Source organism: Tinamus guttatus, unplaced genomic scaffold (assembly GCF_059628265.1).
Source record: "Tinamus guttatus ecotype Peru unplaced genomic scaffold, ASM5962826v1 Tinamus_guttatus_pri_ptg000389l, whole genome shotgun sequence".
NCBI lineage: Eukaryota > Metazoa > Chordata > Aves > Tinamiformes > Tinamidae > Tinamus > Tinamus guttatus.
Genome location: NW_028288923.1, coordinates 5063160 through 5179801, shown reverse-complemented (window position 1 = coordinate 5179801; position 116642 = coordinate 5063160). Strand labels below are relative to the sequence as shown.

General features: G+C 42.2%; 3 protein-coding genes across 4 annotated transcripts; all 3 read right to left on the bottom strand.

Moving 5' to 3' along the window:
• Positions 1-19407: 19407 nt before the first annotated feature.
• On the bottom strand, positions 19408-55820 carry TENT4B (terminal nucleotidyltransferase 4B). Its single transcript, XM_088530875.1, has 12 exons — positions 55159-55820; positions 36805-36928; positions 32276-32322; positions 28897-29017; positions 27812-27919; positions 26186-26314; positions 25217-25430; positions 24354-24480; positions 24164-24267; positions 22654-22841; positions 21938-22102; positions 19408-20831 (listed from the first exon to the last, which is right to left on the bottom strand). Exons 1-12 carry the CDS (start codon positions 55710-55712, stop codon positions 20652-20654), a joined length of 2061 nt encoding a protein of 686 aa, XP_088387001.1. The 5' UTR covers positions 55713-55820; the 3' UTR covers positions 19408-20651.
• A 5823-nt stretch (positions 55821-61643) lies between these two features.
• HEATR3 (HEAT repeat containing 3) lies at positions 61644-78602 on the bottom strand. Its single transcript, XM_088530889.1, has 15 exons — positions 78441-78602; positions 77254-77426; positions 76507-76594; positions 75309-75421; positions 73395-73504; positions 72585-72725; positions 71542-71825; positions 70781-70871; positions 67946-68103; positions 66905-66987; positions 66465-66601; positions 64191-64279; positions 63331-63474; positions 63052-63228; positions 61644-62154 (listed from the first exon to the last, which is right to left on the bottom strand). Exons 1-15 carry the CDS (start codon positions 78600-78602, stop codon positions 62035-62037), a joined length of 2070 nt encoding a protein of 689 aa, XP_088387015.1. The 3' UTR covers positions 61644-62034.
• A 170-nt stretch (positions 78603-78772) lies between these two features.
• CNEP1R1 (CTD nuclear envelope phosphatase 1 regulatory subunit 1) lies at positions 78773-83659 on the bottom strand. 2 transcript variants are annotated; one of them, XM_088530854.1, is made up of 6 exons: positions 83578-83659; positions 82280-82351; positions 81473-81546; positions 80611-80720; positions 80420-80474; positions 78773-80100 (listed from the first exon to the last, which is right to left on the bottom strand). In XM_088530854.1, exons 1-6 carry the CDS (start codon positions 83600-83602, stop codon positions 80059-80061), a joined length of 378 nt encoding a protein of 125 aa, XP_088386980.1. In that variant the 5' UTR covers positions 83603-83659; the 3' UTR covers positions 78773-80058. The 2 variants fall into 2 exon arrangements, with proteins under 2 accessions (XP_088386980.1, XP_088386981.1); XM_088530855.1 differs by lacking the exon at positions 80420-80474 and having other exon boundaries at positions 79962-80100; positions 80587-80720.
• Positions 83660-116642: the final 32983 nt, after the last annotated feature.

Sequence of the window (116642 nt, the reverse complement as noted above, 5' to 3'; positions counted from 1 at the left end):
AAACATATAATTCAATAAAATGCCTGTTAAGGACAGCAGAACGTCAGTTGTTCACCTCCCACCAACAGCCAGGGCGGTTGCAAAAAGCAGACTGGGAATCAGCGCTGTCAGCTCCGGTACGGGAGGGGTGGGGGAAAAATAAATTTTCCTTTAGGTTTCCGACACCCTGAAAAGTAAAGCTTGCCTTTCCAGTAGCAATACCCTCAGTATATCTTAGCAATGAACAGATGGTGAAATAGAGCGGTAGACAAAACTCTCCTGCACTTCTGCGACGTGATCACTGCTGCTCGAGAGATGCTTCAGGGCGGCACCTGAGGCATTTGCATCACTTCCCCTATTCCTAAAATACAACTTGTTGCTCAAGCAAACAAGTCCTGGCAGAAAGGGAAAATGACACGCTAGTGAAGGGAGAGTTGCCACCACTAGGGATGGATTCAAACAAAAACGTCTACCTGGTGAGCATTTGTTCATATACCGAAAAACAAGCTCTGCAGTTTGAATTCGCTCAGCGAGCAGCCCAGCAGGCAGGAAGCTTGTGCGGCCCCGGCTGCAGCTCTGCTCCAGGGCTGCTCTGGGAATTGCTGTTCTGAGGGTTTCTTTCTCTTCTCCACACTCTGCAATGGCTTCTCTGGCACGACTACGCTGCACTGTCTGCACGTGCCTGCTCCGGGCCCACGTGAAGCCACAGCACTTTAAAAATAACCGCCCTGTGCTTCTTGGTTTTCGTTTTAATTCCTAAGGCAGACGCGGGTTCAGGGACCTTGTCCGCAGGCAGGTCAGGAGTCAGCCAGGAATCCCGCTGGAGCGGGGAGCCCCACGGCTACAGGCAGCGTGCAGAAGAAGCCTCAACACAACTACTTGCTAGGCAAGTAGGCTGCAAAATCCCCACCCTAACACCTGGCAAAAGCCTTCAACAGCCGAGCTACACCCGCCCTGTAACCTCAGGGAGACGTTCAAGACTTTAGGCAAGGGACACGCGCCCGCGAGACGGGCAGGCTCGCGCGGGCGGATGGCTTGGCCCACCGTGCCAGGAAGCGGCGCTTCCAGGGAGCAGGTGCTCCAGGACGCCCTCCCAGGCCAGCGCGGCAACCCTAGCTGCATCGTTTCTCCAGCTGAGCAGCGTCAGCGAGTTTGGCAGGAGCTGCCTTCCCTGAGCCAGTGCAGAGCCAATCGATGCCCTGCCCGGCTCCCCAGGCTCCGGGCTATTAGAAGTGATGACTTTCACACAGGCTCTACAGCAAGAACCAGGCTGACTTATGTTTATTAAAAAAAGAACTGCTGCTTTATTTTTCAGAAAGAGCAAGACCATATTGCTACTACTTTGGACAAATTCCAGCAGCCAAATTACTGCTAATGTCCAGAACACTTTCCACTTCTGTCTAGGAGCTTCCAAGATGAGTAAGTACAGCCTCAGATCCTCTTTTTCCTTTCAACACTCTGTAAAAAAAAGAAAAAAGAAAAAAAAAAAGAAAATCTGACTTGCTAGTCACACTGTGAACTATCCACATCCTTCAGCTGCCGGATTTGAGCTTCCCCCACTACTCACACTTCCTCAAGTCTGCGGCCTAACAAAACAGTCACTTCATGTGGGGGAGAAAAGAAAATCTTTCCTTCCAACCATTCCTTACTTCTACAACTGTGGCCAGGCAAGACGCTTGCCAAAAGCAACCGTATTCTAGCGCAGGTAAAGACGGGAAGTGGGGGTTGCTTCTTTAACGGAAGAAATTTCAAGGCAAAGGAAGCATTTAAAAGGTATAGCTCATGTTTTCAATCGAAATGGAGCTTTGCATACACGCAGACTGAAAATTATCGACCATTTTGCCACCAATAGGAAGTTTATAGCACTTATTTTATATACCTTATACTCCTCCCCTAGGCAAATCTCACATTCAAATATTGTTGCATTTGATTTCCAGTCTGGAAGGGCACACGAGCACCCAGTGAGGAAAAAAAAAAATTGCAAACCTTTATTACATTCCTGAAGTAACACACTCTTCAAGGAGTTTCAAATCCAAAAGCGACTTCGACACAAACTTCCCTGAAACATTTCTGTCTGTTTTAAACCAAGTCATTTAACTATCTTCAGCAAAGCTACATTAAAAACACAGCAACGCTCAGAAAGAAACAGGTCTCCAAGGCCAAGCTCCAGGCCAAGGCAGCAGTAGCGCTGGCCGCGGTGACGCGGGCTACGGCACTCGCCGCACTCCGCGTGTCACCAGCCCCTCTCGCCACGCGCAACCCTGCAGCGACCCAGACCACGCGCGCAAGCCGCACGGCTGCATTTTTAGCTATCTACGTGTTACGGGCAGACATAAAAATGCTGAACCATTTATTTAAGCTGTAGTCTGCTCCCAGATTTCAGCTACTTCATCACAGTTTGAAGCCTATGCATGCAGAGAATACAAGAAGTCAGAAATGAGGAAGGGAAAGAACCAAATGCAAATGGCAGTGTCTGGTATGTATTTTTGTTAAAATTCTAGTCAACTCCATAAAAGGACTAACTAGTTACCAGTCAATGTACTGAGGCAGATAAATATATACTTGACTACACCAAGGATTTCCTCACTGGCTCTATGAGGCTCGCTGATATGCTCATCCGTATCAGCGTATTCAATCACGAGAAACAGACAATAAACGATGAAACTGAACACAAGGAAACTGTCAAAACCCTTAAAATTTCAAAACCCTGTAGTTGCTCCAGTGTTTTTTGCAGGAAAAACACAACTGCTTCAATAAGTTTAGCGACGAGCATAGAACGTGGCTGTCTCATCCAAAATTGTCAGCTTTAGATGGAGGATAAGAAAAACAAAGACAGATCTAGAGGCAAAGTGCTAACAGTTTTTAAAAAAAGAGAAGGATAAAATAAAAAACCTCCCACTGAGAAACAAAATGTACAGCATCAGCAAAGCAGGAACTAAGCAAATTGTTAATTCAAGTTTTTATTTTTAGACAATAGTGAGGAACACTGAACACACGAACTGACAGTCATTGAGCTCTCCACCCAAAATGCTGCTTTACGAAATCCTGAACTCTCAGATAGGCTGGCACACAACGTACGCAAAAAATCAAAAGCAAAGCTGCAATCAGCCACCCCAAGCATAAAAGAGATTTCAGATGTACTGGGAATACTGGATATTTGTATTATCAACATCACGGTTAGCAACAGATCTTTACTCTGAACATAAAACAAGGATTTAAGTGTCCCAGAGTAAATAAAGATTAACGATTACAGATGCTACAGATTCACAGTAGCAAATACAATAACTAATGAAACAACTCTTCTAAATGCTGTTTGCTTATGATTTTCCCTATAAGTTTCCTCTCTTGGCTGAGCTGAAGCCTGGAAGCATTAGCACAAAATACCACATGAGCAAACTTAGCATTTAAATAGAAAGTAAATCGGCACTTTGCTCTCAACCAAGTACCGCTACGTGCGCCCGTAACTGATGTTTCTTGGTGCCGTAAAGGCAGCTTGGGGCACCTGGGGAAGCCCTGTGGCCGCAGGGCTCTGCTCCACGCAGCATCCGCGCCCAGGCGGAGCAGAGCTCCGACCCCGCCGCTGTCCCCTCACAGATCCACGCTTTGCTCCGTGTCCTGCAACCACCTCAAGGGCTTTCCCAATTTGCCCTTTTTTTCACGACTCTGCAGAAGGTGGCAGCAGGAGGCCAGGCAAAGGAGCAGGGAAGATCCAGCAGGAGACGCAGCCTGGAGCACAGACCACGTGGGAAGCCCAGCACATCAGAAAGGAAGATCCAGAAGTCAAGCACATAGCACATACACACCCCAAAAATAAGCGGAAAGCTCACCAAAGAAATGGATGACCGTTTCAGGAGCACGTCTCTTCACAGGCCCTGCAGCCAGTTCCTGTTCAGAAATGAGACACTCGCACGGTTTTACCACAAGCGACGCTGAAGTACAAAAACAGAGCAAGAGCCTCAGCACAAAAACACCGCGAACCCTGCAGAAGCGGAGCACAGCCCCAGCCGAGACCTTCATAAACATTCACATCTTCATATTCTTCATTTATTATATTGAAGACTAAAATGTATATAAATCAAGGTCTTAAGAAAAGTACTTAAAAGTTTGCTGACTGGTCTGCTAAGACTGGAAAGAAGTTATAAAAATAATTTAGCCTTGAAAGCAACTCGTGTTTTATCAGAATTAAGACAACTGATGTTTTTATTAAGATATCAAATTACAAAACAGTTTTAATCAAAGTTTCTGGCACTTAACTCTGCAGAAAACTCAACCAGGGCCAAAAATGGTGCAAAATTCAGGAAGCAAATGAAAGATGAGTCTTACAGTTTGGAGATACCTTAAAAAACACCCCAAACCTATGTTCAGCAATACTACAAGAAAGGTGTCATCCCCTGTCTCCCCGGGCTCCTGCCTTGTTAAAAGTGTTTTTTGTTGTTGTTTTTGTTTTTTTATTTTTTTATTTTTTAAATAAAAGGAAGTGGCAAAATCACTGTTAACTAATCTTCTGTGCCAAGCAGAGCAGGTTATATTTCAAAACAGAAAAGTTTTAGCAGTAATTAACAGCCCATGTTAGCCATGCAAGGACAGAGGAACATCCCCAGCGACTTGCAATTACAGACGAGTACCTCTTGGCACCAGTCTGTCACCCAGGTGCTACTCCAGGTCAAGCGGTGCACAGCACACTCTGTACCTTCGGCAAAAGGTCCCTTAGAGCTGCACAGATTTGAAACCTTTTGCTTTTTGTTTTGGTAAGGCAAGTTCATAGTTTCATGAATAACTTATTGGTAGATAAACCAAAACACGAAGATTAAGAGTGCATAAATTGATAAATTGCCCCCAGAAACTGCCAACATACAGACTTATGCAGCTCTGTAAATGGCAGTAAAATAAATGATCTCATGTTTATGGCATGTAGGATAGCAACACACACGCCTACCTAAGGCACTATATAGCTTGGTGCCTGGCGACCTCCCCATGCAGTCCCAAACCCACCCGCATTGTCTGTAGTTGCGGCACCGACCTACGAAGACGCGCGGAGGGTTAGCAGGAACCCGCACCGTGTGACTGCCCTCGCTCCTGCAGCAGGTGAGACAGCAGTGACACAAGGCAGCTGTGCAACTTCCCCGGCATCGCTCGGGGACGCTACAAACAGAGTCTCAGTTTGAGCTCAGGACACGACACGCTCACTTGGTCCTTGGGCCGCGCTGCCCGCGCTCCGCGCAGCGGAGGCCGGTGGCGAAGGGCTCCGCGGTGCTTGCCGAGCAGGAGAGCTCCCGAGACCCCCTGCCCAGGGCCGGTGCACAGTGCTGCTTTCCACCCCCATAAAACCAGTTTTTCAAGTCTGTACTCAAACTGTGCAGTAACCACGCAACAGACCACCACGGTCTGCCACCGGCCAGAGGGTCACAGCGCAGGAGGAGAGCGAACTGCAGAAGAATCAAAGTCTGCCTGGGTCCTCCTTGCACAGGCGCCTTCCTGAAGCACATCAGGCCGTCACTTATCAGCAATAATTCCACACGAGTATTCGTTATCACCAACTACGTCCTTCAGCCAAGGGTCTTGCAATAAACTGCACAGGGCACACATCTTCTGCATAGAGTAAGCAGGATACTAAAAATGTATACAAAGTATCATAACTAATCCATGGGCTGTATCTGCGACGTGAACATTTAAAGAGTTTTCAGTCTAAAAGCAAGTTCCTAATTGCATTATATTAGTTGTATGACATATGTTTCTAACAATTTTTGAACTTTAGTTATTTAATCTCACAAATACATAAATGTTTGTTCCTAAGAACTAATTTCCCCCCATTTGACTCCACCTTGGAATTAGAGCCATCCTCATGGCAGCAGCCAAGAACCCTCAGAAAAGGACTAAGAGAAGATCAGGCAGAAACAGCCTCAGGAAGTTCCAAAGTCTTGACAGTCATACCCACACTTCCTTTCAAATGAGGAAATTGAAACTGGAACTCCATTTGCTTTTAGAACATGATTTTTCTATTTAGTTTAATATACATTCAGCAGCAGTAACGGAGGAAAAGGTATAAATGTGCACAAAAGCCCCAGCACAAAGCTGATTCTTTCTTAACTTGCCCCAAACTGTCCCCCCCCACCCAGTGCAACGTGCTTAAATTCAAGCTTATTTCAGCAAGCAAGTCCTGCTTGGAATATCGTAACAGATGGACTATGGTTGACAGGAGCCTAAGAATATGTGGCATTTAAAGTGATCTGAATTTTATTGCCCGTTTCCATACGTTTCAGCTGACTTTGACTAAACCTCAGCAACCTTAATTTGCTCTGACTGTAACATTAACAGCTGCCTCCTGGTCACACTCATTACCCTTGTGTGTAGTTTCATCACTCTATACAGACATGCCTGTTTCCTCAGCCTTTTGGTTATGTGGATAGAAACTTGTGTGTCTGAGTAAAAATTCGTTATTGTTCAATAGTTTGAGCAATTGGTCCTTTATAATAACCCCCCAAAATAAATATAAATAGAGCACAAAACTAACTGCCCGTTAGGTTTACATTGCAAATTAGGATCATCTTATTGAAACGTTCCACTCAACTCATCAAAATATTGTTACTTGACACAACAAAACTTTATACAGAGAAAAGTAATAAATTAAGAACAAATCTACAGAAACAGTGACATGCAGACTACTCCCACATTTACCTACCTGTAAAACATTTATGATGGGGACTCTTTCCCTGAAAGGAAACACACACTCCTAACTCCTAAGACCTTACAAGTCAAAACACCTTCTATATTGTTTCTGTTACTACAGCAAGCCCTTGGCTTTATGACCAGCCACCTACATGCAGGGCTCTACAAGGAATTTACTACTCTGCTCATTGAGAAGCTTTTTCTTTTGCCTGTTATTGTGGATTCAATGGCCATTCACACATCAAATACTGCTTCTTTATACATCGCACACAACGTGGGATGACACAAAGCTCTGCACTACCCTTAAGCAAACTGCAATACAGGACATATATGACTGACTAAGACCATTTTCAGATTCACCTTGCTCCAGCAGGTTGCAGAGCCTAGTTGCAGTGCAGCAGATACAGACACACGTAAAGCACTCAGACACTTGGGTAACAAATCACCAGAAACACATTCAAAGAAACTAACACACTTTTACTTAATTTCACCATTAACTACAGCTTTGCTCGTTTTTGTTATTTCTGTATTTAAATAGAAGGTGTTGCTCATCCATTTAACTTTACATTAAGAAAACAGAAGCTAAACACACCCTACTTCTTCCTTCTCTCTAATTAAAGACTAGAAGCTACTTTTAATACTGAGATGAGGGTTGCAGAATAGCTGCTAATACATAGTGGAAAGGGAGGAACATTTCAGCCATTAGCGAGAAAAGAAGCTCCAGGAAGAGCACGAAGTGCTACCTTGTGTCCCATGAGAGGCAGCTTGGACTTGGCTTCGTCTTGCCGTCACCGACGGACCCAGAGCCACCAAGCTGGGGGGCCTGGGCTACAAGAGCAGGGCGGCAGCCTCACTGCCACAAGGGCAAACGTTTTTGGATTTTATAGAAGTGTTAATGAAATCCGGCTGTAGCAAACATCACTCTGTTTGAAGGATACATTTAACAAACTCATGTGCCATAACTCCAAGATACGGAGACAGTAAAGCCATGCTCAGGAAAGAACCTGTAGGCCCAGGTTCTACTTCAATTTTGTCATTCATCTTTGCAAAACTCGGAGGAGAAATCATTTCACTTATTAAATCTTAACTTTTTAAAAGACACTGAAGAGATGGAACTCTTGTTTCAGCAAACATAAGATAAATTATTCATTAAGTGTATCAAAAAGATCCAAGGAAGAAGCTGCACTTCCTTATTTTAAATACAAAATTACCTAACTACACAGGGGTTACAAACAATTTCAGCGCAATATCTTGCTAGCTTACCAAGTAAATTTGAAACTTTGCAGATATTAACTTAATAGATTATCTCTTTGTCTATGCAGCACTTACCATCACCACCTAGTCTTTGAAGTAGCTGTTTAAGGGCACTTTCCAGGGACTGTACTTAGGAGTTTGAATACTGACTCAGCTCCAGCTACAGAAGAATCATCCTTTGAGTCATCCAGGACGCAGTTCTCATGTGAAGAACCTTCCTGTTTTAAAGAAAGGCTGCAACTCCATTTTCACAGTATGCCTACACCAATGGAACTATTTGCAAAAACAGATGCTTCCCATACGAGATCATGGACTCTTCTCCAGAATAACAGCAGAAGCAGACAAGGAACACACTCAGCAGACAGATTTACTGAATTTGACTTGATGGCAGAAATTTCAACTTTCCGAAACAACATTTATATTTAAACCCTTTTCCTTAGATAGATGTTGCAGGGTGAAGAGTAAAACCTACAGCTAGTAACATTTGTTCCACGTCAACGCTATGAGGAGCTCCAGGCACTGCGGTCCAGGTAACAGCGAGTGCGACGGGGCCCAGGACGTACCGAGGATCGCCCAGCGTCGCAGCGACTCGGCGGTCAGCGCGGGCGCCGTGACGAGCGGACACCAGCCCTTCCACCTGGCGTCTGCCCGCGCACACCTCCCTTCCCGGGCTGCCCTCTCGTGATCAATAAAACAATCCTTGATTTACTCGGAGAATTACTTCTATATAGAAGACTCAAAAGACACTTTCGACAATAAAAGCTCTCCAGATGCTCCGTGCAGTTCGAGCACTGAATTTATCAGTCACAAACACCAAACAAACAAATCTTTCCTAATCACCGGATAAACTGGAAAGATAAAATGCAGCTGAGATGGAAACTGTGAGACTGATGGAGGAATTGGTGTGTGAAATATGTCAGCCCACTTTGAAGCATTCATAAGAAATTAAAATGAGAAGGAATCATTTTGAAAATTCTCTAATAATAAACCCAAATCAAAGACAGGCAAGAAATACATGTGTAACTATTCAATTTAACTGATTCCTTTTTGTAATTCCACAAGGAATACTGTCTTTTTCTTATTCCTTCTTTTTAAACTAAGAGCAATTACACTAATCAAGTCTCTAGACTAACACCTAAACTAATGAGCTCTCCCCCAGCACCTGCTCCTCCACTTGGCACAAACCACGAGAATGTAAATATCCACATGCATCAGGGAATGGAGCATCTTCTTTGCTTACTCCTAATGGTGCTGACATCAGCTTCATCAAGAAAAAAAAAAAAAGTAAGAAGTTTAATGGCTGCTTTACAAGAATCCCCAGTGATCCTAATTGCGGGTGAAAATAGCTTCTGGAAGTATCAATAACCTGCCACTTAACGACCAGGAGGAATCAGCTGTTCCCAGCATGGTTTTCCACACACCTCTTGTTTTTCATTTCAAATTTGTAGATAGCAGAAAATTGTCACTACGAGGGGACTTAAACCAATGCTTTAAAAAAAAAAAAAAAAAAAGTACTGGCTTCACTATACGCACAAACATACCATAAGCTGCCTTTATCTGGGGCCTCAGCATGCAGCTGCAGCACTCTTTTCTTCCACCTCCATGGAACGCAAGGATCACTTTAAAATTCCCAGATCAGGACTTCCCCGCTTTAATGCCTGGCATATCTTAAATAAAAACCATCATCACTGCCTATTTATTTCTGATGCAATCGTAACCAATGTTCCCCAAAACGTCCCTTCCCGGAACGCCGCTCGCTACTACGCGGCCACAAGAGCGGCTCGCGCTGGCCGCGCTCCGCCTGGCCCGCAGCGCTGACAGGAGCCGCGCGCGGCCCCTCCGCGCCGCGCGGCCCCGGGCGCAGGTGCGCGGGGTTCCCGAGCGCCCCGCAGCGAGCTCCTCACCCTGCCGAGCCCGGCAGCCAGCAGCCTGCACAACTTCCAACGCTTTATTTTGATTTCCTTTTTAAATATCTCCAGTTATAGAACACAGGTCGCAGGAGCCCCCGAGGCGGCGCCGCCCGCGCGCACAGGGCAAGCCGGGCGAGCTCAGCGCGGCCGCAGGGCTGCGCAGCCCGGCACCCCCCAGCCCGGCACGGTCCCCCCTCCGCGGGCCGGCTCTCACCTGCGGCGGAAGCGGAGCGGGGCAGCGGGCTGGGCTCGGTGTCTGCGGAGCCGCCGCGCCGGCACGGAGGGAGGGCGGGAGAGCGGGCGGGACGGGGACGGCGGCGCCGCCGCCTCGCCTCGCCCCGGCGGGCCCGGCCCGGCCCGGCCCGGCCCGGCCGCCCGCGCCCCGGCCGCCCCCTAGCGGCGTCTGCGGCGGGGGCGGGAGCGGCCGGGCCGGCGGGGGCGGCAGGTGCGCGGCCGCCCCGCCTCGTGGCGCCGCCCGCGCGCGCGCCCAGGGGCCAACGGCGGCGGCCGGAGCGGCGCGCGCGGCCGCTGCGCTGAGGTAACGGCGGCGCTTCCCCGCGCCGGCCACGCGCGGGGGCGTCCCGGGATGAGGATGGAGCGGCGGGGCCTCTCTGGCCCCCATGCAGCTCCTCATGCAGATCTGCACCCCGGGCCTTTTGAAAGCATGTTGTAGCCAGAATATTCTGGAAAACATGAGGCAGCCCGTGGCCATGACTTCTGTGTAGGTATTGAGGGCTGCAGAGGCATTTCCTAGCTTTTGGTAGCCACACTGCACTTCAGGTAACTAGAACAGCCCTCACAAGGCTTGACCAAGCCAGGTAGGGCCACCGGTGTTTGGCCACTTGGGCTTCACCAACGCTGCTAGTGACAGATTTTACCCATTCCCCTGCTTCAGGTAGCTCCAAGGAACAGCCCTATATGTAGTACGTTGAAGCTGTGTCATGCTGGGTTGACAAAAGACACGTAAGCGACAGGGTCTGAGTGAAGGAAACAAGAGCCCTGCTGCATAAAAGACAGCCAACTGCTTGTAGGTAACTTAGACACCTAGAGAGGCGACTTAAATTGACCAACCATGAACATTCTTTACAAGAAAGGTGATAACCATTTCCTACGCTCTCCCTTCACTTGCTACTTTACTGCCTTCTCAGTGTGTTTTGGACTGAATTTCACAGGGCTGGCAATGATTCTTTAGTGTGTCAAGGTTAATTAAACTAGTCTTGAACATCTGGCTGCTAATTCAGACCAAGTCTGCTGTGCATACCTAAATGTAATTCAAAGCTCATTGGAGGCAACAGAAGACTTTGATTTTCATGGATTTTTGGACTCAATTATCTTAAAACAGATTAGTCACAGGTGGTTGTGCTCAGTCGGTGGGAGGTAGACATTTTCCAGCTTGCCTACAGCTGCAGAAAATCCATTGCCTGTCCTGAAAGTAAAGGAAGCTGCAGGAGACAGCAAAGCTTGTTAAAACTATGTCTTAGGGAGCCATGGCCATACTGCCAGTCTGATAGTGCTCTTCTGTTTATGCACCCAATTTGCAAAGTTTGTGTTACTAAATAGTGCAGTTTTGCTAGCGTACTGCGAGGGTATTTTGCCATACCGTAGGTCTCAACTCTGTGCTTCAATTCATCCTCTCAAAGGGGTAATCAGTTTAGCGCGTACACCACAAGTATGACAACCTCCTCTGAGCCTCCAGGCTCCTGGCAAATGTTGGTGGGCATATAGAAGAAAGTTTCCTGTTTTCTGAAACTGCCCAGGAACTGGGATGTTTTGGGCTATTAGGACTAGCAACCTTTGAAAGGAATTTAAATCCAGTTAGCAATAGGGGACAAGTATGTACAGCTGGAGATAAGAAATGATTACAGATCTAAGATACAGAACTGGGCAGTAAGTGAGGTGGACTCTGCTCCTCTGCTCCTCACCCTCTAACATTTTATGAGTGCTCTTGGGTGAGTTACTTCATCTTGCCTGGGTCTTTCTGTTCCTGTGTTGGACATCTTGCCTATGAAAAGCACTGGGAAATTGTTGGAGCCTTCAGGTGCAAGCAGTGCATAGAATATTCAGGCTATTTCTTAGGGGAAAGGAGAAAGATCACCCAGTAAGATGACTGTTAAAAAGAATTCCTTTTCTTCACCGAAACTTGGATTAGATAACAAGATTCAGAAATGCAGGAAATGGAAAATACATTGTTCAGCTGAGATCATAAATGGCCTCATTTCAAAACAGGTGGTCTCCATTTACTACTTCACAAAATTTGTGGACCTTCTGAGTATCCAGACATTGCTTAACATCGTCTCTGTATATCCACAAATATTTGTGCTATCCTAGAGGAAGGTCTGAAATTCCCCATATGATTTTATGCTGTTGACATTGTAATTTTTTTTAATGGCAGCAGTTCTAAACACAGTGCAATCTGCACATTTCTAGCAAAATGCTTGTAAAAGGACAATTGTAAAATATGGGAATTAATGTACAGTTAAATGGCTCCTGCATATGCTACATATAGGCTTCCCTCTTTTTTTTCTGTTGCTAACTTCTCTCCTAAGTTCACTATAATAAAAGTTGCGCACATTGAACATGTAAAATTATTAAATACACAAATGTCATTTTTCCAAAGATTGAATTAACTATAACATATAAATATAAAACTATAAATATAAAACTATAACATATAAAATATAAAACATAAATTTTACATTTAAATAGAACAAAATGCAATATTTTCTCATAATCTCATAAAAATCAGTGGAACAGAAATTTCAAAATTTCTATTTAAATTATTTCTAGATGTGTTGTTTATAGCAAATGTATTCACACTGCTGTAAATCTGCAATTTACAAATTGAGTTACAATTTAGAATATTACAAGAGTTTTCTACAATTCAGATATTTAAATGTAAACAGTACCCAGTGCCATGAAGGATTATGAAAGACAGAAAATTCACTATTTTTAAAATAAGCCAAAATAGCAAAATATAGTGATCCTCAAGTATAAGTTCTGATTGACTTGTTTGATGATTTGATTTTCCTTTTAACAAGTCCTAGGGGGTTGCATCTGCCATCAGGGTGCTTGTGGTAGCGCAAGCTTTTAAAATTAGTAGGTAGAATTTTCAATATATTCACTCTTTTTTAATAGTCCTTTGAAGTCCTGCAATAGCACAACAAGGAACATATTAGGAAAATGTGCTTTATCATGTTGCATAGCTGCAGTTCACCAAATAAACAGAACAAGTGCCCAAGATGACCTTAACTTCTGCTTTTCTTTACAAGTGTCATTTTCTGATTCAGAAAGCAGGGAGGAAAACACTCTCTTTAAGGAGTGCTAGAGTCAGAAGGAGTATATACTCACCAGAACAAAAGCTTTCTTGTTTTTAATGAGATTTAGTATGTGTTTTCTACAGAGCTTGTGCACACAGACCTCTTGTTGGCCTCCGATCAATTCAGAGAACAAGACAAATACATATCTAGAGGATATTTGCTATTTCCTGTGAATTTCTGAGTTCAAAGATACCTAATAATAGAACAATCTCCAAGTACCAGGCACTCTGCGCTTAGGAAGGAAGCGATGAGAAGTCCTTTTAAACTGTCACTCCTTACAGGACTGTATCCCAGTGAATCGCTGAGGACCATTAACTTGGTTATTAAACCAAATATTATTGCATCAGCCAGGATAGATGGACAGTGTTTCTCTACCATTACTGGCAGTCTGCATCTCTGGACTTTTGGATCAATTGAACAAACTTTTGGGGAATGTTTGATGCTTTCCTCTAAACAAAGCAGCAAATGCCATAAGAATTTATGCATGCTTAGGGAAATGAATTGTTATTCAGTAATTGCTCTTTGTTCTGAAGTTTTCTAAGCGTCTCGCTGGGAACCAATATCATATTTTCTAGCAATGCAGGCTCCATGCAGGTCAGCACAACTTCCTGTAATTATTTTTTTTTTACAAAAGTTCTGTCTATAAAGAAAATCCTAAACTCCATGTAGAAAAAAAACGTTCTCAGCTGGAGGAGTCAAGCATCCCATGCAAAGCTTCAGAGCTGAGGAACGTCACTCAGCGCAACTTCACTTCTCAGGTGCTTCCCTTTGCGCAATGGCCTCTTAGCTCCGCACTCACCTAAGTGCTTCTGCCCAATATTACTATTATATTTCTCCTAGACTCCTCCAGCTGAGAATCAGAAAATCCCTCTGCCTTCTCTCCTGCTTGTGCTTAACGTTCTTCCTCAGAACAGGAACAGGGTCTGTGCCTTAAAACCCAGTGCCTGGTCATTGCCTGAGCCTTTACACCTACCTATGGCCTCGACGGGGATTTGGTCCAAAGGCCTTCTGCTCATTCCATTCTTTATAGCGTTGTTAGATCAAACCTGCTTGATCACTGCAGTAACATATGCTAACGTTAACTTGCTTATGTTGCGTTTTCTTCTAGAAATAAAATCATTCACAACAACGTTAAGTGCCAGAGAAAATGTGGTCTGTTCTTTAAGAAGTGTTTTCAAGGTTTCTCTTTTAAGTTTTAAAAGGTAAGCTAAATTAAGCTGAGGTTTGTCTGCAGGTGGAGTTTGTAATAAAATAGGAAGCGTTACTGATTTAAGGAACTCCCAGAAGAACAGACTGTTTTATTTAATAGTGCACAATGAAATTCTTTAGCTGACTGTGTTCCATTTGCACTTCCAGGGTCTTCGCATGAGTAGTCAGAAGGGCATTTTGGAAACCAAGCAGCACGCATTAGAAGAATCAGTAAGAAACAAGCATACAGTGTATATTATTAGGAAAAAAATAGGCCTTTACATCAAGCAGAATGCCATAATAAGAAAGTTTCTAAAGAATGTCCTAGGAAACATGAACGTATTTTTTTTCTTCTGTTATAAATCATTAAAAAAAGTCCACACACAAAACACTGTGGACAGACCACACCTGATTAAATCAGCAGAGGCCCATTAAACTCAAGCCAAAGGAGCAAAAATGGTTTTCCTCCTTTGCAATTAAAACCTAAGGATTTAATTTATATTGATATGATAATGTTGGAATTGTGTTCATACTACATCTTCATTAATCCCATACAGTGCATTATAAACTGAAATCAGTGATTAATTTTGGGATAAGCAGTGTCATTTAGAGCTTTAACACATTCAAAGGATGGATATGGTGGTTACGATGAGACTTTTCCTTACAAATAAACTATCAAGCAGAAGAGAAACTTAGCAAGCCTGCAACAAGATAGAGGTGGAAGGCAGAGAAAGTGGATAAAAATCAGGATACGAGGACATGAAACACAAAATGACAGTTATCTTCCTAAGAAGATCAGAAAAATAAACACGTTCTAATTTATGTCCTTTTAGTATTTAGTACTGTCCATCTAGACTGGTAATTCTAGATTTTCCTCAACAAGCTGCACTAGAACATTCAGACTCTCCTGAAGACACACATATAATAATTAGTAGGCACAAACCGAATGTCGTATTTTTCAATACGTTCTTTACATTCTTTAGTATTCAAGGTATGCTTAGACCCTGTGCTGGAGTGATTCACAGGGCAGCAGACACTGCACTCAGGATACTTGAGGTCCTCAGGAAGTCCTCAGCGCGTAAGAAAAATGTACACGCTTTGTTATAAAGTAATAAAATCTTTTCTATACATTTTTACTTAGAAAACTGTGTCTCATTAAGCCTATGTGATTGATTCATCTATTGAGTAACAAAACCCAACTAATTTTTTCTTATGCACTATTAAAGATCCTGAAAAAAAGACAAGTGTGCACTGAAGGAAGAAAATATGTAAGAATTCTGCCTGCCTTTGGAATAGCCATTGATTTTTCTGGCTTAGAAAGCTCTTTTCAAAGCTACGGATTACCAGGCAACCGCAACTGAGCTTGATTCAAGATCCACTGCGGTGAGAAGTGGGCACGAGGAGGGAACAACACTAAAATTTAGTGCCGTTCCCCACCACCACCTTCACTGCAGCTGATCTCGAATGAAGCTCATTTGCGGTTGCCTGGTAATATAAACTGAGAGAGACCAGTCTTGTTTGGAAATAGGCAATTAAGGCATATTGCAAAGGCTTATGTTATAGCTAGGAGGGAAATGCTAAAAGCAACTTACCTCACACCTCACCTGAATCACCTGATGCATTTTCTTGTAAGGAAAGTACTCCTTAATTTTGGTGCAGCAATTTGCTTTATACAGACCAGCAACATGGACTTACTTTGTTTTCTAAGTAGAAGAAAAGCAGAAGAATCCCAGGAGGAAGCTTTAAGTCCAGAGATGACATTCTGGTACTAAATTGCTAGGCTGCAAAAGAGTTTAACCAGAATATTCACTATCACCAAACCTGCTACAGTAAATGAACTTTAGACCTGGAAGAATGCAACCGAGCACTGATTACTTTCTGTAATAGCTGATCAGAAGTATTTGATTGCTTAATAGTCTTTCAGCTCAAGTCAAACACTGTTTCATACATAAGCGAAGGAAGTTTTATGTGTGCGCGTGTTTGATTTAAATGGACACTCACCAAATCTGCACCAGGGCTTCCACCACCACCACACCTGTGTGTGTTCTTCACCAGCTGGTTCTTGCACACAGCCAAGCAGGCTGTTCTACTGCTTTGCCGTCCTGGAAATCAAGGCTTCAACATACACAAGCTTTTAAAGTCAGCCTAACGTATGAAGAGATGCGTGAATGGTTCACACAGAAACTAGCCTTGAAGCTGGGTGCATAGGTGCTAGGGAGACGCATTCATACCTCACTTGCATTCAGTGGTGTTTTTTTCTTGTTTTTAAAGCAGTTGCAGCAACAGGAAGATTTCTAAAGCACTGTCAATATCCACTCCTTCCTGCTTTACTATGGCCTCTTGGACAAATTTCGATAAATGCCATATTTACTACTAAGCCAGCAGGCTACTAAAATGGAGATAGATCTCAGAGTTTGGAAAAGGATTGTGAGACTCAACTCAGTACAGGATTAAGATGACATCTTCTGAAGGACCCCAAGCAGGAGGGAGTGCCATCCAGACAGACCAATCTCAGGCTAATTGCCTTCACGGATATTTAAGTCTCCTGCAGAATACAGAAACCTTCAACCAGTGACTGGAGCCAGAATTCGAGTTGTTCAGTACCTGACATGAAATAAAGTCCTAACAAACTGAGGTGCACTAACAAACTGACTCCAGAGAAGACTTGCTGCAGCTCATTGAACACGTGCCTTGGAAAGCAAAAAGATGTCAATACTCCAAGCGGCTTTTATGACAAAGATCTCCAAGATTTCTTGTTTGTCTTCTCTTATTTGTGTACTTAATGGTCAGGTGCAACAACACCACATTTCAGATTTTACGGGGCCCAAAAATACCAACAAAACAGTGGTGATAGGAAACCACTACATTTACCAAGAGTTAAAAAAAAAAAAAAAAAATCAAAATCGCTCAAAACAAAGTGACCTAAAAAGTAATCTAAATTTCATTTAATTAGATCTAGCACCACAGTGCTAAATATATAGGTAAAAGCCACTGCTTGGCTCTTCTTTCGTGCTTGACACAAAACTTAAGAGCTTTTCTAGACCCAGTAAGGTCAGTATGTATGCGTCTCCCTACCAATTTATGTAGGGAAGAAAGATAACCAAAGTTAAGAATATAGCCTGGTAAAATGAACTACGTGTCAGGAACTACAGCAAAGGTTCCAGCTGAAGGCAGTCAACATTAACAGTCGCAGAAGAGATTCAGAGAGCCTGTTTCTACAATGCCCTGCTTGGAGCCCCAGTGTCAAACCACACTGCACTGACTGAACCGCTAAGCAAAACGCTGCTTCAGGGTAGAGAACAGAATAAGCACAATCTTGCAGAAGTTTCGTATGTACCTTGCACAAGAAACTGAAAAGTAATACATAGTAAGTCTTTACATTGTTCTATTTACTCTTAGAAACACATATTCTGTTTTTTTTTTTTTTTTTAAAAAAAAAGCAGCCCACACATCAGACCTGGCCTCCTTGAACAAAATAAGCTCCAAAACTCTACGTGCCTGGGGCTGGCGATCAGCTACCACAAGAGCATTACGAAGGAGGTCGGGGTCTGATCTTTCCACAGTACTGCCAAGAGAAAAATAGGGTTAAGTGTCAAGAATGGTGATAAACTGCAGGAGTTAGATTAAACATTTATTTTTCATATATTCACAAAATCTTCACAAAAGTATTGAAACTCAAAAAGGAATTAGACTTTAGTCAAATACAGAGATGAAATGTACAAGACAAATGAGCAGGCAAACTAAAAGGTCTTGAAAGTATTTTACTTCAGATTGAAAAATGAACAGTTCAACTGTTCTGTTAAATAAAGATTTGCAAGATATACAGTATTTTATGAATACAATGCTGGTCTTTTGAGGCAATGTAAAATGCCTCAATTCTTCCTTCATGCCTTTTTTTTTTTTCTTTTTTTTTTTTCTTCTTCTTCTTTTAGAAAGATACTGTTTACCAAAAAGAAACTTGAGCAGTCCAGGAAAAGCTATTTTCCATTAAATTTATGAAAACCATAAATTGAGGCAAACCTAAGATTCCCAATGGAATCAAGATTATCTTCCCGCTACCACCACCTTAAAATTATCACATGCTTATTGGAACACTAATATCTGCACCCTAAGAGTACATTTGCTTTCAACGATGAGGGTGATTCTTTTAAAAACACTTCAGTGTGGTAAATGCGATACAGATCTTTGCAAGTATTAAGTTTTGGAACAGTTTTGCTAATAGCAGCTAACAATACTGGATTAATATAATTTATAAATAATTGTTCCCTAAGCGGTGAACATAAGTCTACACATTCACAATAATCTAAAACAAAATAAATACTGTGATTATGCATAATGTGGTACAACTTTTACTAGTTTCTATGAACAAAAGCTCAACATCTTGTTGATAAAATTAGCTCATCAAAATAAAACATGAATCTAATTTTTTTTTGAAAAAAAATTGTCAAATTAACATCACTTTTAAGCTTAGTGTTTTAGTAAATGTTACTACTTTCCATATTTTTGGAATATATGTATTTTCCTTTTTGAAGTAAAACACTTTAACACGTTGAAAATGTTTATTAATTTAAGTGATGACATCAGTTCCGGTCTTAGCATTATTTAACTTTAAAAAAATCATTGCACTCATTAGTGCCCACTAAAGGTCAGGTTGGTCTGTAGTACTCTGTAAATGCATATAAAAGAAGTTGCTAAAAGTTAACAGTACTTTTTATAAAAGCATCATCTCCAGCAGAGCTGCACTGAACGCAGCTCTGTGCTGAACACAGACTCCTTCCTCTCTACAGGAACGTGAAAAGTAAAAGCCACCTAACGCCGGGCACTGCAGTGTCCCAGCGCCTTGTCCAGCGGTACCTGCGGGCGTCACCACGTCTCCCCTGCAGCCACGGCATCAACCTTCCTGCAGCCTAGACTCCTCACGCGACGGAACTAGACAAATGCCAAGTTTAAATTAATGGTAACTAGTTCAATGAAGAAATACTAGGAGATATGAAAGGTTTGGGTCTTTAAGGCAATACAAAATATAGTTCATTATTTGAAGTTTTTTTTTTCTTTTTTAATAATTAAGTGTAAATATAAAAATGCCTAAGAGGGGAGTGAGAAAAAATATTTTAATAGTAAAATTTACTTAAAGCTTTAACAGTTATCATCTCCTACAGGAGTTAGCAAAAATATAAAAGACAAAAAAAACCCAGACCTGGAAAGGGGAGGGAAGGCACAAACAAAGAGGCATGAGATTAAAGCAGCCCAGGAATGCAAACGTTTGTAACAAACCAAGTCTTTCTGTCTGTCTGTTTTTAACTGAAAAACAAAACAAAACAAGAAAAACCACCACCACCCAAAGAACCCCAAGTGGCTTATATTAAATTAAAAAAGGGGGGGCAGGAGATGACACTACCAAGAGGAGGAAGAGAGGGGTGCAACTGCAAAACCCCATCGCCTGAAATGATGGCACTCTAGAAAACAAGGTGAAAGTTACTCTCAGAGATGACAAGCTCAGTGTCTACACAAAGTACATGTACACTTTATACAAATGAAAAGCTTCATTTGCCACCATCAACTTTTCTTTCAGAGGAACAACTTTTGCAGATCAAATGTTCTATTAAATCTTTTAAATGCCAAAAAAGAAATTCTGAGCAATATAACTAGTAATGTCTCTTTATATGGATGTTAAGATGACAATTCAGATTATTTTCCAAACTAATCCTGAGAAAAAATTATGTTTACAATTTAAACAGTAATGTTATGTAAAAAGTATTAACAAATCCACTATTACAAATGTCAGTTTTCCTATATGGTCATCTATATATACAGAATAAAATGGTAAGTATATGCAAAAATAATAAAAAAAATCATGCACAAATTACTTTCACCTTTAAAGGCTGGGTTTCCCTCAAAATACAATTTTTTGTTTTTGTTTTTTTTTTTCCTATATTTTTATTTGTTTGTTACCACCCCCTAGACACACTGAGTACTACCCCTACAGGTCAGCATGAGCTGATGGGAGATACATTTATTTTACATTCAAGCTTTTATATCCTAAATGACCCTGTTGTAGCATATGACTTATCAAATGAGCAGCCTTTGTCCTCTTTTTGTCTTTTTTCTTTTTTTTCCTTTTTTTCTTTTTTTTTCTTTTTTTCTTTTTTTTTTTTTCTTTTTTTTTGCAGTGATCAATCTTCATGATCCGTTCCGTGGCGAGCTGGGAAAAAAAAAATGCAGTTGCTAATCAATGTCTGAACAGTCTGAAGCTCCGGAAGAGATCCAAGGAGTCACTATCAAACTATCCTGTAGCATGAGATCATTGCACACAGAAGAACAGTCATAAAATAGTCAACTATCTACAAAGGTCTGACAGGGCCGCATCCCTCTTGTGTTTCCTCTTTTTGCCGTGGAAATACTGATGGTGTGACTTGCTGCCTTGATGTTGCTTGTTTGAGACTGAGGTACCATGGCTTGTGTTTGTTGGACCTTGGAAGCCTTTGTTAGAAGAGCGAAATAACCGTGTGGATCCATGCTGCAAGGAGAAGGGAACATGGTGAGTCAGGGGTGCCTAGGAGGAAGCAGGCAACTAGTTCTGGGTTATGCAAGCAAAAACGTGCAATGACTGCACAATGCGTTACAGAAACAGAAATCCATAATCCAAAAGGAGAGATGTTGAAGACTGCTCAAATTACATAGCACATTTGTGCAAAATTTAGTCAACACTCCTCTAAGACCAGGTCTAACTTTACACTACAGCTTTTCAAAGACTCACGAATGTCTCCAAATGCACATATTCGCATTCCAGTACCTCTTAACACAGAACTACCCCTGCTTAGTACACATGAACACAGAGTAACTGTAAGGCCTGGTCTGCAAACTGTCTCAATACCAGCTACAGAGTGTCAGGAAGTAGGAGGCAGCAAGTTTTCCAGGAACTATTTTGCAGAAATAATTATCAGAAGATACCAGGCTCTCTTTCATATATTAAAGCTGTCCTGAGGCTGAAAAAAGTACAAATCTAAACTGCTTATATCCAAAGGTGCTTTGAAATAACAGTTCTTCAGATTGAGTTGTCAAAGTATTCTTCAACATGAGAAATGCCTTAAAGGCACACAGTTCTCATCACTGGTATCTGCCTCAGGGGAAAACGAGAGGGATTTTTATGTACCTCCATCTCCCTTAATCAACTGCACTTCAAAAAGTATCAGAAGTTAACACAGCAGCCAGTCTAGTTCCAGTATACATTTTTGCTGAATATTTTTCACTAACCATATGCAAGTCTCGCTAGCTCTGGTATATTTGGCAGTAAAGACCAGATGGACATGACTCTTTGCATAGAGGAATTTTACACAACACAACAGTATGCTGTTGACAAACCTAGGTTTCCCAGATCAAATAAACGTCGGTGCAACTTTACCTCTCTTAAGTTTGTGAAAACCATTGTTACAAACTTCTCTGTAAACCTAACAGAGAATCAGGTGATTTTAGATATAATTTGTGCTCCAGGCTTTCTAATGGACTAAAGGTGAGAAGAAAAATACAGTGTTTTCCTCCCAGAAAAGCTACGCTTCCATGGAGGGCATTACACAGTTGGGTTTTATTTTTTGATTGTTTGCTTGCTTTTTACAGTTCACAAACCTGCGATTTGTTCGTGTTGCTGGATGTATTGGCTGTTTGGCTATTTTGTGTTTTCCCACTTGACTGGGAGGATTCCAGTGACACTTCTTGTGACCCCACTCTGTTTGTGGTAGACTGACGACAACTCAATTGTTTAGAGGTTTTGCAAGGTGTTCCATCAGAATCCTTCAGGAAAATTTAAAGTATTAGTGATTCTTTTCTCTTCAAAATAAATGAGTTTTTCTTAAAATTAAATCCAACAACGGAATAAACTTAAGTTAAAATGTGTTTATATCAAAACTTTTTCAATCCAGAATTCTTTCCAAATAAACAAACTTTAAAAAAAGTATTGATTCACGTTCGCGTTTGGGGATTTGTCCTTTATTATATTGGTTCATTTTTTAATAGAATTTCCATTCAAACAAATATTTACAAGGAATTTTGTGCTGTAAGTTTTTGTTGTTGTTGTTTTTAATATATAGGGCTTAGCGTTACAAGTCCTTTTTGAAATATGGCTTTCCCAGGGAGGGCTAAGCACGTTGGTATCTACCATACTCACTTTCTATAGGCGTTGTGTCAGAAAACACACTGCAATTTACATATAAAATTGCATAAGAGATATGCACTTATGCAAATCAGGATTCTGGATAAAAAACACACTAGAACTCTGCGCTTTCCAAATGTATTCCCTGCCAATATGTGTAAGGTAAAAACATAATGAAAAGTCCAATACTTACTACATCACTAGAGCTGGACAACGTAGAAGATGATGATGATAAGGGACCTGATGAAGAATTTGAAGAATGTTTACTAAGTGTTTCTGAAGTTTTATTTCTAGGTTTTCCCAGTGCTTCATTCTCTTCAGAGAGATTATTGTTGCACTTATCTAGCTGCTGCGTATCTACTATCAAGGTCACTCCATTACCTATCAAAACCAAATCAGAAACATCAGTACATATGAACCGCCAAAATGCTGCACTCGTGTACACACACACACTCAGATATTACACCCCTATTACAGACAGCACCACACAGACATTTGTACACGTATCTACTTGCCACGTGTGCACACACCTGTGTCTGCACCACACGCAGCAAGCACAGTGCAGAGGAGGCAACAGATTCATGACAGGGTCCCTTGTACACTGATAATTAGCTACAGCTCAAGAGGAAGGCAGCGACAGAGCTCTGAGGTGCTGCATAAAACCATTTCATGCCACATGCCAACAGCACTCAACAATATAGGTTTAAATACTGCTCCTGTGTGCTCAGTATTCAGCAGCTCTCTGTCTTCTCCTGGAGCTACTGGGATCACAAGAACTCCAGCTTAAGTCTGGCTACTTTGTATGATGCCCTAAATTGAATGACTGCTACTTAGGAAAATGAAAGTAATAGGAATGATCAGGATTTAAACCTAAATCAGATCTGGAAGATGACTGCTGTAGCTACCACCATTGTGTTCCCAATAGGGTTACTTTTATCATGCTGTTCCATCTCACAGGATATGTGAACGCTAGGAGATAACTCTCCTTTTTAACCCCAGAAACTGGTATCCACGTAAAAGATGGTACTTTTTTTTTTTTTTTTGGGACACTTCAGAAAGCAAACATCAAGCAAGATCAGCAACTGGGGACATGACTAACTGGTCTTGATCCAGCTTTCAAACAAATTTATGTAACATATATTAGCTACATTCATACCTGGACTTTAACATATACATTGTATCAGACAGTGAAGTATTATTGTGGAGCTTGCTGGACTGCGCTGTGGCTGCCCACCATTTCCAAGCAGCCACAGCAAAGTCTGCAGGCTAATAAAACAAAAATAGTCCAGGAGCACATCCCATTTACAGGGAGTGTGGGAAGCAACTCTGACACATGCTTTGAAAACAGACAGACAAAAACTCAGCCTAGCATAAAGAGTGGGCAGCTGTGTCATCTTATCTGACTAAGCTTTGACATGAGTATAAAACTAATTGTAAGCCAGCACTCTTTACAGATCTCTATGCTGACTAAATCTATCACAGTAAAATAAAGATGCTGCGGTTCAGTCCTTTCATTCTGCCACAACTCTAACTTGTTCTGGATGAAAACACACCAACTACATGACTTCAGCACTTACCATAAAAGTAAAGTTAAAATGCATGCATTCATTTGTGGGTCAAAAACAGCAGCAAAAAAAAAAATCTACATATCCCAAACATGCAGAAAGCTTCCTGCTGTGCAGCCGCGCTCAGGCAAATCTTACCGTTGCACGAAGACTCAGTCCTACTTTGCATTCCCCACTGCTTTGATATCCAGTCTCTGTACGTCGCAACTTCTTGTGTCACTCTAATTATTCTACCTAATATACTGTAAACCAAAACAAACAAAAATTAGCTTTAAGGACACAAGAATATACACAATGAGTATCTGAAATTTAGACTTATAAGATTTACCTTTCAGTTTCGTTGTTAGGATAATATTTAGCTATTGGGGAAACTGCATGGCTCAAAACAACATAGGCATAATCAAAAGCCTGTTTCACTTGCATGGCACCGTATGAACTCCTCCCAACATCGTTACCTTAAAATAAGAATACAATTAGACATAATAAAACTGAAACTACGGTTACTTTCAGACAGGGCACAGTCATATTTTTTTTTTTTAAATTACTCTTAAATCCCAATCAATTGCAGTCACGTCTTGTAGGATACAAAAAGACTACTGAAGCACAGCTATATGAAACAGCTCAGAAGAGCTACAGATATTTACAATACCAAAGTCCAGGTAAAGGGGCAATACATGAAAAAGCAGGTAGTGTGTACATTGCCAATAAAATTACTACTCTGGATGACATTTTCACATATGTTATCAATTAATTTTTTGCCATAAGCAACACTTCATACACTATTTTTAAAGCAATCCATTTGTATCAAAGTTCAACCCTAACAGAACACAAACGCACCAGTGAGATCACATCTACATGACCTTATAAAAACCCATCCTGCAGAGAGCTCGGTGTGTTTTGCAAGGGGCAGCAGTGATACAAGCAGGTGAAACCTTGCAAGGGCCAAGTGTATATGTATGTACATCTAGTCCCCACTACTGCAACTTTATTGCCGTTCTCAGAGCAGACATTAAAGCAATTTGTATACCCTGACTGCAGCAGAGGCACACTCTTGGATGGCACTGTATCTGCTGCTAGAAATACCCCAAATTAATTCATTTAAAATTATTCCTGGATTTAACTCCTTTGGATTAAGTCTTTCTATAACTTTTTACTTATTCAGTATGTTAAAAGCTTGGAGGATGGGGATACCTGGCTGTAACGGATCCTCGATATACAGCATTGATGGTCTATAGCCATCCAGCATGCTTTTTTGTACTTCATCCTTGGCAACGTAAGAACCACCATCCTTTATACGGATTCCAGTCTTCAAATAATTGAAGTGACGTCCATATAGTTCAAAAAACTCTATTAAAAGAACACCATAGTTGGCATTGGGCATGCACGCATCTTCTCTGGGATGTAGCTATTAAGAAGAGAAAGAAAAAAGAAAAAACCCACATTTGCTTAAAACTCTAGGTTTCAAGAGCCTTTAAATCCTTTTGATTTTTTTAAAAAATCTTTATTATTTCACAGCAAGCATATCTAAAAGAGTGATTTTCCTTAGTAAGGCAGTTCTGCATTGTTAAAAATCCAGGATCGGCAAAACTTTTACAAATTAATTATCGCCTACCAATATGGAAGGCAATGATCAATGTTTTCATTTCTGGTACTAATCAGAGTGTTTGCTTAAAAAAGCAAAAATGAGAATTCCAGAGTCAATTTGAACTTTACAAGCCTGGTTTGAATAAAAACACGATTTTAACTTCCACAGCTATCTAAATGATGCCCTTTACTATTAAATATGCAGCTAGAGAGATCATGAGAGATCTCTCATGAACCACTCTGTACTTGTTAACAAACCTGCCTGGATATCAGACCAGTTCTTGCTGAAGATGCCATCAGCCACAGTAAGATAAAAGAAAAAAAGAGTTACAAAAACACACGCGTGCTGTGTGTTTGTTTTGTTCTCATCAGACAATGGAAATAACGCTCAGTATGCACTGAGCTCCAATGCAGAGTTTAAACTTTAAAACACTAAATACTAGAAAAGTATGTACAGAGTTATGCAATGAAATTTAGTACAAGCAGATGATGTTGCTAAAGCCACAGCTATTTTGCAGTTTTTATTCCCTCACCACAGCACAGATTTATCTCATGCATTTTATTCATTTAGTTTACCTGAAGGAAACTGACAGCCATTAAAAAGAGACTGTAAGAACCAATTCCACCTGTGAACACCTCATTAAGATCCCTCTGCAACAGGAATTGTTTCAAGACTAAAACTAGATATGGTAATACGGGATATTTCTGAAAAAGAAAAGAGAAAAAGAGAGGTGTTAGCACAGCAATACTAAATGGCATCCTGAAGCTGGCCATCCGTCTCAAAATTAAGTATAGCTCCATATCACTGATTTTAACAACAGAGGAAAAGCAAAGTGCTCTGCCTAGGATCAAGATCTCTTCAACTGTGACAGATTAACAATGGAAAAAGTTACTAATTCAGTTCCTAAAGGAAAGCAATTTTATTTGAATTCATAAATACATTTGCTTTTCACACACTAAAAACGACAGAAAAACTATGGAGATGCCGAAATCTTTTACAAAACCTTCCCGCTACAATAAGCAAGTGAGAATTTCCCAAAGCAACTGAGATTTTTTCATGCAAATAATCATACCTAAGGTGCTCTCCCTCCTAATGACTACACCCAGAAGATGGTTCAAGACAGCCCCTACTTACCATATAGGCTTGTCCCCCCCGTTCCCCGGGAAGCAGGCACACGGTACACAGGCAGAGGACGGAAGGGTTTGCACAGCAGTGGGTGCTGCGGCTACACCTGCCTGTCCCCGCCCTGTCAACACGGAGCTAAAGGAGTTTGGTGGCACCGGATAGGAGGTGGGGGTCATAGTACCCACGGTTACAAAAGATCAAAGGGGAAAGAAGAATTTCTTCAAGAACTGGGCTATCCAAGCCTTATCCTAGGCAGCAGAAGGGGCTGGCAGGAGCCCTACCTGACCCAAGATCACAGGTTTGCCTTTCTAAACTATTACAGCCTTATATTCACAGCTTGGCATACTGGATATAAAAATATACCAAAATCCGGAGACCGGATTCTCCTCAGGTGTCTGCACACCCTTAATTAAGGCTTCAGCTACCTCAGAGTTCCTGAATGAATCAGATGAAGAGAAATAAACCTTTCTTAAAGTAACACAGAACAAAACGGTAAAATCCAGACTGAGTTCTCAAGTGAGACAAAGTAAGACCTAAGAGAACTGCCCAAGGCCGGGCGGATGCGGTGCAGCCGGGCAGCCTTGGCCTGGGCTGCCAGCAAAACAGACAGACAGAAGAGACCCTATGTGAGGAGCCTGCAATAGTACCTAGGCTACACCTGTAGATGACTCTCTGAACAATAAATTACTAAATCTATTTTAGTTAACTGGCATTTGCATGCTGAAACAGTACTTAAAATAGAGCAACATAATTCCTGATACAACATTGTACCAACGCACAGTATTACTGATTTAGGTTCAAGGAACCTGTTCTAAGGATACAACATTCAAGACCGGTGCTAGTGCATTTTTTGCTTTGTCACTGTATCATTAATCTTCTCTGTACGTTCTTTCTGCATACCTTTTATTATCTTCATGCCCTTTAGAGCAATATATCTTAAGTCCGAGAACTTCACAAAATTGTATGGCAAAAAATAACAGTGAGTGAATGTGTACCTGTAGCGAGGATGCAGTCAGAATAAAAGAGTAAATCTAATCGAGGCATTCATCACTAATTCTATTAGAGTGTTGTCTAACCTTGATAAAATCTTTGATGAGCTGGGCTGCTTTAACCCCATTCTGCACATTAAAGCTGATATCAACTTTTACTTCAGTGAAAGAATCTGTCAGCTTAATAATAGGTACCTGCCAAAAGAAAGAGAGATTAAGTCAACACACATTTCCAAGGCATGCTTGCTTTCATCAATAATGACATGTACCAGCAAAATGCAAATGTTTTATGAGTTTATAAAGAGAGAGTGGATAAACAGAGCTCTTGTCTATTTAAGAACTCTCTCTCCTTGCCAGTCTGTTTATATAAACTCTGTTTTTTCAGCTAATAAAAGCTATTTTAAATTTACTATACTGTTCAACAAAATGCAACACTTTAAAGCTAAAGTGACTTATTTTACATTGTTTTTTAGCACCAGTTTCTGGTGTAGAAGTATAGAAGTATAGTTGCAGTAGAAAAACAAACACCAGAGGGAGACAAATACTTAAGAAATAAAGATATCTTAATACAAACTATAGATATTGTTATGAGAACAAACCATACACTGATTTCTTATCAAAACTGCATTAATTTCCATATTAAATCTTTCTCCTAAAAACAGCTATCGGTTAGACTTGTCTAAATCCCAGCAGTCCTAAATGCTGTAACAATTAGCTTTTTCACAAAGGCAAAAAGGTATTGTGGAATTCAGTCTATCCTGCAAGAAATACCTCTATTTTATACATGATTGTACTCTGATTACAAATAAATAAATAAATAAATAAAGCATAATGTCTGCTTACCTGCAGTTAAAAAAACTTTGTGCACAAACTCAGCTCAGGAATTCAAAAGTCAGATGTAATTCACATCAATGAATGATGTAATCACACTTAAAATCAAGTGTATGCTGTGCACCCAAGACTTTCCTAATGGAAGACACGCTTCCATTGAAGTTGTATCAATTATTTTGACAGCAATAAAACCATCACTAAACAAATTTAAAAAACAGTCTAGCCTGAATGTATGTGCAAAGTAGTTTCTGGTTATGAAAATTCTTCTGTTTAACTGATATATTTCCTCAATTACAAATTTAATTTAGAACAGTAAAAGTACCCTCTTTCCCCAAACTTACAGTTGCTTTATCTAAAACCTTTACTGAATTTTCATCTGCAACATTGTGCTTTCTAAGAGCTTCTTCCAGGGTCCAAAGAGGTAATGTCTCCCATTTTCCGAACACAACTAAGTCAATATCACTGAAATGGAAAGAAAAATAGGAATATTCAAATTAAAAGACTAACACACTTAAAGACAACAGAATTACACATATAATGAGAAGAAAGCTGAAGAAATACAGCTTAACCAAATAATTTATTCTTGTTTCTTGGGCCAGGGTAGTGGTGGGGAAACTCTTACACTCTGGTATATATGAGATGTTCCAGATTACCAAGGGGAAGAGACAGACACACCTCCTAATCAACTGGGTTGCCAGAGCCAGAGGTTAGTCTCCTCTGGCCACGCTGCCAGCAGAGAGGCATCAGCTTCTCCCAGGAGCGATTCAGAGCACGAGGTGAACTTGTGAGTCACCTCCTTGGAGCTGTATTAATTTAACAACTTGCCACGAAAAGGGAAAGTCTTCATCACCTTTCCCACTGCCAGATCCTGTCTTCTCTGTCCTCCAGGTCTGGTATTTGTCTAACTTGCAGTAAATCAAATACTAGCCTGGTAAAACCCTCTCCTCACTATAACATTGTAAAATAAAGCCAAAAAAGCCAACTTCTGGGGCTAACTCCCTGCCATGTAACTGCTTGGAGCTGGTTTCTGGGCACATGGCAGGCGGCAGGGGGGTAGTGCTCAGGGAGCCGGGAAGAATAAACAAGCGTGGCCACGATGACTTCAGGAAGCAACAGGCTGTTAATGACACCGAACCATCTAAGCAACCTCACTCTAATCCAGCTCAAGGAAGGAGCTCTCCCTCCCTCTGCCTTTCCCTTATCAGGTTCCCATGCCTCACTGCACTATAGAGGGACCTCAGAACTTATCTCAAGGCCTAAACTCAAATTCAAAGCACGACTGCCACCCGAACCGAACCAGTCTTCTTCACTGTCACAGTCCTGAGCTCCTCCTTCTCGCTCCTCTGACTTCTTTCCCCAGTTCCTCCTGCTTGATCAGGGCGCACACAAAGCGAGACACTAACTTCAGCAGTATGGAAAACTGCATGATATAAAAATACCAGAAAAAGAATCCACTTTTCAGACAGATTTTACAGGTTTGCCGATTCACAAACAGCACTGCTTTCACAATGTCAAAGTGCTCAGAAAAGCTCCAGCCGCACCAGTGCAGCATCTCTCGCCGACAGCAGAGCTGAGCAGCAGCTGAGGCGCTTGCTGTGGCATTGATGGGGCTGCTGAGGCGCTCGCTGTGGCGCTGATGGGGCCACAGCACCGACCCGCGGCCCAAGCTGCCTGGTGAGCACGAGCAGCGCCCCGCGCTCCTTGTGTACCTACGCCAAGCGAGCATGGACCCCTAGGCCGAGGCTGGCTCCCAGCAAGAGGGGAGATTTCCCTCACACCAAGAACAGAAAAAGCAGTTCTGTTATCACCTTGAATACAAGATAACACTGAGATCCAGCAGCTGAACAATAATCCAAATCTTCAACATCAGCTTAAGTAAAAGGATATTAGACGAATTCTATCATAGTAACAGAATTAGAAACACAGGGTAGGTTTTCCTGAATTCAAGATCCTGACACCTAGCTTAGCTGTACAGTTTTACTGAAGAGGGAGAGAAAAACAGGACAAAGGGAAGCTCTGTGAGAAGGTAACAGCCAATTAGTAACAACCATGTGAATTTGGGTTCAATTTAAAGTCTGAAAAGTACTGCCACAGGAAAGGTTTTTTTTTCCATGGGTTTGTGCATGTTTCTTCTCTTTTTTTCTTTTCTTTCCGAAGTTACTCTCCACCAAAAAAAACTCAGGAACGGAAACCAGGAAAGAAAGTAGAGGAAGCCAAATGGTCAACAGTAGATGTTAATATATATATGTATATACATGTGTATATATATGTGTATATGTATATACATGTGTATATATATGTGTATATGTATATACATGTGTATATATATGTGTATATGTATATACATGTGTATATATATGTGTATATGTATATACATGTGTATATATATGTGTATATGTATATACATGTGTATATATATGTGTATATGTATATACATGTGTATATATATGTGTATATGTATATACATGTGTATATATATGTGTATATGTATATACATGTGTATATATATGTGTATATGTATATACATGTGTATATATATGTGTATATGTATATACATGTGTATATATATGTGTATATGTATATACATGTGTATATATATGTGTATATGTATATACATGTATATATATGTGTATATGTATATATATATGTATATGTGTATATGTATATATATATGTATATGTATATATATATGTATATGTATATATATATACACACACACACACACTTATGTATTAAAGAACTGCAGTTATCAGTCACATGGATGAGAATATATCTCTTGCATTACCAGTATCCAGGTTAATGAAACATATTAAAAATAATGAAAAAGCCCAAGAAGGACACGTAAAAAGCTAACATGTATTCGTATATCAGATCTCACTTGAGACTTTCCAGAAAAACACTGAGCTATTCAGCTTTCCTTGCAAGTCCTTACATAAGAAACTATCCTTACAGAATCTTTGATCATCTTACAGATGTTTTCTTTTCAAAAGGAGATGAAACAACAACATAAGTATCTTTTACTTGCAGTCAGTAATAGGTATTAATTCCTCATGTTCCCAAAAAATACCTTGGAATACCTACAAAACTGAATTCAAGTACTAACCTCAGTCTTCTATTATTTCATTTATCCTCAGCAGTCACTTAAGCCTTTTTATTCTGTTTCATTGTCAAAGGTACTTAAAATCTCTAAATTTCCAGTGACCTTTCTTTATGAAAACTAATAATGGATTTTGAATGTAGAGGTTGGCTATTGTATAGGTTTCACAAAAGAAAACAGAGGGAACAAAACAGAAGCTTATATTTAATCTATGTATACTATCTTTAACTTCATTACTAACATTAGCTTTAATAAGATAACATTAACTCTTTTGATTTAATCTTGTGTGGAAATGATGAAATTTAGCTTTTCCTTTAAGGCCAGCCTCTTGTTTTGGTTCAGTTTTGGTTCAGTCATTTAATGAAGCTAAAGAAAATAAGCCTTTTGCGATAATGCAATAATTCAAATCGTTAACATACACAAACCTACACAGAAATCTGTATTATAGTTAATAGTATTAATTATATGTCCATATATTTGGCAGAATATTAATAGCTTAACACTTTCTTAATTTAACAAGTATACACACAGTAACACAAATATTAGGAGACAAATCACTACAAGGGTATCTTCCACAGGGTAATTTTTTTCTCATATAGAATTTGCATTGCAAAAATACTAACCTTGTAGGCAAATATAAACCAGTTTTAAAACTTCCAAATATCTGCACCTGAAAAAACAAGAATAGGATATCAGAAAACATTTTTAAATACTTCATAAGTCACCAAAAACACTCTTATCAAATAGATAAAGGTTGACCATTGCTTCCCTCCATTGGTAGACTTTGGTATTGCTAACATGAATATCATGCACTCTTTTCTGTTAAATATTTAGATTTTTGTTTCTTTATGTCATATTAATCTTCTTGGTTATTTCCTGTGAAAGTAACCTTAATAACTACACTGATTTTTCTATTGCAATCTTTCCAATATAAGGATTTTCACAAGGATCAGGTCTGGCATAAAACTATAGAAGATAAGGTTTTACCACACTGAAGAATGACAGAACATAAAAAAAAAAAAAACAGTAATAGCAATATTTATTTATTTATTTTGCTTTCATGCCTCAAGCTGTAAACCTCACTTTTTAAAAATGTTTTTCTATATTTAAGGCATATATTTTTAGGAACGTTTGTATACTTTTACATCTATAAAATGTAAAATTACATTGTTTTACATTTGTAGTAATTTTTGCCAGAGAGTCTTCTGTTTCTGATGTGTTTCCCAGAGTGACTGTAGAGATAGATATTCTGCATTAATCAGCCTCATACACTACCTCGATTTCCACTGGTTTAAGTAGGAAGTGACCCACTTCTTATGCTTTTTTTCTTTGGAGACAGGAAATGGAGGAGGTAGAAAATGAAGCTGTTCTGCAAATAAGTGTCTAGATACTTTAATACAGCAGCAGCAGCAGCAGCATGAGGGCTCCCTCTTGGTTACTTTCTGTCATTTTACATGCTCCAACAGAAAACACACACTTGGAGTAAATTTAATTTCAAAAGTTCATCGCTTCTCACACTAAAAAAAGGACCACAAAAAATGGCATCAATATTTTACTAGATTTTGACAAAAGTATAAAGGCACCGCAAATAACATAATAATAATAATGTCCATTTTAATCCATAATGATAACAAGGACATCCTCAGTCAAACTCTATTTTGGTTCAGGTAAACCATGATTTATTTCCCCACCAAAAACACCTTAAAAGTGCTTTTGCACAATAAAACAAACACTGCTCAGGGATTCAGAGAAATCCAAATATGCTTTCACATTATCAAAAATAAGTGTTCAACAGAACAGCAAAAAGGGCCTTTATTGAATAAACAGTCCTGAAAGTTTTCATAAACTTACTGATACAATGCATATGACCTCTTCCGAAAGGAATGAGACAACATCTGCTATTGTAAAATAAATTGCGGAGTGTGATAAATACTGGATTATTATAAAAGAAACCCACACCCACTCTTCAATCCCTCTCTCAACAAATCTGGAGAGATGGAAAGGGAAGAGTGGGGAAAACAGAATGGAAATTGCTAACGGTTTTGATTTATTATCTGAGCAGAATTTAGGCCATTGGAGCTCTGTAACCATTTACATCTTTAAAACATGAAATATAGGTTAGTATTATATCACAAGAAATGTGCAAATTAGTTTTTGTGATGTGTTAAACATTGCTGTTTATATTTTTAGCTTCATAGGTAGAGATGTACGTTTGCATTCATAGGAAAATTTAATACTTCACAGTACTGTAATGGACTATTGCTCTTGCTGTATGTTAGAATTAGTACTTATCCTATATGCTGGCTAATGTGTTCATGGTGTAGTCTAAAGTTTCTGAAGGAGCTTTAATTATGGTGTGTGTCCAAACATGTCCTCACTAAGCACATCAGGTCTTGAAAACCCCACTCAAGCTTCCTAAGTCCTTGCTACCAAAATCCCCTCAATCGAAACAAAACCCTACCCATAGCAAATTTAAATTCCTCCTGCCTTTACATGATTAAGTTAAAGCAATAAATTTTCTGTGGTTTGTCAACACAGAATTATTCTTTCCACTCCTTTTACTATTTCATAGTATTTTTGTAACCAAAGTACAATATGCAATATTCAGACACAAAACATTTCAAATGTAACATACAGATAATTGCACATATTAATGCTTATTATGCTTAATACAAATTTTAACATTCAATTGCTCAAATATCTTTGACTTAAAATGTTTTAATTTAGCATCTTGAGTTGCTCAGTTTAAGTGTAATTAAAGCCTTTTTTATGGTCAGAGTCTAGCTGGTGCCAAGAACAGTTCTCACATACTAGGAATGTTTCCTTCTAAGCACATTCCCCTTGAGTAAGAGGGCAAATGACACAACTACACAATTGCTAACTTCTATAAATAAAGTAGCAGTTTAGGCTACCTAGTTTTAACCCCATTCATCTGCTTTTTTCAGTCTTTTCGTAAGTGTAACAAGAAAAAAAAGTATGTATACACACACACACACACACACTCCATGCAATTCAGTTTGCCTTACCAAGCCTTATTTACTTTTCCCAGTATCCTATCTTATAGCAATTTGAGTGCTTAAAATTTGAGTGCTTTTATGAGAAAGTGAAATAAATGTGTAAGTTTAAATTCCAAGTTTATTTGCTGCATCTAAGAATCAAAATGAGCAGCTTAAACATTAACTTATCACTGCGCACTACAGCTAAAGCTAAGGACATTGGACTGAATACCACTCCACCTTCTCAGAGCACATTCTTAAATCTTAAAAGTAGCTAAACCAGCACTAATTTCAGAAAGGTTAGTGATTAACTCAAAAGACTAAAAGATTACAACAGAAAAATGTCCAAGTTGAACACAGTGGATCAGATCCCCAAACAGATCTGTAAGGTAAGTATTAGAAAAACAACATTGCAGGTTATAATCCAGTAGAAGGATGCACAAGTGGAGAATTCTTCTCCTACACTTTCTAACACCACACGAAATACAGTTAAGACTTAGAAGAGCAGTTACTGCCTTGAGAAAAAGAAGCTGGAATGTTCTCACTCTCTGATGGCTGTTTTAACTGGAGCAATTGCAAAGTGAAAGCTCACTTTTCAACTCTTGATACATCTAAGTGATGTTGTAGCTAAGCCCAGCAGTTAACTGCTGAGACAGCCTTCTTGCCAGTGCCCACTGAATCACGTTTGACCTCCTTGCCAGGACCTCCAAACCCTTTCCTGGAAAACTGCTCCTCAAACATTCAGTCCTCAGCCTGCCCTGCTGCTTGGGACTATGTAGTCCCAAGTGCAAGATTTCTCCTGTACATTTGCTGGACTTCACAACATTTCTATCAGTTCACTTCTCCAGTTTGCTGAGTCCGAGTTGTGGCCAAACACTCCATGTCAGCAGTCTCCCCAGCCTGGTGTCATTCATTAACTTTCCAAGGTTCTGCCTCAGCATCCAGCTTGCTAAGGAAGATGTGAAACGTCGTCAGCCCCGGCTCTGGGAATTGCTGCTGAAAGTTTGTCTGGCAGCTGGATACAGCTGCTGAACACTTGCCTTGGACCCAGCAGATGAGTCGGGTTTTATCCCCCTCTGTAGTCCACCTACCCAGGCTCTATCTCCACAGTGTGGTTTTGCTGATGCTATGGGATGCTGTCCTGGCAGGCTGATGACTGGATTTTGTAATGAGTTTTTGTAGACACTTGAGCAAGGAAATAAAACACATATTTGAATAAGAAGAATTTAAAGATCAGGGTTTGTAACTTGCTTCCTCTTAAAAAGATTACGGTTACAGAAAAACTTTTTTTTCGAGTTCTCGGAAGCCCAAAAAACATAAGTCCATGTGTCCCATTCAGGGTGTTAGTGGTAAAGAAAGATCTCATGGTTCTAAGTCCATTCACCCCATTACACAACTAAGACCGGAGCACACGGACCCATCCAGGAAACACTGGCACCCTATTTAGGCTGAAGCAATCAGTTATTTTGGTGAATCCCCTACCACAAGCCTTTGGCAGGGTACACCACATTAAGGACTTTTTGCACTTGTACTGCTCCCCATACTACATCCTGTCACACTGGCACCTTGCTATCCCTGCTCTTGAGCGGGGCCTACACCCCTTGCCCTAGGTTAGGAGGGCTCCATAAAACATCCCAGATGGCAGAAAAGGTTCTTCCCTCCCCTTAAAGGGCAAATGATCGGGTTAAGTGTTAACCGTATCTATGCTTTATAACTGCACAAAGCAGGCCCTGAAAGGAGTGTGCCTCTTCCTTTTTATGTATGATTAATACTTTATTCCCAACAAGTTAATACATATAACCTCTACACAACTCAACACACATAGCTTCTGTAGCATTCCAGTAGCCATATTGTGCCAATTCCTTAAAGTATGTTCAAAAAAGCAGACCAAAACCACCTGAAACGAACAGTGGGTTAAAGTCAGCCATGTCAAAATACTATCTTTTACCATGACAGGGTCAAAGACCACTTCTGATACTGTTGAGCTGTGTTATTCTAGAAATGAGGATAACCTCACTCATTTCACCAAAGCAGCCCCCGTGTTTTTTTTTTTTTTTTTTGGAATGTGGAAGTATTTTCATCATTCAGCATTCACAAGCAAAACAGCACAGAAAATTGGTTTTATGTTTTAACAGCTAGAACAGTATTCTACTCACATCTGCATTAGGCCAGAGCTCTTTAATAACATTTTCTATCCTATTCACCACTTCCATCCGCATTCTCTCTTCTTCAGGTCTGGGAGACATATACTTATAAAAGTCAATAATTTCTTCATGGAGTCTAAGAGGAAAAAGAAAGATGAGTCAAAAAGAGAAAAAAAGAAAAACAAGACAACAAAATAGCAACTACTGTAGTATCCTTTTTAGGTTCCAAGTCAATTAATTAGTTAAGGGACAGTTTGAGTAGCATGTAAGTTTTAAAAAATAAAGATTCTCACTTATTAACATTTAATTTCAGATGAGCTTCCCATTGCTAAATAGTGTCAGAGTTCAATATTATAATATATTTGCTCGAGGAAAAAAAGGAAGCAAAACCAAATCCAAGCGTCTTCAATCCATAATATAAGACACACTACGTATTTTTAATACTAGCATTGTGCAGCATGTTTCAATCTTCGACTAAGAATGCAGCTGTAAGCTCAAAGTGCACACAGGCCCAAGTTTAAACAGAATCTCAGCCAACACTTTCTAGTCAGCCCTTTGGCACCAGTTAGGTAGTTTCAGGCATCAGACTCTATTCAGTTATCAGGCTTTTAAGAAGGTGTTAGCGATTGTGCTAATACTAGAGCTGGAAGAACCACTTCCTTCACTGTTTTACAGACAACACAGATGCTTAAATATACATAACAAGGAAATACGTAATATGTACGCAGCAGTGGCTTAAAACAATGTGACTGACAGACTGTTGACCAATCCATTTGAGATGCAAGTTTACCAAATTATGCAGGCTTCTTAGAGCAGTAAGCTGTTTGCATTGCCCATGATTACTATAGTTAAAGTAAAAACGTCTTCACACTGTGCCACAAATCTCTAGGTTTCTGTAACATCATAAACACACCATCATCTTGACCAATAGAGGAAAAAAAAAAAAAAAAACACACAGATGCAATCCTTGCAATCCTTTAATTCCTGCAAAATTAAGTGGAACTCTGGCACAGAGGAGCTAAATTAATTTAATCTATTTCTTACAGTGACCGTTACAGTAATAGGTGGTTATTTATTTTCAGCAAAAATGTATTTTTTCAGTTAACAACCCCAAATGTATCTTGCCTGAAATCTTTGAGAAATCTCTGAGGAATGATCAAAAGAGCGATTTATTAAGAGTAAATCCTTAGGTAAGATACGCAATCCCATTGCATGTACTTAAATAAATTTACTGTTAATAACTGGAAGATGTACACAGTATCAAAATATATTAAAATATCCAAAGTTATCTTTAAGAGAGCCAAGAGCACAGACAGAACTCAAGCCAGCTGCTTTATGTTCTTTAATACTGCAGTGTGACAAACACCACAAACTTCCTTCCCTAAAGGACTGAAGAATAAAATATTTACATTACTTCTTAGTGAGCATTTATTGGAATTCCACCACCCCTCCTCCCTTAGGGGAGCAGCCATGGAGGGCATCCAGCCGAAGGCGACAGTCCCCACGGGCTCTGGGCAGCTGCTGCAGAGAGAGCAGCTCCTCCAAGGGTCTGCCCCAGCTGCCCGTTTAGCTGGGCTAAACCAGCCTTTAAAGAAGCTTTTCTTCCTCTCATGTCTAGATCCCAAATGCCAAAATCCTCCCTGCATGCACCCAAAAGAGCCAAGTGACACCTTTCCCCCTGCCCTTCCCACCTCACTGCACACTGGTGTGAGCTGTATTCACACACAGTGTTCTCAGGTACTGCAAGGATGTCTTCGATGTTGCAGCTGTGAAATTCCTACTGATAAATGCTGTTTGCAGCACTTATTTTGATGTTGCTAGGAAATTTCTTACCTCCTCCTACTGCTGCTTTCTTGCTGCTCTTCAAAGTTTACAGCTTGGGGCTAACATACACATTCCAAAATACTACTGCCATCCCTTATACAGCTATCCACTCCTTATCTTTTGGATTTTCAGTGATCTCCTATTCTTCAAGCAGTACTTTTCCTCAGCAATACCACTGAACTTCAGTGTGTTGGTACTTAAACGGAGACAACTTTCTTTACTGCTTCCTCCTTTGCAGCAATTTAACTCAGAGAAGTGTGTGATAAAGGCCAAGTTGAGCTCTCCAACAACCAAGTGCCTTCCCCTGTTGCCGCTGCCAGCCGCACATGCTGAATGGCTAATTTAGTTCCTGCACTGCTTGACTATTAAGGTAACATTCAAAAGCAGCAGCAGCAAGAGGAGGAAAATAGGCAGAAAAAAATTACACCCTAGAAAACACCTTTAAAATAGTAATTTAGTCAACCAGCCTACAGACTGGGAGACAGTCTTCCCATGTCTTGGAAATTCTGTACTTGCACTGTGGACTGCTTTGAGGGGGGCTTAACTAAATAACAGCATAAATTCTGTTCTATACCCCAAACACGCTGGTTACACTCACAGCACAGATGTGATCCAGCTCTCCTTCTAGCCTAAGGGCTCCTGCGCATCCGCCCCAAGGGAGGCGGGAGGTTTCCTTTTCCCAGGAGTGAGCTTGGAGAAACCCAGACAGCAGCGTGCGCTCCCCGAAGCGGAGCACGGCCCGCGCAGCAGAGAAGCGCAGTCCCCTGCACGCTTCCTCCTCTATTAACTCCGACAGGCACCGCTGCGATACCTATTGCATCCGTTGGTGCTTCGTTGGAACCACCTTCCAAAATGATGTGCTGTCTGAACCCGACATCATTATTTTTCTAAGCTTCAGTATCCATTATGTATAGCTGCATCTTTTCCAATAGAATCATTCTTACTCTTAGATAGCAGCGTAAAGCCTTAAGGCAAATACAGAAAGTTATGCAAACTTCCATTACAGATGCACTGAACTTCACTAAACTATGTGGATATAAACAAAAATAAACTTTCTCCGTTACAGAAGAGTCCCTTTAAGACTACTACAGAAAATGCAGATGGAAATGCACAAACATAGCTCTATTTTATCTGCTCCAGCAATCTACAGTGTTGTACATAAGCACCATACTTACAGGCAGCCAAAAGTTGTAAACACTGAAGATTGCCCAGGCTGTCCCTGTAACTGCCTTTCCCTACTCAGTACAATTCTTGCAATTCTGCCAAGAAGCAGCAGAACAATTAATTGGAAAGCCAAGGCAAATACCTGTAGCTACATGCAGATTTCACAGCTACACAACACAGCTTAGCAGCATGACTAATTAATGCAGAGTTGACTTGAGTTGTATTGAAAATTAAAACTCAAGGTTATTCACTGTCTTAGTCAACATTAAGTTTTAGTTGCTTTTTCTCAAAACAATTTGTTTGGATTAATGGAGTCTGTTTACAAGAGTCTCTGGTGATATTCTGTATTTTTAGACAAAATGAAGATCAAAGAGAACCAGAAGTTATTTTTGGCATCTTAACACTATTTTATTATTTAATGCCACTACATTCATTAGTTATTTTAGATAAAAGACTTTTAAGAGAAGACTTGTTTTCGAAATGAAATTACACTGTAATAAACCTGACCACTATCTAGAGGTATTTTCTCTTTACAATCATTGATTCCATTCACATGTATTTCTAGGAATCATAACACATGAAAATCTCTTACACTTGCTCTGAATATATTTTAAAACAGTGGTAGCTGCAAAATCTCCTATCATGAAAGCATATTTTCAAGCCCTGCAAGCTAAGTTCTGTGTTCATTAGAAAATACAACCAAAGTTTTACACATAAACAGGAATAAATGTATAGAAAACAGAAACCACTACATTTAGAGGACCATAATGTTCATTTTATTTACCTAACAATGAAGTATCTTTAAGAAATAAAGACAGTCCCAAAAGTTATAATCGCAGCGAGAGGGACACCCAACTCTGTTCAAGTCATTCTGGTCAAAAACCTCAACTTTTTTGCCAGGACAAGAACTGCACAACTCGTTACACTTCCCACTTACTTTGATCACACCTTGCTTTACTCTGGGCTGTGCAACTTGGGCTTCCCAAATTAGTCTACCCATATTCAAGCCACTCCTCATCAGGAGGACGAATCTTGCTGCGCCTTGGCAATCAACTCAAAATTAACCATGCACAAACAAGACTTCGTTCTTTACTTGCACACACACAGACCGACAGACACATGGACAGTCACATACACTTGACACTACACGTGTGTTACCTGAAATAAAAAACAGCAGAACTTATTATTTCTGTAAACCCAGATCTGGAACTAAAAAAAGTGTGGTTTACACCTTTGCCAAGCACAACAGGCACTGAGATAAAGATGCTGCTGACTCCTTGTCACCGCAGGTGTGCACAGAAGAGCAGAAACATTTGCCCCTGCATGCTAACACACAGCTTCTCCTGATGAGAGAAATAACTTCTCATTGAGAAGCTTCCTGCTTCTGCATTCTGGAATTGTGTTGTTCTTCCACTGTCCTCTGGCTCTTCTATTTCACAGGAGGAGTTACGCAGACAGGCACGCTCTGATTTCTTTCCTAAGAGAGTTATCCACAGCTTCGGCTCCTACTATTAACAACAAGTGCATTTTAAAGTTTGCCAGCCCATCCCAACAAGTCCCCTCTGCCTTAAGTGTGTATATGCCTTATTTTTATAACAAAATTACTGAAGATAATTTACAACAACGGGTATTAGCCATAAACACACACACAGTTAGCTCACCACTTGCCTAGTACTGATTTGCTACAATTTACTCTTTATCAAGATTTTCTGAAGAAAGCTATCTTTTCAGAAGGATGAAAATACAAATTATTTGAAACCTTCCAGGACTGTGAGTGGAAGCAAGCAATGACACACTGGTGACTTACTTACACAAACTATATGCTCTAAGATAAATGACTTCTTAAGAACTTCATTTATTTTACACCCATACTTGGATGGGATATCCAGAATGTACCCCCTCTAGGGCTGAATAAGACTTCTGTACCTGAATTTTCTTTGGACTAATAATTCCTATACATCATGCTTAGCTGCCTTCTTCCCCTCATAGTGCAATTTCCTTCTGAAGAAAAAAAGAATCAAATGCAAAATAAAAATAACAAAAAAAAAATCAAAAAAACACCCTAGCATATCAGTTCTATGTATATCTTTTTTTTTGGGGGGGGGGGGGGAAGGAACCTTAGGTATTTTAATTTCTTAAAAGCATCACTACTTAACAGCACCTATCACTCCCCTTCACACAGGAAGGCCAGTATTGTACAGGACAAGAGAAAACAACTTTGATCTGAGGCTTCCAAAGCTGCTCTGCTAAAGAAGAGTTGTGGCTGCAACTATAAAAACAGAAATAGAGGGTCAGAAATTTCCAATCCCTAAGAAATTATGAACTGAACGAAATTTGCCCCTCTCGTATTAGAGCTATTTGGTCCTGAAGGGGATTCTGAAAAACTAAGAAAAGGAAAGATGCTGAAGCCTGATTTCCTCTACCCCACCCTGTCTCTTTTTGAGATTTTAGAAGGCACGCTGTGACTCTACAAGATTGGGGAATCCAGCAGCTTCCCAAACTTACCTTCCACTTTAGTAAAATTTATATAAATCTCCTGAGAGCTTAATAAAATCATTTCTAAATCACTGTTCTTACCATCTGTATGCGCATGTGAGTAACCAAACAGGCACAGTATAGAGATCACAAGTTCTTTTGCCCACCTGCAGTCTTGAGCAGAAGCAATCACTGGAGCAGGGAAGGGACATGCAAATTCAAAGCATCTGCTGAGGTCCCTCCTTCCCACCTGGGCCTCCAGCAGACTAGTTCCTTTAACATGCACGAAGTTTAAGCTACTGGAAAGCATCTAACTGCATCTGCAGGTGATTTAATAGGCAATTAAGCTTCAAGACAACTGGTCTGTCAGTCCTCAGAAGAAACTGAAACCAGGCATAATAAAGCAAATAGTTTTCAAAAAGCCTCAAAGACTTTCGCCATCCCTTTTTATATATCTAGGCACTGGACTTCATCAACATGTCACACAGTAACTGTATTTTAGGCCCACACATGGGAACTTTAAAATGAAACATCCAGCAAGATTTCCATGTTATTAAGCCAGCAGAAACAGAAAGCTTAAGCAGGTGGGATTTTTTTTTTTAAATCACTCAGATTTGTCTTCAGTTGTGTTCACCTATTTGAAACACAGCTTCACAAAGTTATCTTTTCACACTTTACCCCCCAAAGCAGGTATTCTGCTGCCTTCATGATACTACAAATCACTAAAAATCAAGATAGCCAGAGTATGAAGCAGTTTCCTAAGGTGCAAGGAGAGTTTCATGTTGCAAAAAGCTACGCAAAGTAGGTGCAATTTCTGGCCTTTCCCATTATACCGTGGGTGTTTATCACCTCTCCCTAGCTTCCCTTCAACGAGGTCTGTTATAAGAGGATTAAACGAGGTTCCCTAATCCATCTGAGGCAAAGTTAGCCAAGTTAAATCAGTTCAGTTAAGCAAGGCACCTTTTCCTGAAGCTCACTGAAGTTCCCACAGTGGGAACTGCAGGAGCCAAAGGGGCAAAGAGCAGCCAGGGAAGAGGCACCTTGAACAGGCAGAGCTAAATTGAGAAGACCACCTCTGGCAAACAGAGGTTTTCTATGGTGCATAAAGAGTTGCAAATACACAATATAATCACCTCTTTCTACCACCCAAACCCCACAATTGCCCAAAACTCCTCAAATTATTGCAGCATTCTATTCAGTTGTTTAGTCAGACTGTTTTATTTTAAACCCAGGCCATGCGCATGCTGGGCTTTGCTTGCCATTTTTGCAGAATTTCCAGAAAAGAAAAGAAGTTTATGTGGGAAGACCATTTTAAGTACCTTCAATTCCAACTTTTTTTTTTTCTTCCAAGTTCTATTGTGCATAGAAATCTAGCTGCATCTCCACAAAAGTGGGAATATATTTCTATTTCGTCCCTGGAAAGCAGCTCTATGTGGCCCTCCTTCCTACCCCTGGCAGTGAGGGCTATGAAAGGGCTTCTGTTTCTGTTCTCCCAGGCAACAGGTGAGCAAAAGTAAGGAAAGAGTTTTGTTAAAGGAGCAAAGGGAAAAGAGAGAACTAGAAGAAATTGTTACTTCAACCTAGCTGAACAAGACAGCAAAATGAAACAGGAGTGCAAGCTTTTCTGCAGGAAAAACAAAGTGGGAAATAGTAGATAGAGATGTGGAAATCATTATTTTATAATGACAAAAAGGCTTCAGCTTCTAAAAATATCTTATCCTGAAACATAGCTGTGACTCCCCCATATCCTCTGCTAAGGATATATAAAGAATTACTACCACAAAGTTTTTCTTCAGATTGCTTGTAAAAAAGTATTACAATATTGGAATACAGCTACATATACAGGCTACCTAATTTAAAAGACAGTTTTATATTAACAGAACCCTGAAAGTGCAATTATCTACTTTGTACGTTCCCTAGTTACAGACTGAAATAGAATTCTAAATAGGTAAAACCACAGAGAAGTTAAAAGTATCTATTTCTTATGGTGAGGGATTAGTAGTTTCTCAGCCTGCCACTTTTTCTTGGTTAAAAACCTTTCATTAAAATAAACAGACAAATCAGTTTATAAATGTTTAAAATAAGAGGTTAATCAAAAATAAAGGCAACTACGTAGAGTAGTAATACTCTAGCTTGTATCAGCTGAATCTTCCCAACAACACAGTAGCACCTGGTTTTACGTCTGACACCTACTATGCCAAGAATAACAGGTAGGAGAGGGAGTTTTAACAATATGTCTATATACTAAATCAGTTTTGTAAATATCATCAGTGGTGTTTACAATTAAACCAGAACAGAGGCATGTGGCAAATCTGAGCTTATTCTCATTTCTGTTTGTTTTTATAAATCTGCCTTTGTCCCAGACCTCTGCAGTATATTGCCTCTGTGGTGTCAGGGCTGTAAATACGACTACATAAACAATCTGTGATCTGCCCAAAACCACCCCGCGTGCTCCCAGGGCAGACGAGATACACGCTCCCTGGAGGCTGAGGCTCGTTTCCCAGGAATAGTGTGGGTTCAAAAAACCCCCACGTGAACACGTGGATCTGGGCTAGAAACTGGCACCCCAGCGCCTGCTGCTTCCCTGGAAGAACGGCCTCCAACTCAACCGCCGCAAAGCCAAGGCACCCAGCACACAACCTGCGCACTGGAAACAGAAGAAACTGAGAAGAGCCTTCTGCTTTCACGTACACAGGGGGTTCTGCCTGGCAAACATCAACTCATAAACAAGAAAAACTGATTACACTTGAGAGATCGGTTAAATGAAGGCACAGAGTGCAATGTGATTATTCACTTCGGCCCACTTCCACCAGAGCTCATGGAGGCTTCCGCACATTCGCTCTGAACCAGCCCGTGGCAGTCTCTGGGGACAGAGACACAACTGCAACCTAGGGCTCAGGCTGCTCTCATCAAAGCGGAGTCCGAAAGCTGTTTACAGCTCGAGTTCCTGCTTGCAGCTGGTACTGCCCACACGTTCTTCACTACAGATTAGTAACTCGCACCTCAGAGGGCTCTGTGATAATGCTAGAAAACCACTTCATGGCCATTTGTGCAAACCAACCTGCTCCTTTAGCTACCAAGTAGGCAAAAGAGCAGATTTAAAATTCAAAAAGTCTCAATTTCTTTAACACGTGTCAAGGAGAGTTTGAATCCTGAACTAAAAAATTAGGTACAATTTCAACAACTTGAAATCAAACTCACGCTGCCTTCACAATAAACCTGTCAAAGTTGATCCTCTCAGTGTCAAAGTTAGGAGGAAAAAAAAAAAAAAAAAACTTACAAATCAGTTTGATGATAAAATACAGCTGCAGTTTGTGATGCTTCATTTGCTCTCATAAACAACCATTTTCAAATAAAGTCTGAACTGCAGTTACAGCACCTAAAAAGTCAAAGCAAATACTAAAGCTTTCTAACATTTCCAGGTGGGGGAAGAGGAGGAGGAACTCCTGCCATACCCAGGCAAAACTCCGTTTTCAAAAGTAATTTCCCTCAATTTCCGAGTGCTCAGAAGTCACCCCAGAGGGTGAGTGCTGGAGGAGGAACCTCACTTACTACGATGAGGTGCACTTGAGGTAAGGTTTTACCTTGATGCCTTGTTATCTTTACAATAAGGGTGTGCACAGTGACCTCTGCACAGGTTACACAAGCCAGTATTCATTTTGGGACTCACGCCATAACATACACCCTTAAGGGTATATGAACTAATTTAATCTGCTCGTTTTCTGGTTAGTTCTCTAACCAGGCTTGCATACCAGATTTGCAAATGGAAAGCAAGGCTATTCTGAGCTCTGAGAACATGCATCCTGGATTCATCCAACTATTCTACCCAAAACGTTACCTCAAAATAACCAGTAATCTGAAGCAGCAGCACGGTTGTCTCGTGTACCAGAGCAGTGAGTAGCCGCTGCAGCAGTAACGACTAGCTGGCCGCGATCACAGAAACACAAGGGGGCCACGGAATGCGCTACAAGTTGCTGAATCAGGAGCAACAATAAGCAGGGGGTTTCAGCACGCCTGAGGCAGGCAGGCTGCAGAGGAGCCAACGCTCAAACGAACTATCCAAACATATAACATTTAGGGACTTGACGCCTACAGGCGAGTACTGCCTTATACAAGAAATGAGGGGGAAGTTAATTATCACATCATTATCCTCTTCATTTGCTCAAAGATACTGTTACGCAGGAACTGATACTACTACTCTAACACTGAAATAATTTTTCTGTTTTTACTGTCTATATAAGCTATGCCATGAAAAAAAAGAATGTAGCAAAAAGAGCTTCTAAAGTCTGATAGTTAATTCAAATTTAGATAAATTTTGCCAAATCTATTTGCAGCTGACATACAGCATAATGACAAGACAGTAACAGAAGTAAGACAACACTCTCCTTCCTGCCCAATCTCCTGAGCTACCGCGTAAGAGGAAATCCAGCAGCCCGGCAAGGCAGCCTTCTCTTCCATCCAAGCCTGGAAACATGGACACATGTAAAGAAGTTGTTTACATCAGATAATTGGCTAGCTCCTCCAGGCAGCATCAACATGAAAATGTTCTTCCCCTATGAACATCTGCCAAGTATGACTACTACAAAGAAAATCCCCATGGATGGGTCAAAATAGGACACTAGTATCCAAAACACCACTGGAAAGTTAAGGAAATAGAGGAGCCTCACAACACGAGCTGAAGAGTCTCACTGAAGAAGGGTGTGACATAACGTAGCTGAAGTTAAAGACTAAGAGGATTTGATTCTTTTCAGTCTGACTCAACATTGACTAAGGCTGTGTAAAAGTTTGCAATCATGATCATTATTCAGATCAAAATAGTTCCTATACTGCACTACATTTAGCTCCATACTTCAACTGACAGCTGTTAGAAGTACATTTGAACACAAAAGAGACATTGCAGAAAGGCACAAGTCCATAGCAAAACTTCACTCAATTCTGAAGGAATACACATATTCATTTTTAATTAAAACCAAAATCTCTGTGAGGGAGATGGGAAAGGAATGCAGATGCATAGAAAGTGTATTCTTTTTGTAACCAGAAGAAATGAAAAAGCCCTCTTTTGTAATATATAAACTGCCGGTGAAATAATGGAGACAGTGAACAGCTTTGTAACAACATAGTGGGAAAAAAAAATAAAAAAAAACTTAAAGAAGTTGTGTTAAAAAAAAAAAAAAGTTCCTCAGCCTAGCTCAACCAAGAGGACAGGCAAAGTCAATGCACTCTGATTAAAGACATGTTCTCTTCAGACTACATGTTGACACTTAACAGTGAGACTGACACCTTGATCATCAGAAAGTGTATTTTTATGGAAAGATACTCCTGCATGCCACATTCTAGCAACACTCTACTTAGAGTGACATGCTATACATAAAGGGCTCATCTATACTTAATGTTTGTGACAGGCTAATGCATGTTCTTTCATAGCTTCTTGTGTCCATAAGCAAAGTATTTGTAACAGAGAAAGTGATTAACACACATACTTAAATCTGACTGGATGTAAATCTATACTGAATGAAGATGACGGAGCAAAGGTTCCCATTCCTCTGCAACTGTACCTCTTTTTATATCGCCCTTATTTTCCCAGTTTGGAAGTTTCTAAAGGAAGTTATAATGTTTGCAGCAGCTTACTGGTGTAACCCACTATTTGTAGGCTCACGGCATTCAATGCTGCCCACCGACACTTTTGAAAGGGTGTTGGCTCTCAATAAATAAATAAACGAAACCATGTTGACACGATTAAAAAGTGAGGATTCATGAATGTTTGCTTTAAATCCTGTACTGCCATTATTTTTCATTACATCCTGTAAAATGCAGGGCAAAGAACCCCGCAAGAAGCATGTGGTGTGCAGTACAGTGATGGAGCACTCGCATGCTGGAAAGCCTTCCCCAAGCCACTCTCCAGCTGCACGGAGCTTTTCAATAATTCAAACGTAGCTCCCATGCCACGGAGCATCAGGAGACAGTCAGGCTCTTCTGGAATGAGGGTTGCCAAATAATCTTAGCTACAACCATGGGAGGAAGTAAGCAAAGAGACACTGCTGGGGTATCCGTGTAGGATACCCTGAGCTCCAGTGACACATGTAGTTCATCCTCACACCGCCGTAGTGCCAAAACTGCCACAGAGCTGCTGCCTCTTACTGATCTCGGAGCCCCAACTTGCCCTGATCCATGGCTTTTGGGGCTCAGACACAAACAATTTTTTGTGACACAAATTTAGGGGTCAGAAATGCAGCTAAGTACTGCAGCAATGCTAATACATTCGCTGCATGGGCATAACAATTTAACATCACCAATACAAACATATTTTTAAAAAAATCTGTAATATTTAAATAGACTCTCTAGAGATCCTGCATCAAGTTGAAAGCTACCAGAAGGGGTTTTGCATGATCTTATATTCTCCTGACTTGATTCAGGTTTACCTATATTGCTTTGACATCGTAAGTTCATAGTATTCCTGGAAAAAAAAAAAAAAAGCCTGCTGCGTTATCTGTTGCAGGTTAAAGTTCCAAAATGATTAAAGGTCAAGATACTTCTGCCTAGGGAAATATTCCAAGTCAGCACGCAAATTGTTAGTTTTTGCTCTTTTTCTTGCATTAGGGAGTATTTTATCTAGTCCTCACTTGTGGGGAAAACATCAGAAACTCTTCAAATACGGCCCAACATCTTGAGGCTTCTTTGATAGTTCATCCAAAGTCATGAACGTCACATTTTAAGAATCACAGCTTATTTAAAGAACACTTGCTAAGAAAGAGAATAGCAGTAATATTTATTTGCTATATGCATTAGGCAAGGCTTTCCCTTTGTTTTCCTCAGGAACACTTTCCTATAGGAAGCTATAAGAGAGCTTCCCCGGTTGTGCAGCAGTGCCCAGGATAGCAGCTCCCAGCACAAACGCTCCATGCAGGATCTAACCAGACCTGGCTCCAGGTTGCCTTCTCTACTGCTGCCAGTCCTGGCGCCCAGCAAAAACAGGAACCACCATTTCAGATCACGTGCAGCACGGACAAAAACAACACAAAGCATGAGCCAGCCACTATAATTTTGGCATACACGTTATTTTGGAGCACATACTCCATATTCAAAGATTTATTCCAAATCAAATTATCAGGGCATGATGTCAACACAAAGAAACAAAGTATTATTTAAATGCCTTCTTTTTTAGTGAGGTTATGTATTCAACTTCTCAAAACTGTATTTGAAAGCTTTGGAAATTTCTGAAGTAAAAAACAGATGTCAAACTCCAACTTTTAATAAGTGAATATTAAAGAGATAAAGGAGAATGCAGTAATATGCTTCTATGATATGGATTTCCACCCACCTGTATTCCCTAGAATCAACAGTATACCTAAAATTGACCTTACAACTAAGTAGATGTCGATTAAAAAAACAAAGCAAACACATAGCTATAATCCCAACACAGGTTTAATATGAAACTAATTAAAGGTTTCCAATGTAAAGATTCTCTTTTCAAACGCATACTGCTGCCAGAAAAGCCACGTCAGCTCTCAGGAAGCAGCAGGCTATGTATTCTGCACAGACATCCCTGCACCAGAAAGTTCACCAAGCTCCTGTTCTGTATGTAGGCATGCCAAGGTAAATGGGTGCCCAAGCCACACACACAATATAAGAAAAGAAGAAAACAAAACAGCTCACAGAATACACTGAAACACTTTTTTCCTTGAATGCATAGAAACCAGAAGACCTCTGAAGTCTTCTTTAAACTGTTTAAACTAAGTATGTTGAAATTTTGGCACGCTTCCAAGATTTTACAAGATCAAACAATACTGTTATATAATACTTACAGTGTACTTCCAAAAGGTTTCTCAGATTGCCTTTAGTCTAATATTTGCATCCCTTAGGAAATCTGTTTATCTTGTGCCACTCTACAAAGCAAGAATTTCTTACTACTGGAACCTGGGGGGCAATATCCAATTTTACTTCCATAAAATCCAGATGACCACCTTGGAGATCTGCATCGGCCGTCACATGGTACTGCCAGGGTTCTGTTATGGCATGACTCAGGATAAGGCTAAAAGCAACGGTGGATCTTATCAGACATATACAGGAAAACAGCTTGCATTCAAACCAAGTCTTGCACTTCTACCTTAAAATTTACATACACATTTATAGAGTGAACAGATATTCTAAGAGGCTTAGGTATATTTTGAAGTGGCTTTTTTCAAGCAAGCAGGTTCACAGCTAAGAATTTTCCTGAATAATTCATTTCTATGCATGATGTATATAGTGAATTCAACTGCAACCATATGTTCTGAAGTGTATTTCTTCATTAGATCTGAAATCTACTCTAATTGAAGATGCATTTAAAAACAGAAAAAAAACACACCACAACCATTTCAGCAGAAGCCAGAAGTCTGTGTATGAAAGAACTTGTCGTATGCGTGGCATTAGTACGTATCACGCTAGTGCAAAAGCAAACTGATGCTTTTAACTTAAACAAAATCGTTAATTCTATCGGATTTCCCTGAGCGACATAGTAGGGCTAGACATTTCTCTACAGGCAGACTGCTTGTCCCGCTCACGCTTGCTGTGAGGCCAGGCTCTTTTTGCCCGTGCTCCAAACCCCGCGGAAATCAGGCTGCTGTGGTCAGGAACGTGCCCGGCGTGGCCTGGGCAGGCAGGACCCACAGGGGCATGGGTAAGTTACCCTGCCTGGACACTGCACCCGTGCAGCTACGGCTCCTCTGGGCAGCTCAAGGCTTGCAAAGAATGCACCTGCCCTGCCTTGAGAGATCACCTTAACGTATCCAGCATCTTTTAGAAAGAAATTTCATGGCCTGACAATAAATTACTTATACATAAAAACAAACCCTTACAATTTCTGTAGCAAACATGCAGTTTTATGTTACCTTCTTCAGAAGTACTTTGGATTGTTTTCAGGGTACCCTCTGTAATCCTGGACGACTTGCTGGGAGCTCATACATCAAATAAACTGGCACCTGCTGAATTCTGCACCAGCCGATTCAGCAGCCTTTGCATGCACTGGCATTCACTGCCCTGGGGAGGGGCCGCAGGGTCCTCACCCTTTGGTGAGCAATCTCCTCTTACTACCTCAGAACACTGTACTTTTGGTATTTCAAAATATGTTGTTTTCTCTTTGACACAGGCTCTTCTTCAGGAGCACACACTGCAGATCTGCCTCCTTAAATCCCTAAATAAATGGGGCTTTTCCTTCCAATTTCGAGTTTCTGCAAAAACTCATCTGCTCCCTGCAGAGTTCAAAAACACTTGGCACCCGATTGTGAACCGGATGCTTTCCTTTGGTCCAAGGATCATGGAGGCATATGAAAAAGCAGACCAAACTCTAGTTGGAGGGGCTTGGGGGACTCATAATAATACCCTTCTTAAGCAGTTATTCTCAAATGACCTTTTAGCCACGTTCAGTCTAAATTCAATGAAAGCCACAAAACATCCATTTTAGTATCCCTAATGCTATCTGCTGTCCTCCCCTGTCTTTTTGAGAAGAGCTCACGACACAGTACTAGCATTATTTACTGTTGTCTTCAGGGGGGACTGAGGATGACACCAGGACTCAGGAAATCCCACAGCCACACATCCCTCTGAATCTTGGAGTTCCACTGCTAAGAGTATAAAGTCAAGGCAAACTCAGTTAAAGTCATTAAAGCACATGTTGTGTCAGCAGCAACATCATAACACGTCCTACAGAGCTTTTCATTCATTTTCTGTGCTGTTTGTTCTTTTTAGCACTGCAGCGTGTTGACAAAGTCCACAGAATGCCCAAGATATGCGAGCTGAGCCTGTCTGATGCAAAGCTACTCACAGGCACCACTAGGCAGCTAATTTACAATGACATTTCCCAAGTCTCAAAGTTAAGAATGACCGAATTGAATATATGTAATGTGACAATATTATTAATAGAACATCTGTATTATTAATATATGTCTGCATTATTGATAAAATTCAAAATCAAAACATTCACTGTTACGAAAAGAAAATATTCCCAGATATGATACATTCAATAGCACTACAAACTCTATGGAAATAAACACTGGCCACATATTGAGTGTTAGCATTTCAGTGTTGATAAACATTAACTAACTAATTCTGCATGTTTTATCAAAAGTCTACCTTGAAATTAAAACAATTGCTGTTTTTTTTTTTAATTATTTGCTCATCATTAAATAAATGAATATCATTAACAAAACAAAAAAAATGTTTCTTAAGGAAAATAAAAAGCCTGGAATAAAAAAGTTCAAAAAATTAACTGAAGAGACTCTTAGCTTTTAGCCAATTTCTCTAACATTTCTACATACACACTTAACTCACCTAAATCTTTAGACAGTTAGTATCAAAATACGCACGTACTGCTACATGTTTGCACATACCGCTCAACTAGTTAAGAATTCCTGACTTGTTTTTTCCGGAGAGCAGATTGATATGGTTGTGTGTTCAAAATTCTTCCTGCACAGCTGTGCATACAAGTAACACACTTGCACCAGAAATCCCAATGCCATGAGCCGGCTCTCAAGCGTGGCAGTTTGCTAATAAGCCAGGCCTAACCTTTCTGCAAATGTGACCTTCGAATACCACTATGTTGCGGAACAGACCCTGAATTTAAAGCGATTGACCAAAAAACAAATAGGATAATATACAGAGAAAAGCGTCAAGCCTTTACAATTTACACTGGAAGAATTAGGGCGGGAGGAGAAAAAAATAGGTACCTGCTAACACACTGTAGCTCTACTAAGAGCATACTTTTAATAGCTTCTTTTTTTCCCTGCTGGCAGTTAGAATTAGTCAACACAAATTCAGTCAATAAAAATACTGTTGGCAGTAATAATTTCAAAATATTTATTTTAGCAAAAACCTCATTTGATAGGTGACAAAATTTGTTATCTATCCTTACCATCCAAAATTTCAAGACCTGGGATAGATGCCTAAAAACAGACAGTTATTAAAAACAAACCTCAATGAGCAATGGGTGCTCGTTAGCTCATTAAGTAGCTACACAAAAGGCTTCGTGGGGCCTTCCAATAGCCAGCTAGTTGGTTAAACTATAATCTTAGGAATATCTATGTGTTTTCTACATTTTCTTAAGAGGCTTCAGCTCCTTTCAGAAATAGGTTTTCACTATTTTTCTGACAAGGTTTGTTAGCCAACTACCTCTAAAAGTCTTTGGAATAAACAGCTTTTAAGAAGCAAACACAACTTCCATAATTTTGACACAGCAATTCAGGAGCGCATCTTAAATGGTACTAAAACCAGAGACCTGACCTCGTTCAGAACAAAGAAAATGCCTCAAACACAACCTTGGCAGCATGTAAACACATGCTGCAAACCTGGCGGCCAGGCCAAGCGCAGGCCAAAAATATTTGAGAGTTTGATAGAGCTGCTATAGAGCTTTTACGCCTGGTATACTAAGATCCTGAAAAATCACCGACACCTGGAAAATTAACCTGGTTTTAGTTTAAAGCCTATCTCTGCTAAGCCACATTAAAAAAAAAAAAAAGTCTACAATATATTTCTGTTTGGGGTTTGAAACCAGTTCTTCAACTAACGTTTCTCAACTGTGACAGACAGTAGCTTGAGTACTTCAATATAATCATATTTTGTCACTTGCTGAAGCTCACCCTTTTTCCCCTCCCTGTATCTTCAATATAGTCTAGAGATTTACATATTTACAAAAAAAAAAAAAAAAAAAGGTATTTTTCAGAAGTGTTCCCAACTACCAAGTAAATAAATGACAAGCTAAAAGATAAACAGAGTCCAAAAACTAACTTACAAAAATTCAATATTTTGTATGTTTGGACTTTTAAGTCTTGCAAAGAACGTTATCAAAGCTTCCAACGTACAAGGACCACAAAACTTAAAATAGTAGCCTTCTGCAGTGTCATTTCATAAATTATTATAACCCCAGCAGTAAAGGCAACACGGGAGCTGGCAAGAAAAGTGGGAGCTGGAGACTATAAAAACCCCTTCTCCGCAAGGAGCAGCAAGTTGGGACCTCCATCCGGGCTGGCGTCCCGAGCGACAGCCACGGCAGGCGGGATGGCAGCGCGTTTTTGTGGCGGGTGGAAGGACCTCCACGTTCCAGCTGGACACACAAAAACTGACGCACCCAAATCAGTACCGATTTCTAAAAGGAGCCCTTCTTGGCCTTCGCCTGTCACCATACACCTCGGCCACCCGAGGCCTGGAGCCTCGCCAGGCTGTTCTATAAGGGAGAAGGATTGGAAAGGGTACTACACCTGCACCGAGCACACCAGAACCCCGTATTTAACGGGTCAAACGGACGTCAACAAGCTCTTGCCTCAGAGCAAGGGGCAGAAGGCAACGCTTCAAAGACAGAGGGTACAGTCTGAATAGCATAAACTTGAAAAAAACACAGAAAGCAGAGAAGCTGCAGCAGGAGGGGATCGGAATAGCGCTGGGGAGACACGACAGGGGACACGCGCTCGCTGACGAGTCCCGCAGAGAGCGGAGCGCCCGCACGAGCAGTCGGGGCCTTGCGAGGAGCGTTGAGGGACGCCCGGCGCAGCCCCGCGCTGCGAACGGACACGCACCTTCCCCAGCTCGGCCCGGCGCCCGCCTCGCTACCAGCGAGGGGGGTTCCGCCCGCAGCCCCCGCCGCGCTCTGCTGCGGGCCCGGGGGCCGCCTCCCCCCGCCGGCAGGGCGCGAGCGGGAGCCGGGCCGAGGGCGCCGCCGCCGCGGGGTCACCGCCGAGCCCTTGGAGGCGCCGCCACGTGCGCCCGCGCTGACAGCCCGGGCCGCGCTGCCCCCCGGCGCCGCGGCGGCGCTGCGAGGCCGCGGCCGGGGCGGCGCGGCGGGGCCGGGGCCGGCCCTGCGCCACCGGCGGGGCCTGGGCCGCGCCCGGAGCCCGCCCGGCCCGGCCCTCCCCCCCGCTCCGCGGCCCCGGCGCTCACCCCACGACGCCCTGGCTGTAGTTGCGCTTCTTCCAGGGGGTGCCGGTGTAGGGCGGCTCGGCCAGGCCGGGCTGGGCCCGCGCGGGCGGCCCGTCGCCCGGGGCGGGTGCCCGGCCGTGCGCGGGCGGCCCCAGCAGGAGGCTGTAGTTGAGGCCGAAGGTGCTGGCCTTGTTGTCGCGCTTCCTCTTGTTGCTGGCGGCCGAGGCGGCCGAGGCGGCGGCGGCGGGCGGCGCCCCCCGCGCGGGCCGGGCCCAGGCGGCGGTGGCGGCCGGGGGCGGCGAGGCCTGGCGGCGGCTGCGGTTGTGCTGGTTGTTGGCGCTCTCGAGCGGCAGGAAGTCGGGCTGGGGGTCGGCGCGGGGGGCGCGGTACATGCCGGGCGGGGAGGCCGGGCCGGCCCCGGCGGGGGCGCTCTGCTGCTGCTGCTGCTGCTCCTGCTGCTGCTGCTGCTGGAAGTAGAGGTTGCGGACCCCCTGCGTGGTCTCCCAGATCTGCATCCACAGGCGGTTCGAAGGGCCGAGCTGCTCTGGCTGGAACCAGGCGATCCGGGGATCCATCAAACGGGGACCCACCCCGGCCGCCTCCGCTCCCCGCCGCCGCCGCTGCCGCCGCGCCGGCCGCCGCCGCCGAGACCCTGTCAGCGGGTCCCAGCGCTAATGGCGGCTCCTATGGAAGGGCAGCTCCGCGCCTGCCTGCGCCGCCGTCGCTCCAGAGCCCCCGCCCCTCCTGGCGAGCGCGGCGAGGCGGGGCCCGGCCGGGCCGCCGCCGCACGGGCGCGTAATAAAGGGGGGCGGCGGCGGCCCCGCAGCGGCACCCGCGCCCGCCGCTCCCGCACGTGCGGCGCCCGCGGCGGCGCCCAGCAGCGGCGAGGGAGGCGCGGGCGGCGGCGGCTCCTCATCGCGGGCCGTTGGCCCCGAACTGCGGCCCCCGCGCCGCCCGCCCGCCCGCCCGAGGGCGCCCGCGCGCGGCCCTGCCGGCGGGAGCGGAGCGGAGCGGGGCGGCCCGGGGGGCGCACGCGGCGCGGCCGCTGCGGCGGCGCGCGGAGAAGGTGCTGGAAGGGGGCGGCGAGGCGCGGCTAGCCCCAACCCCTGCCGCAGCCACCGACAGGGCCCCAAAACGTCCCGCCGCGCGACACCTCGGGGCCCACCCTGGGGTCAGGTGCCGCAGTTGCGCAGCCCGGGTGGGCACAGACAGCAGTCCCGTTACCCAAAGTTACCCGCTGTTGTGCTTAGGGACACCGGTCCCCTTCTAATATCGCCTTGGTGCAGCCTCCAACTGCCCCTTGGCAGCGGGACGGCGGCTGTGAGGCCTGGGCCGGCTTCCCCCAGCGCAGGAGAAGGGGGGCACAGACGTGAGGGCCCCATTCCCGAGGGCAGCCCCCACTCCGGAGCCAGGGCCTCCTGGCTCCAGTCACCCCCACGAGGGCCCAGCTGGGCACCTCCCTGCCCTGAGAGGAGGCTCTGGGCCTCGCGCTACCCTCAATGCTGAAGGGAAACATGGGGCCTACCAGGGAAAAACCACCCCAAAGGAAGGGGGATTGGCCCCCGCACCCCTTCTTCAATTACCCTGAGAACAAAGGCAGTATCAGAAAAAGGGGAAGAATGATATTCCTGTTTGGAAAAAAAAAGTTTCATTTTGCAATATTAAAAAACACAGAAAAAGGAAGAAGCCTACTTCTAAACCAAAAAAAGAATAGACTTAGAAATAAGCCCTAGAGAGATAAGAATACCATTAAAAAAAAAACTTTAAAAAACTTTAAAAATTAAATTAGCTCTGCAAATTCTACAGTCTGACTTGTTCACAGGTTTCACTGTAGGAGTGAGCCTCACAGCATTGCTCAGTAGCAGCCCTCAGTCCCAGGTAAAGCCAGGATGACCCTGCACAGTGCAGTATCATGAAGGCATTAGATTAGGGCCTACAGCCTATACAACAAATAAGTGATAAAAGTAATTTTGGGGTCATAATTATGAACTCAGGCTATTGAAAAACAAGCATTTATTCTAGCCGAGTCAGCCATTCTTACACTTAAATTCTGAAAGTGCCTGTGTGGAAAAAAAAAATAATTTCCCTGACCGCTTGTGATTTTCGTTTTTTATTTGTTTTTTGCCAGTTATCTTCACAATGATACATATCTTAAAAGTAAGACCAGTGTAAACTGTTGTTGGAGCATGAGCTTATTTCACATGTGCCAGAAAGGAACCCTTAAATGACTTTGTTTACCACTAACACTACTTGGATTTTAATTTGCAACAGAAATTGTAAGGCTAGGTGTCTCTAACCAATCCTCTGAGAATGTTTTCACTGAAAATTAAGAAAAAAGAAGTCAAGTTTATGTGCTTTTTTGGTTCATTGTTGTATGTTAACATTTCACAAGATAACACGTTTCATTTATAATACTTAAGCTACAAACTGTTTCTAAATTAATTTGTTCTCAGATTGCAGTTTGCATTTTGTGATTCTGCTGTGCTCTTTCTTACTAACATTTTTTTCCCTCAAAATACAAAAGTAAAAACAAGGCAATTTGTAGTTTAAGAGACTCTTGTTTGTCTAAAGAGAGCAGAATTTTTAAAAGGCCACATTAGAAACTGAACAACCACAAGTCTCAAACAGTTAAAGTATTAACTATGTATTTTGAATGCCAAAGGATGACATTCACTTGTTTCTTTTCATAGGAAGCAAGGACAAAACACATAGCAGTGATGGCTCCTTATCTAAGGTCTATGATTCGATACTTTGCAGGTGGCAAAGAGGACAAAACCAGCAAAATGCTCCCTGTCCTACCTACCACTTCTGAAAGCAGAAACCCCAGGGAAGGAGAGACCCAGCTCTCTAAGCTCCTTACCTAATGTCATGAATCCACTCAAACTCATATTATGGCATAAAATCTTGATCCAGAGAAAGATTCTGTTGTGCTTAATGCCAGACAGAGATACTGATAAAAAAAAAAAAAAAAAAAAAAAAAAAAAAAAATAAACCTTTTAAAACCTGGATTACTGCTTTATTTCCCCCCTGCCCCAGACAGATGATGTTTTAGGAGCCAAGAGAAGCAAAAAAAATAGTTTGATACCTGTCCTGATATCAGCCTAATCAGTGTGATGAAATGAACTGATGATGCATACTTGCACATGTATTTATTTATACCACAGACTGATCGCTGTCTAGATCAGTCCAACTTCTCCCACCCTCAGAGGATCTCCAAGATCTGGCTTTCTCTTTGTAGGCTGTCAAAAATCTTGTCTTCACATTATTCATCTCCCACTCACCCTAAATCTACTTAAATAAGTCAGTACCAAAAGAATCTTTTGAACATTTCATTTTTGCCACACACCATCTTTTTTTTTTTTTTTTTTTTTTTTCCTGCTGGCATCGTTTTCCCAGCTGTGTTACAATTTCTATAGTCCATATCCTTACAATTTAATTTTCCCATACATATATATTTATGTCACAGTCTGACTCTTGTCTCAGTTACATAGCTTGCCTCATCTTGCATACTTCTGTCTTGCATCTCATCTTGTACGAGTAGAATGTACTCTAAATTAACCCCCAGAATTACTATCTCCTCTTCAATCACAAGCATCCTATTAGATGCCAAGAGAAAGCTAATGCAAACCTGGTACAAGGCAGGTAGCATATTAAGGTTTTCTTCATTCTCCAGAAAAGAAAAGAAAAAAAAAAGGCAAAAATACAGATTCTGAAATATGCAGTTGTCTAAATAACTGCAATAGCTCAGAACTCTCGAAGTTCAGGACCCTAATTTTACCATGCAACACTGGCGAGAAAAACTGCTAAAAATCTTACATGTGATAAGATAAAAAGAAATCACATGTAAATTTCATTAATATTAGTCATTAAGTAACATAAAGCAGGAAAAAGAAAAGAAAGATAAACAAACAACCAAACACCCCAAACCAAACCCAAAGGAAGAGCAGAGCAGCACCCCCTTAGTGCGCAGCGAGCTGGAGCCGCCAGCTTGCCCGTCGTCACCCGCACCCAGTGGAACAGCCCAGCACAGTGCTCCAGGCGACAAGTTACGTGAAGGGTGATTAAAGTTTTATTACAACTCCACAAAAAATGAAAATGCTGTCATACATCCTCATCACTCTCTTAGCTACTAGTTAAAAATGGCATTTGTACCAGAAACAAGTCTTTACACATGAAATCATTTACTTCTGCAAGAGACATGGTTCATAATACTATACATCCATCTTTCTATGACAAAAAGTTTTTTTTTTTTTTTTAAAAAAAAGATATTCAATTGATTACTGTATACCAAAATAAAGGAAAATTCCTTCTGTTGGAGTGGTTTAGGTTCTAAATGGAACAGGGAAGTCTGGAGAAATAAAGGAGGGGCATATAAAGAAAAAAAAAAAAAAAAAAAAGCAGGGTGAGTAGATGCCCCATGTTACATAGACTTATCTGCAACCTTAAGATTTTATTTGAAGATGAAACATTTTCCATTATAGACCTAAATAAAAGCTAAACAACAAAATAACACACACTTAATCATTCTAACAGTCCCCAGAAAGCAGATTCCCACTGCTGTACCTGCTGCAAAACGCCCGTCTTGCACTTGAGTCACAATAACCCAGCCGAACAGGACAGGCTGCTGCGTGACAGCAACAAGCAGCTTCACAGAGAAGGCCCTTAGCGTCCTGGCGGGCTGGGGGGCAGAAGCCGGCAGTGCCTCGAGAGCAGGGATTAGTGCCCTCTCCTTAGCACCCGTGCACTGGAGCTGCAGCCCCAGGACAGGCACACAGGACACACCAGGGCACCTTGACTGCACGACCACCAGGACCGTCAGAGGGCTGGAGAACATACAAAGATCTGCAGGAGCTGGGCTTGCTCAGACATGAGGAAAAGGGAATGCAGTAGCTCTTTTCAGCTACCTGCTGGCAGTTATAAAGGAGATGTGGCCAGGTTCTGCTGCCTGGTGGGCACTCAAAGGACAAGAGGTAGGTCTGACAAGATAAATTCCAGTGAGGTTAAAGATACTCAATAGCAAGACCAGTCAAGTCCTGGAAAAGGTTGTCTAGAGAGGCTGTCGAATTTCCACCCTTGGAGATGCTCGAATTTGGACTGGACAAGACCCACACAATCCCACTGGACTCTGAAGAAAGCCCTGCTCGCTCCCTTTCATCAGGCTAATACTATAGTATCCGCAGTATATGGCCAGTATTTCTAACACTGGAATTAAAATGCACACACAGTATGGTCTTACACCATAACCATCAAGCTATTCTTTCCTCAGCAGCTACACACTCACCTTCTACGTTTATCCCTCTGCATCCCAGGATAACCTTCAAATCACTACATTTGCCTCAGGACTTCTTCTGTACGTTCTGTGCCCAGACTCAACAGCCTGGGAGGCCCACGGTCCCTGGCACTCACTCCCTTACTCATTTGGTTGGCAGGCAGTACATCACCCATTTAATCTAACTTCTCACAAGCCACAGCAAGAATAGGGCTTCCCCCCTCCCCTCAGGCAGTGCAGTTAAAAAAAGAAAAAAATAAATTGTTTTATTTGTTCAAAAAGGTCAAAATTTCATAAAATTAGTCATTTGCAAGTCAGCCAGTCTAAAGCCCGCTTTCTAGTCTAAAACAGACTAAAGTCTAACAAACCAAAGTTTGGTTGTTGTAGTTCCATACCTAACACCGTGAGCAAAACTTACCCCAACCTAGGATGCCTTTGTGCCTCCAACAGATTAATGGTGCAGGGAAAATAAAAAGTTCCATTTCGGGAGTCACAAGAAAACAGTTCTGGATGTGCACCCCACTGCACGGATTTTAAAGGGAAAGGACACAGTGGAAATCGTAAACAAGTTATTCTTCCCTCAGCACTGAAATTCAACTTACATTTTTTAATTCTGCTTCAACTTCTTCCACTTTTTTTTTTCTGTCTTTAAAAAGGGTACTTGATACAATATTTTGTTCATAAAAAAAGTAAAACTTGTGATCTATGAAAGTCTATACATAATCCTCATGAATCAGTGATATTTCTTTGAAAAATAGCTAGTTTTACATTTTAGAAGTCTCTATTAGAAGTCTCTATCACAAATATTGCAAAAATACTTTAAGTAATTATAAAACTATTTCAGATACTAACTCAGTATAAAAATATCTTTATTAGGTTCACTACTTCCGTGAATCCATACTTAATCCTAATGTAGAACAAGGAAGAAGGTAAATTCACATACTTGATTTTCTGAATTACCAATCAAAACACAATAAAACCAATTATGTTTGAGTAGGATCCTCCGAAACTCATTTCCACAGTAAAAGCTTAACCTACTATATTTATTATAAATGAATCTGAGACAGTTTTCTTTTTGATAAATGTCAAGAAGCAATAGATCCAAGTGCTGATAATAACCTACACACTTGTCATATACTTTTCTTGGGAAACATGTCTGTGCAATTCTAGAAACAGGTAAAAACAGATAACAAATATGAGCATTCTGCCACTGATGGTTTCCCCAAAAATATTTGAGAGGGATTTGATTTGTTTTTGCATTTTCTTAATCTGGCACATAACTGAGGACATCTCTTAAGTTAATTTTTCATGCAATGATAAAGTTCTGCCAGGATGCACAAAGATTTCTAAGCGTTGACAGCAGTGCTATTTACATCATCTCAGGACTGCAAGATCACATTCCTACCACAGCTAACATTTAATCTCAAAGTAATGCTATTATTCTTTTATGCTGACACTATTTTCATATTGCATCCACCCAGAAGTATAAAAATACTGAATGTAAAACAAAAACAAAAGTATTAACATGAAAGCAAAACTGCTCTGTGTAGCAAATTTTGGAAGCCAAAATAGTTATATTTTTGGAAAACATTATTCAATAAAGGAAACCTTAAAAGTTCCTTGATGTTTCAAGTTGAGTTTTTCACTAATGTCTCCTGATATGCAATGAATCTTCTCAAATTCATCTTCACGTTGTCAAGAACACAGAGCTGATCTGCACTATATTCTCTTTTCCCTTCTTTTCGCATCTGTAAATCCAAAACATATATACTTTACTAATATACAAGTTTTTTTTTTTTCTGTTAGGTCATTTAAGTTTATAACAACTGTGTGTATGTCCTTGAGCAAGCCATGATATTTATCCCTCTTGAGGGCTCCAACATAACATGTTCATATGCCTACAAGCTGATTAAAGATTAGCGATACATTCTACAAGGCATTTTCTCATGAAACACCATCTCTGCCTGTATCTGGCCGTAATACTACCGACATCCTACTTCCGCCATAAATTTGAAATATACACTTATTTTCTGTATCTATTTTAATAAAAGATCTTGCTTATCTAATGGATTGAACAACTGCAGCACTGTCCATTATGTATTGGAAACATACAGTGCTTTAATTTAAGACTATGAAAGTCAGTCCGCAGGCTTTATCCGATTAAAAGAAACAATGCCTTTAAAGCTGTTCAAGTCACAAACATTTAAAATTACAGCTTAGAAAACACAGAATATGTGATGTATTTTAATTAACCAGGAACAGAACAAAAACACCACAACCACAGCAAGCTAAAAGATGAAAGGTGTTGATTTAACTTCAAAAGGGACTTCTTCCTTTCCCTTCCCCTCTGAATCAGCTGTACTTGGTCCTCCTCCAGAGACATCTAAAGAATTCACTTTGCAAAGGTTTCAGAAAAATACTGGGATTTGGACATCAATAATGCTGATGTGTAATGCAGACTCTACACTTTAACCTTAAAATAGTTATATGAACTGCAAAGTAACAGCAGGAATTTCAACACTTCCAAAATTTTTCACCATTTTTAGATCCATATATTCCCGCTTAATTATTTCTTTTCGTGGCAGTCTCAAGACTTAAACCACATTGAGTGTTGGAACTCTGAGCTGGCTGCATTTGATGCCTACCCTCATTTTGAATACTGGTTGAAATTCTTTCAGTGCTGGGAGTAACTTAATCTGTACTGCTGCCTTTTCCGCTTCTTTACCATCTGCAAACACATCAAAAAGTGCATCCAGGGCTTCCCCGGCTACTACAAGAGAAGATTCCTTCATAGCAACCTCAAGAAGAAATTTTCCAATCATCTGAAATAAAAAGAGAAAATGTTTTTCAACAGTGTTTACAAAAAAACTGAGAGAAAAAAACAAAGCAGTTTCAGGCTTGAAGAGAAGAGTTTGTTGTTTCACCTTTAGTGTTTCAGCTGTATTTTCTGATTTTGCTAGGACGCTGCCCGAAATTCCAAGGATGCTAACTACATTCACTCTGACACTGGAGTTGCTGCTGTGAATAGCAGCTTCACATAGAGCAATAAGCTGCTCAGGAGTCATACACTGTTTAACAAGGGAGAAAATACATATAATTACACTTCTATGGAAGCTTGTAAGACATTCGCATCATTTGCTTCTACAGAAAAAGACTGGCAAACTTGTAACAGAGGAGCAGTACTCCTGTTTTACAAAAACCATGAATCCTGAAAAAAAAATCTAACAGCAAGAAAACAGTAAAACCCTCCCTTTCAACTTCTTAAGCTGTTTCTCCAGAACATAACCAACAACACAACAAAGGGAGAAAGTTTCAAGCTCAAAGGGGTTTTCACAAATTTACCTAGCTCAATACCAGTTCATTACAATGTACACTATAAAAACTCATTTTTACTCTTCAGAGTCAAAAAGAAGCAGTGGACTATCTATTATAACATCTTGTATAACAAACTATTATGCTTCACTCATATTTAGCTCACTAATATGTTTGACAAAGATTCTAGAAGCAGCAAATAAAATAATTTTGGACACTAATTTAGTGTAAAAAATAAAGTCTTCTCATTATACCCATCTCAAAGATGCGACATGGTGAATATTACCATTTTGCTCTCGAAATACCTTTCACTTGTTCACATGTTTTGAAGATTATCTATAACATAAACTGTTCCTGACAGATTCATTAGAAAAGAGAGAGATTGAATGCTGTTAAATCTGTACTTTCAGATCTGTCTTGTTCAGAATTACAGGATTTTAGCTCTTTACATTTAGGCAGTTCAACCTTTTACCTGGGAGATGTTCTTTGATGCCATTGTTTGTAAGAGAGCCCTCAAAGCACTGGTTATGGCTTCCAGGAATTCTGTGTCTTTAGGGAATTCTGTCAAAGAATTAAACCCAAAGCCAAAAGTTAAACAGGAAGATGAACGATATAAGCAGCAAAGAAATAGGAATGCCTTAATCCCACAGTTGTTCCTCCAGGTTCTACCACAAACAGGAAAAGCTAGATTTTCAGAGACTGGTATTTGTAAGCTTGTAACCACAGTGATTTTTTTTTTTTTTTGAATTCACTATTTATTGTGCCTGGAGATTAGATTATAGTTATTTAAGATTTCCTCAGTTTCCCTGGTTAAGACACTTACGTAATCTAATGCATGGCAGAAACCATCGCAGTCGAAACAGAAGCTTAAAAACTGAGCATTGTACGCTGGCCACGATACTGCAAGCAGGAAAACCACGGTAGCTACTGGATACACAACTCCTGCGTAAAGAATTTATTTTCCTATGGTTCAACAACCTTTCAGAAAGGTACTATTCAAACAGTGTGTTTCTCTCATGTAGTGAGAAATCGTTATTCATCAATACTAGCTATCCTGCATTTTGTTCTTATTTCCTGGACTATTCCCGAAGCAGAAATCTTCGATAATTTAAAGCATATCTCCTTTCCTATTTAAGCAACTAGGTCTTTATGTCTCTTGTTGACCCTGTAAGCCACAGAATTCCTTCTAACCACATTTTGGTACCTCATCTGCTCTATCTAGCAGTTTCTGTTAGATAGCATTTAACTATATCAAAAAAAATGTGTTTTAAAAAAAAAAAAAAAAAGGATACGAGCCATTAAACTAATTTATTACCACCTCTCTTCAGCTGGCCACTTTTCAAGTTTCATGGAAGAACTTTCTGAATATTGCTAAATATAACATATAGGTCCTTTTAATCTTGTTCTTCAAGCATAGGACAGGCAAATATTTCACATACACTTTTCCACATATATGTTTGTATTTATTTTCATTCCCTGTATTTTAGTTTTTCAAGCACTATGATTTCATGAAATATGCTTTCTTAGTCATAAGGTTCCCATAGATAGATCACATGCTTTTAATGACTTTTTGAGGAAAGAGTATGTTTTGCAGGCCAGGGCATTTTCAAGCATCTATTAATGCCAAGTTGAACTACAGTGAGTAAGAGCTATACACGCCACATTTGTAGCCACAAATAGAGACATTTGGAGGAATGGAAGAAATCTCCACTTCTCAAGCTCCTAAGACTGGAAATGAATAAGTAATGCACATATGACATTTCAAGAAATTTGTCTTATGATAAAGATTTTCTTGCTGGTTTTGAGAATTAGTAGGTTTTTCCAGCCCGTAGAAATATATGTGCTGGTTTTTGTTTGGTTTTGCTTGGGTAGAACCATGCCATACAACTGATCTTAAAGGAAAAAACATTGTTAGAATAGTTTTAGATATATAGCATCCACCTCTATATATGCTATATAGAGATATATAGCATCCATTTAGTTTATAGCATCCACCAGGATATGCTTGATATTCCAAAACAGTGGAATATCATTTTTAGGAAATATGGAAATTTCCCAACTTACTGCCTTCTCAATTCAAGTTAGGTCAACATCACAGCAGGAAGTCTGATAAGCAGCTTAATAAGAATTTTGCACACTTATTAATATATTTTCAAGAAGGCTATACAGCCACATGAATAATGCATGTCCTGGTGACCCAAAGGCTGTTTTCTTTCCCACTGTAATAGGTAGGCACTCTTTGTCTTTTAAGGACTTTTACAGCAACTATTTTTGATATTTTCCTAAGATTTTGAGAAAAAAAAAAAACACATAAAATATTGCTGGACAAAAGACTGCTTCATTGCAGGTAGTTAAGTTAGTCGGCACACCTTAAAGAAAAAGGTGTCACCATCTTCATGATAAAATTGTTGATTGGTGAAAAAGAGCTATTATCACAAATATAATATCAACCAAACTAGTTCTCATCTCGCAGCAAGGCAGGGTTTATCCATTAGCTTTCTGTTTGCACACACAGATGTAAAGCATATCCTTGCACGAGGAGTGTGCTTGCTCAGGATGCAATCTGGATAAACAGATTACATCAGGGTTCGCTGTTTTGTCAGCATATTTCCAGCATTCAGTACCCTTGTTTTAAAGGCCGAGCATATGAAATTAATAAAATGGCATTAAAACCACTTAACAATATGCACAGTAATTTATAACCCTATGATACAGAGCAGCAAACCCTTTTTACTGAACAGCTTACCTGTTTTGGAAAAGACCAGCTGTGAGAGATGCTCTGCAAGGCATTGGAGTGCCGAAGCTCCTCCGAGACAATCCACATCTGACACTAATAAAATGCTGTGAAGACAGGTCAGAGCTCTGCACTGCACTGTGTTCAGCCTGAAACAAACAGGAACGCGCTCAGCAGATCTCCTCGTAAATGAGGGCTGGCGTACAGAAAGGGTTCCTGAATGAAAACTGTAACCCAGTGTGTGGTTTACACAAACATTTGCATCTCTTCAGTGAGAAAAACAACAACAAAAAGAAACCTCCAAAAAACCCAAAAAACAAAAACACCCATATATATATCAGGTCTGCATTATCCAAAATTTTCAAGTAACCCAAAGATGGACAATCCTTCCAAGAATTCTGTAACAACTGAATATACGTGAAATATAGTAAGAGAGACAAGAAAATTCCTACTTTTTAATTAATGGTTTCCAAGATGGATTGTGCGTACAGATGTCTAGAGCAACACTGTTCGGAAAAGAAGTTTTTTCAAGAATCTATGAGAAAAAAAGAAAATAAATTTTAGCAATAAAGTTTTGGTTTTGGGCTTGTTTTTGAAGTGCACAGGGGGAAAGCTAGAAATTTATTTTAATGACAAACAGCTATCTCAAACTACTTATTTTACATATGATTTTCTTCAAATTTCTCCACTTAGCAGAAGTCTCACCTGCTGAAAATGTCAAACTTCCTCAAATGCTGTACTTTAAGCATCCAACTGTACAGAACAGAAGGTAATTTCCTAAGTCTCTCCTATTTATTTTTTAGAATTTCTTAGATATTCTGCTGCACAATGCTCAGATAGCTGCACAGCCCAAAGACTTTGTGAAAAAACATACACAGATCAGTAGCAAACACAAAACCCAAGGTCATTCATTGTGCATCTTGACATTTTTGCTCAGAGTCCTATCACATTGCTAAACCAGTGTAATAACTAGTTCAAAGGAGGAATTGCACCTTTACAAGCCCAAGTAAAAATGAACGAAACAATTCTGAAACAAGTTCTTGACAGTGTCAAACGCTGTATTTCACAGATTACGTGTAGACCAGGGAAAGAGGAACACACACTTTCCAATACCGACTAGTGTCAGTCACATAACTGAGCTGGAGGTAATGTAGCTAGCACAGAAATTCGGCAGCTCTTCTACTCAGTGTTCCTTTTCTTTTGCACTTAACCGTTTTCACGCCCAAATCAAAAAAATAGTCTTTATAGTTTCTATAAAAACAAATAAAAATGTGGTTCAGAAACCTGACGGTTTCTAAAACACAAGAACCTTCTATTCTAACTGACACAAAGAGATTACTTGGTCAAATCAGCTCATGTCATTGTGTTATCTCAAGAAAAAAAAAAGTTAAAAAACACTGAAGTGATTTTTAAAAGACTTTTCCAGATGGATTATGATAATTTGTTTGCATGGCCAAGGATAGAAATAAGGCAGAAAGTTCTGATATATATACCTTCTTTGGAATGAGGTAGTTCAGAAACGCTGACTTAACCTCATCAGAGAGACATAGAGGTGACATTAGCAGCCCACTGCCCTCATTGTATGAATTTTCCATAAACAAATCACTTTCATCACTGCTGGAGAGCTCCTCCCATTCGTCGTCAGAGGGATCTGAGAACAAAATACAGACTATTAAATAGAAGAGCACTCATGCAATAGGTACCCCTCATCTGAATTAAACCAGGCACCAGCTCTTGGTTTAAGTGGTTCTGGTCAACTGCTCCAACAAAGTCCACACAAAAGCACATGCCATTAAATTGCAGTTATAAATATTTTATCATTTTTGTTTAAATTGTTTTATTACAATAGGTACTTGGCTCTTGCTCAGGGAACAAGGGGATCTGCAAGGGCAGGTGTGCTGAACTCCAGCCTTTGGAGGACAGTTGAGGCACTGCTACTGCAAAAGGAGCATCTGCCCGTGGCTTACGGCTGACTTGGCCTGACAAGCACAAGCTAAGTTGGTCATTTATGTTTAAGCTGATATATTGATGTCCATGGGGTTTACACCAATTTATCTAAAGTTATTTTAAATCTAGTTGCATTTTAACTAGTACAAAATTGGTGTGTACACAAGTCCTAAGTCTACATGTTGGAATGATCTTCATTGGCAGATGAAAGTTCTGCCTGTGTAAATAGGTCAGGATATTTAACTACTGTGATGAAAGAAAGGGAAAAAAAAAAAAAAAAAACACGCACACACCACACTTATATCCACCCCCATTGGATTTTGTCTGCCAACACGCACTCATATGTGATCTAGTTACTGTAGTAACTGTACTGCAAAAGTCACACACTTCTTCTGTGGCAAAAGCAAAGCAAAATATATTCACTTAAAATATAATAGAGTTATAAATGAACACATTTCACTAGCACTGTGCAGAAGCTTTAGAATATATTTAAAGGTGAAGAATATATTTAAAAGCCGTTTATCTGCCACAAAACAACTCATTAAGCTGTGGCTGGGTTGATCACTTGAGCAGCTCTTTTTGCTATACAGTACTATCCCTTTTACAACTGTGATACTTGGGTGTTAATAACCTCTACTAGAGCAAATGGCTCTGTTTCATGCACTGCCACCCAAGGTCCTGCTCTATTGTCACATTAAGCATCAAAACAAGCAGACCCTCCTCCCCTCCATTCAATCTCTTGCCTTTTCTAAAATAAATAAATAAATAAATAAATAAAAATCCATTTGCATCTTTACAAAGCAAATAAAAAAAAACTCTTCGAAAATTAAGTAAAAATAACATTAGCTGAACATGCAATTCAACACAGAGAACAGCAGCTAAATCACAGTTTGGGATTAGTGAGAAGACACAGAACAGAACTAAGACCAGGCTGTAGAACATTAGCCCATACCTAAATTTAGATTTATTCCATATCAGATGAAAATATGGGAGCTTTTCCACTGGCAAAAGCATCTTAACTATTGCTGGTCACCTATAGCCCACAAACTGGACAGCAATATCGGAGCCTCCCAACTTCCTTCCCGCGTCGCTGTTTAGGGGGCCAGATCCCTGCTTCTCCTTCCAGGTGCCAGCCAAGATGCAGCCCAACACCCTGCTCACGAATCTAGTATTCCCCTTAGTTCTGTGGCAAGCAGAGTATTTCTATGAACGCAGCATAATGGCTAAGGCTATTTTAGTCCCCACAGAACCAAAAATTAAATGAACAGCTGCCTTTGGATTCCTCTTAATTTCTGCAGACTAGATGTCTGTCTGCCCACGAATGAGTAAAGTAGTGAAATACAACACAATCAATGTTACATTACACTGAGTGAATGGCAGAATATGCAGCCTATCCACAAGAGATTTTCCAGTTAAAGGGGAAAGCTTATGAATTACAGCTCATTAGATGAGAAATGGAGTTATGAAAGGAGTTTCATACACTAGGTGCAGAATTTCTTCGTGCTGTAAAAGAAAAAAATCACCACAACTGGTAATATCTGGGTATTACTGAGGTTTTATTATTATTATTATTAGAATCTGCAAGATCTATTTCTAAAATTATCTTCTAAACAATTACTTTTGCATCAGGTTCAGGCACTGTACTACTAATTAAAATTTCCAGGTTTTGTGAGGCGTTTTTGTTTGTTCTGTTTTTAAGCAGAGTTCCAAATCCGTTTATCCTGATGATTTGAAGAAAAGCTATCAAAATCAAGTATCAGGATTCATAGAAGATACAGGATGTGCTTTTCCTAAACTCGTCCCCAAACAGCTTTTCCTTTTCCTCCAAGAAAACTCGCCAAGGTGGAAATCCAAACAGCCCAAACCTGCCCTGTGGTCAAGAGTCTCATCTAAAACTGCCTCTCCTCCACCTCCCACAACTCTTACAGTATCAAAACTAAATCCCAAACACAAAAAGTAAACTCTGCTTCAACTAACACTGCAGTCCTGCAACAGGATTCAGTCACCATGTATCAAATTAACTGCTAGACTGTGCTTTAACTCCCTCCCAAAAAAAACTAGTTACATTTTATGAAATTTCCATTCTGCACAAGTGTGTTCTTTAACACAGGCACATCAAATGAAAACATTATTATAATTCATACAGGATTTGTAATATTACAAAAGTATACTTAAGTAACATAAAATTATTTCAATGAGGAAAAAAATACATACTTTAACAGGCAATAATACTATGGTTCTTCAAAAGATGAGGGCATTGGGGGTCAGAAAAATATGTGCATTCACCCTCAAAGGTTAAGATCACCAGGTAGTGAACTAAACATCACTTTTTCCAGAAACAGAAGACTATGTAACACGAGCCATAAGAGATTCCTACAGACCTTCATTGCAGCACATGTTAACAATGACCTCCAGAGCAGTCTGCTGAGCCATCAGTAAGGCTGTCACTTCTTTCAGCTCCCACTTATTAGACTAAAAGAAAACAGGGAAAAATTAATTTTGGAAAACAACATTTCAGAGCAGTTGGAAGTAGCTAGCTAGACTGTCAATGAAAAACAGAACACTAGGAAACACCATCCCACCCTAAGCCATATTTTCATCCTCCTAGAAGCATTAACAAGTCATTTTTATTTCTATCTAATGCTTCAGTTGTACCAGTGAACAATTTTTACATTTAAAAATCCTATCTACACTAATGTCATAATGCAAAGGAATTAACAAAATGTAAGCTCCTATGCTTATTTCTGTACTTTTTTCCCCCCCTCTAATGGGCATATTTACTAAGCTCTCTTCAATCTCTACACTTAACTTGACACTTAGAACCATTAAACATCTCATTTACCTTAGGCAGCAATCACGGACCTCCTGTGCTAGCTATACATGCAGGCGTCAGAGGGGCCTACACTTTACACTAGAGGAGTACAAGAAAAGCACATTTCCTTATCCTCGCTGCTGTGTAACTTCACATTTCAACCATTTGTGACGAAATTCTCCACATTCAGCTTTGAAGGGTTAGCTAAAACTGTCAAGCCACTTGTGGGAAAAAGATCAGTAATGTTATTAGTCAGTTATTCTGGCTAATACTCCGTTAACAACAAGTCAGATACACCAACCTCTCTGTGAGCTGGTCAGCTATACTTACTGGAATTAGGTCAGAAATGTCATTTTCTTGCCTGACTTTTCCTTTTGGTATTTCTTCCATTTCATTATCTTCACTCAAAACACAGTTGTCTATAACATCATTCATGTTTTCCTCAGTTTCTGCCTCTGCAGCAAGTTTTAACCTGTTTCTTTCAGCTTCACTCAAATGAATAATTGTTTCACCAGCATCTACTTCCAGTGATTCTGAGAAAATCTTCAGGATTGCATTAACCATGCTTGCCAGGCTGCCTGGTGGAATGGTGTCCTTGATATTCCAGATAGTACCTACACAGGAGAGTTTAAATATGAAAATTATTAAAATATTCAATTCACAGTTCTGTAATAGTCCTTTATTTTGTAAAGACACAGCTCTTGCTAGTTCAATTACACAGTGCTTATATTTCAGTACAAAGATCAAGTCTTTCTCTACAGGCTTGCATTATTTTTCCTCTTCAGGATTTCATATGCAAATCTGTCTGCTGTGCGCAGACCTCATGCTCAAGTAAACTCCAGCATATCAGCATCCACAGAATATTTACACGGGGCTTGATGTTTCTTACCTCAGATAACCCATATAAGATAATCACTTCTAAAGGATTCTCAAAGTTAAACATATTTCTTATACTCCAGAACCAAAACCCAACCAGGCTTGTCATCTGACGCAGAAGGAGGTAGAGAACCCAAGACAGTAAGCCTGTGCTTGGTAAGATCAAGCCAATTCCTACACTACTTATTACTGACTCATTTTACTGGTGAAAATCAAATGAACATTTAAAAAAAGCAAACAAACACACACTACAAACACATCATGCTAAGCATGTATTGAATTCACAATTAGATATTTGAGACAGTTTTAAAACTAGTTTCAAATATTTGGGGTATCTTTTACTCCAAGTGAAAATAACCTTATGAACAGTCTGCCCAGGCTTTGCTTACAGCTAATGTTAGGGTAGCAGCATCAACAATGAGGTGTCAAGATGATAACAGAGTAAAACTCTGTGCTACCATCACCAAAAAAAACCCAAATTTGTTAAAATGTTGTACCTGCTATCAGCGTTCTCAGAAGAATATGCTTCATCGTGCCCTCTGGACACAACAGAACACTTTCTAGTACTTGTTGTGCAGAGGAATTGAATGAAGAAAGAAGTTCAGGATTATCCTCTGTCACTGCCTGTAAACAGTTTGCTGTAGCAAATAAAAAAATAATAACAATTAACAAACCAAATAGTAGCTTTCACTCTCCTACAGAGAAAGCCTTAGCTTCCTGAAAGCTGGGGGTAATAAAACACAAACACGGGAAAGAAAAATAGCCTGAAACAACAACATATTGTAATAAAATGACAAACACCAAAAAAAAAGATGCCCTTCCCACAAATTGTGTTTTACATTAAAAGGTATCCTTTGGCAAAAGAGCATGTAAAACAGGTGAGGTCAGTACCAGGTCAGACATGGCACAAGCTATATTAAATTCAGCTTCTCAAAAAATCCATTTCTCCACTGACTAGGAAAAACAGAAAAAAAATGTGGCAAGAACATATAACGGCAAGACTATTATAAGACCATATAGTAGCAATACTAACAATAAGTATATTTTCACAGTGAAAGGAGTTGTTTGTTTTCAGATTAATTATGCCCTTTTCTCTACAAGGGAGACTCTCCATCACAGGAGACAAGAGGGAAAAAAATAAACAACAAGACAGAAGAACAATGCATTTCTTTCCCCCCACAAAACTTTTCCTCTCACATAACCACCAAATACGTTACTCATTATTCAATGGATGCTTTACATTCATATGACAACAACAACAAAAAAAAAACAACACTTCAGATCCTTATCTTCTCTTTATTACTTACCTACTGAAATAGCCAGATCCACATTCGTAGAGAATTTCTTCATATAATGTAATACAGCCTCCAGACACCCTTCTTTATTGAATATAGATACTGCTGTATTGTTGCATTCACTATCACACAGAAAAATTAATAAAACACTTTTCCCAGGGAAAAAAAAAAGCTGTAACAAAGTTTTAAGTAACATGTACTCAACATTTCTAGCATTTATATTTTAAAAACTCACCTAAGAATTACAAATTGCTAGTCCCAGAGTTCTCCCTCATTACTGAGGTTATGGTGAACAGCTCATAAGGTGGGGAAGATGTTGGGATACCCTGGAAACCTTTGAACAACACTGGCTTCTGCCAGCTACCTCGTCACACCTTGTTTTGGAGTTGAGCGGCTTGAACAGCCTCGTGCAGCAGAGCGCAGAGGGCAGCAAAGCCTCCGGCTGTGAGCCAGAACGGGCCCTTCTGCAGCGGCCGAAGTCTGTATCCAAAAACCCACTCATAACAGAACGGGCTGCTGCCTCTCCAACTTAAGTGCCCATTTGCTATAAAAAATAATAAAATACTGCTAACTGGCATTTAAAAATGCTTGCTGAAACAATACAAAATGTACTGCTCAATTAGCAGTACACTACAATACTAGTGGGATTTGTATTTCCTTAAATTTACAGCTATATCCTTTTTTAAGTACAACATTAACAAAAGACAAACTAGCTACATACAAAGATGAACTAGCTACATAGCTCCTCAAAGATTTATTTATTTTAAATATTATAGCTCGGCATCAATATCAGTCTAGGTTTTATCAGTGCTGAACTTAGCAATGATGCCAATGGTTCACTATCAATGCCACAGAGTTCAAAATACAGAAGTGATTTATAACACACTTAAAAGACCTTGCTTCTGTCCCACGCACTCATGTCTGCAAAAGCAATAGAGAAATGGACACTGAAATCGATAGTTGAGACAGTTACAATAAGATGCCATATTCTACACAGGTGCAGAGCAAGCAGTTTCTGTACTGTTCTAGAGTTTAGTCATGAAGAAAACAGATTTAGAAGAGAGGCCTCAAGCCAGCAGCCATTCCATATGGGCAGACATACAGACAGCTCCTCTGAAATTCTGTCTAGTACAAGACAAACTCTATATGGACTGAAGTAACAACATGGAACTGTTACAATACTGAATCAAAAGCAAAAGCAAGAAAATAAAGTTCAAGAAGAAGAACTTGTACTAAGTTTGCACTGTCTCAATGTTCATAGCTATATCTGTATTAATACTGTTGCCCATTTTTTACTCTTTGTTTGCCCAATGCTTCTAATGTAAATTACTCATGAAACTACTCACATTTGTTATCAGATAATTAAGCAGATTTTATCTGTGTCCAAGTCATTAAGGGGTTAGTTAGTTGAAACTCTGGGAAGATCTGAGCAGGGAGGAAGCAGTGAAGAATTCCTCATATTCCCAGAACAATGGAGTCCACTGATAGGAATTTTTTTCCCCCCATATTACAGTAAGGATCTACAGGAACTACAGGCAAGACCACAGAATCCAAACTGTACAAGTGTCTTCAAAGAGACTTTCACAGAACGCTTTGAGAAAAGAGCATCAGAATTTCAAATAAACAACAAATGAAAATAAAAACATCACATTCCTTAAACAAATGACCAATTTCACCAACCTGACACACTTATAAAAATCTTCACTTACAAAAGTAATCTACAGTAGCAGACAGCAAATATATTTCAGATCAGATGATGGCTCATAATTTGTTGTGCAAAGCACACACAGGAGCAACATGATCAGAAGTGAGAATCAGCAACTGAATAATCTTTCCCCACAGGGAAAGCTATTTCCTTCAGCCTCAACTATCATGCAAAACTTTTTAAGGAGCAATCTAATTTAGCTCTTCTAAGAGAGAACTTACCACACATTCCACAGCAAGTTAATAGCCTCATTGGCTATGTCTTCAACATAATTTTTGTTCGTTTCTTTGCATTTCTTTGGAGAGAGCTGATTAGCATCTAGTCCTGCGCTACACTACAACCAAACAAGAAAACTGGTCTTGGAAAGAGGAAAAAACAAATAAACAAAAAACACTACACAAAAAACAACCTAAAAACTTTCAAGACAGAGGAATTTAGAGATCTCTCATCAAGTGTTTAACAGCAGCAAACCTGACTATTTTCGTACTATTTAAGGAAACTGGACCACAACAGAATTGAATCACTGATTTCTTTCCCTGGTAGAAACAAGACTAACATTACTTGCTCTGCATTCAATAGCCTTCTGAATCTCCCCCGCCCCCACCTTTGGGCCAAGTAAATATGCTCAGTATCCGAAATGCTGCTTGCTTCCTGTTAGTATAGTTTTTTATGCAATTTTCACTAGTTCTACTCCAGTGAAAATTGCATTCTAATGCAATTTTCTAATTGCACTAATTGCACTAATTCTAATCCAGATTAATTTAGTTACGTATCCTGCTACACTTCACAGCAATGTCGCTACCTGCATTTTGTAATGGGGAAGAACTGTGCAGAGAATGATGACATTGCTCACGGCTGCTCACATGAAGAGCAAGGGGACAGAACCCAATGCAGTTCCTAAACTGCAACACCCGAACCAACAAATTCAGTACAGGTTATCACAATAGCAGTAGCTACACAGCTATAAATGAAAAACAAAAAAGGAAGAAAAATGCGCCAGGAAAATGATGCAACATTGGATCTGAACATTGACTGACAAAATAGGCTTGTTTTGACTAAAAATATCATCCTAGGCAACAGACATCATCACACATGCAGGAGGCAGAAAGAAGTGTTTGCTTGAAAACTCTGTAATTATTTCTGTACTACTTTAAGAAGTTGCACAGTAAGAGTTGCAGCAGTTAAGTTTACTTAGCAAATCCTAATGGTATAATGATGATAAGATGTATTCTATGAATCCGCCTAGCTGGCATTAAAGATGTAGGACATTTACATTCCTAAATGTAAAGAATTATTATTCAATCCACCAAAAGGTTCTTTTAAAGATCTTGCAAATAGCTACTAAAAATGAACTGCTTTTGAGAAGAGGATAATTCAATGATTAGACTAATTTTAAAATCAGAATAAAAACACACACACCTCTTTCAGAAGAGCAACAAGGGGAGTCATGATGTCTTTTGTCACCATGTCATCACAGACCTCAAATCCTCCACAAGCACTGAGATTTCTGGGAAAGATCAAACACTTTGGATCACATACAACACTTCTATGAATGTTTTGAAACAAAACAAACACAAAAACATTTTAAATACATTTTGTTTTAAAATTGATCACAACTTTAAGAGAAAAAAATACCTGCTTAATCAGTCATCATTTTTTCTAAGGAAAAAAAAGAGGGTTTTTTTCACCCACTTATTTGAACAAAAACATGACTTCTGCCACATATAATGTACATATTTTGCACATATAATGTAAGCTGCGGGTCTGAATGCAGAATGGCAACTCAAAACAGTCTGTCAAATATTTACAGGTTTTCTCAGAAAGCTATTTGCAGTTCCTAACTACCCTGCTGCTCCTGTGATGTTATCAGGACAGAAAATACTATGCCACCTGCACTCAAGTATTTTCACGCAGTAGTTTTTCCTAATTGAAGGGCAGAACACAACCCATTTCACTGCAGGCAGGTAAAACAGCTGTCACTGCTCGGGCGCTGCTCCGAAAGCCCCGCAGAGGCCTCTATGGGCCTGGGCACAGCGACTCGTGCACGCTCAGCCACGGCAGAGACCAAGCTGGAGGTGACGGTTCAGTCCACGAGCTCTACAGCAGAGCCACGCGCCCACCTGCTGTGCCCATTCATTGCTGCCCCCGATCCCAGGGGCCGCTCACCGGAGAGCCCCCGCGGCCGTCTCGCGAACGGCCAAGCTGTGGTCCAGCAGCATCGGCCCCAAGCACCGCACGACGTCCCTGTGCAGGAAGGCCGGGATGAGGTGCTTCTGCTGCAAGAGCTTGGAAATGCTGGCGCAGGCAAACTCCCTCACTTCAGCGCTCGGGTGCTGGAGCTGCAGGGACACAAGAGAGGCAGATTCTGGAGGGAGAAGTGAAGCTGGAAGGATTTATTGAGCGAGAACGAAGTCATCCACTTTGATTTGCCTTTTAGCCTTGTAGCTCCCCTTATCGCTCCTGAATAGAAAATAGAATCAAGAGCTTTTAACTTCCATAAATATTTTAATTCTTCACCTGGGCTGCATGTGTGAACTACATAACTGCATGAATCTTATTCCAACTGTTAGCATTGTTTAGATGTGGGGTTGACCCTAGCAAGGCTTTTCTACTTTTGATGGTCATGCTAGAAAGAAGAAAAAATGCACACGAGTTGGGGGAAATCCTACCAAACAAGCATGTTGGACTAAAGAAATGGTACTGATAAAGAAAGACTGAAAAAATTTAAAAAAGAAAAAATAGAAAAAGGCAGGCAAAGACATAAAAGTCTTCATTATAGGGATGTATGAACACCCGCATGAAAACAAATAGCAAATGTTTTCCATGTCCACAAGACAACAGTGGTTTGCAATAAGGAAATTTAGGTTTAATATAAGAACTACTACCCCTCAGAACTACAAACCACCAAAACTGACTACACATAAGTTTACAGAGCTTCCTTTATCGAGGAAAGGCCACAGAAAGGGCAAATATCTGTGGAACAGAGTGGGAAGAAGGGGTAAATCAGTTCCAGCCCCTCTGGAAGGAGACCTCTCAACAAATCCCACTCCAGCATCCACATGTTCCTAAATCTTTTGACTTTAAAAGGTTAGTCTGAGAATATAACGAAGCAGGGACTTGTTCAATCAGTGTAGTTAAGGCAGGAAAAAGAGAGATTTTTTACTGCTGCACCCCCTTAACATGTGCACGAGACGCCGGCGACTCCGGGCTCCCCCCGCAGCGCTCCGCGCCGAGGCCGCGGGCACGGGGAGCCGCAGCCCTCTCTGGTGCGGCCTCTCCCACCGGCGCCCCCCGCGCGGGGGGCTCGCTGCCGCCCTGCGCCGCCGGGCCGCCAGGCCGCGCCGCGCACCCACCTTCTCCAGCAGCTCGGCGGCCGGCTCGTCCCCGGGGCCGCTGCCGGGGCTCTCCCCGGGGCCGGGGCCATCCCCATCGCCGCGGCGCCTCCACCCGCCGCCCGCAGGGCCCGGGCCGGAGCTGGGTGCCCGCCGGAACCGCCGCGCGCGGCTCTTGCCCATGGCCCCGCCACCGCCCTCCGCGCACACGTGGCCGCCGCCGCGCAGGCGCCGCCCCGCCCCGGCGCAGACGCGGGTAGACCTGCCGGCCGGCCGGGCAGACCTGCTGGCCAGGCGGGTAGACCTGCCAGCCCGTGGGAGCTGCGCATGCGTGACATGGACGTAGACGCTAAAGGTCTTGGGTCGGGTTTATTTTATACACATTTACCTACAAAATATACAGCGGTTAAAAATGTTGCAAGAGCGGGAGAAAGAATTACGGGAAAGATTAAATCAGAGTGTTTTTAATGTCTCAATTGACTTCTTAAAAAATATATATATATCAGTTAAGTCAATAGGCTCCCTTTAAGAGGCGATCTTGCTTGGAGTTAATGGGTTAGGGAACTTGCAACAGCTTTGCAGCCTTAGTCAATTAAAGGAGTTTGAAACAATTAAAAAGGCACCTTGAACACTTAAACTCTTAAAATTATTTACAGTGCTAACGATTCAGCAAGTTACACTTTATGCATATAACATGCACACCTTATTTTCAACACTTGAAATAACAAGTTCTGTTATTTTGTGGCACCGTTCATACTTACTTTGCCAAATAATTCGTATCCAAAGTTAGACATTTCCAAGACTACTTTCATATTCAGACTATCACAGCATAAAAATCCACTCGGTATCTTGGGGATTTAAGATACAGTACAATCTTACAATCAGAAAGATGCAAGCATATTTAAGACAATCTTTAAAACATTAAAATCTGATTAAAACAGCAGTCTTGTGAGCCAGATCTAACAACGAGCTATGTATGACCACAAGGAAAGTGGCTAGTGCACTATGTGTACGGTTTGACAAATGTGCTCCTCCAACTATTTGCGAAGTTCTTAAACAAAAAGACCAGTTTTCTCCAGCATGAGCAGTCTTTCTGCAAAAGTTTTAGCCAGTTCCAGAAGTAGTGACCAGGAAACAAGGACAGCTGTAATGAATAAGTGTGCTAAGAAAAAATCATGGGAATGGTAAGTGTTCCTTTCAATACTGTTGATGAGAACAATAAGAAAAATCCATACAGCAAATATTACTTTTTTTTTCCTCTGAACATTGGCATCAATCTGCTATTTACAATAGTTTACAAAGACACGTTACACAAATGAGGTTTGATCTTCAAGTTCAACTTCATAACCAATTAACATACATCACCGGTATGTTTTGTTCTAGCTGAAGTAAAAAAGTGACACTAATACTGAAAAAAAGAGGTAATCAGAAGTAGCAAGAGCACTGATCATATGATAACAAAGAATTTGGAGAAATATTCAAGAAAGCAATATTGCACACTTACACTCTCAATTGTATAAGACTTTTTGCTCCTAGGCAATGACAACCAGTCCTGTTTGGTTTTTGCTGTCATACTACCTTGAAAAAAAGGTCATTTTTGGTTTCCATGGCAGTGGAAAAAAATGAAGGAAGATGGCCTTTATTGAACATGAGGCCTAGGTTTCAAAATTAGTTTTCCAGTCTGCAAAACAGGAAAAGAAAATAATTAGTTAAAATTAATTAATTTTTAATTAAATTAATTAAAATTTAGTCTATCAATAGTACTTCATGTCCAATACCCCAGGCTAAGCTTAAAATGACCTATGGAATAATACTGAGTAATTTATTTTATTTTCCTATTCTATTTACAAATACATTCTTTTTTGTTAAGGTGTGTATGCACACCTCTATACATACACACACATACACCCACACACAGTGTTCACTAAAGGACTTGTGGACTTTTATTTTGTTTGTTTGTTTTTAATAAAAGGTTTAGGCAATGAGCTGCTAACACTTACATCATCACAGGACATATTATATTCTGCCAAAACAGTTCGACATCGGGCTGCTATACTGCATGGTTTGCGTCAAGGAAAACAGCTAACACTTGTGCACACTTTAAGTCAAAACAGAAAAAGCAACATTAACATAGGCTTCAATAGCAGCAGCAACTACAACACTTAACCTGACAAAGATGATCGAAGGATACATTGATGGTGCCACCACTCTTTTATGTATTCCAGCGAAGAACAAGCCTATTAGGGTAATACAGCTAATTGTGAAAAATGGATGGTTCCAAAGTGATGTGAAAAATGACACCTAGGAAAGAAGTCAGATTAGTCCTAGGATGCACTTTCTGAAACATACAGAGAGTTTGTGTCTAGTCACTTAATTCAAAGCATATATTGCTCTTAGTCATTTTCATGCACTTGGGAACAACTCCTTAGAGAGGCAGTCTAGCAGGAGCATTTTGCCAAGCAGTGTCCCAATACATATTTCATAACTGAAAATATTGTCCTGCTTTCATAGAAATGAAAACCGTCAATGAAATACTGTTTAAGAATCAGATCAGTTTAGGCCTCTACAATTAACACTTAAAGTTACTATATCCCTATGTCAATTTGACAATATCTGCATTGTGTGGCTTTGTAGATAAAATCGAGGCTCTAAGAGAGGAAAAAAAAAAAAAAAAAGACTGCACAGTGATATGTGCAATTAATTTGCCTGTGTCACTCTTCATTTAGACTTCATTATTCACAATCATTTCATACAAAAGAGACCTTTATAAGCTACCTATGAGTAGTTGTACAGTGCTGTTGTCCTATGAATTTGCCCCAGAAATCAGGAGAACTGCTGCTGCCTTATGGTTTTGATTACACTTGAGGTACTGTCTACATGGCTGTACCCCTGCCACATTAAGTACCCAGGTACAAAACTCATCTTTAGTCTTGAAATTTTGAAGACATTTTAACACTTGTCTACAGCACCTGACTTACTGTACAAATGCATATAATTCTACTGCAGCATCAATTTATGAAACAAATCACATTCAGGATGAGCATGATCTTTACCTTTTGTGTCTCAGGATCTATTAACCAGTTCCAAGCACCAGTTGCTGTGCAGACTGATACCACTATCAGAATCACTGATAAAGAAAAGAATGAAAGTCATAAGCAGCACAACTCACAGCAAAAAGCATTTGTGTTTCATTAGAAATATAAAGAGTTTATTTTTGTCCATAAGAAGGAGGAACAACCTCTACTAAAAATGAAAACAGGCCATAAAAACTTTACTGTTTTAAACCATAAAGGTGGTTCTGTACAAGTTTTCTGGATAGGACAAGTAGGTACGTTATATCAAGTAAAACCATCCCGATGCTTCAAAGAAATGAAGGCATGGTTTTGTTTTGTTTTCTCTAACTAGTGAATAACTTCCAGGGTTACAGAAAGAAAATTTAGCATCAAGTTAAACACTCTCAGTATAATTAAAGTCAAAAGCAACTCTTAAGCATGAATTACAAAATTACCAAAGCAGGCAGTTAGTTATGTAAACAAATTGACTTAATACTAGCCATGCAAACTAGTTATTTCAACACTGGTAATATTGTACATTTGTATAACAAGTTATAGATACAAACTGTATATTTGAACACTTCTAACATGCCAGTTTTCAGTACTTTTCTTTTTACAGATATCTGGCATGGCAACTGGCAATTTTGGAAACAATTTTGGAAGCAATCTTAGTACCTAAAGCAGGTACTACATAAGTTGAGTCTTTATAGATACCCGCTTTCCTCAAAGTTGTTCTGAAGCAAGATTTTATACATAAATGTAAAGAGACAAAGAGACCCTATTTATTTCTTAGAATGTGAAACTTACTTCTCCAACGCCCTGTAGCTGGTTGCAAACATGCAATGTATTCGGTAAGTCTTCTTTCAAAAGCTTTCAGATCTGAGAATGTACATAAAGCATGATTAGATCTTTGTACTTTCAGTCAAACTTCAGTGCAAAAGTTGCAAGGAATTCACTCCCTCTCTTACGCACATCCATCTTAGGCAGAGAAAAACAGCTTAGTGATCAAATGACATTTGAAGAAACTTCACACAAATCTAACTAAAGACAGTAACCATGAAGTTACACTAAATGCAACAAACATTCCCATCAACAGAAGGAAAGAATATACACAGCAATGGAATCACAGTACTTTATACCTCAATTGTTCTTTAAGAATACCTAGACATGGATTTATAGTAGATTAAACAAGCCCTCCACAAAAGGGAACATGTCACTTTCCAGTGTTATGTACATCTGGAAGCTATTAAAGGTCTATTATTTATATCGATGGGGGAAAGAAAAAAAAAAAAAAAACTCTCTCATGTCTACTCTCTGTTCAAGGGGTTTTTGGAGCAGTGTGGCCTTGACAACTTTGCCATTTATCAGGAACCTGGAACGCCACATGCTATTAAAAATAACAAAAAGAAACAAAACAAACAACACCACACAACAAACATTAGGCCAAAGTTCTTCAACTTTTTTTTTCCCTTCAAAGAAATCTCTGTGTAGTTTCTTTCTTTTCCTCCTATCGACATCGTTTAAGACCTTCCCATTTCAATTGCTGCTAATGCTGAGTGGCACTTCAAGTTCACAGCCCTCATTTGTTTAAAACCTCAGCCAACCACACGTGTGCCTAGAAAGAGCCGTTTCCCCTGCATTAGCTACAAACTCCTGTTTAACAAGGTTAATATTTGTCAATATTCCCGTGAAAGCCTGAAGTTTTGCCCAGAGGTGAGTTTTTATCCCAAATACACAAACAGCCTTCAGCTCCAGCACTCTCAGGAGCGTTTCTCCCAACCCGTAGTTCCTGCCAAGGTATTTAAAGGTCCCTCACGGAGCGGCTGGGGAGGAGGGCCAAGGAAACGAGCCCCTCACGGGGTATCTTTGCCCCTAAGAAGCTTGCCGCTGGGGAGGGGGTCACAGCAGCGCCCCGGGGAACCGCGCAAAAAGAGCGAGCACCTCCCGCCCAAGCAACCCAAACCCCCTGGGCTCCCGCGCGCCGCGGCCTCAGCTGACAGCGCGGCCCGCGACGCTGCGGGGACGAGACCGAGGTCCCGCTTGCTGCTCCCTGCTACCCCCGGCCGCGCTCATCCCTGGCCGCGCTCGCCCCCGGCCGCGCTCACCCTCGGCCTGCTCCAGAGAGTTCATGGCGGGCGCGGGGCGGGCGGCACCGAGCGCCGCCTGCGCCGCCCTCACTGCCGCGCTCCCTCCCCTCACGGCCCTGCCCGCGCTGCGCTCCGCCCATGCACCGCCCCCCACCCCACAACAACGCGACTTCCCACTGGGCGGCCAGAGCGGCCCCAGGCCCCTCCCCAGAAAGCGCGGTGCTGATTGGCTGTGATGGGGAAGGGCGGGGCGAAGGCGGGCACTCCGCTATTAGACGGCGGTGGCCGCGGCGCAGACGGTGTTGGCAGCGCGCCGCGCGCGCCGCCTCAGTGTGTGGCGGGCGGGGGGGGGGAAGCTCCGTGTCCGCCCCGGGTCCCGCGCGGCGGGGGGCGCGGGAGGGAGGCCCTGAGGCGCCTGATCTGGGCTGGGGGCCGCCCTGGGCGCTGAAGCAGCAGCTCCGTGTCTCTAAGGAAAGGGCAGAGCCGCCAGTCGTGCGGTAGTGTCCGGGCGCCTTTCTCTTATTTGTTGTAAAAAAAGCTCTGGCTGGGGCAGGAGCTTAAAAAAACCTTCATTGGTGTCTCTTGGGCACAAATGCATTGCCAAAAGCGGTAAGTTTTCTCTCCAGAAAGGCGGTTTTGTCTCCATCTGCTGGCAGAAAGTCATATCGCTACCTTAGAGCAGCGGGTGTCAGAGGAGCCCCCGCCGTGTTGCGCGGGAGCCGCCGCGCCGGGCCCGTCCGCTCCTGAGTTTCTCTTCTGTTCGCACTGAGCTTCATTAAGAGCTCTGCGCTTCGTTGACAGAGCAGGGAAGGGAGCTGCTGGTGGCCGAGGGCTTGTAGGCTGGGCTGGGGATTGTAGGCGGCCTCTGCAGCTTTAAACCAGAGTGAGGATGCCCTCAAGCAGTGAAACCTGCTCCTTGTGCTGCTCCTGGTCAGGGTTCCTTACCTGCTACAGGTGTGACCCATCCAGTTGAGAGACTTGTCCACGCTGCTGGCTGTTGACTTCTTGTCTTGGCAAGCACTTTGGAAAGTGGTGAAACAGCCTGAGATTCAGAAAACTTGTAATGACTTTGCAACGAGAGCTAGGAATACAGGGTCCTGAAAGAGTGCTTAGCTTCAGGATAAGGCTATGCGTTCTCTCTTGCTGTTAAGAATCCAAGAGATGTAGGGTATAAGTGTCTCGGTGTTCCTGTTACTTGGCTTATGGAACTTGGTTTATATGTAGGTTTTGTTGAATCAAATTTTAAAGCCCCATTTTCAAGCAACTTTATCAAGTTCTAGCATTCTAAAACAGTTTTAAGAACGTCTCCTGGCTTGGGGAAAAAAACGATACTGTTTTATTTTCCTGGAAATTAAAATGTCAGCATGGGTCAGAACTACAGGGTGTCAAGTTCAAAACCTCTAGTCAACAAAAGGTAATGTAAATTACACCATGAACCTGTTACATTTTAAGCTTTCCCATGGATGTTTGTTATGAAAATGATTTATAATCACTTGCTCTTAATTGTTTTCAAGTTTTATTGTGAGAAAGTGAATCTCCTTGCAAATCTTTCAATATAAAGACTACAAGGAAGATAAATTGTGATCAAGTTATTCCAAGTTAAAGACTTGCAGTGATTTATTTGGGAAGCTCTCTGCAGCCTGGGGTCCTGACCATTGATACTTTGTAGAATTAAAACTTAAAAATAAAGATATTAAAAGTTATTGCTTAGTGACGACCCATGGAAGGTAGCATAATATTCTTCTTGCCTTTGAACCCTGTTTATTAGAATTTTGCTTAGTAGCGGTATAAAAATGAGCAGAATCACTTCTGCTGATACTGAGGTTTTTCAGCTGTGTGGGAAGGCTGAGAACATCAGTGCTGATTTGCTCACTCTTGGTAATGATGATGGAAGCAATCAGCACTAGCAGAATAGCTGAGTCTGAGAGAAGATTAGAGTGCCATAGATGCTCTTCTCCTCACTATAACTCTACTCTTACAGATGGTAGAATCTTAAATTTCTGAGAACCAGCTAGGTACTACTTTAAAAAAATGGAGTACAGTGTGTCAAAGTTGTGCTTTGCACCAGGGTATTTATACTTCCAGGAGATTGTTCATCTGCAAGTTTCCTTTTGATTCCTTATCTTGCTTCTGAAGAGTTAATTATTTGCAAACTATTTTTTTCAAGCTTTGAAAACTTGTGGCATGTAAATGCTGAACCAATATCAGGAAAAAGGTCTAAAAGCAATGAGCTCTTTGCAATGAGCTAGTTGACCTATATTTGGTTGTAATTCCTTTATTGATTATACTATAGAATTACTTTTACTGTTCAAAAGGCTTTTTTTTTTTTTCCTCCAAAGTAGCTTTTACTCTGCTCTGTAGGACACCAGTGACTGGAAACTAGTTAAGGTAAATCAGACAAGTCCAAGTAATTGCCATCATGCTATCATATGACTTGAATAGATTCTTTCTCAGGAATAGTCTATCTGTTAGTAATCCCTGATACTCTTATTGACTACACCAGTGAAGCCTTAAAATAACTACCTAAGCGAAAATACTTAGAATGTTTGGATTGCTTTATAATGCAGAATTGGTTGGAAAAAACATACTTTGTCAGCCTAGAATGATATCTCAAGTATCTTTGAGGTACAAGGGACATACCTTCTGGGGCTTACATCTTTGCTATCTATTTCTGATTCTCACAGCTGTACTTCAAGCATAATGTGAGCATCTGTTAGCAACATCTGCTATCAGAAATAATTTGGATGGGTCACTTGTTTCTTGGTTTCCTTGCATTTCCAGCCTTCTCCTGCTCGTTTTCCTCTACACAATCCCTCCCTCCTGGGGCAGTGTGTTACCTCAGAGATTCTGAGTTAGCATGTAAAGTTATTATAAATGCAGTCTCTTTAAAATCATTAATAGTTTAAAAGTCATTAATTTTTATAAATTAGTTTTATTGTAGTAACTAGACATCAAATGTGAAGATTATTCTAACTATTATTTAATGATAGGAGGGTAATATACTTTATATTCCTTTTCACGAAGACTTTGGAAACCCCAAATCATATCAAGAATCTCCTTTTTTCTTTTATCTCATTGTTCCCTGAAAAGTGTTATCTGAATAGCTTTTTTTGGTAGACATCAATATTCAAGACTTCTGGTTCTGACTGTTAAAGATATTGGTCATATTTTTTTCCTACTGTCCAAATTTTGTCCTTAACTTAGGTTATCACTACTCTAAAAGAAAACTAAGGCTATATTTGTTTTTGTCAAAGCATGTGTGTTAAATCATTTCCCTGGGCACTGTTTCTTGTCAAAGAACAAATTTAATATGTATAACTTTACGTCTTAATGTCAGGCTAAGATGCACATTTTAAGTAAGGTAAATACTGTAATCTAAAAATTATACTTAATTTGGAAAAACATTAACTTTGTCAGTAAATAGATGATCACTATGGTCAAGATAAGTTACTTTCAGTCCTGTGGGATGCAGATTCTAACAAATGAGGTTTCTAATTAAAACTCTTTACTCGGGGGGGAAAGATATGAATCAAAAGCTTTAGAAGAATCTTGGGACACCTTAAGGCAAGCATTTAGCTTCCCATTGGTGCTGCTGTTACTATGCAATGCAAACTTTGACAGTGACTAATGCAATGTGGTTTTTTAGACTTTCTACAGTGATGGGAGGAGGTGGCCAAACTGCATTGTATGCCTTGCTGCCTTCCTTAAGGTAGGCAAAAACCCTAGAAACAAATCTGATTGCTTCAAATCTCTGTAGAGTTTAACAAGAGTGAAGGAGAAATAGTACATTGCTTTGTGTTTGCTTGACAAGTCTCAAATAAATTTGAAAATCCATTAATGTGCTTATTTAATAATGTGCTTTACTGAAGTATGACACTTTGGATTATTTTTTAGGAACTTTTCTGATAAAGAAGAATCTGAGGTTAAGCATATGTTATCTTTAGTGTAAATCCTTACAAATCATACTGCAAGAGTCACTTTTCTCAAGATGGTTATTTCAGAAGATGTTGAAGATCTGAAGGGGTAAGCAGGAGCTTGTAACATAAATACAAACTTTGTTGAATGTGTTAAAACTTGAAAATATTTTAATGCTGCAACAGAAACCTACATTAACTTGTTGTAATGTTCATCTGGGCATGTGAAATTTGATACTAAAAATGCATTAGAAAAGTCTTGTCCCTTAAAGCTCTGATTTTCAGGGATTGAATTCCAAGGCATTTAGTTTTCTGTTAAAGGTAACCTGGTTATTGAGGTTACCTAAAGTGTGTGGAAACAAGCGTAGAAATTGACTCCAGTTATATAGGAAACACTGCCCAGGCTACTCACTGAAAATTATTTTCTGTTTAATTTTTATTTTAAGTTGTACTTCTAAATTAGTTTGTGGAAAGTCCCTTTAGAATTTTTATCCCTACCTCTAACTGAGATCAAGGTGAGTAATATTTCAATGAAAAGGATTAAACGATGTAGTCCTTCAAGAATGTTTGTAGTTATAGTGGCCATCAGGATGATAGTAATGATTTTTTTAAAAAAAATGAAGCACTAGTGAGCTATTTAAAGGAAAAAATGAAAGCAAAGCACAGCTTGATAGGTATATCATTGTACTGAGTATAAAACTAACTTGCATTTGACCCAATTTTAACAGGTCAACCTTTTATTTGCAACTTGATCTCTCACCTTCAATAAAAGCATTTTTCTTTCGGCTTCACATCTTTAAGTGGGTTCACTTGGATCAAGCTGTCACTCAAAATTTAACTTTGAATGTAACAATAGCTATATGAAATGGATTACTTGACCATTTTTTCTGACTGTAGCAATCTAAATCTATGAATATACAGTTATCAGTTAATGCTGATTGGTTTCCAATGTGTAGAATGGAAATATAGGGATATAGAAAGGGTTATATAAAACTTAATTTCATTTAACTGTATGTTTACAAAAGATTTTGCAAGTGCTTACAGACTGAAGCTCAAGAATAGTGTAATTTGTTTTTTTGTTTTTTTAATCTCTGCATCTCTGAAATTGAGCTTGTATTTAAGTAGTGTCAAGACTATGGATTATAAACTTTTTGAAGATTGGATTGTATCTTACCCTTTTCTAATAGAAAGAGTCTCTAGATGTTTCTTTAATACAAATAAGAATAATTTAAAAATCTATAGATGAGCAGGAAAATTTCTATTGCCTAAGTGTTCAATTAAACTAAGTTCAAATGCTGCAAATCCTTTTAGGTACCAAGCTAGGAAGTGCTATGTGTATTGTGGTGGGGGAATTATTTTATTTCTTGGAAATACCTAACCAGACTAATGCCTTAAAGCAGTCTTTTGTAAAAGAAAGACATTCCTAAAAATCTTGCAAAGGAATTTTGAAAAAATAAACTAACTGATTCTATTGAATAGAAAGGGTATTGTACAGATGGGCTGAGTTATTCCACGGAATAACTCCTAAGTTATTCCATAGCAGCTCAGTAGATGTTTTCAGTAATTACATCTTGTATGGCTTGTGGTTAAGTGATGAAGAAATGTGCCTTGAGTTTAGGGAGATCCTGCTTTCCTATTTTGCTTCATATAGCTTGTCCTACAGCAGAGGAAGCTGCTTCCCAATTTAACATCAATTTTCTGAGCAAAGAATTGGTCTGGTTTTCATAGTCTTTCTAAAAATACACTTCCTTCTTGTTCTCTCTCTGTTTTGCAGAATTTCTAAGATGGTAAGATCTCCTGCTCTTGGAATTCAAGTATCTTAAAATATATATCCTTTAGTCATTTTCCTGAGTACCTAAAGATGTCTTATGAGGTATGTTGGGATATTCTTTTGCCAAAGTATTTTTTGAAGTGAAACTAGTATTTAGTATCTCTTCCAATAATAAATAGTCTAGCTTTGACCAAGTCTTTAGATTTTTGTAAGTCAGAGGGAAGGCTTCCTGAAGAAGGAAAGGACTTATATTCTTAGAGAATATGAGGATGGCTAAAATATTTAAAATTTGGTGTCAAAACACTATGCCAGGCATGTGTGTTTAACAGTTCTAGAAAACCACAGAACAGATTTGAAAAGACTTATTTGTCCAGTCATTATTTTTAGCAAGACGATCCAAGTATGCCTTATTTCTGCATGAAGTCCAAAAACCTTGTGTTTTATCTCTAGAAGATACATTCGGAGTCTTGTGCTGAAGAATAAAAAGGACATATCAATTTCTATTTCCCTTTAACCTCAAATATATTGCTTCTATGTGCAACTTGAACATTTTTGAATGATGAAAAAATACTAAATACAAAGTGGAAAAATGAGCAGATTCTTGCCTCAACTCTCTATTGTCTATTAATACTTTCAGATCTGCTGTTACTGTGGAGTTTGTACCTCTCCATATTGTTCTCAGTAGAGTTCTAAAAGGTGACTTAATCAAGGTGTCAGTAACACTCTTAATTACATTGTTTAGTGTCTATACTCAAACCATGTGGACTGTTGCGCTCAATTTTTGTTGTCCTTTCTGTCTTTGCATTTTTCCAAAAACTATCTACTCCAACAAAATTACACTGGTATTAGTATGTTAGTATGATGAAATGGAATCAAATATTAACATGAATTTCTATAGCTAGTATATTCCATTCAGAAAACGACTCCTGAAACATGATCAAACATCAATGAATGTTTCCTACTATACTTTGATAAATATTACAGAAAATTTCTGTGTGGCTTAAAACAGATCTTGATTATTTCCTTACACTGAGAAAGTTCAGCTGATTAAGCGATGTGCTGCGATCTTTACACCTTGCAAAACAGGACGTAATGCTTGTGACGTCCAGCACATACGGGCAGGGATGACAGCACAGCAACAACGCTGACAGTTTTTATTTGTAAATAACCAGCCTTTTTTCTTTAAGGCAATACACATTAGTCAGGCCATGAGTTGGAAGGTTGTGGCTTTGTGTTGGAAATGAGAGCCCTTAGTTGGACTTGGCTTGTGCACGTGCTCCAAGAAGTTGAAGGTGGTGGTTATCCATTTCCTGTGCTTGCTCCTCCATCAAATGTAGCACTTGCCTCTTGCACTGCAGTCATGTTTTATGTATCTGTCAAAGGTAAGTTTAGCCTCATTTAGATATGTCACTTAAAATAGTTTCCTTTCAAAACTGCATTTTAAGCATCTTTGAATTCATTAAAATATTAAGCATTCATTCCACTTGATAACAAAATTTGACCTAGTTGAGAGCTTTGAAATATTCACTGAATTTCCAATTTGTAGTATGTGAAGTCATTAAACATTGTCCTGAATGGCTTCTTCCTTAATGGTATGAAGTACAGCAGCAGAAGCTGTCAGGGAAAGTGATGGTAGGAAATTATATATAATCTATTGAAAAATACTTCCTTGCACTGCATCTGTATGTATGAATTAAAGTAAAATCTGCCTTAGACTTTGAACTCTAATTTGAATTTAAATTTATTTTTAATATCTTTTTACATATCAGGATCACAATAGTAAAGCTTCTCAATGTAAAATAGCTCCAGGTAAAAATATTCTGAATTTAAGAAAAAATATCCAAATATTTCATTTAGGTATTCCTAGAAGCCGGTGTGGAACTAGGAATATTTCGAAGTTAACCCAAGATCATGGATGACTTGTGATGTTTTGACAGAGCTGGAGGGAGGAATTAACTGACATATAAATTAGAAGTTGCTAAATGACACCAACCTCTGCAAATTACAGGCTGTGTTGACACTGAACTGAAGGCTTTAGAAGTGCCATTAAGTTATACATAGGCCTAAGATATATATATAGACACACTTTTTTGTTAAATTAGGGAAAGTACTTGTTTTGGGAGGAGTTGAACTCAAGTGACTGCATGAAGACCAGGAAAGATGTGATTGAAGGTATTCATGTTTTCCTCAATGCACAGCTTTAAATGTCTTTTAAATTTGATATAAACAAATTTGGGTATATTTCAAGTAAATAGCGTGCAAATAAATGATAGGCAGTATGGATCAAAATGCCAATATATATGTTAATGAGCATGTGCTTTTATCCTGAAATAGGATGCTTCCTAGGAATGGATGCTTTATAAAGACATATTCCCAAGCTCCCTAATAGGCAACTGCTCTCAAGTCTCAGTTGCAAGTTAATATTGTTGGCTGTCTGCTAAAACTGTGTTAAGTTTTACTAACACTGTATGCATGTAAATACAATCTAGTGATACTAGTTTGAGTTCCATCATCAAATGGTTTATATGCTTTATTCACAAAGTTTAAAGTTCAGCAGGTCATTTTTCAAGAGAAAATGACCCCAGTTGTACTCAGAAATTAGTCTTGGGAGATCTGTGATGTTTTGGTTATAGAAGTATCTTATGGAATGGCTTCAAGCTCCTTATGCTGAAGGGATAATGAGATTCTTACTAGCTACTGCCTGTTACTGTCTTAACAATTCTTCATTGCTGCTCTTTTTTGTTCTTTTAGCCTATGCCTTGGTGAACAAACTGATCCTTTGACTGGAGTTGGTAATGATGTATCAAGCAAACATGAGGCCAAGTTCAAGCGCAGCCATCTATTCTTCAAGTAAATATCTACCACCTCTTCCAACACAAAGCACAAATGGTCTTGGCCAGTCAGCTGTGTTCAGGTTAAAGTTGCATTCTTGGGTGATACTATTGGGGATCTACTGACCCCAGGTCAGCAGAGAACAACTTCCCCATATCAGTTTTGTATTTCAAATTTATTCATTGTGTTTTTGATTAACTTGATTGCCAAAGTGAATTAAAATGGAATAAAACATGATAGATACTATGTGAGTTACAATCAGAGAGGTGGAACACAGAAATCTGAACTTGCAAATACTTAGTGATGATCAAGTCATAGAGTGGAACTTGGCCATATTCTCAGAGCAAACTTTGTCTAAAATAATCCATTCTAACTTTATGAAAGCATAAGAATATAAAACTTGGAGGGTCTTTCATGTCCTCAGTCTGAAATCAGATTCACCTACAGTCCTTGCATCTATTTGAAGCTGATATGGGTAGAGGTGGCTGGCTCTACACCTGGCTATTTTAGAAAGGCTTTTTTTCGCCTCATCCATTGTGAACTTGCCCATTCCCCAAAGCCTTCTCTTTAGTTACCACCTTGGTTTCAGTTCTTTTGAGTCACTGAAGCTCATTGAAAACCAAAAGGGCAGCAGAAAGTGAGGGATGTTCAGGCTTTAAACATGAATATTACATGCATAGGATTAAGGCATGGTGCTTTGTAAATTAAATACTGTTTTTGTGATTGAAAACAGATAACTTGGCAAAACAGACTGAGAAATCTACTTCATTGCATTATTTTATTAAATGAATGGGGTAAAGTCCTATGTGGTTTGATAAACGTTGATGTTAATTTTGAGTCTGAGTCAATGCAATGAATACTAGGTAAAAAGTGAATCACTAGTGACCTACATTACGATTGTGGATTAAATCCTTTCTTAGAATCTACTGTTTTTTGTGAGCTGTGATAGAGCACTAGAATCTGGTTTTAACTTTCTATAGTAATTGTACTTCATTCATTGTTTTGTTTTCTAACTTATCCATACAAGTTTACGTTAATATTGTGCTCATGCTAACATTAGTAACACAGCATGCCAGAGCTCTGCGTTGTCAGGTACTTACAGCCAGGTTCCACTTGTAGCTCAGTGACTGCACATCTTTTAAAATAGGGCACTATAACTGATGATGGCTACGGCGTTTGAAACACTTCATGTGCATGAAGAAACTGCCTTGTCTGCAGAGGCTCTTTCTGTACATTTCAGCTGTAAAGGCCATTACATAAGCCCAGCATTTAAATATTTCTAATTAGTGCCTAGTGTAAATAAAAGCAGATGTTATTTGCTTAAAAGCAAGCTGTTTCCAAGCAGGACTTGGATGTAAAGGGTAAACCTCCACCTGTGGGTAATTCATTTTGAAATGCATTCCTGTGGAGGGCAATGAGAACTGGTAAAACATGCACCTATCAGGCATTTGAAACTGGTCAGGTGCATGGAGAAATTGCTTTGTCTGCAGAGGCTGGCTTTTCTACTTTTCTACTAAGGCTCTTTGGTTAAAACAAAGCAAATGTTCATCACAATTGGTGTTGTAGTTTCATAACTTCAAATCAGCTGTTGAACAGTCACAAAATAAAACTTGTTTTATACAGTTGTCACTGATTTCATTTTGATTGAACTTATGGTTTGCTTTATTCAAGCTAGTGTGTGCATGTCTAGTCAGATTTAGCTTAGTATATACCTGATGCAGTGGATGGAATTTGTCTAAAATGTGAAATCCATGGGCTGACAAGGTTTTATATTTGCATTAGAAAATACGTAAAGCTCAAATTTTCTTATAAAAGGATGGGCTGACCTTAGCCTCAACCAGGATTCTGGCTGATCCTTGCTTGCCTCATAGCTTTGAAATAGTTTTAAATCAATGTTTTTATCCAATTTGTTTAGGATTTTTGACATTTTAGTTTCCTTGTACTTCCACTGTGATTTGGAGTTGTAACAGTGGAAAAAGAGGGGAAAAATACTGCAATAGTTATCTTCAGAAAGGCAATTAAGTATGTTATGTGATTTAGTTGCATACAGGCTAGTCAGATACATATGGAACTTTAGTAGACATTTTACTGAAACATCAAGTATAGTTGGAGCTAATACATGAAAAGTTCAGATATATGAAGCATGCTAAGTAACTGAAAATACTCTAGTGTTGTAAATCATAGATATTACTTGCAATTATAAGTGCAGCACTCTGGAAAGGAATCTAACTTAAGTTATGGTAATCAGTCTTTGAAATGGGAAATAGCTTTTATTTTAGTAGTCCTGGCATTTTAAGGAAGAGAAATTTTTGCTTTTGTTCTGTAAGTCTTGGATAGTAAGTAACTGAATATGTGTGCATATTAGGCAAGTAAGTATTTCTTGTTGCTTTTCCCAAGGTTTAAACTGTGGATTCTGTAGCAGAGAGGGACATATATGCCCCTATGTAACTCTTGGTACTTACAGTATTACTTTATTCTCACAGTACTTCCTTGAATTGCTCTAGCACAACTCATGCTGATGGATGAGTTTTTGGTTTTGAGTGTATGTTTGTTGGCAATGCTACATTTATGAACTGACTTGATTCAAATAACGATCTAAGCCATAGGTCTTAATTGAGCAAAACTTCCTTGCAGAGCAAAGCCTGGAAAATAGTCTGTTCCTTGAGAACTAAGTGCTACCTTTCTTTGAAGCTTATCAGCTTTGTCTTAACTTCTCATTCATCTAATGCATTTCCTAAAACTGTTAGGAACTGTAAACTCAAAAGTAATTTGACTTGATCATTGTCAAGGCTCTCCTAATAAGTGATTTTGAAGATGGAAGTATGACTTCTGTGCAGATGAGTGTGACAGTCCAGTGGCAGTGCCCTCTTTCAGTAATGGGCTAGCCTGGGAAATGATTGTAGCCCACCTGCATTTATCAGGCTGTTCATATTAATGTTGGAGGACTGCAAGCATTTATACATTACCCTGCTAGTGTCTATGTGAGGTAGGAGATTGCATAGGCTAAAATGCTTTCCCATGGGAACCTGGAAGCTTGTTTCAGAGCCAGGAATTGAACTGATTCTCCTGAGCCCCGTGGTAGCTCCTTAATCACAAAAGCCATTCCCCCCGCTTTCCACAAAGGGGATTGCATATACTAGGTTGTTTCAGGCATTTAAGGGTTTTTGCTTATTCTTTTAACACTTCAGGTTGATAGTTTGAATTTTGGTGATTATTTATAATGCAAAATCTCTTCAGATAAGACAGTCTGAGTAAAAAGTTGCACTGCTGCTCTGACATGTGCATTAACTGATTGATCAGGTTTCTCCCTTTCCTGCCCCCTTTCTTGCCCCAAAAGAAAGGGTGCTCAACCTTGGTGGTACAGAGCTGGAATCTAGTGCATGTAAACTCTAACCCCACTGTATGGGCAGAGGGGAATACCAAAACTGGGCATCCTGAGTAAAGAGCAATGTGGTTTGTGAGGAATGGAGACAGGCTGAGAGAATATAAAAGGCAATGAAAAGGACTGTCAGCTTTCTGTTTCAGTAGTAGCTTCTTTGAGTCTCTCACTTTGTATTTGAAAATAAACACCTCCTCTGGAGAAACTACTTTACTTTCTAGGTGCTTCTAAATTGCATATCAAAATTGTCAGATTTTAATGCAGACTTTTTAGGACAAATATAGATAGAAATAATGCCAAGAGATGTTTCAAGATACCTTTTTTTTAATGAAAGGGCCTGCAGAGTTGTTTCCTAGTGAGGCAGATGATGTTTTGCAACAATCATGTTTTAAGTCCTTACATCTAAGGAAGCTAACCAATACAAAAAAACTTTATATCCCCCTTTGGAGAAAAATGGGCCACTTCTTTGGAAGCTGACTCTTCTGGAATGCTAGATTTAACTTGCCAAGAGGAACTTGCGGACCAAGTTCTACACTTCTTATGCCTGTCCACAAAGGAGATCATATCAGAAACCAAACTAAGCTGAAAACAGCAAAAATCCCCCTCTTTTCTTCCCCCCACCTGAAAAATCTCTATTGGACATGTCAATTTTATGAAATGTGAACTTAAAATTTTTCTAAAGGAAACTTCTGTGTGGCTTGGAGTAATTGAGATTGTTCTTTCATTGACCTGCTCTTTGGAAACTGTTTTCTGAGTGACCATAGACTTCTTGAGACTTCTCCGTTCTGCAATGTGCTAAGCTGCGAGTTGTGCGTAGTTTTCATCTACTTAGATGGACAGGCTTGTTTACCAGCTGTTTTCCTGCTATGTTTAAAATTTTCATATTAAAACTGAAGAGAGGATATAAAACTTGCTTTGTATTAGAAACCTGCAGAAGTGGTTTTGTGTGCCCCGTATTCCTTGAAACATTTTGTTCAGTCTTTCCACAGTATCACAATACTTTCTGAACTGCTTAGTTTTGTGATAGTAACTTGAGACCTGTGTCATCTCTTTTACAAAAAAGATGAGTTTTTAACTAGAAACCCACTCCAGTGATTTAAATAGAGGAAAGAACTTTCATGTGTAGTAAATGCTGACACATGGCCCAGAGTTGAATTATTGAATACTTTTCATATCATCAGTGCTTCAGTTGATTTAGATGTCCGCAGGGCTTATGCAATGATATTTTAAATGCATTGTATATTTCCTGTTAAATATTTTCCTCTTTAGTTGGATTTACTTCCCTAACAGAAAACTTGGATTTAAAATACTTTTCAAACAAATGCCAGTGCTACTCTGACCTAATTTTGAACTTGAATATTTTATCTGGAATAAAAAAATCACTCTGAACAGCCTGTGGAGGGGTTCTTGTGGTCTGGCAAAGTTTGGGAAACAGAGGGAAAAGGAAAGTGACTTTCCAGACTTAAAAAAAGTGGGGCCTTGACTTTAGATTACTGTATTGGGTATTGTGTATTTTCCTCTCTGACACTTCTTCCTTATCATGCTTTTATCCATAGTGTTAATGGACTGTTACAGTGTTAAGGGTTTAAGTGGGACTGTGTAGAGGGAAGGTCTGAAGTGGATGAAATGGTATAAAGTATTGGCTTAACAGCATTTAAGCTGCTTTGATATCTGAGTAGCTTCTAACCTTCAGTAATAAGGAAACTTTCAGTGTGTTCCCTGCTGAAGACTGGCTTCCTCAGCAATTATAATGCTTTGTTTGCTGTGTAAATTTTAGAACAAAATGCCAGTAATGGAAAAGGATAGTCCTGATTGATTTTAAGGTGTCATCTGTGCAGAATGGTAGCATTTGTGTTTTTTAACATGCTGTGGCTACATTAACAGAGTGCTCAAACTGCAATACTAACCCTGAGATGCCTGAGCTGAGGTGGCTGTGCAAGCCCATCCTTCATGTATGTGACAATAATGCTATATTCCTTAACTATGGCTGTTTTCTGGTGTTTGATCATTGATTGTAGGATATTTATTTCAGTGTATTAGGGATATTTTAAGATTAAAGCTTTCTTACGTAAAGGAAGTTGGTGCCGAAGGTTCCTGTAGGTAAGTCAGCAATGATAAGCCTGACAGCTGGCAGATCACAAAAATCATGAAGCTCTTCCTCCAGGTTTTTTGCCTGTCACAGCTTTTCTGTGTGATTTCAGGAAACCATATAAAAGTATCTGTAACAGGATCCTGTTTGTGTAGGGGTTTCCTGTGCAATTTGTTCTGTTGACAGTGGTGTGTTCAGAGTGCTGTGTAAGGCGAAGTGCTCTCCAGATTGGGAGCCCAAAATCATGGGGTTCTCTTGTCTGCTGTCAATGACAAACTCCACAGGTGAAACAGGAGACTGCAGTGTATATTAAATGGTAGGTGGTAACAAGAGGTACTGCCTTACTAAAGGTAAAAAAATATATATACCCTGATGGAATAATAAACTGTTCCATATTAAGTAGATAGTCATTTAATTAGATAAGTTGTCTTTAAATATACAGTCTTGTAATTGTCATGTGGGATGTGTGTGGGAGAGACCTTACAGTGTCTCCAGCTTCTACTCAAACATGTCCTAATATCAGAATGTGTTATTCTGGCATCCATAAAGTGTTTTTAATCCAGGCTGTGGGGCTTGCTAGGATATGAAGAGCAAAGGAGCGGTGATCAGCGAGGCTGGTGCTTTGGGCTCATTGCAAAGACCCCGAGAACCTGCCCGGACAGTGACTGGAGCAGTACCACCCTTGCGCTGCTGCCCCAGGTGCCTCGGACCTGCTCAAGGGGAGAGGGAGGTGCTTCAGCACGGGGGTCTTGTTGGGTACGTGCTGGGTGCAGGAGGCCACGTCTGAAATGGCTGGTGTGCAGGCTGCAGAGCCACACGTCTGTCCCAGTCGTGTCTCCCCCAGATGGGACCATTTCCTCAGGCTTGCTTGCTTTGCAGGATGGAACTGACTCCTGCCCCTGTCCAGTCTCTCCTTGACTCTCTTCAGGCTACCTGCCTAACCTTTTTATTTCCAAGTAGCTGACGCTTCAGCTCCTGTGTCTTGTCACTCTACTTTCAGTATGGTTTCTACCTTTCTGGCTTTTTTATTACTTTGCCCTTTCTTTACATTTGCTTTACTTTGTCTAGTAACAATTTCTAATGCAGCTCACTGCAAAACAGCGATTGAACCCTTTAATAATGTCTAACCTGGGTCTCCTGTCTGACTTTTGGAGGCAGCAGTGCTAGATGATGAAATTTATGTGAAGAAATTAGATGTGTTGAAGCAAGACAAATAAAATACAAATAGGATGAATGGAAATAGAAACTCTTGGAAACCTAACTGCTGCCCCTCGTGAGCTGCATTGAAATTGCATTGCTGGATAACTTGGTTCTTATTGAAGCTGTGAGATTTCAAGTGCCTTAATCTTTCACTGTAAGCATTTAAGCTCTTCTTTAAAATCTTACTGAAATTTCTGCTGCTTTACATCTGTGTGGAAAAGCAGGTTCCAGAAATGGGCTATGGACTTGGATGAGTTGATTTGAGTCAAGTGCAGCCTATGCTGTAGAATGAGAACTTTTGACTTTGCCAGAAAAGGAATTTTCTATCACAAAGCTTTGCCAATAGTGAAATAATGAGGTAGCAAATAGTAAAGACTTTATTTTTGTTTGAATTTGTAGGTTAAATGGATCTTCGGCAGCAGACAAAAACAGAGGCAATAGGGAGTTCTTGCTGTACCTCTGGGGACAGGCAAGTTGTGCTTCATGTGGGAGATGGTGCTCTGGAGAGTGACTCAGATGGGGTGGCACAACTAAGTGAACACTTAGTGTCATGGTGTAGTGAAATGAGTAGTGTGGTCCTTGCATGACTGACTTCTCCCTTCTGCTAATGGAAATAAAATTACAACATTTTTACTGCTGCTGTTTTTAGAGAAAAATACTGGAATTGCCTGTGACAGCAAGTCTCATGCTGTTAAGCTTCAAGAGAAATTTTTCTCATGAGATGATGTCTGGGTATGATTTGAGTGTCCACGGAGTCAGACAGGAAGGCAGGAGCTGGGAAGCTTTTTACCCTTGGGCTCAGGGCTGCACCCTAAGCTTTGGGTTTGTAACTGTTGTATGAACAACTGCTTGCTGCTTATGTCATTGTAAGGATTTGCTGAAACCACTGTTGATACTTTAATTTCTGATTCTTTTTCTATAGTTTAAGGCTCTGAGGAATTGATTGCTTTAGACAAGTCATGTGGATGAATGGGCAAGCAGATTATCTAATGATCTGGCCTCACATCTGCAGCAGTAGCTGAGTTAACACTCTTAATTACTTCTCCCCATTGGTTAGAAATCAAAACCAGCAGAGCCTGCTTCTGCTTGCAATTCTGTTTTCTGTGAAAGTTTTTTTTTTTTTTTTTTTTTTCTGTGCCTTGAACTTGCTGAGCGGTTCATTCAGTTTTTCTCTAGCACCAGAGGAAAATAGTAGGAAAAACTAGGGAGGGAATAATACTATAAATGGAAGAGAGTTGCTCTTTAATGCAAATGGGATACTTGAGGATTGTTTTAAAAGTTTAACACTCATGAAAAGAGATAACTGCAGCTGCAGAGCTGATCTGGATTGAACAGGAAGACTGAAGGCATGGATTCATGGAGTGGGGGTGTGAGCAAGGCAAAGCAACACTCCTATAGATTTAGTCAGTGCTCCAAGGTGGTGAAAAAAGTGGTAGGAGCAGAAGAAACTCAGAGACCTTCCCACTGCAGAGACTCTCAGGCTGCAGATCAGATGGCAGCAGCTTTTTTTTTAATTCAGCAGTTGAGAAAAGGCCCCAAACCTCATCAAAGTTGTCTCAGTTGTCCTGATGGCCCAGCAATTAGTTATCTGGGAAACAAATATCTGCCGTAACCCAGAGATTGCCTGCTGGCTCCAGTGGCAGAGTGGGTTTGTACCCTCTTTCCCTAATGTATAAAAGCACAGCTCTGGAGAAGGCCGAAGTCTCCACTGAGCTGTGAGCTGCTGTCCTGATCCTGCAAATGCTCTTCCCACAAAAGCTGCCAGGTTGGAAAACACACAGAGCTGTTATGGTTTTCAGGGTTTGAATATGCACCAAGGTAGTATAAAAAAGCAGGGGTTTTTGATTTGTTTTTCTTCTGGCTTCCCTAGATACACTCAGTGGAAGGAAAGAGGCAACTATTTCAAATGCATGAGAAAACCCTCCACCTCGGGGCTTTGCACTGGCCTTGGCCTCCCTGCAGTGAGATGGTGATGCTGGTGCAGCAGCGCAGGCTCTCTGGAGCTCAGCAGGGGCTGGTGCCATCTCCACAGGCAATTTCAGCCTCTCAGTTGAGATTTGGAGTTAGAATGTGCTGGTTTTATGATGCTTTTTAGAAGAAATGTGCGGAGTTCTCAGGTTGAAGAGGGCTGTGTGGAGGAGGTGGGCAGCAGGGCCAAGGGCAGCTCCTGCTCCCTCTAGCTGCCTCGGCTGGAGCCGGGGGCTACCCCGACCCACCGGCGGGGTGGCCCCTGTTGCCGGAGAGCCTCTTTTGTCGGAGGGCCCCCCTCTTTTTTGGGGGGGATTTTAGGGGTTTTGGGGCAGTGCGGAGCGCGGGTGGCAGCGGTGGCCGCCAGGGGGCAGCGCCGCCCCGGGAAGCCCTGAGAGGCGCTTGGGCGTCACGCGGCTGTTCCTGTGCTGCGCTCTTGACTGAAACGACCCTTTTCCAGCCCAAAAGCCACCGAGCAGCCCACCCCTGAAGGCAGGACGCGCCAGCCCCGCGCGGAGGGGCGCGGGGAGGGTGCAGAGTGGGGAGAAAGAAGCTGGTGAAGTGTAGGAGACTGCTGCCCTGTGTGTGGGTCTCAGGCCTGGCCTTGCAATGTAGCGCTTGCTGCCAGAGGCTGGTAAAAACATGCAAAAGGAGAAATTTAAGAAGGAAAAAGCATGAGTTGTGCTCAGATCTGGTCTATGTTGTGTCAGGAAAGGATGGCAAAAGTTGTTTTGCTAGTATCGTTTCTTACAGGATATTGTGTTCTGCAGTATTATCCATTAGTTGTTTGCAGGAATGTACTTCACACTTCAGTGATGAGCAGCTGGAAAGAACAGAGGAAAAGCAGGGATGTGTGATGGGGGATTTCTTCAAACTGAGTGGTCATTTCAGGCGATCCTAATTTTTAAAAGCAGCTATCTGAACAGCTGGGGTCCTGAATAGGAGTCTAGAGGGGCACAAAGAGCATGAGAAACAGGGCAGGAGGACACGGGGGTGTTAATGGCGCAGTGTAACAGCGAGGCCGGAGGAGGCTGTGTCCTGGGAGATGCTGCCTGGGCTCTTTGTGAGCGCAGGGCCCTGCAGGGGCTGGAGGCAGCGCGGAGCCTGCAGATACCACAAGGCCAGAGAAGTCACCAGCCCATGTTCTCTGGATGAGAACTGAGGTCTTGATTTAAAGCTTTTTTTTTTTTTTTTTTCATTAGGAGGAAAGAAAAAAAAAACCCTAAGTTGTCTTCCTTCTGTTTTTCTTTACTACTGATAGTTTATGTAACTTAAATGCAGAGGGATGGGGAAAGGAACTTCCTTCCTATTTTTTGTTCTATTTCCTACCTGGAACATCTTAAGAGGACATGTAATAAAAAACAAAACTTGGTTAAAAGGGCAAAAAATCCTATGCAGAATTAAAAATGGATTTGGCTCAGAAAGGTGGAAAAAGGGGAATACTGTTTACCATCTGCCTCAGAGTTTAGAAACAACCAACCTGCCCTCTCTGGATGAGGAGAGGCCCCTTGGCCGTGCTGTGCCGCTCAGCGGCGGTGCTGTGAGAGAGCCCCTGTACAGGCAGCAGTGTTCCCGCCTCGCTGTTATCAAGTGTATGTAGAGCTTTGCTGCCATGTGAAGATACAGGTTGGGTGGTCTCTTGAGGCTCACTCTCCCAAATACACGTATGAAAGCCCGAGTTGCATGGCTTCCTGTGCTGTAGTTGCTGGCAGAGCGCTTGCAAAAACCTAGCACCAGAATGTCTCTGCTTAAGTGAAGACTCAAACATCAGAGACTTAATGATTTAATGTATCAATGAGCGGTGGGGGAAGCCCACTAGCTTTAATGCTGGTACTGAATGGGGATTTGGGAACAAGCCCCAGGACTGCAGCCCCCAAGGTGCAAGGGGGTGCGTGTTGCTGTGTCAGGAGCTGCAGCTTGCTCATGTGCGCTTTAACCCCACGAGAGTGTCGGCAGCCATTCCTGCTCCCTTGCAGTTTTGCACGTTCTCTAGATGTATATTTTTATTGCAGATAGTAGTTACTGTAGCAGCCTGCAGGTGACACTTCTCTGGCCATTCTGCTGTTTCCATTTGAAATTAATGTGCCACAAAAGTGACGCAGCAGAGTGAGATAACTATAACGCTTTAGCAAAGGGCCTGGCTTGAGGGCCTCAGATTACACTCTTCAGTGCTTTATAGGCCTTATAAAGGGGCTTCCATCCATTTTTAAATATAAATATCTTCCTAGCACTTGCATTTTGTAGCATGACTTGTCCTGTCCTTGCTGCAGCAGGACATGGGTGTCCAGCCGCCAGCACGCAGCTGTGACTGTGCATGAGCGTGCAGCAGTGCAGAGATGCTCAGTTTGCAGGGAAGCCTACAGGAAAAAAAGAAAAAAACATGCCTGGTCTCTTCTCCTTTAAGAAAAAGTGCTGCCAGAAAATAAAGAAAAAGGAGAAAAATCTCTTCTGCTCTGTGCGCGTAACCTTTCGTTGCGCTGTAGCCCACGTCGGCACTGCTCTTCGCAAGGCTCCGCTCGCGGCCAACACCTCCCTGCGAGCGGCCCCGCAGGCATGGCAGAGGCTGCACGGAGTGTGCTCCTCGTGCGCTCCTTGCGCGCTAGCGGCCGTCTGCAGCGTCCCGCTGTTCCGCAGGGAGCGTTTCTCCCCGAGCGCCGTGTCCCTGCAGAGCGGTGCCTCCTTTGCTAGCCAAGGTGCTGCTGCCCCTCTTGCTGAGGGGCACATGGCAGGGCCCTTAGCCCAGGATTGCTGATGTCTGATGTTGCTCTTGCTTCTGAGGTCTAAATCAGTGGGATCCCTTATGTGCAGGAGAGACGCAGCAGCAGGGTCTCGATGGTAAGGGAAGTCTGTGTGAAGCAGGACAAGGTGATAAAGCATGCAGGGCTCTCGGGAGCTGCGGGGCTGTGTCCAGGTGGGTGCAGAGGGGCAGGAGAGCCATGGCGTGAGTGTGCAAGGACGGCTGGCGGAAAGCAGGTTGGGCAACCTGTGCATTTCCATGCAAATGTCACGGGAAACAGAGGTCTTATTATAGCAGCACAGCAGAAGCCCCAGAGCAGGTTGGTTCATATCCCCATGATCTTTCCCTGTGCATTAAGTTTAAAGTTAAAAGGGAAGGTGTAGGAAAGCACTTTCTAACATACTATGGAGGCTCCTGGATACCATTTCCTGTTATGAAATGGTATGTGATGGGCAGGATGGTCTAGAATAAGGCATCTGTATGGGAGTGAAAGCCTCTTCCTCTCAGCCCTGAGCATGTTGCCCACAGGTTCTTTCCAGGCCCCGGTGCAGTGAGAAGGGCTGTGCTGGGGTGCGGGCAGGGTGGCCAAGGGCTGAAGATGGGTGGTGACTAGAGAGTTATTTGCTCTACTGAGAGTCTTTGATTTTGTACCTACCAATAGTCGTGAGGAATTGTAACTGGTATCAATTTTCTACATACTTAATGTTTTCTAAAGTTTCTTCTGCAGAGAAGCAATATTGATCTTTTATATAACTATGGATCCTGGGCAAGATACCCAATGTGTGTTTCTTTTTTTAAACTGTAAATAGTCAGTGATTAGTATGTATTAAGGCACTTGGAGGCAACATTCTATAGGGAGTTCTGACAGTTTCATGGTATCATTACTAAGGGGCTGGTTTCAGATAAAACCCATTTTGGTTGGTACCTGGCGAGCAAATGTATGTGATACACAGATGTGCACCTCTGTTCTGTGGCACATGTGTGTTTGGAAACGCTTCTGTATCTTGTCTTTCTGTAAGAGAGAAGCAGTGAAACAAGTGCGGCAGCAACGCCTGGCCAAGCCGTGCTCCAGGCACCCTCCTTCTCCTGATAACTGCCGAGATCCTGGTGCTGGGAGCCTGGGGAGCTCTTGTCCCTGCTCCGGATGGGTGCAGGGGGAGAGATGTGCCCTGAGAGGCTGCACGTGGGAAGTAGGGGTGCGTGTGGATGCTGCACCCAGACTTCGGCATTTGGGTGCGTTCCTCGCGCCGTGGGGATGGCTCCCGGGGCTCCAGGGAGGCGGGCGGCGGGGCTCCGCGCGCCCCGCTCCCGGGGCTCCAGGGAGGCGGGCGGCGGGGCTCCGCGCGCCCCGCTCCCGGGGCTCCAGGGAGGCGGGCGGCGGGGCTCCGCGCGCCCCGCTCCGTGGGGAGGCGGGCGGCGGGGCTCCGCGCGCCCCGCTCCGTGGGGAGGCGGGCGGCGGGGCTCCGCGCGCCCCGCTCCGTGGGGAGGCGGGCGGCGGGGCTCCGCGCGCCCCGCTCCGTGGGGAGGCGGGCGGCGGGGCTCCGCGCGCCCCGCTCCGTGGGGAGGCGGGCGGCGGGGCTCCGCGCGCCCCGCTCCGTGGGGAGGCGGGCGGCGGGGCTCCGCGCGCCCCGCTCCGTGGGGAGGCGGGCGGCGGGGCTCCGCGCGCCCCGCTCCGTGGGGAGGCGGGCGGCGGGGCTCCGCGCGCCCCGCTCCGTGGGGAGGCGGGCGGCGGGGCTCCGCGCGCCCCGCTCCGTGGGGAGGCGGGCGGCGGGGCTCCGCGCGCCCCGCTCCGTGGGGAGGCGGGCGGCGGGGCTCCGCGCGCCCCGCTCCGTGGGGAGGCGGGCGGCGGGGCTCCGCGCGCCCCGCTCCGTGGGGAGGCGGGCGGCGGGGCTCCGCGCGCCCCGCTCCGTGGGGAGGCGGGCGGCGGGGCTCCGCGCGCCCCGCTCCGTGGGGAGGCGGGCGGCGGGGCTCCGCGCGCCCCGCTCCGTGGGGAGGCGGGCGGCGGGGCTCCGCGCGCCCCGCTCCGTGGGGAGGCGGGCGGCGGGGCTCCGCGCGCCCCGCTCCGTGGGGAGGCGGGCGGCGGGGCTCTGCGCGTCCCGCTGGGCTGCGCTCCTGCAGCTTCAGCACTGCAGGGCAGCCCCCAGGCACTTTGCCCGGCGGGAGCCGTGGTCCCTCGCGGGGATCTTGCCGCTCTGTGCGCAAACCCCTCTGGAGCCACGTGGGAGGAAACATGTTCTGTAAATGCCAGTCATTACTGCTAATGGGCGCTTAGCAAGCAGGGAGGCGTGGGCGGCTGTGCGGGGAGACGTGGGCACCGGGAACACAGGCGTCCTGCAAGGGACAGCCCAGATGGCTGGGTGAGCGGGGCAGGCCCGAGGGATGGGGCGATGCTGGTTGGGAGGGAAGGGTCTCCCTCCCTCCTAGGAGCCTGGCTGTCCTGGGCACCGCAGGACAATGGCTACTGCTTGACCACCATGTTGGGAGCCTTGCCTGGGTAGGTACGTGGGGATCACAAAATGTTGCTTTTCTGGAATCCTGGCCTGGTGAAGCCTTCAGAGCAAACTAACTTAGGGGTGTGTGTGTCTGCAGCATCCGCATTCCCTCTTTCCTGTGCTCACAGCCTTTGGCCATGGCTGCTGGGCAGCCTCTGTGCTCTCCTGCCCATGGGAGCAGTGCTGGTCGCTGACCCTTTCTGTCCTCCCACCTGCTGCTTTCTAGCTAGCAGCAAATAATGGAGAAAATATTTGTGCTGGAAAAATGTAAATTTACTGTAGTTTCTCTGTCTGGCCACCAGGGAAGAATATAGCCCTGTCCAGAAGCGTGGAGTGAGGTTTCAAAAGCAACCAGGGTCAGAGCAGCCCATGTTTAGTGTCTGAGATGCTGCCCCAGGTGCGCGCTTGGGAAGAGCGAGAGTCGCGAAGGCGAGTCGATCCGCAGGCTGTGTGTGTGTGCCCGTGTCTCCCAGCGCTGCGGTGCCTGCAGTGCCTGTGCAGAGCGCCCAGGGCTGGTGTCGGGCAGCCCAGCCCGTGCGCCTGACCTCGCTTCGCTCCCGGGCTGGCAGGTTGACCAGACGTTTACTCGCCTCATCTCAGGCGTCGCTGCTCCGAGACACCTCGTTTCTCCTCCTTGGTGTCTGATCTTTTGTAATGTGCCAGTGAACCAGAAACAGGAGCTCTAGCCCAGGATCAGTCCTTCCAACTCGTACAGCACTTGCTATTCGCCTCAGAAGTGCTCAAGTAGAGGGGCTCTGGAAATGGTGCTTTGGGAATACCTGCTTGTTGCATCCTGCTGAGTCCAGATCCAGTTGACTGTTTTTCCATTTTTCCCTACCTGGGACATGTGTGAAGTGGCCCTGGAGCCATGCCTTTGTGGGGAACATCAGTGCTAGCAAAGATCTGTCAGGCGAAATGCAGTGGTGGTGCAGGGGGACCCCTGTGTGCTGGCAGCAGTGAGGCCGGGAGCTCCTGGCTGCCCCAGCTGTCGGGAAGGGCCCTGCCATCGCCTCATGCGACTGCTCAGTGTTGGATACTGCGTCTGTCGGCACAGGGGGCAAGTGCTGCTGTTACTGACACAAGGGCCAGTGACATCCTGCTCCAGATTCTGCAACTGGCCATCAAGGGAGGGGGGAATTGAGTTGTCCTGGGGAAATGTCCTGAGGAAAACTGTTCTAGCAGCCACAGCAAACCCGTTTCCACTCACAGCCCCCTGAGGTGATGGCTGAACAAAGCACAGTGGGGTTTGCTTGGCTGTTGCAGGGCTCCTGCACCTCATCTTCACCCCACAAAGCAAGCGCTGATGATACTCTCCAGGTCTGCCTTGTCCATCTAGGCCAATTAGCAACAGCCATGTCCAGCTGTCAAACGACTTAATTTGACTGGAGGGCCCAGTTCGGTCGAGGGGTTAGTTCTTTCTTTCAAACATCCATTTCCAAACTCCATAGACATGTTCCCCACAGCTTCGTCATTCATCTCCTAACAGCCACTGATCTAATTGTTTTGTTAAATTTTGTGCACAGTTTGTAGCATCCATTGTCTTTTTTTTAACGTTGTGCCTTTTGAATTGCAGGCTCCACACTGACTTGTTCAGGTAGTTCCAGCAGACCTAGAAAGTCAATCTTCATCTCTTCTTGGTACAGTACCATCTACAGAAATCAGAGCATAAACGCAGAGCGAGAAAGGGCAGCAACAACAAGAGCAGAAGAAAGCAGTGTGCCTGGGAGAGGGGTATGAGGAGAAAAAGAGAGAATTTTCTTTGATGTATTCGTTTCCTCTTATTAGTATCCATCTAGTGGTGCTCAGGCTGAGATAGCTGACCTGTCCAAAAGTTAGTGATCCACACACAATCCACTCCCAATAGTGCAAAAGTACAGACATCACAGAATGAAAATAGCAGAAGTCAAGATGAAGGAAGAAACCATGGGCTGCTAGATATGAGTGGGAATAACCTAAGTTCACCCAAGTGGCAGAGGTACTATCTTAGTTTGCGGAGAGTGAGGGAAAAAATGTCTTAACAATCTCATTCTCCCACCTATCAGCACCTCTCTTCTGTGTTTGCTATGCTGTTCCTGCTAAAGACTGCCCACACTTGAAAGGGCCTGGCAGGCTACAAGGTCAACCGTGCACAATTTCCTCTAATTGCGTGGGTCTGGCTGACCTCCTTACTCCGGAGCAAGGAAGGATAACAGTAGACAGAGATGACAGGCGAAAAAGCCTGGCAAAACTTTTTCTGCCCCCGTGGCAGGAGACTGTTATCAGAGACTGGGTTTTCCATGATGTCGGCTCTTGGTATCGGAGCTCTGCGTGGGGTGTTGTGGTTCCCCTCCATGAAAGCCATCCCGAAGTGCTGCAGGAGCCCTGCAGAACACTGGAGCAGAGCCCGCCTCACGGCTCCCTGCTGGAACGCACGGACGGCTTTTCCCAGTGAGCTGCTTGAAGTCCTGCCAGCAATAGGACGTGTGTTGGGCATTGCTACAGCTCCCGAGTTTATCTGGATTGCTCCTGGGGGACAGTGCCAGCTCTGTGTGCAGCCCTGCTGGAAAGAGGGGACATGGTAAGTTCAAGCTGGTGTTTGTAGGTATTGCTTCTTGGTAATGCTCTTGGCAAAGGGGTATCAGCCCTCTGGAAACTTAGCTCAAGAAAGTGGAACATGAAAGGTTACCGCCGGTTTTATTATGTATGATCATGCACAACCTATGCCGCCTTCTTGCTCAACATCCGTTCTCCTACTAAGATGAAAATTTAATAGGTGGACAGTAGTAAAATAAATCACCGACTCTTAAAGCTGTGGAAAATAGTATTGCAGGAAATAATTACTCATAACCACTAAGCAGTGCTGCAAAGAGAAAATGTCTTTAGGACGTTTGCTAGAGGAAGGTACGGGATGTGCCCATGCTGCACGGCTCTGTGCTGTGTGAGCTGGGCTGCTGAGGAAACGCGACGTGAGGTGAGAAGCGTCATGGTGGGGCCACGTGCTGCCCACCTCGAGTGACGGGTGTCTGCAGTGATGCAGGTATTGCACCTGTGCTGCAGGGAGCTCTTACTATGCCATGAGCCCTCTATGTTTTCCTGGGTCCTGTGGCAGTAGCACTAGGCTCTGGATCGGGTCTGGAAGAACCTTATCTTGGTGAAGATGAGTGGAGAGGATGCTCTAGCCCAGCTGCTGGGGCCTCCTTCGCTGTCCAAATGGTCCTGTGCCATTGAGGCTGCACCTAAGCCGCAAAACCTGAGTTTGCATCCATGGGAGTTTTCACTGGTGCGCTGCAGGAGCTCAGCCCCAGGTGCTGAGGCTGGTAAAGCCCAGCAGCGCCGGGCCCAGCCGGGCGTGCAGCCAGGGGCCGCACCAGCGACTGAAACGGGGCGTCTCGCGGCCCCCTCCCCAGCGGCCGGGGTCAGAGCCCGGCAGCGTTAATCCTGCGCGCTTCCCGCGGCGCTGGCTCGAGAGCCTTGTGAGTGGCGGAGTTGGAGGGTGCCAGTAATCCCTACAGGAGTGATGGGCAAGCTCTCATATTGCTATATTTTTATCTAGCATTTTAATGTCACTTTTAATGTATGAATTATACCCCCATTGTGTGTAATTATATTTCTCCTCCCAACCCTGCTCAAGGAACAATGAAAAGACGGTGTGGTTAATACTAAAAACAGCACATCTCTCAAAAAAAATTAGAGGTCACATCTTCTTTCCTAGTGTGTGAGGATAGTTAATCAAAAGATGATGGAACTGGAATGAGTCCTGCCCGATTTCTCTTGGAATTTAATTAGAAAGGCTGTTTTAACAGCATCTGTGTGTGCAACTCTCATATTGCCTGGTAATGTGACTAGCCAAACCTGGAGCCAGGTTGATGGAAATCAACCTGTATCTGTCTTTTTCTCTGTTGTCTTTTTATAAAGGAAAATGAGGAACCAAAATCAGTAATAATAATGCTTAATAGCAATAAACCCCAGCAGGAATCAACTTCCTATTAGTTCTCCTCAGAGTTTCTCTTTTAGGTCAAGAGATGGTGCTAATCAATGAGGCATTTTGCAAAAGTTCGTGCTCTACTTGTCCCAGTAACGAACCTTTGACCTTTAATTTTCTTAGCAGCCCATAGTTCCTCAATGGGAAATTAACTGTGGGGACTTTTGTGTTGGAAAAGCAATTATTTATGCTAATGGGGGTGTTCCCACTGCTTCAACTCCAGTCGCTAGTGGCTTGGGCAAGTCTGTTCCTGCACTATCCTCTTTGTCGCTGTGGGATGTGCACTGGTGTGAGTGTGATGCTTTTAAACCAGCTTCTTCCAGAGGTTATGTATTGACCTCTGCAAGCAAAGGCCTTTTTCTGGATTCAGATCCATGAGGTACTGCTGCTGATTAGCGTGACAGGAAAAATTTTAAGTAGAAATATAGATAATTTACTGTGACAAAAGGATTTATCTCCCTACCTATTCAATATAGTTTTTTTAATATTCCTTTTTTTATTTAATTTCCTCACAATAAAGAGAGAGTTAATATCCTCCATATGATTGTATAAGTGAAATGAAGTTACAGTATCAAGTAGACTGTGTTTCTTAATGAAGTAAGAAGCGAGGGTTACATTAATTGAATTCAGCATGGCCTGCAGAGCACTTCATCCATGTGCTACCAAACACATGGTGTTCCCCTGGCTGCTGATCCTCCTCGCAGGCTCGCTGTAGCCCTGGCACTTGAGCCCTGGTGCTGCAAAGCAGCTTCCCAAGTCTGTGGCAAAAGTCTGGGCTTGTCCGATTGTGTTTAGGGAAGAGCAGCCAATGGGATACAAAAGTGTAATATCCTCCTCTTGACTCATGTTTAAGTGACTAGTTTAAGTTTTGAGGCATTTCTGCGGGTGCAAATATGAATTTTGCCGCTGCCCTGTCCTGGCCCAGGAGCTTGCTCGGCTGTGCGGAGGCAGCCAAAACTTGGTCAGATCTTGCCCACACCCCTCTGCCCAACGCAGCTGCTTCACATCGTCTTTCCACAGCTTCGCCTTGCTCTCGTGCCTCCAGAAATGCTCCCTGCCTCTTTAATAAGCTTTTAGGCCACTATTTTGGGCAGCACATTGTATTAAATAGGATTCAGTGGTAAAATCAAGCTCTTGGTGCACGTGTGACATGTGGCGTGGCCTCCAGTCACGTCTGGCAAGACATGAGCTCAGCACACGGAGGCCACCGCAGGCCTGGCCAGCACGAGCAGGGGCAGCGTCTACATGAACTACAGGGCATGAGGAGAGCTGGGCTGGAGACCCCGGCCTCTTCATCCCGTGGAAGGAAAAGGCGACGGCGTTAGGTAATGGTGCCTGGCTGCTCCCCAGAGGCGCCTCTGCCTCACCGCGTTTCCGAGCACGGAGCAGGCCGCGTTCCCTCACGTGGCAGCCAGCGCGGAGCAGAGCGTGGCTCCCCGCAGAGCAGGATGCGCCTCGCTCCCGCCACACGCTGTGCCACTCGTTTTGTGTTTTTAATAACCAGGTGGACAATAACTCTATTTACAGGGAAATCTTCCTTTTTCAAGAGTGTCATGTTTACCTTTTTCGTATTTGTTGCTGCCTATTGCTACAACCCTCTCACAAATGGGTAATTCTTGTTCTGATTTTTCTCTACTGGGGATGTTTTGTTTTCTGTTGGCTGATGCTGTCTGCTCAGTCTGTGGAGGATTAACCTATGCGCTGTTGCTAGGTGGCCTTAAGCAAAAAAAATAACACAGATCAGACTCTTGCATTCCTGCAGTATGCAGCTCCCTCTTTCCACAGCGTTCTGCTTCCTGTGTCCCCTTGTGCTTCACGTTTGTGGCTGTGGAGGTCCATATCAGAGGATGTTTCGGTGATTCGCATAAAAGTGATGGTCTGGAGCCCTCTAAATGTCACTTATTTGATCTGAAAATATTTAGTGACTAATTCTTTGCCAACTCCATATGCTTTTCCACCTCTTGATTTCCCTCAGTGCCCAGTTCCCTCCTCCATAATTTTCAGATGTTTCCTTCTGTATGTGGGGGTCTCGGGTGGGTGGAGAAACGTGGCACGCTGGGGACGAGGGGACACTGGGCCTCCCAGGAGGAGGCTGTCGGCTCCAGGCACCTTTGAGCTAACGCAAATGGAATGGAGGAGCCTTGCTGAGATGCGTTAGCAGGTATCATCTCCATTTCATCACTGATGAAAGTGAGCCAGGGAAGTCTGAGTGCCTCCCTCTCACCGCTGCATACACTCAATAAGCGCTTTTTCAGTGTTGTTGCAGGAGGTGCAGATGCAGAGCTCGCGTCCCATGCCATGGCCATGAGGTCATGCAATATTCAGTGCAAACCTAGCTGAACTTCTGTCTCTGTGTCCAGCTTCTGCATCTCTTGGCTTTGCTCAGTCCGTGGTGTCATGCTCGCATGGGTCTCCCTGTTGGCAACCTGGAGCGGTGCTATGGATTTGGAGCACAGAGTCCTGGGGAAGCAGGAGGTTGCAGCCTCCCCCACTGCAAACGTGTCTGTGTTTTGAAACCCTTAGAGAGGCAGAGACCTTGAGGATGCTGAGCTTCTGGCAGGCAGGCAGATGTACCCATCCATCTGCTCTAAAGGCATTTGCCACCGACGTTTTGCCCAGGCCCGCTTGCTTCGCTTGGTGTCAAACAGCGGCAGCAAGCAGAGCCCAGCCTTGTGCAGAGCTGACCCCAAACACCTTTCCTGGTGCTGCTGCCCTGTGCCTGGGGCCTTTTCCAAGGCACAGTGGTTACAGGAGCGCGGGGCTATGAGGCTGGCGGCCGCCACGCTTCTACTCCTACCTTTTGTCTTCCAGCTCTGCTCACGTATTGCATCAGGTGGCTTGCATTCATAAAATAGACTTGTCTCAAATGCCCACATTTTTCTTTTTTTTGTATTTATAATGGACTCTGATGTAAAAATACATATTTCTACAAAGCTCTTGCATCCTTTCTCCTGCTGCTCTTCAGTGCAGTCGTCCTGCTGTGTACGTGGTGTCCGGCCTCATGGATGCCTGTGGGGGCACGGCTGGGGATGGATGTGCTGCTTCTTTCTGTGTAGTTGTGCACAGATGAGGATGGATGGGGAGCAGTGCGCGGTGCTGGCACGGTTAGAGGACTGTCCTGGTGGCGGGAAATAGCAACTGGGCAGTTGCTCCTGCAGCTGGGATCGGTGCAACCGCTAAAAACGCATCTTCTCAACCTCATCTTTAACCTATGCCTTACATGGGAGAGGACTCTGTTCATGGCTAAAAATACAAGAACGTTCAAGAAACCTGCAGCTTTCCCAATACGGAGGCCAAGGTTTTGCAAAGGCCTGTGCTAGGGGGGAATTCGTTTTCATGCGAGTCAGTAGGAGTGAAGCGATGGCCTCGCTAGCACGCGCACCAGGGCATGGCGAGAGCGGAGCCGCTCGGGTAGGCAAAACACCAACAAGTTTGTGCCGGCTTGCACTGTATCAGGACCACTTTGCTCTTGGTTAATTAACGGCCCTGCAGTGCTCTGGAAAAGAAAAGCCCAATATAAATGTTACATTTTATTGCTATTGATTGTTTGTAAGGGTATGGTCTGAGCAGAGTATGGCAGAATAGATTAACTTCTTTAATCATTCATCACCCCATCGCTAGATATTTAATGTGTATGTAGCTGTTGTGTCTTTGCCATTTGATTAACAGTTGTGTTGCTTGGAGAAGCAGTGCTGACATGCAGCAAAACAGCTTACTCGGCGTGAGATCGGGTGGCAGAGCAAAGCTGGTCGGCACGGGGTGGTCGGGGGGGCCTGAGCAAGGGGTGAGGTGATGGGGAGACAGTTCTGGGGCAGCTGGGATCCAGACAGGGGCAGTCTGGCCCCCTCGCATGGGTGGCCCCACTCAGGCTGGGCGCTGGGTGTGCTGGGCCAGCAACACCAGTTTCAGCCCTGTTGCTCCTGAAGAGGAGGCGTCTAAGACCGTGGTGTTCTTGTGCTGTAAAAGCCAGCATGCTTTGTAAAACCAAATGCTCTAACACCTTCTCTAGGTAGAATAAAACGTGGTTTGTTTTGCAGGGACTGCTTCTATTGCTGTGAACCAGCAGTTGCTTCAGATGAGCAAGTCAAAATGAAGTAAAGGTGGATTAAGAGAGGCTTGTTCCCACCACAGCTACTGCCGTCCCGCTGCTGACACTGAGTTCCTGCTCCTGCCCTGGCTGCAGGAGAGTGGGGTGGCTGCCCACTGCCCTCATCTGTGGGATGTCTGTGTGGGGGTGCAGCCTCCTCTGCAATGGGGCCCCCGGGAGTTGTTCCGGGCCCTTGTCTGGGCACATGGATGAGTCTGATGGTCCCAGCACTTCTGGCAGGCTGCAAGGATGGTGTTTGGCAGAGCAGCAAGTGGGCTGCGTAGGACCACGTGTGGCAGGTCAGTTCCTAAAAGAGTGGTGTTTTATATGCTTTGAGGTACTGCACTGCTGCTTTGGAAGATGTGCTCTAGGACTAACGAAAAAAAATCCCTACAAATCAATATAAGCAAAACCTCTCCCTTGCAGTCCTCTGGCCTCCCTGTTTGCCTGGCTTCCGAGGCAGGATATCGGGGCTCCTGTAAAAGGCAAAATACCTTGGCCTTTCTAAAACAATTGTGGAGATGAATGGGGTGAAACCAAGAGAGATCTGTGAAAGTGCAATAAGCAACTATGTTACTTGCTTAAAAATGTACCTGGTTTAACAGACAACCAGGTGTCTTCTGAGGGTTGTCAGATCATCCTGCCTTATTTGAGAGCATGGAGATTATTTTCTACTAGTTTCCACACAACACTTCTGTAAGGACAAATACATAAAGCCAAGAATAAAAACTGCATGTTCTTGCACTGCCACCTGCTCCCAGCCACCAGCTCTTGGAGGCTACCCCAGCTGTTCAGAGGGAGGCACCCTAAGTACTTCACTGCTAAGGAGGTGGCTTCCTCTAAAGCCCCTGGTTTGGAATTGCCCAGGGTGCCGGGTGGCCGTGGGGCTCGGGGGGCAGCGCGGCGCAGCTGGTGAGAGGGAGCAGCCACGTGGGAGAAGGGATCAGGACGCGTCCGCCTGCCGGAGCGGGAAGCGTCCACCTCTGGAGCAGGACCTGACCTGTGTCTGGATTTTCTTCTCCTCAGTGCACCGGGACGGGCTGCAAGAAGGGGCCGCAGCGCGAGCTCGGCTGGTCACCCAGCGGCCACTGGGTCTGGCACGGCGCCTCCCCGGCTGCAGCTGCAGGTAGGAGATGCCGAAGGGGTGCTAGAAGAGGGCAGGGTGGTGGTGGCGGCAGGACTGGACGTGTGTCTAGGATGTGCTCCTCTGTTTGACTTGTGAGGGGCAGAGGCGCAGCAGCCCGCAGGAGCTGCAACCCTGACGCCTGGTTTTATGATTGCTGCCCCATCCTGTTTGGATGTGGTGTTGTTAAGGCCTTTTCTGTGATATTGATGGGTCCAGCTCCCCGTGGATGAATGAATTTGCCAGAAGTTTCTTTGCACAATAACAACCTGGCTGGATTCCCAGCAACTGGGACTAGTCCAGCAGCAACTGGGCTTTAGCGGCTTTAGAAATGCACCTTATGGCCCTGGGGATAGCCCGGATCTGGCTTGGATGGGGTGTCTTGACTGCTGGGTGCAAGGAAAGCCTATGGGACCCTGTTATGCTAGTCTTGCTATTTTTTACCCTTACAGATACAGAGAAATCTGTGTCTAGAACATCATTCTGACCATCTCCTAAATGTTGCATGGATGCTTTATATGGTATTTCTTAAAAAGAAACAAGAATGCCTTTAGATGTGAGGGACATGAATCCTGCGGAATGCTGGAGGTTGGTCCGTAATGCCTTAAATAACTGTTCTTAGTTGAAGTGCTAATTACCTGCCAATGGGGTATCAGTTCTCCTTCAGTCATGTAAAGCGCAGGCTGAGGAGCCGCTCAGGGTTTCCAGCCCTCGCCCCTAGCAGGGAGCCAACAGCCCTGCAGGCGGCTTCCCTGCCCCGGTGCGGTGCCACTCGGAGGTGCTGGGGCCGAAGGGCTGTTGGAAGGACGCGTCTTGTGCCACCTCTGCTGAGCAGAGGCGGCAGAGCCGCCTGGGGACGAGTCCTCTGAGGAGAAGCTTGGACCCCACTGCGATGGAGACGAAGGGACCCAGGAGGGAGTGGATTGCAGAGAGCCATTCCCTGAGCGGCGATAGAAATGTGAAAACAGGATGCGTGTTTCTTGTAAATACTGCACGTTATAAGTCACACTGCATCGCTGTAAGTTACCTTTACAGGAACAGTCAGAAGATAAATGTGTAGCTCGGAGAACTTAGTCCTGCAGGCGATTTGTCATGAAGTGCAGATGCTCCGCCTGACTCCCACACCATGTCCTGGGGCGTTTCACTGGAAAGAGCCCAAAGCCAATGCTTTTTTCAGGAACTATGCATAGGGGAAAAGTACCTGTTTGTGCTAGCAGGGTATGGTGTGTCCTGTGTCTCCAGCCCTGCTACCAGCAGTGCTTGTGTTCCTGCAGCTACATGAGGGGGACGTTGATGCCTCTGCACACAGATATTTTGTGGTGTTCAGCTCAGTTCAACTGCACTGCCCAAGAGTACTGCTCAGAAAGGGATGCCAAGGAGCCAGTGCTGCTGCAGGTGCTTTTGCCTCGTTTGTACCACCCCTGTGCGTGCCAGTCCCGTTGGTCCTGCGCTCCCCTTTGGAGAGACTTGACCGCAAACGGAGAGCGACGCTGCCCTGCAGCCACACGCCCCGGCTCAGCACGCGCCTCA

What these genes read in the sequence shown, in the direction of transcription:
- TENT4B (XM_088530875.1), bottom strand. Translation starts at nt 55,712, where the DNA reads ATGGATCCCCGGATCGCCTGGTTCCAGCCAGAGCAGCTCGGCCCTTCG. An exon ending in AGGTTTTAGATAAAGCAACT is followed by an intron (nt 27,920 to 28,896) that starts GTAAGTTTGGGG and finishes TTCTTTTGGCAG; the next exon opens with GTACCTATTATTAAGCTGAC. An exon ending in GACTGAGTCTTCGTGCAACG is followed by an intron (nt 22,842 to 24,163) that starts GTAAGATTTGCC and finishes TGGTTTTGATAG; the next exon opens with GTAATGGAGTGACCTTGATA.
- HEATR3 (XM_088530889.1), bottom strand. Translation starts at nt 78,602, where the DNA reads ATGGGCAAGAGCCGCGCGCGGCGGTTCCGGCGGGCACCCAGCTCCGGC. An exon ending in AACTTGCTGTGGAATGTGTG is followed by an intron (nt 73,505 to 75,308) that starts GTAAGTTCTCTC and finishes TCTGTGTGATAG; the next exon opens with TGAATGCAACAATACAGCAG. An exon ending in ACATTTCTGACCTAATTCCA is followed by an intron (nt 70,872 to 71,541) that starts GTAAGTATAGCT and finishes GTTTTCTTTTAG; the next exon opens with TCTAATAAGTGGGAGCTGAA.
- CNEP1R1 (XM_088530854.1), bottom strand. Translation starts at nt 83,602, where the DNA reads ATGAACTCTCTGGAGCAGGCCGAGG. An exon ending in TAGATCCTGAGACACAAAAG is followed by an intron (nt 80,721 to 81,472) that starts GTAAAGATCATG and finishes CTTCTTTCCTAG; the next exon opens with GTGTCATTTTTCACATCACT. An exon ending in AGAGTGGTGGCACCATCAAT is followed by an intron (nt 80,475 to 80,610) that starts GTATCCTTCGAT and finishes CAAACCATGCAG; the next exon opens with TATAGCAGCCCGATGTCGAA.